Source organism: Armigeres subalbatus, chromosome 3, assembly GCF_024139115.2.
Source record: "Armigeres subalbatus isolate Guangzhou_Male chromosome 3, GZ_Asu_2, whole genome shotgun sequence".
NCBI classification, from domain to species: domain Eukaryota; kingdom Metazoa; phylum Arthropoda; class Insecta; order Diptera; family Culicidae; genus Armigeres; species Armigeres subalbatus.
The window spans coordinates 13,823,862-13,968,040 of record NC_085141.1 but is presented as its reverse complement, the minus strand read 5'-3'; the positions used below and the strand labels follow the sequence as shown (position 1 = coordinate 13,968,040).

Sequence of the window (144,179 nt, the reverse complement as noted above, 5' to 3'; positions counted from 1 at the left end):
GCCACATTCCGGTGTTACTTTCATTGAAAAACTCTTAAAACAAACTTCACGATTCAGTATATTTGCAACATTACCAATCTTTTCCGTGCGACGAAGGAAAATTCAACCGCTTCCACTCTAAGCAAACCCGCGTAACATTGTCATCAAAATCAATGTTTTTCAAAAACTTCAACTACACTTTCTCACTTTTTTTCTCCGCTATGCACTAAATCAAAGTAATATCTTTCACTGAATTGTAAAACTATTCGAAAACACACTCCCGAAAGGCGTCAAAAGAAATTTTTTTTGCAAACTTTGAAGATGTTAATTTTTTTTTTCTTTCGTCACCTTGTTTACAGGCTGAGAACGCGTTGCCAAACTGACGATTTGAACTGAATAATCTTATATTACATATCTTATAAAACACAATGCAGTCAATAAATTTCGTTTGTTCGCTTATTTTCCGCTAGCGTAATAAAAGTAAAATCTTCCAAATACATTTTATTCATCCAAACTCGTCATGTACACCCAAATTTGCTACTATTCCTAAGTATTGAAAACTGGGAAATAATTTCCTAGTAGAAATTTGATGGCAACACTACCCACGTGCATGCTCCGCTTTTCTGTTAGTTGTTTGACAGACTGATGCATTTTACTGAATAGAAGTACAAACAAATCTTTTTTATGTGAATTAAATGGGATTGCACTGGGATTTTTTTAAAACTGGAACAAAAAGTAAACTTGTTTACGACTTTAGAAATTGACGGACATGATAGTTATTATGCAAGAGGTCGCAAATAGTTCGTCCCAGAAATCCATGGAGTAAGGCCTTTGGATCTTGGAGTAAGGCATATGATCTCGGTCATTCAAGAAATTCCTGGAGTATGGCGATCCGATTGTATACGCGTATATCTTTGGTTAGATCAATTATTTACTCAATTGAAAAATGGTACATGCTCTCTGTAGCACAAAGAATAGAATGCGGTCACAACATATGCTCTTGGTTATCCAAGATTTTTTTTTATTCTTTATTAAAGTGATTTTTAAGTGTAGTACAAAGTTCATCACTCATACCAATATCCAGGGGGCAGCAGGGACAGCAGGGACAGCATGGACCATGTCCAAGGGCTTGACGACCCCTCCCCAGCTGTCTGTGAGTCAGGGAGAACTGCCTAGGGCGTGGTGGGATTTAGCAGTGGGCTCTGCTAAAATCCCTCCCAAAAAACCACAAGTGCCCGTAATCAGACTCTATCAAAGCGACTGTGTGCCGCTTCAAAAGCACAAGCCCAGGGAGTGCCAATTGGCTGGGGAGTGTCCCTACTTCGGTAGGGTAGCGCGTGAGCTGCTTCGGCAGGGAGTGAGTGATCTGTTTGTGCTGAGGCAGGAGTGTCATAGCGCGTCGCCGCTATTGTCACCTCGAAGCGCAGCAGAAGTCTGAGTATGGACTGCACATGCTAAGGTAAGAGTGTCGTAGCGTAGTATCGTTGATTGGTCCCTACATACCGCTATCGACACCTCGAGGCATGGCAGTGGAGTGTTAGAGTGAGTTGGGGAGTGTCCCTACTTCGGTAGGGTAGCGCGTGAGCTGCTTCGGCAGGGAGTGAGTGATCTGGTTGTGCTGAGGCAGGAGTGTCATAGCGTGTCGCCGCTATTGTCACCTCGAAGCGCAGCAGAAGTCTGTCTGAGTATGGACTGCACATGCTGAGGTATGAGTCGATGTAGCTATCGACACCTCGAGGCATGGCAGTGGAGTGTTAGAGTGAGCACCCGAATAAGGGTCACATGGAGCGAATGGTCTTTGGAGAAGCTGCTTCGGCGGCAGGGTAGCAGTGGGTTGTACCCACACACCTACAGTTGTGCACATGTGGTGCATAGGGAGTGTCCCTGCTTCGGCAGGGTAGCGTGTGGTCTGCTTCGGCAGTGGTGTGATTGATCTGCTCGTGCTGAGGCAGGAGTGTCGTAGCGTAATATCTGTAGGCCCAGGCAGTTACCGCTATTGACACCTCGAGGCATGGCAGCGGAGCGCCCGGGAGAGCATCCAAGTAAGACTCAAATGGAGTGAATGGTGTGCGAGCACCCAAGTCAGTCTCGCATGGGACGGGTGCCTGTGTGAGCGATAATGAGCGAGTACGTTTAGTACTGCCATCCCCCAGAAGTAGTACTGGGAGGTAGTTCCTGGGGGAAACGATGGTGGAGCCCAAGGGAGTTTAGTCGGTATTACCGGTATGGTCGAGTCCGACACTCCAGTACACTTCCGTGTGGTAGTTTGGCAACTACAATGCACGTGTACTGGGTTAGTGTGTAAATGCATTCTCCCTTGTAAAAAAAAAAAAAAAAGAAAAAAAAAAAAAACCAATATCAAAGAAATTCCTGGAGTAAGGCCTTCCGTGTACACGCGTAACCAAAGATAAATTTACTCAATTGAAAAATGGTACATACTCTCTGTAGTACAAATAATGGAATGCGTTCACAACATATGCTGTTGGTTAGTTGGTTAGGTTAGAAATTCCTGAAACGCGCAACCAAAGATCAATTTACTTTACAATTACGCTACAATGGGCGTATTACATATTCAAAACAGGCCTGTAGATCATTAGTTACGCGTGTAGATCTGAAGGCCCTAATTTCAGGGGTTTCTTGGATAACCGCGAACGTCTTCCATACGCATATTGGATCATATGTACCACAATGGACATATTACATATTAAAAACAGGCCTGTAGATCATTAGTTACGCGTGTAGATCTGGAGGCCTTCACTTCAGGAGCTTCTTGGATAACTGCGAACATCTTCCCTACGCATATTCTATCATATGTACCACAATGGGCATATAACATATTCAAAACAGGCCTGTACATCATTGGTTACGCGTGTAGATCTGGAGGCCTTAACATCAGGGGTTTCTTGGATAATCACGAACATCTTCACTACGCACATTCGATCATATGTACCACAATTATGGGAATATTACATATTAAAAAACAGGCCTGTAGATCATTGGTTACGTGTGTAGATCTGGAGGCCTTCACTTCAGGGGTTTCTTGGATAACCGCGAACATCTTCCCTACGTATATTCGATCATATGTACCACAATGGGTATATTACATATTCAAAACAGGCCTGTACATCATTGGTTACGCGTGTAGATCAGGAGGCCTTAACTTCAGGGGTTTCTTGGATAACCGCGAACGTCTTCCATACGCTTTTTCGATCATATGTAACACAATGAACATATTACATATTCAAAACAGGCCTGTAGATCATTGGTTACGCGTGTAGATCTGCAGGCCTTCACTTCAGGGGCTTCTTGGATAACTGTGTACATCTTCCTTACACGTATTATATCATATGTACCACAATGGGCATATTACATATTCAAAACAGGTCTGTAGATCATTGGTAACGCGTGTAGATCTGCAGGCCTTAACTTCAGGGGTTTCTTGGATAACCGCGAACGTCTTCCATACGCATATTCGATAATATGTACCTTCTTCTTATCTTCTTATTGGCATTACATCCCCACACTGGGACAGAGCCGTCTCGCAGCTTAGTGTTCATTAAGCACTTCCACAGTTATTAACTGCGAGGTTTCTAAGCCAGGTTACCATTTTTGCATTCGTATATCATGAGGCTAACACGATGATACTTCTATGCCCAGGGAAGTCGAGACAATTTCCAATCCGAAAATTGCCTAGACCGGCACCGGGAATCGAACCCAGCCACCCTCAGCATGGTCTTGCTTTGTAGCCGCGCGTTTTACCGTACGGCTAAGGAGGGCCCTCCAATCATATGTACCACAATGGACATATTACATATTCAAAACAGCCCTGTAGATCATTGGTTACGCGTGTAGATCTGGAGGCCTGCACTTCAGGAGCTTCTTGGATAACTGCGAACATCTTCCTTACACGTATTCTATCATATGTACCACAATGGGCATATTACATATTCAAAACAGGTCTGTAGATCATTGGTTACGCGTGTAGATCTGGAGGCCTTCACTTCAGGGGTTTCTTGGATAACCGCGAACATCTTCCCTACGCATATTCTATCATATGTACCACAATGGGCATATAACATATTCAAAACAGCCCTGTAGATCATTGGTTACGCGTGTAGATCTGGAGGCCTTCACTTCAGGGGCTTCTTGGATAACCGCGAACATCTTCCCTACGCGTAGTCTATCATATGTACCACAATGGGCATATTACATATTCAAAACATGCCTGCAGATCATTGGTTACGCAACGTCTGTTGAGGCCAAATTGGAAACTTAAGTATGCAGATCTTTGATTTATAGTAATTTTGTACGCTTTTCAATGGCAAATATTGATGTTTTAATGGAAAATTGTAATAAAAAAATCTCCGTTTTCAATTGCTATTCTTACATTGAAAGTTGTTAATAACGAGAATGCATTTGTCAGAGATAAAGAGATTGCATTTTTTAGAGAAATTCGCTATTTACTTACTGATTCTACCCTTCATTGGCGAATCCTAGAAAGAGGTAAAAAAATGAAAGACATGCGATGGTGAGAAACAACTAAATCCTTCGTGAAGTATACGGCGATGCTTTTAAAATGGTCATATAAAATTAAAAACGAATTCTAATTAAAAACCAATGAATTCAAAGTGTGAGAAAAATAAAGAGCTAAGGACTGTTCATTAAAGTAAGTGGACACCTTTTTATGAATGGTTTAAAGTTAAAACTTAACGAAAAATTGGTAATTTTCGCTCTGTGTATAAAAAAAATTGTTTACTTTTGCAGCACACCTGAACAATTTGGAAAAACCTTAGAAATTCCGAACGATAGGTCGGATCAGTTTATCAACTCGCAGATTAATTCTGCACAAATGGTACAGTGCATTTTGATGGACGACGAGATATACATCAAATTGGACTGCAGTATAGAAATACTACAATAAGAGATCAGCGAAGACGCCATCTTGTTTCCAATCGAACCGTCAAAAGCGGTTCCAATTCGCCTTGTTTACTTTTTGCATCCATAAGAAGCAAGCAAAAAGTTCAAGTGATGCCGGTATTATTTTCACGATTTCATACATTTTCATACGTTGCCATTTCGACAGTTTTTCACTCCGCCGGTCGCGGTCTCTGGTTATAGGGTGGCTACTGCAGTACACTTCCAGGGCCACATTTTTTCAACGCTGAACAGAGGACAGATGTGCCTGATGATGGGCGATATATCCGAACCGAAAAAAATTAGGAAATTGTTTTGGTATGACAAGCAATTTGCTCCTGTGACTCCGTATTTCACAAACAACGGTGAAAATTGAAGAAAATACTATATCAAAAAACGACTTCTAACCATCTACAGAAAGCATACGGATCCTCTTTTGTTTTGGCCGGATCTGGCATCGGCTCACTACGTTTCTGCTACGTTGGAGATGCTGAATAAGGAAAAAGTCGATTTTGTCGAAAAATGCCTAAATCCACCAAACTGCCCTGAACTGCGTCCTATCGCAAAATACTGGGCAATAATTACGCGGGATCTTAATGTAGATGGGAAAGAAGCAAGATCTGTTGACTGCTTCAAGAAAATTTGGTCTGCGTACAATGAACGGAATGAACGGCAATGAACGAAGTTGAGCAGAATCTAATGGGAGCTGTCAAGAGAAAAGTCCGAGCATTCTTCAGAAAAGAGAAGTAAATATTCAAAATCACGTGAATTCGTTCACATGTATGTTGATTGTCATTTATATAAAGCAACCTTATGAATTTGTTTAAAAATAAACATGTTCCTTTGAAAAACAGGTGTCCACTTTCTTTAATGAACATGAATTTCGAACACATCATTACTAAAAAAGTGTTTCATTGCTTCTAAAATGCAGTTTTCCGTTTTTCTCGCACCTAACATTCAATAGTTTTGAATGAGAATTCGTTTTTGATTTGTTATTAGGGGAAATGACGGCTTTGGCAGGTTTTGTTTTATTATTGTCAGTGGGGTTTTTGTTGACCAAATTTTATGAAATTCGGCCACAATATTCTTTGATATGCAAAGAATGTTTAGGCCAAATTTGAGCATAATAGGTTATAGAAAACCCCCTGCCAATAATAGAACAAAACCTGCCAAAGCCGTCTTTTCCCCTATCAGTTTAAATTAATCGCCGTATACTTTGCCATGACGAATTTTGTTGTTTCTCACCATCACATGTCTTCTTCTTTTTACTTCACGAATTCGTCAATAGAAAATTTCTGATTTTTTAACGAAATATTTCTAGTTCTCTTTAGAAATTTTATTTTGCTATCGAATTAGAAACGAATTATGGCGTCGCAGAAGTTCATAATCAAATATATAGTATAGCGCAAATATTGGGCATTCAAAAGTAAGGAGTTCACTAAACCATCGAACGGAGAACAAAAACACATGTACTATTTCATGATAATTAAACAACATGTATTTTTAACACCTATGTAGTTTCTTGAAAGCTCAATAAACTTTCATTTTCCGACCTAATATTGTTGCTTGTGCACTTGCGTATGTACGTTACCGTGACCATCATCAACACTTGATACACTAATTCCTGCACCATGCTGTCCTTGTGCGCTGAAACTCTGTCCGCCATCAGCGCCACCAAAGCGATTGGCCGTTGCAAAATTTCCTCCATTGCCTCCGAACGAACTTGCGCCTACACCCGAATAACCACCGCCGCTACCTCCACCACCTCCAAATCGGTTTGCTGTTGCGTATCCTCCATTTCCAGTAGACGATGAAGCACCAAATGAACTAACTCCTACTCCAGAGCTTGCACCACTTCCACCAAAACGGTTGGCCGTCGAAAATCCTCCGTATCCTGGGGTACCGCTGAACGAACTAAAACTGGCCCCGGCATGATTGCCCCCATCGCTTCCACTGAATCTGTTGGCGGTGGCAAATCCATTTCCATCTTGACCGTAATGAGTGGTACTGGCTCCCCCTGGACCAAAATGGGTAACCGATGTTCCTGACTGGCCGTTCGGGAGTGAGCCGGTGCTTACGCTAACACCCTGTACAGATCCACCCCCACCACCACCTCCAAAACGGTTTCCCAGCCCTCCGTCTAGTCCACCGGAGAATGCGCCAGCGCTAGCACCACTTTGTGCAAAACCACTTCCTCCGAATTGACCGCACAAATCCATGAACGGAAGTGGCGGTAGGGCAACATGAGGGAATGTTTGCGCGAAGAATTGATTTTGGGCAGCCTGTGTTTGCAGCTGTTGTTGTTGGAAATTACGACATGCTTGCTGCCAGGCGTTCACCTGATTTTGGGGGTAATCATTGGGCTGAAACCCGTTGGGGTGAGCTGAAAGATTTGGAAAAAAAATAGTTATCATTTATATGTAGGTCAAGACCTTCTAATCATTAATCGTCTATGTAAACAGAATGTTCACCGTTTGAACTTGCTTGTCAGCATTAATATGATAATGCGAACTACCTCAAAGCAGTATCACTTTTGAAAGTAATTGGACAAAACAAAGATTACTTACCGTTGACTAAACCAATAACGGCTATTAATCCGATTAATTTAGAGAATCCCATCATCTGCAACCGATGCTTGCAATACTTCCTGCACAAGTAAGTAGCAAAGTATTGAGTGGCTCTCAGCAAATCCATTCCTTTATAAACATTTTCTTCAAACCTACATGATTGCAAATAACTCTAGTCATAAAAAACCCATCCATTTTTGATCGAACGGCTCTCTCACTCGAACGTGATTCTCGTGTAAATATAAACATACAAGTCTCAAAAGATTATCAAGGAGGATGCTGTGTGGTAATGGGCTACAAGGCAGCAAAAAAGCAAACGGCAGATAGCAATCAAATAAAGGGAGAGCTTATAGCCGAAGAATTGAAAGTCATTCTCGTCGTGATCATTGGGAATATTTTCTGTTTATTTCGTCATTAGTTTCTTAGTTTTTCCATACCCAGGCCTCACTTTCTGCCTTTTTCTTGGTTCCATCAGCTGATTCATCAGTGCTGATTCGTACTCCAAATCCATCACCCTGCTGACTAACTTGTGTATGTCTTCCACCGGGTCCAAAGGAGGATTGACCCTGATTGAAAGATTGCGATCCAGCTTGAGAGCCACTGCCGGTACTTCCATGGTGGCCTGCACCTCCACCAAAAGACTGCGACCCAGCTTGGGAACCGCTTGCAGAACCACCATGACCACCATGTTCCTGTCCGAGAGATGAAGACTGTGCTCCTGCTTGAGAACCAGTTCCAATTTCTCCATGATGACCAGGGTCTTGTCCAACGGATGTTGATTGTGCTCCAGCTTGAGATCCTGAGCCTAGTGCTCCGTGAGCACCATGTTCGAGACCACTACTGATTGATTGAGATGCAGCAGACGATCCTGATCCAGTTTGACCACCATGGCCATCACCTGAGAAGGATTGAGATCCAGACTGAGCTCCAGACTGCGATCCAGACCCACCATGTCCACCGGTACTAGACGAAAAGGATTGCGAGCCTGATTGCGATCCCGATTGCACTCCATGACCTCCTCCTTGACTGAATGAGCTGGATGAGGCACCGCTTGAAGATCCGGTGAAACCTGGGAACTGCCCAAACTGAGGGAATTGTGGAAACTGTCCGAATCCGAGTTGATTACCACCGAACAGCATTGGTTGATTAAACTGTGGTCCAAAATGAGGAAATTGGCCAAAGGATTGGGAGGATGCCGAGCTTCCGCTTTGGGAAGCTGAGCCCCCGGCACCACTGGCCGATTGCGAGCCAGCCGACGCTGCACTACCACTTACGTCCCTCACATGCCTTTGTAATGGAACTGCGAAACAAACAATGTATTAATTGATTATTAATCAGTAATTTGCAATAGTCAATACATTCAACCTACCGACTTTGCCATAGGCGCAAGCCAACGTGACTACCAAAACCGTTGCTAAGAAAAACCGCATTGTAATAGCTTCCTATCTGTGACAGTACTAACAAGGTACTAACTTTGGTGGAGATTTCCCAGCCAAAACAACAGAAATACCCTACGGTGACTAGTAGAGAGAGGTGACCGTATCACTCAACTTGATGACTGTAGCACTCTGCAGTTCGTTTTTATATGAACGAAAGCTTGAACTTCTCTCATTTGTAAGTACTAGGCATGTACGCCATGCATCACTCTGAGAGAAGACGCCTTAGCTCTACTTCATTTTAAAATAGTGATAAGAATGATGCTAATACGAGGGAAAATCCAGCTACTGCAGCTCTACCAATCATTCGATCGTGGATCATTCATGTGCTAACAAACCCAATGCTTGTCCTCGTCTGCCAGTGCAGCTTCAGACGCATTTAGTAGTGATTCCAGGAACGTGATTTGGAAAATCCAAAATCCAACCGTCAGGGCCTTCCTTCCAGTTTGATCACTTAGCATCACATTTTATGACTTATTGTATTTGTTGAACGAAACAGGTTTCTCGATCGCGAGCGAGGGTGGTGCAGATTGTAGTCGGCCAATATTCCCCGCAATAATGCGGTATTAAGATATGCGTGTTTCAACAAAACAGTATTAGTATTCATAACAGTGATATAATAATTGTTTGGTGCTATCAATTTCTGATTGATTTATACATAGTAGTAGGGCACGGCTGTATGGGAAAACGCAAACTTTACCCTATCAAGTGAGTGTGGTTTCTGAATCGTCTTGGAGCCCTAATAAACCGTGCAGAAGATGAGCTCGATTGGTTGCGTCCCCTCATCGCGGTTGAGATTTGTATGATTAGATTAGATTAGTATGGGAAAACGTATGGGGGCCCTCCTTAGCCGTGCGGTAAAACGCGCGGCTATAAAGCAAGACCATGCTGAGGGTGGCTGGGTTCGATTCCCGGTGCCGGTCTAGGCAATTTTCGGATTGGAAATTGTCTCGACTTCCCTGGGCATAAAAGTATCATCGTGTTAGCCTCATGATATACGAATGCAAAAATGGTAACTTGGCTTAGAAACCTCGCAGTTAATAACTGTGGAAGTGCAGAATGAACACTAAGCTGCGAGGCGGCTCTGTCCCAGTGTGGGGATGTAATGCCAGTAAGAAGAAGAAGAAGGGAAAACGTATACTTTTTTATATGTTTGCTCCTGGTGGTTTCAATTTATCGTCAATCATTAGACTTGATACGCTAATATGTAGTTTAAAAGATGCCGGAAATTGATTGTTCAAACCGTATGCAAGAAAGTAGCAATATCGGGCTACCTATGGTGGTTGATGGCAAAACGTTATTTTTTTTCGTTCAAATTTTTACTTTGAAAAATGATTCCGAATAACTTTCGAATAACATTCTTCTCAAAAACGAATGGAAATTCTCAAAAACGTTCAACTTCTGTGGTTTCACATCAGTCTAAACGACAGTTTCCGCCGCTTCCAGGAACATCTAAAATCCCAGATGCCCCATTTTTCTTTTGATTTCTCAGTCAGAAAAGGAGGATAGAAAGCGAACAGGACAACCTCCGAGCGCTCCAATGTTCACGCTTTCTGGGATCGTGGAGCTCATCCTAAACTTCATTGATGCTTCCGACACCGTGAAGAACATGGTCAAAGCAGTGCCCTCCTCAACTCGTTTAAATCTTTCGATGACTAATTTCGTCGATCAGGCTAACATGATTTCGATTCTACGGTGGAACTATCGAAGTATTCTATCAAAATTAGATGTTTTCAAATAGTTTTTAGTTAACAAATTACATCGATATGGAGGGGTGCTTTTAGTCATCGAAAAACAGCACTCTTTCTTTAGAGTCCATCTTGCTACGATTTCAGGCATCAAAGCTGTCGCTTGTCAGTTGACTATTCGAAGAAACGTTTTCAGTAGAGATCTCTCGCATCTCTCGATTATGCCCGAGCCACGGTTGCCCTTGGGAGATTTTAACTTCCACGAAACGGGCTGGAGGGTGTACGACGACAACCATTAAACAATAGTGCTGTCCAATGAGCAGCTCGAAGTAGCTCGAAGTTGTTCCTGTCCTGCTTGTTCTTTTTTGTCAACAAATGGGCATGAGCAAGACAGGGAGAAACTTCGAGCTACTTCAAACTCTCATTGGACAGCATTAATGATATACGACCTTTGAGACGACTTCGATATGGGTCATTCCATACCAAGTGACCGAACCACTTGTAATCGACTTACACCGATTTTTATCAAATTTTGTGGATTTGTTTATCTACCGATTATATGAAAAAATCCAAATTTATTTGAGGATTGGACAACCCCTCGGCAAATGCGAGCACCCTCCGTTTTTGACGATTTGTAAAAACCATATTTTTGAACGACTCATATCTCGGACAGTTTTAAAGCTACAAATAACTTCTTTTTATGCATTTTGAAGAGAATTCTTCAAACTTTTTGAGAAAAATATCGATTTTCAGTAGAAGTGTTGCCATCTGTATTGTTTTTGCGTTTTAAGTATAAAATTGTATTTTTCTGCCAATGAGTATATTTTTATTTGAAAAATAACACCAGCATCGTGTTCTCCAGAGAATTTTGCATAAGAAACACTCGAAACCCCAAGGTATTATGAGCCGTTCTCGAGTTATAGAGTTTTGAATGTTATATGATTCATATGGAACTTATCAATCACATAAGATTTTGTTATGCATACCTAACGTCACGGTGTGTCTGTGACCATTATTAACGAAAAAAAATGTCCATCCATTCTGAACTCGCCTTTCGAAAGATATAATATCCAGGCGTCTGCTATGAAAATTTCAAAATCTTTCATCTAGGGAATCGCAAGTTATAGCAGTTACAAATTTAATGATTTTTGCGTTAGATATCTCATATATACCGTGAATTTCCTCTCGATTACATCAAAATAAATTATCATCAAATATGCAATTTGCAACCTCCATCAACTATAACCTTAAACCTATTCTTTGAATAATAGAAAAAAAAATAGCAAAGGATGTTAGAGATAACATTGTACAAATATCGATGGCAAAATAGACAATCCAACCAAAATACAGTATTCAAATTACAGAATTATTGCACTTCAATCTCCTAATCATACCAAAGTGTGAATATTGTCTGACAAACAAGTAACTACACTCTGTATGATGATTCTGCTTTTATTAAATATGATAATAGTTGGTAACATAGAATACCGCGCTGAAACAATGTTGTCTTTCATGGGTACTGGGTAGTTAGTAAGACTAGTAACCAACATTTAAACAACAATGTGCATCATTTGTTGTCAGTTATTTAACCATCATCCAGTTCGATTCAAGCAGTGGTACGAAAACGAGTTCCATTTGGAACAAAAATGGGAAAGGCTAGATCACACGAGCAAACCGCCTTTTCCGAGAACGGTAGACGGAAAAAGCATATATGCACCACTTCGAAACGTCTCAACAATTTAACTGACTTGCTGAACTACGATACATTTACTTCATAAATTAATGCATTTACTACATAAATTAACTGACACAGGGAATACTAGTATCCGACTAGAAGATGGAAACCATCGTATTTCCATGAAGCCAGGTATGAAAATGAGAGATTTCAAAAGACTGAAACTATTTAAGAAATATTTCACTGTCATGAGACGATTTTAGTACAATTCCATTTAATTCCACCAAATCATATTACATATCGTATTTCGACCTCAACTGTATGGTCGTCTTCAGTGTCTCGTACTTGATTCTACTCAAGTCGACACTGAAGACGACCTTACAAGTCAACAGACTAAATACTCACGCTCCTCTAATGTGGACGTATACTATACACATATGGAAGTGTTGGCTTGACAAATGGATTGCGAGTGATTTGACTATGCGTCCAATTTAGGAATCTCGAGCTCATTCAATAGCCTAGGTTGCGAAGGCCGATGGAGGTCCTTCGTAGCTTAGTTGGTTAAAGCACTAGTCTAGCGTACTGTAGGGTCGTGGGTTCGAGTCATACCGAAGGGAAAGTGGTTACCTCCAATACATTTTCAATTCATTATCTTCCACAAAATGTACATATTCACATATAAGCTTTCATAACATTGTAAATTAATTTATGTAGTAAATGCATTATTTTATGAAGTAAATGCATCGTTTTACAGCAAATCAGTTGAATTGTTGAGACGTTCCAAAGTGGTGCATAAATGCTTTTTCCGTCTACCGTTCTCGGAAAAGGCGGTTTTCCTCGGGTGATCTAGACTTTCCCATTTTTTTTCCAAATGGAGCTCGTTTTCGTACCACTGCTTGAATCGAACTGGATGATGGTTGTATAACTGACAACAAATGATGCACATTGTTTTTTAAATGTTGGTTACTAGTCTTACTAAATACCCAGTACCCATGAAAGACAACATTGTTTCAGCGCGATATTCTATGTTACCAACTATTATCATATTTAATAAAAGCAGAATCATCATACAGAGTGTAGTTACTTGTTTGTCAGACAATATTCAAACTTTGGTATGATTAGGAGATTGAAGTGCAATAATTCTGTAATTTGAATACTGTATTTTGGTTGTATTGTCTATTTTGCCATCGATATTTGTACAATGTTATCTCTAACATCCTTTGCTATTTTTTTTCTATTATTCAAAGAATAGGTTTAAGGTTATAGTTGATTGAGGTTGCAAATTGCATATTTGATGATAATTTATTTTGATGTAATCGAGAGGAAATTCACGGTATATATGAGATATCTAACGCAAAAATCATTAAATTTGTAACTGCTATAACTTGCGATTCCCTAGATGAAAGATTTTGAAATTTTCATAGCAGACGCCTGGATATTATATCTTTCGAAAGGCGAGTTCAGAATGGATGGACATTTTTTTTTCGTTAATAATGGTCACAGACACACCGTGTAACCTTTACCCTTTTTGCTAGAGTGTTTTTAGGGAATTGCCAAGAATTCAAAGATATTGATTTCTTAAAAGAAATTGTAAATCGTGTAACTTTGAATAGTAAATAATGTACTTGGCAACGTAGTCACTATGGAAGAAATAGCTTTTCTGTATTGTTGTAAAGCGTACTATTAAACTATTACTCACATAGGTACTATAGTATTTCACCTGCTATGGACAGATTTTTTTTTTAATTTTATAAATCATTAATTAATTTCAAAAGCTTTCGGCTCATATGCTGTTAAGCGTTACGGAGCCGAAATCTTTTTCATACTATTTTATTCTTACAAAATAACGTTAGATTAAGTGAACCGAAAGACTCGTGTTTTAATCATAGAAACAAACATTTTCTTAAAAACAGCAAAAGAAAGACATACGAGAGGCAATTACGACAGAAGAAACGATATGATTATCTAAAACCCTGATTAATTTACTTGTGGAATGGTGCATTTCTCGTGCATTTTGACCATATGTTCCGAGCCCATAGTCCGAACCAATTAAATTAAAATAGGAAACAATGGGACAGGATTTCCCGTAAAATGCAACATGTTGTGAGCAAATCGGTTAAAGGCAAGTGCCTAAAAAGTGGGTGAAGCTTTTCTGCGCACACACACCAACATCACCTTAATTTGTCGAACTGAGTCGATTGGTATACAACACTATGGGTCCCCGGGCCTTCAATAAAAAGTTTGTTTTCGGAGCGAACATATAGCCTTTCAGTACGCTTAGTTTACGAGAAAGGGAAAAATAAAGTATCTCATAAGGAAGTAGACTTTCACTATGTTATTGTGGAAAAATAGTGTATGAAAAGGCAAATTATTATGTAAATGATACTTGTACGTACAGAAGGTGAGTGATTTGGTAAGTGGTAAGTGGTAAGGTAAGTGATTTGTGACTATTTGTGACAAGTGGGTGGTAAGAGGGTTGAAAATGGCAAAGAACGTTGGATGCTATTTTCAAACGAACTTTGTAATTATACACATGGCAAAAGAAAAGCTTAATGTCAATACTAGTCAATACTATCTTACTACAACGGTAATAAAACCCACACTTCACAGCACGCAAATGTGATTTGACGACAGCCATGAGCTCTCAGTCACTCACCAAGGAATCGAGAATTGTCAACTGTGTATGTATATTATCAAAATATGAAAACAGTAGACCAAAAACAAACATCATAAAAATGGTCTACTTTGAGATAATGATTTTATTTTCTGTATTTTGAAAATAAATGGATAATATTTGCTACTCAATTTTTTTTTTGTTTTTATTGCATTTTAACTCCTAGATAATTCAGATTTTCTTAAACCATGTGACATATTGCGTTTAAGGTTGACCCTAAGGATGCCGACAAACTTTGTAGAAGAAGGATCCTTGCTGGAACGACGACCAAAATTGTTTATTCTGCCAGCACTGCCAAACTACGTGTACCAATCAATCAACTGAGCGTTATTTCAAAAATTTTAATCTTCTAGGGCTGAGGAACAAATTGTAGTTATTCGGATTAATTTTTAAAGGAAAATTCCGGAAAGAGAAATGATTTTGCCGTCTAAAAACCACAGTTCGCCAGATAGCGCTGGCAGAAACATTGATTTTTTGCATATGCTTTCAATAATAAATCTTCGAAGCGTTGTAATATTTCCAGCAATGCTTATTCTTCAGCAAACTCTTTCGGCATCTTTCAGACTATATGGTAACGTATTAAGTCAGATGATTAAATTAACGATAAAATAAAGCCTCTAGGAGCAAAAATGCAAAAAAAACCCATACTGATCTTCTGAATCGCGATGCGGAAAGTGGGGGAGCATGGTCGTATTAATCGTGGGGAGGTCCAATCACTACGAAATTTGGGATTTTGGGGTATAACCCATACATAAACAATTGGTCAAAATTTCATTGAATTCTAAGAAAGTCGATTGCACGTTTGCATTTTTTCTCGGTCACTTCATATGGAATGACCCATATGTCAATTTTGAATAAAAAAAGTAGTTACATGAGTGGCTCCTCCAGTAAGAGATAGCCGTCTAGATCTTTCCATTTGTTCGAGCTCATGGATCCTCCTGGTAGTGTTCATTTTCCGATCAAATTCTCGATTTCCAACACGGTTCGATCATTCTTCATAAACGGTATCCCGCTCGAAATCTAGTTGAGAAAAAACTGCAGGTATTTAGCGTAATTTTGTTGAAGGCTTGTCGCGCGAGACTTCAATGGGAACTCTGTGGACCGTGGGGAGAAGAATGCGCAACGCGTCGTCCGTAAACGAAGATCGTGAAACTTCGCCAAGAAAGATTGTCCGGACTCGGTACCGGTGAAGCAAGAGTCACGGTATACTTTTGCGGATAGGGATGATATGGATCGCCCGTTTTCGATTATTTAAATCTCGCTTGCCCTCCTTTCATGTCACAATCCCGCTCCAGGGATGGATAGCACCAGGTTCAAGTTGCTCAAAAACCTCCCAGACGTCGGGAAGAGGCGCTTATTGAACTTGTTGAATCAGTTATTGGAGTGCAACATTGTTCCAAAAACCTGGAACCCGCGTCGGATGGTAATTCTTAACATCCCATCGCGGTGCTGTCCTGTTTTCGAAAACTGTTGGAGAAGATGACTCTCTTCAACTTCTTTCGAAATTCAACTTACTTTCGCTAAAAATGAGTAAATGGACTGAGTGGTTTTGGACATTGATTGTCATTTTGATGACAACATTTTCGATTCAGTTTGCGTCGATGTCTTATACGACAAACTCCAAGCGTGTGGACTTTCACAATTTTATACAACTATTTATATAATTTGTTGCTAGAGAAGCGTATGAGTTTTTCTCGTGGTGCCTCGGCAACTTATAAGGCTATCTGACGTTTATCATCTTTCTCTTGCACGCGCACAGGCGAGATAGGGTTTGTTTTCATACGGAAACGCTTCCGAAGCGTTTCCGTATGAAAACAAACCCTATCCCGTCTGTGCGCGTGCAAGAGCAAGATGATAAACGTCAGATAGCCTTATGCTACATGGGTCTCCCCCAGGGCTCATGCTCAATTCCCTTGCTTTACAATTTTTACGTCAGAGACATGCCAAAATTCTCGTTAAGACAGCTTGCAGATGATTGTGTTTATTTATTTATTTATTTATATGTATATCAACAGGCATCCTACAGCCCGAATGATGTTAAATAAAGTTACAATAATTAATACTAAAGCGGTTTAACATGTTACAAAAATAAACAGAATCGTAGAACTATACACGAGAAGCAAACAAACTGGAAAATCGACGTCTTAGCTTTAGGCGACTAACACTAAAGTCGAACGCTGAAGCGAACCTATTAAAAATATCCTTTGCAGTCCAGTCATCGCACCGTACATGCTGTAATTGGTACGTTGAAACGGTAAACGGAGCAAGGAGATATTTCTCAAAGACCGAGGGGCAACGTTGATGTTCACTTGGGGAAGATCCATTAATGACGTAACGCAAAAATCGACCATTTCCAACCCTCTCCCAATGTCACACTTTTTATTTGAATCATCAAAACTTTTTGTATTGACTGTCGCGCTTCACTCAACCCCCTCCCCCCTCTAAGCGTTACGTAATTTATGGATGTTCCCTTGCCCAAGAAGCGATGGACAATCTAAGCGACCTTGAAGAACGTTAGCAACAAACAAAGCCCTCGCTGTATTCCTACGCACATGCAGGGGCTCCAGGTGAATTAGTTCGTGGTTACGATCATGGTTACTCGGCAGTTGAACAGGGTTTCTCCAGGGTAACTTACGTAGTGCAAAGCGCAAAAACCTGAGTTGTACCGACTCAATTATGTCAACGCCGTTGTTGTAGTTTGGGCTCCATACCTCAGAACAATATTCTAAGATGGAACGCAATAAGGAGCAGTATAACACTTTTAGGTAATAGATGTCAGTCAATTTTAATGCAATTCTGAAAATGCATCCGAGAGATCGAGAAGCCTTGTCCACAACGTACATACATGGGAATCCATAATTACTCCCAAATTTTTAATATGGTCAACGCGGTCGAATTCTACATTCAGTAAACGATAATTAAAGCAAATCGATTTTTTTTCCGTGAAAAAGAAATTACTGAACATTTCTTTGGGTGTACCAACATACGGTTGAGCCTGCACCAATCAACGAATACTTCAAGCTGAAGAAAGCGACAATCTTCAGTAGAGCGAATGAGACAAAAAAAAACATTCAGGTCGTCTGCAAATGATAGTTTTGGAGCCTTCAGAGCTAGATGCACGTCGTTGAAGTACAGTAGGAACAGTGGCTACCTTGAGGTATACCTGATGTTGAAATAAAACTGGATGCCTGGCAATCTCCGATTACAACCACAGTCTTACGAATCCATCTTAGAAAACAACCGTTCATGTCGAACTTCTTCATTTTAGCAATCGCAATATCGTGGTTCACTTTATCGAATGCAGCGGCCAGGTCCATGTAGATCACCTCCGTCTGTGCACGTTGAGCCATACTATTGGTTATATAGGAAGTCAAGCAGAGCAAGTTAGTTAGTAGCTGTCAGAGGCGCATCCACGTTGCGAGTCGTGGGTAGGACAAATAGGAAATGCCAGTTTGAGCAAAAGTTAAGGTATTAGCATTGGCTTTAGGCGATTCGCGCGGTGTTGAACTTAATTTAAAATTGAAAAAAAAACCTTAATAAAGATTAAACAAATTTGCGGTTTGCAAAAATTCGCGAGTGTTACAAGCGTATCACTTCCACCCGTGACCACCGAGAGCTGCATCTCCTACTACAAAGGTGCAGAGAACTTTACGACCTCTCATAGGTCATATGGAAGATTTTGAAGCTGTTAGTGTGGAAGGTATAGCAGAAGGAATAGTTTCGGTAGAACGTGGAACACAGAAAAAACTAAGGCATAAATCATAGGATAAGGACGATCATGCGATCGAACCCATGCTCTCCTGCTTACAAGCAGAAACGGTAGCCACTAGATCACCAAGCTTGTTTCCGAAATCGATGCATATTCTACCTATACTGCCGCCAAAAGTGAAAAAGTTACCGTCCCATGTTGAAATGAAATCCATATCAATACAGTTATGCATGCGGCAGCAACATAATCGATTCTAGAAATAATCTGGACTTAAAAAGATCTTTGCGGACAGAATACTCAGATAATTTAAATCTCATCCTAATTTAAATCCATAAATCTTCACTGGTTTCAATCAATTATTGCATTATTGCTTATTCTTGGTTATGGATTTAGCGATTCAAAGCGAACTTTTACGAAATCGTTACGAACCAGATTTCAAGGGGACTTTGTGATGTTTGCGGTTCCTCAGATTTCAATGAATCTTTTAAGGTTTGTGGAAAACCTTTTTCCTTGGGTTTCCAATAATTCATTTAAACGCCCTCCATCTATCAACGCTTTCAAAATTTTTAATTAATCCCATTTACTGATTTCAACAACATTTTTTTTGCCACTGGAAAACTTTTAGACCAAGGATATTTCTAATCATTTAGTAATCTAGGTTCAATCATTTAGCTGATTGTCAATAAATCATTCCAGATGCTGAATTCCAAAATGTTTAGTGAACTTCTAGTGCGAAGGTTTTTCTTCAACTCTGTCTCTCTGTTCGTTAATTGAATTCCACTTATAACGTACATTAAGCGCCAGTTGCAGTAACTGTTATCATTTAGTATAATCGTATAATTTACTGCAACTAGCACATTACCTCCGGTTTTAGTGAAATTCAAACAACGATTTGTTAGGCAGAGTTGTAGAAAAATCTTCAGATAAAAAGTTCACCATACTACACATTTTGAAAGTCAGGGGTCATTGAGGTAATATTGATAAACATCTAAATGATTGAACCCAAATTACGAAATGATCGGAAAGATCCTTGCCTTAGACATCTTGAACACTTATAAAGTGCTCAACGTCCTAAAGAACAATCAGTAGTCTATTCCTTTGGAAACCTCTTGGAAACCTTTGATTATTCTAAAGACTCTAATTAAATTTGAAATTACCTTTTAATAACACACAGATTTTTGCCAGCTAATGATTCATATGTTCTACCAAAAATCATGGGTAGGACAATACTTTGACTGTCCCACCCAGGGAAATTCGTGCGTAGGACATGTCCTACGTGTCCCACCCACTCCCGGCGCCACTGGTAGCTGTAGATCGCCCGGGTGTAAAGCCATGTTGGTCGTTGCTGAGAAATGGTTTGCAATGGGCCTCATGTGGCTCCAAAATCACCAGCTCGAATAATTTTGAAATTGCATTTAAAGAAGTGATACCACGGTAGTTATTAATGTCACGTTTGTTGCCATTCCTGTGTACCGGAAACATGCTCGCAGTTTTCCAGCAAGCAGGAAATGTACCACTGTTGATAGACGCTTGAAAGATAAGAAGTGTCGGGGTCACCAGAACATTCATATGTCTTTTCAGAAGAACCGAGGGAAAACCATCGGGTCCCGGAAAAAAGCTACGTTTGAGTCGGGAAGAAGCGCTGATAACCATCGTTGCATCAATGACAATGGTGCCAAGTGTTTGGTTGACGGTCGGAGCAGTGTTCACAGCGTTCTCAATTTCCACGGCTGATAATAGGGGAGGAGAAGACCACCAACTGTCATTGAGAGAAATAGTAGAATCATTGAAATTTCACACGATGTGGTATAGGAAATGAAGTATATTTTTGTTATAAAACAAAAATTAAGGGCTTTTCTCTAAAAAATCTTGGTTTACGGTAGAATTTTAAAAGGACACAAAATAGACATGATATCTATATCTCGATTTTTATATTTTTTCGAATAAGCAGTTTAAGCATTAACAAGATTGTTGAATTTCTAACCCCAAAAACAAAAAATGGTTTGGCAAAAAAATTCTATAACGTTCTAGAGACATTTTAATTCTCATTTTCTATACCATGCCATGCCAAATCTCCATGGTTCTACTTTTTCTCTAAACTTTTCCAGGTGGCAGCACTGATGAAGGAACCTCCCCCATACCTCATTTGAGAACACGCTCGAGAACTGCTCGGAGAAAAACGAACAGATGTCATGGGTCGTAGATGCCGTGTTGTCGTTGAGCGTCATGGATGAAGGTAATCCAGATTCTTTGGGTTGCTCGTTGACATATTGCCTGGAAGCGTTTAAGATGCGACTTGAGGTTGCGTTGGATATTAAGGCCTCTTACGGTGTCATTCAGAATGGCTGCCGTGCGGATCTCCAACACAATCTTACAATTACCCACTTTCTCACTCCAATTAGCACCGAGCAGTTTGTTTGTGATTGAAAAAATCACACCTGATTGTACTTTTACTAGAAAAAGTATGAGAACTACGTTAGAATCCTAATCTACACATTGATAAATTATCAAACCATATAGTGCTCATTTAGCGTCGATTCAATCAAAATAAAACTGAGTGAAAAAATTTCCTCCTCCCGCCACGCATGCTAACAATGTCGTCGGTTGCTCGTCGTCGGCAACGTCGTATGCGACCAGTCATTGATCATTACCTATAGCAGTAAAGGCTCCCCCAGACCTAAGCGATTTCATCACCGCGACGGCGACAACTAGTCGCCACGATTCTATCGTTTGGTCGCTGCAGGAAATGTTCTATTTACGCATCCATACCAACGGCGACAGAATCGATGTCGCCAAGCGATAGAATCGCGTCGCGACTGTCGCATCGCGTGTGTTTGGGGGAACCTTAAACAGTGATGTCAACATGAACTACTGTGAAATCATAGTGAAAACATGTAAAATATCGAAAAATAATAAATCTCCCTTCAACCTGTTATCTATTAATGTCATAATTATATTTTCATTATCCTACTTTAGGACATCATGAAAAATCAAAAAGAAAACGCAGTTAATTTCAATTATGCTATTTGTGTGTTTGAACTGCTGGCAACAATGTCGCAAGACGTAAACTTAAACAGCTAGCATAATGAAAAAATAACACATAAATATCGTCGCAAATCAAAGTAAACCTGTTGATTTTCGGACACATTTCGTTTGTTTATGCCATAGTCAAACAGTATTCAGTATTCCTGTGTTCAACTCGGACTGAAATCGTTCACATTAATACAAGGCTTACGGTAATCGGATGTTAACAAAAAAGGGGTTATTTTTGTCTGCCTTGTAGATTGGTAGAGTATTGATGTTGAGAGTAACACTCCTTACTGGATCGCTTGTACTCATAGTTGAGCCTAACCTAATTGCTTCCGAAATGAGACCGAACGATGCTGCCTGAAAGCAGCTCTTTTAGTAGTCGCAGTACCATGAAGGATTGGCCTTACGACAGACTTTCTTCGGCACGTGTTGATCAATGACATACGCCAAGACGTTGGAAAATGTTTGCGCTGCGATATTCACATCTTCTAGATCCAGAATGTTATGCCAATCGATAGAAGACAGTAGCTCAGCGATATTACGATGGTTGGCTTTGCGAAAATTGAAGGATATGGTGTTGTATTTGTATCTAGGCCAACCGTAGTTGATCTGCTGTATCATCTACTGTATCATTGTATTTCGGTTCCCCAAAACTGTCATTATTGTGTAAGAACCATAAAAAAATGTATTAAGAAACATGATTTCCGAAACGTAACGCTTCACGCCCAATGAGCCTCACAACCAAACATTAGATTAAAAAAAACTTCAACGAACACCCCAGCCCTAAAGTGACCTGCATAATAAAAAGCCCACAAAAGAGGCAAAGGCGCAAACAGTCAACCTACACACTCCCGCGTGGTATATTTGATGCAACCTACAACGGTCTATTGGCGGTATTGAGAACCCAAGTAACACACTTTGTTTTATACATGTTTATAATGCCCATATAATACAAGGTATCTTGTATTTCTCCATGCATACATTACCTTTTTTCATACACTTATAAGTCCAAAAAGCGCAAAAAATGGCGTCTTATAAAACATCGTTCTTGTCACTAAACATGTTATTATTTTCATCTATATAACTAATGTATATGTCTTAAATAAGCTTTATATAACATACTATAACAAGTTGCGTAAAGAAAACGTTTTGAAATACTTTTATAGTACATATTTATATGTTATATATTAGTTAAACTATACACGAGAAGCAAACAAACTGGAAAACCGACGTCTTAGGTTTAGGCGACTAACACTAAACGCTGAACCGGTCCTTAAATATTGTTTGCAGTCCAGTCATCGCACCGTACATGCTGTAATTGGTACATTGAAACGGTAAACGGAGCAAGGAGGTATTTCTCAAAGACCGAGGTGCAACGTTGATGTTCACTTGCTCAAGAAGCGATGGACAATCTAAGCGACCCTGAAGAGCGTCAGCAATAAACAGAGCCCTCGCCGTATTCCTACGCACATGCAGGGGCTCCAGGTGAATTAGTTCACAATGATCGTGGTTACTCGGCAGTTGAACAGGGTTTCTCCAGGGTAACTTACGTAGTGCGAAGCGCAAAAACCTGCGTTGTACCGACTCAATTCTTTCAACGCCGTTGTTGTAGTTTGGGCTCCATACCTCAGAACAATATTCTAAGATGGAACGCGATAAGGAGCAGTATAACACTTTTAGGTAATAGATGTTAGTAATTTTTGTTTTTTGCAATTCTGAAAATGCATTCGAGAGATCGAGAAGCCTTGTCCACAACGTATGATACATGCTGCTTAAATATGAGTTGGGAATCCATAATTACTCCTAAATTCTTAATATGATCAACGCGTTCGAATTCTACATTCAGTAAACGATAATTAAAGCAAATCGATTTTTTTTTTCGTGAAAAAGAAATTAATGAACATTTCTTTGGGTGTACCATCATACGGTTGAGCCTGCACCAATCAGCGAACACTTCAAGCTGAGCTGAGCTGAATGAGACAAAAAAATCAGGTCGTCTGCAAATGATAGTCTTGGAGCCTTCAGAGCTAAATGCACGTCGTTGAAGTACAGTAGGAACAGGAAAGGACCCGAGTGGCTATTTTGAGGTATACCTGATGTAGAAATAAAACTGGGTGCCTGGCAATCTCCGATTACAACCACAGTCTTAAGGTGTGTGAGGTATGAACGAAACCATCTTAGAAAACAAGCGTTAATGCCGAACTTCTTCATTTTAGCAATCGATTTGTTTTGTTCATAGAATGTGTTCATGAAGTCGCCCGACAACATTAAGAGCGTAAAATTCACATTTAGGTTTTATTGCGATACCCGAGAAAAAAAAACCTTTTTTTTCTCCAATCTTTTTTGTTCGATTTTTGACAGTGTTTTACAATATTGTGTTTTGAGAAACTTTGCTGAAGATACTTTATGTTTTCCTCCTGTTTTGAAGGGTTGAATCTTTGTTTTTTGATATTGTAATCCAGAACTAATGTAAAAAACGATTTTCAATATTTCTCGCGCTTAGTTTCATAGGGGCGTAACTGTATTGATCGATTTCTCTTAATCGATTTTATATTTCGTTCATAACTCAATTGTTTCAAAAGCTACAACCGTGATTATTGATTCTGGTGCAAGATACATTCATCCCTTATCACACCAAACCATTAAATCATCGACAAACTAGCGCAATTCGGTACAATAATTAAAAGAAAACATCGACGAAGATAAATCGATCAATACAGCTACGCTCCTATGAAACTAAGCGCGAGATTTGTAAACTAAATATACAACATATGGACCCGTTCTGTATCACAAAACATTGAATGGCACTAATACACGATAATCTACAGATAGTATGGTGTTTTTTGATTTAAATTTCTATCAAATGTAACAGCTTTAGCGAAGAAATAGGCCAATTTCATGATTAAATATCTGCCTTATAGGCACATTTTGGCATCTAGATTTGCGTTATTCTGAAAGCTTATTTTATATAGATGAAGCCAGTGGCTCAGTTGGGTCTGATGAGGCTCATTGGATATGGTGTTGTATTTGTATCTAGGCCAACCGTAGTTGATCTGCTGTATCATCTACTGTATCATTGTATTTCGGTTCCCCAAAACTGTCATTATTGTGTAAGAACCATAAAAAATGTATTAAGAAACCTGATTTCGGCTCCGTAACGCTTCACGCCAAATGAGTCTCACAACTAAACGTCAGATTGAAAAAAATTCAACGAACACCCCAGCCCTATAAGATACCTAATTTTGAAATACCACTCGATGCTCAAAACTTATTTCCGGATCGAAACGTTGGCAATAATTTAAAATCATCAACATTCACATGTGACTGAAAGCCGAAAAACCTAATTATAAACTTGTTAGCAGGCGTTCTTGTAATGTCCCTTCTTCGGCATTCTTTGGGTTATACTCTACAATGTGTCATTTGGTTTACGGCTCACTGAAACTTCTAGGAATAAAATGTCAAAATGAACGTTTTTCCACCCAAATTTCCAGACAAACTACAAAGGCGATGCGGAAAGCGAGGACGACAAATTTTGAAAGCTACCTGCATAAAGAAAAATATACGAGAAAGGCAAAACCCTAATTAATCTCACTTGTCATAAGACGAGGCAAGGCGCAAACGGTCAACCTACACACTCCCGCGTGGTATATTTGATACAACCTACAACGGTCTATTGGCGGTATTGAGAAGAGTACCTGAGAGGAAAGAACGGACGAATGACTGAGAGTGAGAGAAAAAATTACGTAATCGATGGGTTGTGATTTGGGTGGTAGAGATTAGCGAGAAAGGAAATAAAGAAAAATAGTTATGTTTGTCTACTGAACAGCTAGAAGGTTGTCAGCTAGTAGTAAGTGTATTTTGTTTGAATTATTGTTTGATTGTGAAAATTGTAATAAATGTGATTTTAGGCGTCTGATGATGGCTGAAGCGTAGTAAGCCGAAACGCGTAACACTAAATTGCTGTTTTGATTTATTTGCCACCGAAAATAGCCAATTAAAACAACAAATAAGACGAGTTTGTAGAATCCCATTTAATTCCACCACTTAATTGTACCTTCAGTATGCATGATTTCACAACCATTACATTATCGCTATGCCTGATTTTTTACGAATTACGAGCTGTATTTCCGATTGGGATCATTGAGAGGAAAGAATGTTTTGTCAATTACTCCGGAACGCAATGGCCGAACGGGATAATTTCCAATAGCGAAAAAAGATCGCTCTCTCCGTTGAATGTAGCTTGTTGCAAACAAATCGAATAATTCAAAGTATTGAAAAGTGTATTTTATTCTCATGCATAGACACATACCTACAGACATCACCGAAATTAGTCGAACTGAATCGGAGTGATCTTATAGCCTTTACATACTTAGTGTACGAGACTGACAAAAATATATATCAACCTTTGCTATATGTGGGAAACCGTTTGAACCTGCTGTACCGCATTCGGAGCAGCACATTTACTGATAATACGGTGCCTTGCAATGAACTGTTTGTAGAACTACTGTAACGCTTTATTAGGCGGATGTACGTGCTCATAAAATATTGAAATATTGACAATACTTTGACTGTTAATGAAAATGTTTGATTTAGCGAATTCAATGAAAGAACAACAAAGTACCTAATATAGTAAATGGATTTGTTATATATTTATTCTTTATTATTTAAAGTATGGAAACAGTTCTGTTTCAATATTGCTTCCCACGTCTCCCCTCTTGTTGGCAAAAGCAGTCAATAGCGGCTTATTACTTATTTTCTTAAATTAATAGGGTTTTAATTTTGCTCAAAATTTTAATTTATTTTTTATTATTCTTTGGTCATTATCATAAAGGAAAAGCAGGTTTGAGAAGAACTCGTTTTGTACATTCTCAAATATGCGAAAACCCTTTTCATATTTTCGTTCCAACTAGGGTGGTCTAACCGGTAGTACCGAAACCGGTAATACCGTTTTGAAAAGAAAATTATTTTGAGCTTTTTAGTGCAATGTCTTCACTTGTCATAAGACGAGTTAATACAATCCCATTGAATTCCACCACTTAATTGTATCTTGACAGATACGTATTTCGACCTCAACAGTAAGGCCGTCTTCAGTGTCTCGTACTCGTAAGTCGAGTCAAGTACGAGACACTGAAGACGGCCTTACTGTTGAGGTCGAAATACGTATCTGTCAAGATACAATCAAGTGGTGGAATTCAATGGGATTGTATTAACTCGTCTTATGACAAGCGGTAATACCGGTATTACCGGCCAATTTTGAGTACCGAAAATACCGGTATTAGAGACGGAAAATACCGGTATTTTCGGTATTTCGAATTTTGTTGTCAATATGAAAAATCCTGAATAGTTTTCACCTACTCACGTATATCAGCTAAAGACTCACAGTGCAACAAACACAACAATTGAGCACGACATAAATGAATTTTTGCACAAATAAGCACCATTAACGACGATCACCTTACAGCAAAAATCGATCAACATCGTCATTAATCATACGTGTTGCCTAATTCTCTTAGCCATCTGCCTAATTGTCAATCACTTTTTTCTTCAATGAACATTGTTAACATCGTCGAGAACTTTCCCACAATATATGAAATTTGCTGTAAAAATATGTTCGTTCTGAATTCGGTAAAGAATATGTATTGGTAATTAGGAAAGCTTTGATCACCGCGTGACTTTATCGAAATTAATTTATTGGCTTTTTTCGGTGATAATTATACTACTCAAAGCGAAAGGGAGTAGATGAAAGTAATGAAGATACAGATTCGATTGACACTGCAAGCGAGCGGCAAGTGTGAAATGAATAGAAACTGAAGATTAGCAGAGGGCCATATGAGAGAACAAGCATTGTTGAAATCGCTGTTATTCTGCCTAACGTCCACCCAGGAACGGCTTGGATAGTGACGCGGTGATCACTGTACCAAGCCACGTTGGAATATAATGTTATCCATGCTCAAACGGTTCTATGAGTTAAAGGGATCCGTTCAAAAAACTCTAATCGATTTGAAGCTACAATCAAAATTCAACTTCAGTGAGTATGATTTTTTGGCGATAGGTGGAATAACTCAAGCCCTCGAACCTGTTCAAGCTGCTGTCGTACTACTCTGACGTGAGTTCTGCATCTGCACAGCTATATGAAATCGACGAGGTCCTCTATTTTATGTTGGAGCAATTATCAAATCAAGCCACATAAATTGCCGCCAACTTATTCGATGCTCTCAAAGAACGAATCCAAGAGCAACCATCAAAATATGCCGATCTTTTTGTTTTTTGAATAATCCTGCAGTGAAGCAATTGATTAGAAACGATTAGGACATTTTCATCTAATTCGGGCGTCTAATAATTCCAGATGCGATCGTTGAAGAGACTGCAACTCGTGAAGATACTGCAGCAGAGCAAGATACTCGCGTTGCCGGTGGCAACTACTTTTAGATTAGGATTCTTGCAAGCGATCCGTAAAGAATTGTTCTAAAATGAATCGGAAGGGATTAAGCGCAAGTACTTGACCAGTGTCTTCGACGTTCTTCCGTTGAACTAGAGGGAGCATTTCCAGTAGCTTTCCAATAAAATCCGAGGCGGATTGGGAGATGCATCCCTCAGTATGTTATGTGATTATGTCCACGTGAGTTTCACTTTGCCCACTTCAGCAAGCAATGATTTTAACATTTGAAGTTCATCAATAAATGGTCGGGGTTCAACCAAACCGCACCAAGCGGCTTTATGACTGACTTGTGATATTTTGTTCGCAAAAGGAAAATGGAAAGTATTTCATTGATATGGAAATGCTAATATCATCTTCCAAACTTGGACGTACATGTTCATGATAGCATTAGAGGCGAAAGTATAGAATTGATAGTTCCGTTAGGATACGGCAGGCATGAAGAATGTTTTATAGAAGTCGATTTGAAAGCGAGCGGGGGGCAATATTTGTGATGGCACATATCACACGACCTTCCTTCTGCCAAGCTCCCGTATGAAGGGGAGGAAGAATATCAGTGTGGAAGCTGATATATCTCCACTGGCAAAAGGAAGGTGGTTTGACTTGCTCATATGCCATCGCGTGCGGAAGGATTTGCTATCGACGAGTACTGTCTCCAAATTTCTAATATGACATCAGCATTTAGTCGAATAGGATTTTTATTGCACAGTTCTGTGCGTACATTTGTTGTAAAATATCCTCAGCAATGGCGTCGAACGATGTCTGATGCGATTTTTTATTAATTGAATTTGTTACACGAAAACTTTTACAAAAAAATTGGAAATTTTTCATTGGCGCTTGGTGTGATTTGGCTGAACCCCGACCAAATATTGTTTATAACACAAAAATCCAAATCAAAAGTTTTTTCATATTTCTGAAATTTTCACAAATACCGGTATTTTACCGGTATTTTACCGGTATTACCGGTATTGACTTCACCAAATACCGAATACCGGTATTTGTCAAAAATGGTTAATACCGACCACCCTAGTTCCAACAGAACTCAATTCTTCGCCAAGAAATATAATCATTACTTAGAATTGTGTAAAATGATTTGCTGTACCTAATTTCAGGATTTTTGTCGAGTACTCCGAAGAGTATTACGGCTGTAGAGAAAATCGCTTTAATTTAATTAGTGATTGGAAATTCTGCAAAAATGGATCATTTTGCACATAAAGTGTTCGAGCACCGCGGAGTAAAATGAATTATCTAGTACGAAGGTATCGTTGATTGACATTGAAATTCAGCTGGGTTAAAAGTGGAGGACAGTCAATATTCAAATGCAAAAGATCTGCTACAAATAATGAACGGGAAGTATCAAGGCGGGATTAGCTTTTTTACAACAAGCTAAAAATTTGTGACTCCACAGCACATGCGTGTAGACAATTGACGTCGCTAGACGCACGGCCACGCCCGCAAAATGACCACTGGTTATTGAAAATCCCAGAATAATCCACCAACGGTGTTGGAGCCTTTCTTGTGTATTGTAAAATGTAATGAGACAAATACATGATAAATTCCATTATTTTCATCAATTCACATATACAAGCGCAAATCTCAGGTTTTGTCCGGGATTTGTATGAGGGCCCGCCTGTTTGGTCAGGTGGAAATGCTTGGTGGTAGAGACGCTTAGTGGCTGTTTTGTGAGTACCGGACGAAGAGTAAAAACCACCCCATCGGGTGGAGACGCATGGTCGCTAGTGCGACCTATCAGTGACTTGCGTGGAGGGAGTGAGACGAACCATTTCGAAGAGGAGATATGGGTCGTCATTGTGGACCCAAACAGTGACTTGTGCGAAGAACTTTTTTCGTCGGTAACTCAGTGACTTGCGTGGTAGGAGTCTGGCAAACTTTTTTCGACGGTGCGGTGGAAACGCACTGTCGTAAGTAAAGTTTTTACAGGCCAAATTTTGACTGCCATTTCTTCAGAATTTCGGGACCAAACCGGGAGCAGGGAATCACCTACATGCAAGCACGCAAGGATTTTGAGGCCCGCTCCGGTGCATGACAAGCAAGTACTTTTGCCAAGATCACCAGCGCTGGAAAAGATCAAGAAATCAACAAGCTGAAAAAGATCATCGCCAAGCTGCAGGAAGAAAAGCAACAAGCTAAGCAACCACGACAATCCGGAGTAAGAAGCCGGCTCGACTCCACACACAAAAAACGGAACAGTCGAAGATCTCGTCTACAAAGTCTCCGAGCTTACCGAGACGATCAACAAGTTACGGGCAAACCTCAACATCAAGGACAAGATAATTGAAAAGCTGCGAGCCAAGCTTCCGCAAGCCAACCAGAAAGCAGAAGAGAACAAGAAAATAATGAAGAATAAGCAAAAAGGCAAATCTCTAACGATTCTTTTGACAGTTCGCACGTACAAATGCAGGCACCCAAGAGTGACCGATCAAGGACTCAAGGAAAGTGCCGACTCCACATCCGGCTACCCAAAGCCGAAACGTGGAGCGATACCGAAAGCGGCCAAGTGATTTACAGGCTCAGTTTCGCCTTCTTATTTCTAATGTTAACCTACAAGACTCTCCCTGTTATTCCTTTCAATCACTACTCTACAAACAATCCCGACAATAGAAATGTGCAAACTGAGACTTACCTAAGAGTACCAGTTACTCAGATCACGGATACAAACCCTACAACCAATCCACCAATCCCATCACAAGTAGCACACGCAACATCTTCTAAAAAGCAACTTGTTTCTATTCAGTTTCATTAAAGGCATTGGAAAAACATCAAAGCACGAAAAAGTTGCATCAAGATGTCAAAAACGTTCGAGTTGTGATCAATGTTTCATTAGAATTGCAATGCAGTACGTGTTTGACATTTGGAAACAAACAACCAAAGAATACAGCACTTTACAGAATACAGCAACAAAATCATCAAGTTGCATATTTTTTACCATGTAACTTCAATGCGTCATACAAAATTTATTTGTTTGTTCAAGTTAAGTTGCAGATAAGTAGAGTGTGACTTCTTGTTTAATTTAGCATCGTTCAACGTTTTGACAACTCCCAATTTTTTCCTGTGATGGTGCATTCAAGTAACAGAAAACCCGAGTACAAAACTTCATAATCGTATGGTTTTTATGGTGAGTCAACATGCAGTCCCTTCGAAGTGTTGAATAGTGCTGTGGTAGAGTGAAGGACTATCAATCACAAGATCCATAAGTCGAATCCAGTTTTATACTTTTATTTTATTTTTTTTCTCTGTAGTATTCTGCAACATTATTGCAATTTTACTGCAACCGAAGGATGTTTCCGTAGGCTCCACCTCTTGCGCTTTTTAGACTGCAAGAGAGTCATGTTTGATGGCACATACGCAAAGATTGTTTCTTGCCGAATAGTTGCAACACAGTGAAATGTTCAGTAGTGAAACAAGTTGTGCTGCTTGGGTGGTCCCATGTACAAGAAGATGGACGTCGAGCCGCAGATGAGTATCCGGCTAGCCAGGGTAAGGTAAGACTGAAATGGCCGTTCCCGATAACCGTCGTCTCGATTTACATACCCAGCCGAAAACACAAGGACTAAGAAAGTAAGCTGGTAAGTATTTTCGAGAAACTATCATCTCCGGTGATTGTACTCGGCGACACGAATGGATACCGCCACTCCTGGGGTAGCCGTTCTAACAACGCCCGCGGTAACAGCGTCTTCAAGGCGGCTACGGAAGCAGGCTTTATCTTACTTAACCTTCTGTCTGTGCTAAAAAAAACTTACGTTGTCTGTGCTCTGGGGTCAAATTGACCCCAAATTGAAATTGTTATAACTTTTTATTGTATGGCCGATTTTGGATTTATTAACCAAACGTAACCAAAGATTGACTATTGATGCGCGGGTACATCGCTGGGAGGGGTTTTAGTGAACAAGGGTCCACAACAGTGATTTTTTTTTGATTATTTTACTTATATCCGAAAATCTTACCCATTATGAACTGCACGTTTTTTAAAAAGGTCATGCAAGAAAGCGTATGAGGCGTTGATAAGTTGAGAACTTGGCCGCCAGGTGGTGGTATATTTGAATTCACTACTTTTGATTTGACTACTCAAGTAATTTCGATACATAGAATTCTCCTCAGTGTAAATATTCTTATCGCACAAATTTAAAATTTGTTAAAATGGCGTCTTGATCAAAGGTCGTCTAGTGGGAATGAACTGTCTTGTGACGGAAGTAATAATTGGGAATTTTACAAATAGGCGGCAAATTGGCTGATCTTTGGTTACGCATGTAGACCCAAAGGCCTTAATTCCAGGGTTTTCTTGGATGACCTAAAACATATTCTGTGAACATATTCTATTATTTGCAGCATCGCTGGAGCAAGTTGAATACAAAGAAAACTTTTGATGAACTATATCACAACATTCATGTTTGCCAAAAATGCTACAAACCAAAATACATCAGATCTCACATGGAACAATATACTCAAATATAACAGCTCACTAGCACTCGTTATACGCTTTGTAGTCCTGGACATCCTGAACAAAGTTGCCGAATACAACTTGGGTGTAGGTATGAGGGATCTCAAGCTAAAGCAATATTTCAAATATGCAAGAATATTGCAAGTACACTAGCGCCGCCTATTTATCAATTTACTAATTATTTCTTCCGTCACATGACAGTCCATTCCCACCAGACAAACGTCATCTTTACAAATTTCAAATTTGTGCGATAAGAATATTTACATATCGGAATTACTTGAGTAGTCCTAAATAATGAATTCAAATATACCGCCATCTAGCGACAAAGCTCTAAACTAATCAATGCCTCCTGTCAAAGCACACGCCTTCCTGTATAACCTTTTTGAAAAGGTGCAGTTCAAAATGGGTAGGATTTTCAGATATAAGTAAAATAAGCATGACAAATCACTGTTTTTGTACCCTTTTTTACGGAAACCCCTCCCCGCGATGTACCCGCCCACCTATAATCAATCTTTGGTTACTACCTGAAATATGATTAAATTATCTTTCGAAACAGCCCCAAAAATCCAAAACTGGCCAAACATTAAAAAAGTTATAGCATTTTCAATTTGGGGTCAATTTGGGGTCAATTTGACCCCAGAGCACATACAACGTAAGTTTTTTGAAAAAAGTAAACTGTAGCGCATATTTCAAGATTTTTCAAGCAAATTTGCACCTAGGAGACAGATCTCGGCGAGTTTTACCAAACTACCAAAAATTAGAAGAATTAGGTCATATTGACCCCAGAGCACAGACAAAAGGTTAACGACGGCACTTCCACCTTCCGCCGAGGGTCTGTGGAGTCTGCCATCGATATTTCGTTAGCCTCGAGCTCGGTCGTCGGAGGCTCCTCTGGACCACGGACGGTGATCCCAGGGGCAACGACCACGCACCCATGCTCGTGGCGCTTGACAACTCACCCGAAACCATTCTCCGAGCCGATCGATCCCAAACGATCCCAAAAATCAGCCCAAACCCCTGCCGCAAATCCGTTCACTGGTGGAGCGAAAATATTAAAAAGGCGGTTAAACGTAGAAGGCCATTCAAGAAGGCCAAAGAGAGAATGCTGCTGGACGACCCCGCCCTAGCCAACATTCGGATGACATACCAGACGGCAAGGAACGAGTGCCGGCAAACCATCCGTGAGGCAAAGGAAAAGTCCTGGACTGAATTCCTCGATGGTATTTCCAGCGAACAGTCAACCACCGAGCTATGGAGGCACGTGAACAGCCTTTCAGGTAAGCGACGGGATAAAGGGATCACCCTATCAGTCAACGGCAAGATGCAACGAGATTTGGCAATCCTGGCCAGGGTTGTAAATATTCGGCAGCACTGGATAAAGGTGATGTTTTTTATATCATTATTTTTTTTTCTTCCTGCTTTGAGATCAACCTCACATTCCCGGAGAGGCAGAAAAGTAAACAACAGAGCTCACATCATCACCCACTGCGCCGCGAAGATGAAATTTACCACAGCAAAATGTACACATTCACCAAGCAAATTGAAAAAATTCACCACGCGTTTAAATGGGCCACTCACAGTCATACGGTAAGGCGCGAACTGAGCAGCCTGTCAGAGCGACTTGTGAGTGGCTGAATGCGAAATTGAATGGTCGGTGTTGGAAATGATTTTTCGGCTGCACCCAGTCGCACTCACCACGGCGGCGATGAAGGCGACTGCAGATTATACTGAGATCCATGTTTTTCACTGCATTGACGGTGAAATATTTCTACCCTGATCTTGGCTGACCCCTAAGCCGAAATTCTCACCTTCGGAGTTCGTCCGGATGACGAAGCAAGCCTGGACCAGCCTTTCTCGCTTGAGGAGCTTGAGGGGAAATGCGCCGGACCGGACAACCACGGATATCCGATGCTGAAGAACCTCCCCCAGCGGAAAAGTTGCCCTCCTTGAGGCCCTCAACAAGAAATGGCAAAGTGGCACGCTTCCAGCTGAGTGGAGGTCCAGCTTATAGTCATGCCGATACCAAAGAATCAAGGACCATCAACAGACGCAAATGATTACCGCCCGTTTGCACTGACCAACGTCTGCTGCAAAATTCTAGAACGCATGGCGAACCGCAGGATAATGGAGTACCTAAAAAGCACTGCACACCTAGATCACCGCCAACATGCCTTCCGTCCTGGGAAGGCACCAGTACCTTCCTGGCTTCGCTGGATCAAATACTCCAAGAAGCAAAGAATGCTGGGCACCACGCCGAGGTGGAGTCCCTAGACATCTCAAAGGCCTATAACCGGACCTGGACACCACGAATCCTTCAAAAGCTAGCACTCTGGGGGATATCGGGCAACCTTTTTCAGTTCATCAAGAATTTCCTGCTAGAGACACCGGGACACCTCCTATCTGCACCTGCTGACATCGCGTGCGCCGAATCCGGTGTTGTAACTTTCGCTACAAATTGACCGCCGCTCCAAACCATAGGCTACTTGGAGAAAACTAAGGCCTCTTAAGAAACCTAAGGCTGCCTCCTCGACAGGGTCACTCAGGACTTCCGACAGACAACCCAACAGCATCTACCAAAAATCGCCGGTCTCCACGGAACTGGTCATCCAAACCCCCGAGACTCGACATGTCGCTAAAGACACAATTACGTAAAGCGCCTAACAAGCAGCAAGCGCAGAGCCTCTTCAAGCAAAGGCCAAAGACAGGGTGAGGATTGGCATTGACTCCAGCGACAACCCATCCACCTCCTAGCGACTACCTACCGACAACGACTTCTCGACGGAAGGTGCAGCAGTATTCCAGGCTGTGTCTCTGCCGAGCAACGGACCGATGCTGATCATCATCGACTCGGCAAGCATGCCCGCAGCCAAGGCCTCAGCATTCAATCGCCACCCATTCATCCAAGCTACCCAGGAAATTCTTAATGACGACGTCACCCTGATGTGGGTCTCCGGCCATGCAGGCATCCTGGGAAACGAAAGCGCCGACATCCTGGCCAACATCTGCCGAACAAGCCCCTTCCTCGGTCGCAGCGTTCCATTTGACGACGCCAAATTGTGGGTAAAGAACCAAATTAAGAACCCATGGGCAAATGATTCGAAAAGGCAGTGAAACGTCTGCCGCATGGTAAAAAAAACTCCACTGTCGCCGGCGAGGACCTTTCAAACCGTTAGCAGCAGGTGGTACTTTCCCGCCTGCGGACAGGTCATACCAACCTTGGCTAAGGAGATTTTCACCGGAACTGCGAAGTAACAGCCACCTAACAGTAAACCACATCTTCAACGCATGCCCGCTGTATTAGGAGCCCCAGACTACGAACGACTTTTCAAACACTATGCAGAACGATAAAGTTAGAGAGCAACAAACAATCATCTTTCTTAAAGACTATCATCTTTTCAACAAAGTGTAACCGACCCGGCAAAGAAATACTGACACCACTGGACAACAAATCATAAGCAACCACTACGCTAATAAAAACAAAACCCGCACCATTATGGACTCTCTTCGGAACACGCAACTGTCGACACGAACGGATCATTCTAGGATTGAAAATCAAATAGAATAAATAATTTTCCTCGGTACCCTCCCGGTCCGAACAATGCATAGAATAACAAATTATAACAGAATGGAATGTAACTTTTTCTAAACCTCGTTAAAAAGACAAAAATAATAACTAGGGTTAAGGCAGGCATTTTAGTCTTTTCGTCATGTTCTCGAAAACCAATAAAAGAGACACTTTTTAGTAAACTCATCCTTACCAAATCGTAAGCTCAGCAGTAACGTTCTGCTATAGTGGAGGTCTAGCAAATGGACGTTGCTTTCGTTGGTTTTACCCCCTATGACGATGGACGGAAATACCTGCCGTGTCCGGTACATATTCCAAAAGAGTGAAAAATAGAAGATAATTTCATAATACAAACTGGATGGCAACACTATCCATGTACATGCTACGCTCTTTTATTTGTTGTTTGACATACTAAGGCTGAAAACCATTCCACTGATTCGATCGTTTAACTTTTAGTTAAAATTTGACAGTTCTCAGGTTATTTCTCTGTGGTTAAAAATAACCCTGTACCATGGTTAGATTTTACAATTCGATAGTTAAGCTTTGTTTGCGCGAAAAGTGGAGCCAAATCCATTTTGTTTTAAAATAACTATCAATCTGCCAAAACTCAAATGGGTCGGCACGGGATTAAATTTTAATCAAACCTTTTTTATGCGGAAACATTTTATGAACTGTAACTTTAAAAAAAAAACTTGATGAAGAATTTTGAACATTGTAGACTGTATATGTCATCCTAATTTGATTTGTTGCATGATTTAAGGGTGTGGGTTATTTAAAAAAAAAATGAGTGATGGCGATGAAATATTGATGGAAATATTAACAATGAAAAAATTGTCGAAACTCAGATCGCCTAAGGGCCACTTTATGTACGAACCGGTACAACAGGTTTGTGAAGGAAGACGATCAACTGGGTTGTCTGCATTGCAGATATATTCACATAGGGTCAATAGACGAATGAAAGAATAGAGTAATTCGTTATTCAAGGATTTGTCCTAGCGACTCTTCCTCAAAGGTGGATTTTTAACTCTTCCTTCGGAAGTGGCAATAATTTCACTTTGTATGCGTAACGCAGGCGTTACGATTTATTGTATCATAATTTGATGAATTATGAAGTATAATGCATGGTACTTGATGCATATTTAATTTGATATAGACAATATAGCTATAACAAAAGATATAATATGAACATATACTTACACACTTAGTTTTTATTTCTGCAGCTCGGCAAAAATCCGCACAGCCGTGCGCCAGCAAAATAAAAAACTGATATTCCGGCAAAAATGATGTTTGTTAGCTGATTTTCGGCAAATTATTTGCTGATTTCCAGCAATTTTGACAGAAATCTTGGCAAAAAACATGTTTGCTGGGGCACGGCTGTGCGAATCTCGGTAAAAGTTGACCATTTCGCTGAGATCCCGATAACAAAAATTAAGTGTGTATGTTTCTGATTAAATTGATGAAAACAATTCATATAATTAATTACATATTATTCGGCAACTCGACCGTACGAAAATCATTTTTTTGTTAAATATCTTGGCTGTGCACATATGTTTCGAAATGGACAAATTAGTATCAAATTTGCGAAAAAAAAATCCGAGTAGGGTAAGATGGTATAATGCGTCAACCCCCAATTCAATACCAAAAAAATTTGTTTGCTCTACATTCTGGAGCGACGCTAGTATACTGTCCACAAAACTTGCACTGCAACACTCAGTTAGGCAATAAAATAACTTTTCTCATTGGTTAATATGATAAAAAATTGCTTCCTTTTTCGAAAGTGTAACGTTTTCCGAAAACATGTTTCACTGATCAAAACACCCCAGTGCCAGTGTAGGCAGGACAATATTCCCTTACCCAGTGGACACGTGCACAACAGCAGTTGCTTCCAAATTATATGGAAACTATCGAAATGTAATTCAAAACTGCCTAAATGGACTTATGTTGGTTTTTTTGATGTCAAGTACATAAAGGTTTGTAACCTTTTTATTATGTGATAGATAAAATACTAATGAATGGCTATGAAACGTCTTTGGTTAGGGTGGAGCGTTTTGCCCAGGCAATTTTTAAAATCCATTTTTTTACTACTTTTCGAAAAAGCTATATTACGTGTTCTCTGTAATATTTTGACTACTGACAGGCCATGTATTTGCGACTTTTTGGACTACCAAATAATACGAAGTTTGCATAAATTGCGTTGAAAACTAAAAACATATTATAAGTATTGCCTTAGAGGGGAGGGGGGGGGCGTTCTCATTATACCGGCTTACCCTACCGCGGTTAGCTCTGTTTTGCAAATTAAAACATCTTTCGGATACTTGATTTGTCCAATCATCATATGTGGTTCTGATTGCTTTTCGCCAACTTTACCTTTGAATTGTCTTATTATGTAGGGGTTATCACACACTTAAAATAGATTTCGCTGTTCGGTAATTTTTTTGACGAAAAACTTCGGTAAACATTAAAAGTTACAGTAAGTTCGGTTAAAAAGATTCATTTTACCGGATTTCGGTAAAATTTTACCGATCAAACTGTAATTCAAAAATTATTTGACAGAACTCGGTACTGAAACTTACAGTTCATACTGTAAAATCTGGTTACTGCCGTACATGGTAAAATAAATACCGAACAAACTGTAAAACTAATTTTGTATTACAGTACTTCGGTAAACTATGCTGTCAAACTGTAAAGCCATACTTGTCTACAGAAATTGTTTGCAGCTAGCGGTTCAGCGGTTCAGAAACTTCGTTCGCAAAACGGTCTCAATTTTTTTTCCATCAGATTCATCATAAAAAATTATGCCCAGGTGTTGATAGCAGACATAATAACAGGTATTTTAACGTACTTTATAAAAATGGTTCGATTTTCAACGTAATTATACTCTTTTCAGATTCTTCCTTGGGGGATATTTTCTCTGCCGGGAAAAGTATGCGTCTGGAAATGTATTCAAAGCAGTGAATACATATATGTATGTGTTAATATTTATTTGAACTGCAGTTATTTTAGTAAAAAGTTGACGTTGTTCCATGGAACATGTATGTACGGAAAATGTGCCAAATTTGCTCTATCACAAGCTATTAAGATCAGTTAAAAACAAAATGTATAAATAAAGTCACGATTTGAAACCGCAATTGTATTTTATTTTATAGCTATCTTTGAAAGCATCAAACAGTTATATTTTTCCATTTTTTAAACGAAAAAGTACCGTAGTGTTCGGTAGTTTCTATTTTGAAATTACCGAACAGTACTGTAAATTTTGACAGATCATGACAAAATCAAATTACCGAACAAACTGTAATCGTTTCGATTACCGAACTAATTACCGTACGTTCAGCTGTTGAAAATTCGGTAAAAAATTACCGTAGACTGTAAAATATTTTAAGTGTGCACGCCTATCTAGATTCTAGAGTAGGAGTCCCTCCAAGATACGTGGATTCTTTTTCGCAAATTTCATATCAATTTGTCCATTTCGAAACATGTGCCAAAAATTTTTATATAAATTGAGGAATGTTTAGGAGTGCTATTATTGAATGCTATTGAGTTTCATTACAATTAAGGGCCGATAAATTTAGTTAAAGATTATTCAATATCAAAGTCTCTGGGAAATATGAAAATACGACTAGCGTTACGAAATTTGCTAATCATGTTAATAGCGATTCAATCTCACAAGCGCCTGAAAGATAGGCTCCTTGACTTACAATGCGGTTTCATTTGATTTTGTCGCTCAACCCATACAATCCACCTTTCGTTATTCAATTATTTTTTAATTCTACACACTGAATCGCCATGGGTAGGTGAGTAGTTTTTTTTTATTTAACTATTGGAATAATCAGATAATATTGATGTAAATCAATGATTAAAGAAGGGTCCAAATCTCACTGTAGGTAGACTAATCCAGGTTTTTTTTTTCACTATAAACGTATATACACATTTTCCATAAAATTCAAATTTGCGCAATTTTCAACGTGATGATTATCTAATTTTAGAAATAATCCATAAATTTGGATTTTGGAATCGTTTTCATGCATTTAAGATACAAAGTAAAGGCTGCTCTGCGAAACTAAGTGTAGATTTATATATAGCGGTTTTTATGATATAATAGTTTTACTAGGACATTTTGTTATAAAAATAATATTTTTGGCTGAACGAAAGACGGAGGGACATTGTATGAGAAAGGAGGACATGTATTTCCAAAGTATATACAATCTGCCAATAATATGTACGTTCCAATCACGTAATTTATAATTGGCATGCGACTGAGTAACAAAGGCAGGGCACGGAAATAGGGGGTACTACCCAAGAAGTTCTTCTTGCTATGCACCCGCATGTCGCTTCTTAGCCAAAGAACCAAATTAGCATACGAACAGGAAAACGAAATGAAGCCCAATCAACCAAAACTGGTTATCAAACAAAAATCACAAACATCTCGACTTTCAGTTAGACCCACTGTTCAGTTTAGAATATTTCAGAGAATGGTCGTGTCGTATTTAAAGAGAATGTACAAAATTTTGTTCACCATTTTAACAATATGTTTGGCATTATTTGCCACAGTAACCAGTGCTGACCAACAAAATTTTAATAATGGTTTAAGACTTATATTTTAGTAACTTTAATTTAAACTCTCAATATAATTCTATATTTTTAGTCCAAACATCGTACACTTTCGCTAGGCCTGAGGTATATTTTGTAACATACGGAGGAAGCAACAAACAGCAATCGATAACACCATCAAATGAAAGGGGTATTTCATCGTTCCCAAAGCCAATTGTGTTCTGATGCATCTATTAATATATTGAGTTTTCTTTTGAAAATAATGATAATTTGTTCTGAATATGTATGATAACAAAATAAAATATACTCTATGTGTAGAAATGAGTTTTGAAATTGGAAGACTTCGTCAAACGACGATGTTATACGTTGGCGAACTGCATTCACTATCGACGATTCTTGTTTTATTATTATTAATTATTCAGTCTAAGGCCGGAGTGGCATCTGTAGTACATAACAGTCGTCTCCATTCAGCTCGGTCCATGGCTATACGTCGCCAGCCACGCAGTCTACGAAGGGTCCGTGAATCTTCTTCCACCTGATCGATACACCTTGCTTGCTGCGTACCTCGCCTTCTTGTCTGGATTGTTGTCGATTTGTTACACCGGGTTGTTATCCGACATTCTGGCTACGTACCCGGCTCACCGCAGGCTTACAATTTTCGCGGTGTGAACGATGGCTGGCTCTCGTGGTTTATTCGCCTTCTCCACGTACCGTTCGCCATTTGTACCTCATCATAGATGGTACGCAGCACTTTCCTTTCGAAAACTCCCAAGTCCGCGTTGGTCCTCCACGAGCATCGGCCAGGTCTCGTATCCGTAGAGGGCTACCGATCTAATTAGCGTTTTGTAGATAGTAAGTTTGTGATAGCGGCAAACTCTATTCGATTGGAGTTTTTTGCGGAGTCCAAAATATGCACGATTTCCTGCCATGAAACGTCTCCGAATTTCTCTGCTGATATCGTTATCGGAGGTTATCGGAGCCTAAGAAGTACTCGAGTAGCATAGTATATGATGGATAACAATTCTAACCTCAAAATGAATTTAGCTTCCAAAATTACTCTTTGGTGACAGTTTCGAGCAACATTTTAGGTTTTGTCCGGCATTTGTATGGGAGCCCGCCACTGTGCGACGATACAGGAGGTTTGCGCAGGCCCAATAAGCCGCCTGGAAAACCAATAATTACGAGCAATATAAGAGATAATACGACTTGATATAATCGGAAAAGACTTAGGCGACGAATAAAGGATCACGATTGGAAGCTTGGAACATGGAATTACAAGTCACTCGGTTTCGCAGATTGCGACAGGATGAACTACATCCCCGCAACTTCGACGTCGTGGCGCTGCAGGAGATTGGCTGGACAGGACAGAAAGTGTGGAAAAGCGGGCATCGAGCGGCTAACTTCTACCAAAGCCGTGGCACCAGCAACGAGCTGGGAAACGGCTTCATACACACTTAGTTTTTATTTCTGCAGCTCGGCAAAATCCGCACAGCCGTGTGCCCAGCAAAATAAAAAACTGATATCTCGTCAAAAATTAGGTTTATTGGCAGGGTTTCGGCAAATTATTTGCTGATTTGCAGCATCTATGACAGATATCTCGACGAAAAACAAGTTTACTGAGGCTCGGCAGTGCGAATCTCAGTAAAAGTTGAGCAAATTGCTGAGATCCCGATAAAAAAAATTAAGTGTGTAGTGCTGGGTTAATGCGCCAACGTGTGATTGGGTGGTAGCCAATCAACGCAAGGATGTGCAAACTGAGGATAAAAGGCCGTTTCTTCAACTATAGCATCATCAACGTGCACTGCCCACACGAAGGAAGACCCGACGACGAGAAAGAAGCGTTCTACGCACAGCTGGAGCAGACATACGATGGATGCCCACTACGGGACGTCAAAATCGTCATCGGCGACATGAACGCACAGGTAGGAAGGGAGGAAATGTATAGACCGATCATCGGACCAGATAGTCTGCACACGGTATCAAATTATAACGGCCAACGATGCATAAGCTTCGCAGCCTTCTGCGGAATGGTAGTCCGAAGCACCTCCTTTCCCCGCAAAAATATCCACAAGGCCACATGGAGATCACCTAACCAAGAAACAGAAAACCAAATCGACCACGTTCTAATCGACGGTAAATTCTTCTCCGACATCACGAAGGTCCGCACTTACCGCAGTGCGAATATTGAATCCGACCACTACCTCGTTGCAGTATACCTGAACTCAAAACTTTCGACGATGTACAACACACGTCGAAGTCGAACGCCGCGGCTTAACATTGGGCGGCTACAAGACGGTAGACTAGCCCAAGGATACGCGCAGCAGTGGTGACGAAATCGAGGTGGTAGAAGCATTTGTGTACTTGGGCTCACTGGTAACTGCCGAAAATGATACCAGCAGAGAAATTCGGAGACGCATAGTGGCTGGAAATCGTACGTACTTTGGACTCCGCAAGACGCTCCGATCGAATAGAGTTCGCCACCATACCAAACTGACAATCTACAAAACGCTCATTAGACTGGTAGTCCTCTACGGACACGAGACCGGAAGGATGCTCGTGGAGGACCAACGCGCACTTGGAGTTTTCGAAAGGAAAGTGCTGCGTACCATCTATGGTGGGATGCAGATGGCGGACGGTACGTGGAGGAGGCGAATGAACCACGAGTTGCATGAGCTGCTGGGAGAACCATCCATCGTTCACACCGCGAAAATCGGACGACTGCGGTGGGCCGGGCACGTAGCCAGAATGTCGGACAGTAACCCGGTTAAAATGGTTTTCGACAACGATCCGACGGGCACAAGAAGGCGAGGTGCGCAGCGGGCAAGGTGGATCGATCAGGTGGAAGATGATTTGCGGACCCTCCGTAGACTGCGTGGTTGGCGACGTGTAGCCATGGACCGAGCCGAATGGAGAAGACTCTTATATACAGCACAGGCCCCTTCGGCCTTAGTCTGATTATTTAAATAATAAAGGTTGAGTAGAGGCCCTCCCCAGCCGTGCGGTATGATGCGCGACTACAAAGCAAGACCATGCTGAGGAGGGTGGCTGGGTTCGATTCCAGGTGCCGGTCTAAACAATTTTCGTATTGGAAATTGTCTCGACTTCCCTGGACATAAAAATATCATCGTGTTAGCCTCATGATATACAAATGCAGATATGGTAACTTGGCTTAGAAACCTTGCAGTTAATAACTGTTTGTATGCTTAATGAACACTAAAAGCTGCGAGGCGGCAATGTCCCAGGGGGGATGTAAGGCCAATGAAGAGGAAGGTTGATCATCATTTGTCAAGTAAACAACCTAAGGCTCGATTCCCATGTAGCGTCTTTTCAACGCAGAGTGAACGCGGCGGAAAAACGACGCAAGTGTGCATAGGGGAAAGGCGGTGGGGTGCAGATGGCGTTTGCATCGGTTCTAAGACGCGTCTTTCCCTAGTCCGGCAAAATTGAAATAATAATTCGAGGGTTTGAGGTCAAAATTTCTCCTGTTTACATAAATCCGCTATTCAGAAATTGTACATTTGTACAATGCATCATAACTGCAAAGCAGATGTTCCGAGGTTTCTCGTTCCTAATGACAGATATCATTCTGAATTCAGGCAGTCCGGTTATTAGGCTAGTAAAGGTGAAAATTGCTCTTTATTACACACTTAAACTAAATCGCAGATTTCTGTGAAATTTCACCGAAATCTCAACAGCAGAACTGTTCGGTAAAAAATTTACAGATTTTTTGGTGGTTTTGACAGTTGAACAAAGGAAAATACCGCAGAAAATCGGTGAAATAATTACCGAACAAATCTGCTGTTGAGATTTCGGTGAATTGAAGCAAAATTCACCGAAATCTGTGAAATGATTTAAGTGTGTAAGCTTCAAAAGCTTTTAGATTACATTTGTAAGATTACATCTCAGTACATTCAAAGTTAATTGCCTATATGCCAGGTATTGAGCCACCCGGAGTGGAAATTAATTACTATGTCTGAAACTTGATTATGCATATGCACAACATGTGATAGATTTAGTTACGAAAAGGTATTGGAGGGTAACCGCCCCTTCGGTGGGCTTTCCATGATCATGACGCTTTTGAAGGAGTGCTACGTATTTATAGCAATGGACACTAATCTTTGCAGTTTTTCTAAGTTTTTTCTTTAGTCGAGTCAAGTACGAGACACTGAAGACGGCCTTACTGTTGAGGTCGAAATACGTATCTGTCAGGATACAATTAAGTGGTGGAATTCAATGGGATTGTTTAAACTCGTCTTATGACAGGTGAAAACATTCCACTAAAAAGCTCAAAATAATTTTCTTATCAAAGTGGCTAATGTTTTTTTGGTTTTCGTGTGCACACACACACACATACACACGGACAGACAGACATTTGTTCAGTTCGACGAGCTGAGTCGATTGGTATATAACATCATGGGTCTCCGACACTTCTATAAAAAGTTCGATTTTGGAGTGAAATGATAGCCTTTCGGTACAACTTTGTTGTACGAGAAAGGCAAAAATATGAAAAATCCTTTGGAAAAATATAAAAAAGGCAATATAACTGAGCATTGAGCATCAGGCTAGATAATCCGTGACGTTACCAACTAGACGTCTCTCGGGTGATCGAAAATATTAAATAGTATAGCAAGTAACAGAGACGAATCGATAATTACTGCCTGTATGTGTATGAATGTGCACAAAAAATTCACTCATCTTTTAGGCATCGGCTTCCTCGAAGTTGCCATCGGCGGGGAATTGTTGGCGATTTTGAACAAATGAATAAAATGCATATTCAACAATATCAAGTAAAAGTATACTACTACAGAATCCATAAGCAATCCAAACACAGCCCATAGTGTCACGTTTTTCGGTCATTGCCTACTTCTACCGACAAGATCCACATCATATTATCAGCTGTCTGAAAGCCGGCTATAGCACTGACATTTCCGAATCGTCCGTAAACATTCTCTGGCATTCTCCCATCTAAATGATTAAAATAAAAACAGAGTAAAACCCACTCGCCATACTCTGAGAGGGCCGGCCATGTGCTTGGCCGCTGTACACGATGTACTATGATGGCTTGAAAACAATCATTCTCAGCGCTGGCTGGCTCGCGAGGCAAACTATCACCATTACCGGTCCTGCTATCCACATACCTACATGAACATATGCCAAACTTCTCGAGGCACTACGAATTTCACAACATCGGTAGCCGCCGTGGAGAGCGCTTGTGCTTACAATTCGGGGAACGATTTCTGTACAAGGCACAAGGCAAAAAAAATCTATTTGGTAGGGTGCATCTCGTTGTTTGACATGGTTTACTCGCGGAGCATCCAATGCCAGACCGCGTTTTTTATCTTTATGAATTCTACATAGTGGGCGCTTCGAGTGTGGTTTAGAGATATAGATAATGTAGTCACTTAATGAGCGTTTCCACGTATCACTATCACATCAACGGTGACATCAGCTTTGTCGTGACTATGCAATTTTTGTTCTAATTTGTTCCAGATTGCAAGGTGTACATTAGTGCAGATACTTAAGAAAAATAGTGACGTAAGCAGGGAAACGTCATATACGGCAATTAGGCGTCGCCAGCAGTCATCGTTCTGGAATAGCTTCGGCTGAACATTTTTGAAAGTGGTAAGTAGCATGACTTTCTATCGTTGAAAGATAGTCTTATCTGTGAGTTGGTCGAATAAGCAGCAGTGTCTTCCATTTATATAAAAGTGCTCAGCCAGGACAGTCTGGCCAACCATAGTGCATCGAGTTTTCTGACGTAAAGCATTGCCGCTGAGCTTCGTTTACAGTGTACTGTGTTATATTATCGTGAATTAACCTTGACTTGCGAAACGCGCGTGTAAAGTATTACGTAGTGCAGGAAAAGACGCGGTGAACAAGGGGCTCCGGAATTCAGTGGAACATCGCAAGTGTTGTCAATTTACGCTCATAGCACCAATACTGAATGTGTTGTATTGCGGTTGTGCAGCGTGTGATTTCGCAGTAATTCGTACCACTTATCCACAAACTGAAAGACACATACAAGCGTTATACACCTGGTGAATCGTACTACCAATATTGAATCTAGTAAGTGTTCGTGTGTATTATAGTAAACAAAACCAGCTCGGCATGTCCTTGATACACATCTGATTTCTATGGATTCCCAAATGGCCTAAACAAACCCCTTTGGTTTTGGCTAGAAGGCGAGAAAAGTAAAAGTCATCGTGAAACGGTGAAAAGCGTTCCTGAGAACAGACATTAGTCATTGGTCAGATAGATATGTAAATGAAGCATATTGTTGCTTGCTATTACGCAACATGTGGAAATTCAGTGCACTATCGCTAGGTAATTAATGTGAGATTGTTTGGCTAGGCATCAAGCAGCGTTTCACTGTATCAAACAAACTAGTGTCTGTGATTTGATCTCGTTAATCAACCAGCGGCGTTTAGACAGTCTGCAGAAGAATCTTCCAGAATTTGACCATGTGATAAAACTAAATTGGAACAAAACCATGTTCGAGCAAGTTTGAAGAAGTAGTAATAAAATTTCTCGTTCGATTTTAATTCTATTACAATTAATCATGAGTGAAACATACACGCCGCATTAGAATAAAAGTCCCAACTGTCTAAGTGGAAATTGTATATTACGTTATAAATAACAAAATATGATTACTGATCATTACGTGAACACGTGCATGGCTGAGATTACGAACAAAATCCATTGACCTCGTAGCGATACTGACTTTCTCTAGCTTAACCAAGAACCCAACCGCATGTAACTTTTTATACTTTTGCCAACCAATTTGAACTAATCAGCCGTTATGAATAGGACATTATGTACAGATTTTTGGTGGAATGTATTCAATCAATTATCATAAGACGTGTTAGTACTATAGCCTCTAATTAAACAACTTTATTGTAATTTTACCAATACGAATTTCAACCCTAATTGTATGGTCGTCTTCAATGTCTTCAGTCAAATACGAGACACAGCGAAAACGAACTCACTGTTAAGGTCAAAAAACAAATCTGCAAAGTAACAATCAAATTATTTATTTCGTTACTCAGAATAGTTCAGAGTGGGCTTTGCAGTACTTGAAAATCGTTTCCAATCAGATCGGTCCATGGCTGCACGTCGTCAACCACGCAGTCTATAAAGGGTCCGTGAATCGTTTTCCTCCACGTACCGTCCGCCATCTGCACCCCACCATAGATGGTACACTGCCCTTTCCTTTCTAAAACTCAAAGTGCGCGTCAGTCCTCCACGAGCATAGTCCAGGTCTCGTGTCCGAAGAGGAGTACCGGTCTAATGAGCGTTTCGTAGATAGTCATTTTGGTACAGTGGCGAATTCCAATCGATCGGAGTATATTGCGGAGTCCAAAGTGTGTTTGATTTCCAGCCACAATGCTTCACTGAATTTTTCTGTTGGTATCGTTCTCGGCTGTCATCAGTGAGCCCAAGTACACGAATTCTTCAACCACCTCGATGTCGTCACCACCTATTCAAACCCGTGGTTGGTGGCTTACGTTGTCCTCTCTTGAGCATCTTCCTATCATGTACTTCGTCTTCGACTAGTCCGTGCCGTGACTAGCCCGATCCTCTTAGCTTTCCTCTTCAATCACCCGAATCATCGTAGGACATACGTAGGACGCGCTCCCAGGTGCTCCCAGGTTTGTCACCAAAGCGCCTTTGTTGTGACAGACCATCGCCATTTAGGCTCTGTTCGTAGTGCCGAGGCCATCTTTGGAGCACCTCACACTCGTCCGTAAGAAGGTTTCTTTTTATGTCCTTACACATGTCAGGCTGATTTGGCACTTCGCCCTTGCGTAAACGATTCAACTTCTCATAGAACGCGGTACAGTTGCTCCATCTCTTCACGGTCTAGATTTTCCTGCCGGAGCGTTTTTTTTTTCGGAAAATCAAGATATGTCAGTCCCGTTTGAATCGTACCTTATTCGCTCTCGTGCGGTGTTGCAGCAATCTCGCTGATGTTGCATTCTTCTCCTCCACCAACTGCTTGCATTCGCCATCACACCCGTCGTTTCTCTGATCCGGGAGCATCATGTATATAGGCTATAGGGTACCAACGGTACCAATAGTGGAGGTATTAGTAGATACACAAAAGAAAGTATTTTTTGAAAATTGATAATTATGGGAAATTTACAGCTTTAATATCTTAGTCAATAGATAAACTAATAAATTTGCTAACAAAAATGAGATAGATGTCATTTAACATCAACAATTACCAAATATTGCTTGCACCACTATGGGCACTCTGTTTCTTTAGTGGGGGTAAAAAATAAGTTTGCTTCCCATAGTGGTGCTAACCATTGATTTCTTATGAGACTCGCCACTATTGGTACAGTTGCACCACTATAGGTACAAGGGAGTCAATTTTGTTAAGAAAAATCATTGTTTTTATAGTTTTTAAAGCTAAATCTTAAGATAAAGTTGCATTTAACAGGATATTTAAAGCACAACGCATCAACTGAAACCATTGTAAAGTGTATAAATATGATAAATTTAATTGAAACCCCACTATTACCACTATTGGTGCTACCTCCACTAAGGGTACGGTTACCCTAGTGCAGCGGTTGCAATGCTATGAATGGCGGATCGAATATCTATCTCCAGCTTTCTTCAAAAGAAGTTACGTCTCTCCCATTGGAAGTGCCACTTCCAGTCTTGGGCTAGTCCATCGTATTGGGGCCGCCCCATGTTAAACCGCGGAATTCGATTTCGACGCGCGGAACACGCCGTCAAGACTTTTTAGCGCAGATTTACTGCAACGAAATAGTGGTCGGATTCAATGTTCGCACTGCTGTAAGTGCGGTCGTTCGTGTTGCCGGAGAAGAACTTACCGTCGATTAGTATGAAGTCGATTTGATTTTCCGTCTCTTGGTTTAGGTAATCTCTATGTAGCCATACATAGTATAAAAAAAGTCCAACCCCGTACTGCTAACCGTTTTTAATTAAATTGCTTCTAGAATTTCTGAGAAGAGTTTGAAAAAAAAATCCGTATGCGTAAATATGTAAATTTAGAGCTCCATAATCGTCGGTCTTGGGCGATGTCCCTCTAGTTACCCCGCACGTTCAGGGTCCCCAGGTCCGATTCCACCGCGTGCAGCCAGCGTGTTCGTATCCGGTTCCCTGTTGAATATTGTTTTCGCCATTCTTTCTTCCGACATTCGCACTAAGTGACCAGTCCACTGAAGTCTGCCGTATTTCTTCTTTGTATACTTGATACAGCTCACACACTTAAAATAAATCGCCGAATTCGGTAAATATTTAACGAAATCTCAACAGCAGAACTGTTCGGTAAATAATTTTATTGATTTTAGATGATTTTGACAGTTGAACAATGGAAAAAATACAAAAAATCTATAAAATAATTACCGAACAGATCTGCTGCTGAGATTTCGGTAAAATTTACCGAATTCTGTGAAATGAGTTAATTGTGCATGATTCATGCGTCTGCGCCACGCACCATTTTCTAGTTTCCCTCCGAGTATTGTACGCAGCACTTCTCGCTCGAAAACCCCGAAATCTCTCCAGTCCGCCTCTTTTAATGTCGACACTTCATGTCCGTAAAGGGCCACTGGTAAAATCAGAGTTTCGTATACATAGAGCAAATTTTGTTTCCGCCTGCATGTTACGGGACCTAAGCTGGTTACGTAATCCGTAAAAGGCCCTATTCGCAGCAGCAATACGTCTTTTCGCTCCACGGGAAACGTCATTGTCACATGTCACAAGCGTTCCAAGTTAACCAAATTCTTCAACAACACATCCCCATCAAGCACTAATACCTCAGCACCAACACCACTAGGTCTTAATCTATCTCTACCTGCTACCATGTACTTTGTCTTGGTAGAGTTAATGGTTAAGCTTATCCTCGCCGTCTCCCTCTTCAGTGGGACAAAAGCCTCCACTACTGCTCTGCAATCGATTCCAATAAGGTCGATGTCGTCCGCAAAGCCCAGGAGCATATGCGACCGTGTGATGATAGTGTCGATCCTCTGCACGCCAGATCTTTCTCATAGCGCCTTCGAGTGCAATGTTGAACAATAAATTCGAAAGTGTATTACCCTGCTTCAATCCGTATCAGTCTAATCAGTTTCGCCGGAAAACCAACTCATTTCTTTTTACTGAATCGTTCGCTGCTTTGAAATCAATGAACAGATGATGAGTCTGCAAGTTGTACTCCTGGAATTTATAAAGGATCATCCGCAGGCTAAACATCTGATCCGTCGTTGATCAGCCCTCACGAAAACCTGTCTGGTATTCGCCGACGAAGGACTCCTCAAGCGGTCTCAGCCTCGACATGATTTAACACCTAACACCTCCTGCGCTGTTGTAGTCACAGCTTCGTGGATATTTTCCCACAATCTGTTGACGTCGCCAGATCCGGTGGCATCTGCTATCCGCTCGTTCAGCTTCTGGTGGTATTGTTCAGCCTCCTTCAACTGACAAGCGTTGGGTATTGTAACGCATCGTTCTGTTGTTTCGTGAATTCGTGACGCTGAAAATTCGTGACGCGCCCAAATTTTTGCAACTACAAGATAGTGATCTGAGTCGATTTTCGGACCTCTGAAGGACCTTACATCTATAACATCCGAGAAATGTCGTCCGTCGCCCAGCATGTGGTCTATTTGTGAGAAAGTGTCTCCACTCGAATGTTGCCAGGTGTGTTTGCGGATATTCTTACGTGCGAAGTAGGTATTGCTTATTGCCATCCCTCTAGCAGCAGCAAAGGTTACAAGTCGCAGACCATTATCGTTGGTAGCGGAATGAAGGCTTTCCGTACCAATGACAGGGCGAAAGAAACCTTCTCTCCCGATCTGCACATTTGCATCCCCGATGACAATCGTTTGTTGGGCACTCTCCGTAGGCCTTATCGATGCTCTCATAGAATGCATCCTTCACGTCATCAGGCTTATCGTTCGTTGGGGCATAGATGCTGATCAGGCTATAGTTGAAGAATTTGCCCTTCTTTCTTAACACGCAAATGCGGTCGCTTTTCGGCTTCCACCGGATAACACGCTTCATCTGCTTCCCGATCACCATGAAGCCAACTCCTCGTTCTGCTCTGTCTCCGCCGCTATAGTAGATGTGGTACTTGAATGAAGTGTTCACTATGGGATCCACCGCCCGGAATTCACGTTCTCCAGTTCTGGGCCACCAGTTCTGGATTGTTGCCACACTCACGGCGACCATCTGCAACTCACGAACCAGGAGCCCAACACGTGCGGGTCCATTCAAAGTTCTCACGTTCCAAGATCCGACTTTCCAATTTTTTTTTTAACTAATTTTATTTGCTAATTATCTAATACATGCATTCATCTCTTAGACTAGGTGTTCCGTGTTTTCTTGACACTATCATCCTTATTTGCTATGTTACTTTTTAGTTATTATTAATACATTTCAATTGCCTCTGGCAGTTAGAATTTTTCCTCTGGTTGAATTGAACCATGTAGGAATTACAATATTTTCAACTTAAACTAAACTTAACCTAATTTATACTAAGGGTACAAGGAGCTAATCGTTGCAATAAAAGATTGCAACGATTTTTGTCTAAAATTGGAAATTATTTTGTTGGACATTTGTTGCAATGTCTCAATATTAGAAATTCTATGAAGTTCATTGGTACTATACCACGGAGGCAACTTCAGAATCATTTTCAAAATTTTATTTTGAATCCTCTGAAGTGCATTCTTTCTGGTATTGCAGCAACTAGTCCATATTGGCACAGCATACAACATGGCAGGTCTAAAAATTTGTTTGTAAATCAAAAGTTTGTTCTTAAGACAAAGTTTTGATTTTCTGTTTATAAGTGGATATAGACACTTAATATATTTGTTACATTTGGCTTGAAGGCCTTCAATGTGATTTTTAAAAGTTAATTTTTTTTATCTAGCAGAAGTCCTTAATATTTGGCTTCGCTAGACCAATTAATTGGAACCCCATTCATAGTGACAATATGTCTGCTAGAAGGTTTCAAATAAGAAGCTCTCGGCTTATGTGGAAAAATTATAAGCTGAGTTTTGGAAGCATTCGGGGAAATTTTCCATTTTTGCAAGTAAGTGGAGAAAATATCCAAACTTTTTTGCAATCTACTACAAATTACACGAAGGCTTCGCCCTTTGGCTGAAAGGCCCGTGTCATCTGCAAACAAAGATTTTTGACACCCTGGTGGTAAATCAGGTAAGTCAGAAGTAAAAATGTTATACAATATGGGCCCCAGTATGCTGCCTTGGGGGACACCAGCCCTTACAGGTAATCTATCAGATTTAGAATTCTGATAGTTTACCTGCAGTGAGCGATATGATAAATAATTTTGGATCAGTTTAATAATGTACAGAGGAAAATTAAAATTCATCAATTTTACAATCAAACCTTCATGCCAAACACTGTCAAATGCTTTCTCTATATCAAGAAGAGCAACTCCAGTCGAATATCCTTCAGATTTGTTGAGCCGAATTAAGTTCGTAACTCTTAATAACTGATGAGTGGTTGAATGCCCATGGCGAAAACCAAATTGCTCATCAGCAAAAATCCGACTTTCCAATCGTTGTCCTTTATTCGTTGCCGTTGAATCAATTCGTTTGCTCTACTTTTGCCTTTCTTGGTAACTGTAGAATCTTCGGTAGGCTACCTTACCAGGGTTGCGCTACCTACATCGCGTTGAAGGGCCTGCCTTCTCGATGCTGACACGTTGCAGTATGATGTGCACAGTTTAGTTTAGAGTTCCTCACTGGCACTCGGACGATAATCAGCCGCCCCGAACGTGGGGAACGGACGGTGTTGTGAGCCGAGAAAAATATTTTAAAAATATAATTCATCATTTTGAAAAATGGCTTTAGACCCTCTTTTTAGAGGTTCGTCCCTCTGTGCGGCGCCGTAGTTTGTTCAAGTTTACGACGTGAACGAAAAAGAAATGAGAGAATATTTGAAGTAAATATTTCTCTCTGCTCGTCTGTTTGACAATGAAACGATGCAACAATCACTTCACTTTTCCGATTAAAACTCATTCGTCTCCAAAGGGTCGCATGCTGCTTTTCCTTTGATGACGTATTACAACGAAAAGTGAGCTTTATAAAGATTTTTTTTTCTGATGATTTGATTCAAGAATGTTACTTGATAAATACTTTTTTTATATGTTGAACAGGTACTCAATCATTCCACGCGACGCCCCTGCCCACAACAAAGCTTTGCAAAGGTCTCAACAGTGAGGAAAATCTAAATGAACCTGTAATATACGTATACTGCCCATTATCGCATATTTGAAACATTTGCATTTTGGTTGATTTTGTAAATCGTTTGTCAATCCTCCCCACAAATTCAATCATTTCCAGCTTACCACAGATAAGCTGTGGTGTGATTGGATGCAGTAAATTGAGCTCTATTAATGATTCACAGGCTTTCTACAAAATGAACAAAAATGCAAGTGTTACAAATATGCGATCATGGGCAGTATAGGAATAATCACTGTTTAGTACTTATACTCAGACGGTTCGATTGTTACAATGATTGTGAATGAATATTGCATATAATGTTCCCTATCCGCTATTTTTTAATTTTTGTAAAGGAGGGCCGAAAATCTCGTAAATAAAGATAATTCAATTCAATTCAATTTTTGTAAATAATTTCTGCATTCTTTATTCCCGAAAAATGCACCAACACTGTTAGGTGGATAAATTAGGGTTTCCATTTAATTTCTTGCATGGTATGCCATAAAAGGTATCCAAACCAGTACTATCTAGCAAGGGTAGCGTTGATTTTTGTTAGTCAATAAACACGACTGAAACCGTCAATCAAATTGAAAGATGGGATGTCCAATCAGATTAAAATCGTACCTCCTGAGCCAGCCCCAGTCATTAATTTTTGTTTAGCTTTGAAAACAAGCTAGCCGCGCATTTCTTATCAACTAGCAGCGATGTTACCCATATCTTGCCACAACGTACCGCACAATCCGCATGTCTAAGCTTTATTTGAACTGTTTGTTTTTTTATTCCGTGTCTACGCTCATCGATTTTAATTTCTACGTTGACTTCTACGAAGTCAATGAGCAGATCTTTCACAAGGTAGAATTCCTTCCATTGTGTATGTGCTTACAGCTACACCGTGTTTCAGCTCTATGACTGAAACAGAGTTCACTGCTCTGTACTCGTGATTCCTCAAGCAATATTTTTGAAAAGATTGTTAATTCTCACAATCGGAGGCTCATTTTTCCACATTTTCCGATTACTACAAAACTGCAACAACGTCATTAAGTTCGTCCATATCCTGCTTATATAAAAATGTAGCAAAAACGTAGTAAACGTAGAAACTTTTTTGTAAATTATCAGGAAATTATGCTCGATTCTTGAAACGAAATATCTCAGTGCAAAATAACAGAAATATGTTAAACTTCATTCACCTTTCAACACAAGTTGAATATTCTAATTTATTTCGCTCCGCAAGAATGCTTTTCTATATCTTTGATGATCGATAATTTTTACACTACTAATATGATGAAATCGACCGTTGACCATAACGTTACTAATGCATATGCTTTTTTGCCATTTATTCTACAGCAAACAGTCGAAAAGCGTAACATTGAAACACGATGGGACTGCTGAGCGAAGGAAGTCCGCTAAGCTGGGAGGAAACGAAAGCCTTGGCGCAACATGTACGCGAACATGGCATCGAACAGTTTATCAATTTGTACGCCCGGCTCAAGGATCGGCAGGGCGATGTGCTCAAGTGGGGCGATGAGGTGGAATATATCATCGTGCGGTTCGATGATGAGAAAAAGGAAACGCAGGTGTCCCTGCGGGCCCGTGAAATGCTGGCCGTGCTAAACGAGAAGGAACACGCTGATCCGACAGGTGAGTGATTCACGAGGAAGGCAATGATCGACACATTGATGGTATACTTCATATCAAATGTTTTCAAAAAGGTAGGTCTTGGGTCAGGTGCGAACCAAACGAGTAGAACTCAGCGAAAATGCAATGTTGATGCAAATGTGCTCAATCAATTATGTCTGATATCAGGACAATTTGATATCTGTTTTGGTACAATTGGATCATCAGAATCCGGTTCCGAATGCTACGGGTACTGGTCACTTCTCATATGGTTGCACCATATCAATTCCAAGCCTGCGACATATCAAATCTTCATGGTTTCACAAGACAATCCCAACAGATGAAATTTTGAAAGTTTTTGGGCACATTGGTCAGGTCCGTAAGTGTTCCAAGGGATCTAGTTCAAATAAACAAATATCTATCAGCTACAAAACGCATCTTGCGACGTATCAAACTTCATGATTTTGAGAAGCATTTTTTATGCCACATTAATGTCCAGAAGTATTCCTGGTAACCTGGTTCTCTCAGGGAAGTGGACAAATTACCTTTAGGTGCAAGACCCAACGAATCAAACTTCATTATTTTGAAAGATGATGAACTTTTTATAGGCGTTGACGCACTGACAACATTCCGAAGTTTTCCTGGGAACCAGATTCCCTCACTGAAGTAGGCAATTTTCGACTAGCTTTGTAACTCATCATCTTCATTAGCCCAAGCGAAACAGATTAAATTTCGATAGTTTTTAGACACCTAGGCCACATCCGGAAATTTTCCTGGAAACCTGGCTATCTAGAGGGGCTGAACAAATTTCGATTAGCTTTAAACCCCATCTTGCGACGTATCAAACATTTAGATTTTGTGAAACAAGCCCAACAGAAGCAATTTCGACAGTTTTTGGACACATTGGTCTGGTGAAGAAAAAATGCTGGGAAGCTTGTTCTCTCAGGGGAGTCGACAAGTTTTTATAAGCTCTAAAACTCATCAAGTGACGTATAAAACTATTAAATTCTATAGCTTTTAGACACATTAATCACATCCGGAAGTGTTCCGGGGAAGTGAACAAATCTAGTCGTAAAATGGGATAGTTTTTCATCATTTGCGACATTCGAAAGTGTTTCCGGAAACATGGTTCCCTCAGAGGAGCCATTCCCTGGAACAGTTACGACAGTTATTAACAGTCTATAACAATATTAGGGTATTAAAATTTTAAATTGTTAGCATAATTTGAGGACATTTGATCCCTCATTAGTCTTCCATACAACAATTTTCCGAAGAATAAAAAAAAATAAATAAAAGATATAAACTGTACTTTACATGACTCCCTGTTTTTTTAGGTGTTAAATCGCTCTGGCGACCGGAGTACGGTGCGTACATGATTGAAGGTACACCCGGCAAACCCTATGGCGGCCTGCTAGCGCACTTCAACGTGGTAGAGGCCAACATGCGCTACCGTCGTTTGGAAGTGGCTGAACTTTTGCCACCAGGTGAACACGTTATGTCGATCACCAACTTCCCTCGATTGGGAGCCCTCAATTTCACCTATCCGCCCGCAAAGCCAACACCCGAGGATGAATCCTGCGCTGCACGGTCGCTCTTCTTCCCTGATGAGGCCATATATCCGGGGCATCCACGCTTCAAGACTCTAACACGCAACATCCGTCAGCGACGGGGTGAAAAGGTTTCCATCAATCTACCTGTATTTAAGGATAAGAATACAGTGATTCCTGTCGAAGGTAGTCTACCAGACAAACCCGATTACGTTCACATGGACGCTATGGGCTTCGGTATGGGCTGTTGCTGTTTGCAGTTGACGTTCCAAGCCTGCAACATCGCCGAAGCACGAACGTTGTATGATCAGCTTACTCCGATGTGTCCGATCATGCTTGCCTTAACTGCCGCCAGTCCAGCATATCGAGGATACCTGACTGACGTTGACTGTCGTTGGAATGTCATCTCTGCTTCAGTGGACTGTCGAACCAAGGAGGAAAAAGGAGAAGTTCCACTCAAGAATGATCGTTTCCGCATCTACAAATCTCGCTACGATTCCATTGATTCCTATCTCTCTCCGGCTGGTGAAAAGTTAGTATGCTCATTATATTTGTTTTGAGATACCTAATATATCTATAAAATTATGATTACAGGTACAACGATATGCCTCTAGTATTGGATGAAAAATTGTATAACAGACTTCGCGAGGGTGACATCGATCATCTTTTGGCGCAGCACATTGCTCATCTGTTCATTCGCGACTCGGTGTCTCTATTCAGCGAGAAAGTCCATCAGAATGATAAGGAAGATACCGACCATTTCGAGAACATTCAATCGACCAACTGGCAAACGATGCGCTTTAAACCTCCGCCACCGAACTCCTCAATCGGATGGCGTGTGGAGTTCCGACCATGTGAAGCTCAGCTGACCGATTTTGAAAATGCAGCCATCGTTTGCTTCATAGTTTTACTTACTAGAGTGATCTTGTCGTACCAGCTGGATTTCCTGATCCCAATTAGCAAGGTGGACGAAAATATGCAAAACTCGCAAAAACGTGGAGCCGTGTTGACGGAGAAATTCTGGTTTAAGAAAAATATCACTGGATCCACTGTTGCTAATGGTACTGGTCAGGTTAACCAAGAAGTTAATAATCACCACCCGGAGCAAGACACAACTGATAACGATGAAATGAGTGAGGAGTATGAATTAATGACTATCGATCAGATCATCAGCGGCAAGGGACAATTTCCGGGGCTGGTACCTCTGATCAACAGCTATTTAGGATCAATGGATGTGGATGCTGATACGCACTGCACTATTCAACAATATCTCAGGTTGATTCAAAAGCGAGCATCCGGTGAGCTTTTAACGACAGCATCCTGGATACGGAAGGAAATAACCGGCCATGAAGAGTACAAGTAAGATTCCTATTCTATCTATGAAGTTATTTAAAATATACAATCAAATTCTTTTGTACAGGCAAGATTCGGTGGTCAGCGAACGCATCTGTTACGACTTGCTGAAGAAAGCTAAGGACATTCAGGATGGCATCCGGCCCTGCCCGGAGCTGCTAGGAAGCAACATCAATTCGAAGACTACCGACAACATTCCGCCAGCGATCGAGAAACATCTAACCAAACGATGCTAAAACACGAGCGAACCACTTCTGTCCAAACATTGTCTATAATCTCGGAACACTAAATAGCACATAGAGGAGTTTCAATGCATTTAATCCAGTCTGGTGTATTAATGTTCCAAATGGAATCCATGTTTATGGTAGAGACTATGATGGCGAAGAAGTGTTCTTACTATGCGGGTGAAAATGTCTTTGTTATTGATTGGTTCAAACGGTTTGGTAGAAATTATAGTAAAAGAACAGAGAACAAACAGGTTCAAGGACTGCGTCTATATATGGTTTTTATTAGTTTTAAAATATGAAAATTATGTGTAGTAGTCGAACGTATACTTAAATTTTTGAACAATTTTGTACTTTTACTACAGAGTTAGTGAGGATTTTCATTAGTTATTAGGTATTAGTTCCGAGATAAAGTTATATTATGTTACATGTTACACTTTTTAAATTCGTAATGAGGGAAGTCTTCAGTATGAGTCTTTGGCATTTAGATTTCCATTATAATTTACCTAGCAGGTGACATCTTTGCGGTATTATGAGAGAAGTACACTGAGACAAATTTACATAAAGAATTTAAACGCCTTATGAAAATTTGCCATATGAAATCGATTTGAATTTCTGTTGTCTGCCTTTTGAATCATATTTCCTTAATGTTAAAAAGAGACGTGCACACTATCCACGTTTAAATCTTTCAGGGGACTAAAAAGTGGAAATCATTCCACGAATTGTATGGCGTTACTTATGAAGTTCGATAGTTGAGCTGAATAAGTGTAAAAATATAGTAATAACAAATACTTTACACATACCAACCTGCACAAAAAAATAAGTGTTATTTGTGTACTCTACAATCAACGAATAAACCAACACTGATATCTCACCCCTCAGAGCATTGTATATAATTCATAACAGATTATCCGAAAATCACTCAATCGCGTTAAATCATTTATAAGTACGTGGGATGTCATTGGGATGAATGAAATATCCTTTTTATAAGAAGCAACTAAGCTCACAATAATATACCCTTCAAGCGGAATAAAGAGCTTTTTTGTGTTGAGCTATCGCAAGCAACTAAATAAAAAAAAACTTCTCTTCAACATTGGCGTAAATAAGGGGAAGCAAGGGGGCTGTGTCCTCTCTAGAAAAATACCCTCCCCCCTCTAGGATTCGTACTTTTAATTGGTAGTGATTGTTTTATCGTCTGGACCGGCAAGGTGCCCCGAGCTGAATGCCTTAACTAACCAGAATCGGGAGGTGGATCCCGTCGTCCAGCCGTCTTCTACAACACACGACACACATCCACGACTTTCGACGACAAAACTTTCTACACTACTGGTAAATGGCCTTACGACTGAAAAACTTGGAGAAGGAAAAGATTAACGTTAGCTGGTATGAAAGCGAGGCTGGAGAAACCAGGAGTAAGTTACCATGGGGTTTGAGTAAGTTACCATCAGCCTGTGATTATACTTCAACACCTCAGCGTGTCGATCGAGCAGCAAGCCATGACTCGGCCTCTTCTGGTCAGACCTCTGTGGCGTACACACGCACCCACGGAGAGCTGCTGTCATAACCATTTGCATTTTGGTGATCCTGCCAGGTTACTTGTTGGATCCCGACGCTGATTTCAAAAGGTGAGTTGAATTCAATTTGGTAATTTGCTAATGTGTTAAAATATTTGATGATTAAAAAAACACACAAGGCAATGGGTTTGTATTGCCACAAAGCGTGCCTGGAAGACTGCTGGGAGAATGGATTGTGGTTTGGAAAATCACAAAGCGTATCTGGAAAACCGCTGGAAAATGAATTGTGGTTTGGAAAATCACAAAGCGCGTCTGAAAGACCGCTGGAAAATGGATTGTGGTTGGAAAATCACAAAGCGTGTCTGGAACACCGCGGGAAATGGATTGTGGTTTGGAAAATCACAAAGAGCGTCTGAAAGACCGCTGGAAAATGGATTGTGGCTATCGGGGGATCTAGAACAATTTTAATTTTTTTTCACTATTTTTGGTGCAAATTCCATAGAGATCTCTGTTGCTAAACTAGTTCTCCGGATTCGTGAGAATCACGCGCGCAGTGTCTTTTAGATGTGGTTTGACCACCGAATTGAAAACGCGCCGTTTTTTTATCTAAACGTGGTACACTAGACCGTTTATACTCGATTCTTTATTGAAGCGATATAGAATACGACGTACACAGTGGATGGCTTTATTCGTACTGTATTCACTCTAGACTCCGAAACTAGTGAGTAGTGTTTTGTGTCTTGCGATACTCTTCTCCGCTTTGGTGAAGCCGAAAGATAGAATTGAGAGTGAGTGTTTAAATGCAACTAACAATATTCATTTAAGGTAATTCTAGCAATTGTGGTCTGTGCCCTAACATACCGCCCACCATTGAAATGTAGATTTCAATATAATTACTTGGCCATAGTGGGTATGCTTAACTTATCTACTATTAAATAACAAAATGTTGTATAAATTCAATAATATTCCTCCTGCTGTCTTCGTTGGCTTCGTCCTCTCGATCTCGGTCGGAACTCGCACGTTAACCAATGATTGGCAATTGCCGGGTCGGAACTCGCACGTCGACATTTATTGGCAGTTGCCGGGTCGGAACTCGCACTTCGACCAACGATTTAGATGTACAGGGTCAATCATAGCCGCAGTCCAGGATCCTACCAATACATTCGACTTTAGGACGGAGAAGACAAGGTGCAGCAAACTGAAGAAATACTTAACTTGTGAGGGGACCATGAGGTCCCCTCGCATCCGACATTGCCTGTGTTGCTGGCACCTCGAACGGCTGAAGATTTAATTCTTCACAGTCAGCTGACTCTTTCTCGGGAATAGGCAAAACGCAGACTCGAGAGATGGCCTGCTTGTAGACGCCGTCCTTGGTCCGAATGCTAACAACTCGGATGAGTCCATCACTGCCGGGAAATACTTCGATGATCCGACCGAATCGCCACTTTAGTGGCGGCAGATGATCTTCACGAACATGGACCATCGTTCCGATGCGTATATTGTCACGTTCACGGGTCCAACGGGTGCGCTGTTGTAGTCCCGACAGATATTCCATCGACCACCGCTTCCAGAGGCGTCAGAGGTCTGTGCGCCAAAAAATGGTCTGGAGTGAGGACGTCCAAGTCCTCTGGTGAGTTGCTAAGCTGCGTCAAAGGCCGAGAGTTGAGAAGCGCTTCGACCTGCGTTAAGAGCGTGTGAAATTGCTCGGTGGTAACCAAGGCGTTGGCTAATGTTCGTCGAAGGTGTGTCTTGAGGGATTTGACTGCGGCTTCCCAGATACCCCCGAAGTGCGGTGACCTTGGAGGTATGAACGAGAATTGGATGCCCTCAGTGGAACACTGACGTGTGACATCCAAACGGTTCTGCTGGGATTTAAACAGTTGTAGAAATTCGTTAAGTATTCGACGAGCTCCGACGAAGTTGGTAGCGTTATCGCAATAGATGTTTTTCAGTACTCCCCGACGTGCTGCAAATCTCTTTAATGACGCTATGAACGATTCAGTAGAAAGGTTGCCTACCAACTCAAGATGTACTGCTTTGGTTGATAGGCAGACGAATACTGCCACAAATGTCTTCAGTGGGGCAGCCTTCCGCGAAGGCGGGCGAAGGTAAAATGGACCGCAAAAATCTACTCCAGCGTTCAGGAACGGAAATGTTGGTGATACTCGCACGGAAGGAAGATCTGCCATTATTTGCTCGCTTGTACTGGGTCGGGTGCGAAAACATGTGATGCATTCATGAGTGACTTTTCGCACGAGATCACGTAAGCAAAGAGGCCAAAATTTTGACCGAACGATGGCGCTGAGTAGTGTTGGTCCCGCGTGTAGTCGACTCAGATGATAATACCGAACAACTAACAGCGTGAAAGGATGTTTGTTGTCAAGGATCATTGGCTGCTTTTGAGCGTACGGTATAGCTGCATTATTGAGCCGACCTCGTGTGCGAAGAACACCATCAATGAGTACGGGGGAGAGACCCTTCACCTTAGACGATTGCTTCACTTGTCCGGTTGCACGGATCGAACGCAACTCCTCGACAAAAGATTCTTGTTGGGCGAGTTTAACAAGACTGACTAACGCTTCCTCGAGTTCAACCGTTGACAGAGGTCCGTTGTGTCTTGTTGTATGATCCGTCTTCTTTGCATTGTTGAAGAATCTGCGCATATGGCCGACCATGCGAACTAGGTCCGATAGGGAAGATTTCATTGTAAAAATAGGGCTTCGGACGACTGCAGGAAAAGAAACTGACGGTTTTCCCTGGAGCTGATTATGATCGAAGTGATCATCTAATGTCGTAACGGGACCTGGCCAAAATCTGTTCGCCTGCTGCAACCATTGAGGTCCTTGCCACCATAGCGAGTAATCAACGAGCTCCTTTGCTGACGTCCGCCGGATTTTCAATACCTGGTACATGTCTCCAAACTCCGGCAGCCGTGATTTGCTGGATTTCCGCTACTCGATTTCCAACAAACTTCTTCCAGCGAGCAGGTGAAGCTGCTAACCAATGAACGACAATCGTGGAATCTGTCCAAAAGAATGGACGACCTTGAATTTGCAAACTGCTTTCCACCTTTTCGAACAGGTGGCTTAAAAGAAGCGCTCCGCAGAGTTCCAGGCGAGGCAAGCGTACAGCAGTAGGAGTAAGTTTCTCGGTGCCTTTTGGAGCCACTTTTGATTTCGCTGTAAGTAAATGAACCGAAACACTACCATTTGACGATATGGTTCTGATGTAGATGCAAGCTCCGTATGCGCTTTCTGAAGCGTCGCTAAAACCATGAAGTTCAACTTGGGCACCATCCAATCCAGAAGCCGCCCACCGTGGAGCGGTGAACAAATCAAGTATATCGAGATCACTACGAAATTCTCTCCAACATTGTTGTTGATTTTCGGTCAGTGGAGCGTCCCAGGATACCTTTGCCTTCCATAACTCCTGCATGAAAAGCTTGGCCCGTAGAACGATAGGACCCAGTAGTCCCAAAGGATCGAACAAGCGCGCCGCTTCTGATAGAACTAAACGTTTGGTAATCGTAGCGTCGTAAGACCAAACCGGAATCTTGAACCGAAAAGCGTCCTCGGCTGGCTGCCACAATAATCCCAGAGTTTTTACTGACGATGATGACGAATCAAGTTCAAGAAGATTTCGATGTTCACGGAGGTCGACAGGGATGTTTTGAAGAATTTTGGGGCTGTTGGATGCCCACTTGTGCAGCTTAAATCCAGCCGACTGCAGGAGATCGATCAATTGTCGGCACATTTCGTTTCCTTCTTCCTCTGATTCCACCCCGGACAGCAGGTCGTCGATGTAGAAACTTTTGGATAGCACTTTGGAGGCTACTGGGTGAGTCAATTCACCGTCAGATGCAAGTTGCTGAAGACAACGGGTCGCAAGGTACGGTGCAGCCGCAGTACCATAAGTGATCGTCTGTAACTCATAGGTTTCAATAGGATCTACTATCGAGGAACGAAAAACGATGCGTTGCAACATATGATCCGATGGATGCACCAACACTTGCCTATACATTTTTTGCAAATTGGCAACGATGACAAAACGAGGGATTCGAAAGCGTAGGAGAATGCTGTACAGCTCGTCTTGAACGACGGGACCCACCATTAAAGCATCGTTTAGCGAGACGCCGCTCTCGGTGGCGCAAGATGCGTCGAATACGACGCGAAGTTTCGTTGTAACACTGTCCGGGCGAACGATGCAGTGATGCGGCATGTAGTATGTTTTCTTGCCAGGTGGCAAGATTTCGTTGCTAGGGTTAATCAGAGCCATATGTCCTAGTTGAAGGTATTCCTGAATGAACGCCTTGTAGTCTTCCTTCAGCGGCGGGTTCGAATGAAGGCGGCGTTCTAGTGACATGAAACGCCGAATAGCGATGCTTCGAGACTCTCCAAGTTTATCGAGAACATCAAGCTTCTTAGGAAGCGAAACTACAAACCGTCCTGAAGGATCGCGAGTCGTATTTGCTGCAAAGTGAGTTTCGCATTTCCGCTCTTCTACTGAGAGGGATTCGTTCGAGTGACATGACTCTACCTCCCAAAAACGAGCAAGCTGCCTTTCCAAATCAGCATTGGTGCAGATGAGAGTGACGGCAGAGCGATTTGTCTCCGTCGTGTCGCATTTACCGGAAACTATCCAGCCAAAGACTGTTTCTTTCAGCTGAGGAAACTTTGGACCAAGATCCACAAATCCTGTTAGTAGCAGGCGATAGTAAACTTCAGCTCCAATGATGATGTCTATTTGGTTGGGCTCGAAGAAGCGAGGATCGGCGAGTTGAACAAAAGATGGAATATTCCAGTTACTTGTGTGCAACTGGCTTGAAGGTATGATGGGCTTGAATTCTGGTAATATGTGGAACTTGAGATCGACAGTATATTCCGTAAAACGTGAACGGATTGTAGCCATCGTCGATTGTTTTGATGTTGCAGCACTAGGTCCAACGCCTTGGAATGCTAGGTGATCGTGCTGCCGTTGCAGATCTAGTCTCTGTGCCAAGCGTTCGCTGAGTAAGTTGCGTTCAGAGCAACAATCCAGCAGTGCCCTCGCAAACTGAATGTTTCCATTGTTGTCTTCTATCTTAATGACAGCAGTCGAGAGGAGAACGATACCACTATTTTTTGGTAGGAAGAGCGACTGAAGGATGACCGAACGCGGACGATTCGATCGAAGCGGTGGCAGTGGGGGTGGTAGCGAAAACTTGCGATTGAGATGTGGAGGTATTGTCTAAAGCTGGTGCGATTGGTGGCTGACCTTGCGGAATAGCGGGTTTATTTAATTGCGATTGCGAATGATCTTGTCCCTGGCTGGATGCATTGTTGGAAACGCGCAAATGCAGCATCGTATAGTGCTTTTGGCCGCAAACACGACAAGCTGAGCTAGGACAAGCCCTTACCAAATGAGAGGAAGAAAGGCAATTAATTCACAGACCAGCTTTTTTGACTGATTCTAGCCGTTGGGAAGGAGTCATGTTGTTGAAGGAACTGCATTTAAAAGGAGAATGGAGAGGGTTTTGACAGTGTGGACAAGCGGTTGTGGTAGTGAGTGTAGAGCCAAATTTGAACTTCTGCGCAGGTCTTCCATGGTCTTGGCGACACTCCGAAGGTCGAGGTTTACAAACTGCTAAAGGTTGCAGGGTGGCTGAATGGTCGCGCAGAAACTTCAGCATATCTTCGTAGGTCGGTACTTTTCGGGAATTGTGTGTCCGCTCCCAGTGCCTTTGAGTATCGGCATCGAGCCGAGTATAGAGTATGTGAGCCAATAGATGCGACCACCCCTTCGTAGGTAGTCCAATTTTCCTCAGTTGCAATAGGTTGCGCTCATACGAGTCGATGAGATTCACTAGACCATCGTAAGATTCCCGCTTAATCGGTTCGGAATCCAAAAAACTGTTTATCAGCGTACGGGAGATCATCTTCTTGTTTTCGAACCGTTGTTCGAGCATTTGCCACGCCACTTCAAAGTTTATAGCCGTCACTTCGATTGACTCCACCAACGTTCTAGCTTCCTTGGTGAGCACGGAAAGCAGATAATTGAACTTGTCGATCGATGACAACGAGATATCTTTGCCGATCATATTCTGGAAAGCATCGCGAAAGCTTAACCAGTCTTTCACACTACCATCAAACGAAGGTATCTTGAAAACCGGAAGGTTAATGCGAGAGGAAGAGGTTTGGCCGGGTGAAGAGGAAGAAGAGGAGGCTGTAGCTGTCGTGTTGCTTTGGTGTGACACCAAAAAATCTTTCACGTCGAAATACCGATTTTCGAAATCTAACCGTGTCGTTCGATTAGCTGTATCCACATCTTTCTTCACTTGCGCTTCCTTTTCTTCGGCACTTGTGCCCGTTGATCCCAATTCTTGATCTTGTCGTGCTTCAATTTTTACCCGATTGTCGCGAAACTCTTTAAACAGAGATTCCACATGCTCCAGACGTGACGAAATTTTAAGCCGGTCGCGTTGCTCGGTGTAATTTGCAACGAACGACTCCATATTGCCTAAGAAATCAAAAAAGCCACGTTCGGCTTTTGTCAATTCACGTAATGACACCATGCTTCTATTGTGTCAGGTACTATTCTTAATCGGCACAAATAAAGTTGAATTCACGTCGCCAGCTATTGTTCTTCTACACAAGCCACGCTGGCTTCACCACGAACAGGACGAAAAGGAAGAAGTGCGTCTCGTGACGCCGATAAGGCTCCGTGTCCGTGCGGGAAGATTCGTAGGCCGTAGATATTCTATCCGTTAGCTTTCGTCAGCAATGGGAAATTTTCAACTATCAATGTCGATGGATGGCTGCTCTTCTAGAAGCACCAACGCTGTCGATTGTGGTATTGTCACACACCATAAATCACTGTCGCGACGCAATAGCCACTAAACACGCACAAACCCGGTTCCTCGAAGGACCATTAAAATGTTGCTAAACTAGTTCTCCGGATTCGTGAGAATCACGCGCGCAGTGTGGTTTGACCACCGAATTGAAAACGCGCCGTTTTTTATCTAAACGTGGTACACTAGACCGTTTATACTCGATTCTTTATTGAAGCGATATAGAATACGACGTACACAGTGGATGGCTTTATTCGTACTGAATTTACTCTAGGCTCCGAAACTAGTGAGTAGTGTTTTGTGTCTTGCGATACTCTTCTCCGCTTTGGTGAAGCCGAAAGATAGAATTGAGAGTGAGTGTTTAAATGCAACTAACAATATTCATTAAAAGTAATTCTAGCAATTGTGGTCTGTGCCCTAACAATCTCAAATGATAGCAGTTTCACCCAAACCCAACCCCCCCCCCCAATGTATGGAAAAATGACCCCCGATAGAACATTTTAAAAATGCACCTACGTGAAAGGGGAGAATGATCCTTTCTTTCAAGGAATGTATTTGCCCGGCAGATGGCAAGAGACAATATGACCCCTTCTTTCAATTCAAGTGTTTGCTTTGTTCAAGGCAAAGTAAGATAAAATCTCTTCTTGAGGGATGTATTTGCCCGGTAGGAGGCAAGAGAGTGTGTGATTCCTTCTTTTAATTCAGACATTTGTGCAGTTTAAGGAAAGGGAAGATATGATCCCTTCTTTCGAAGAGTGCATTTACCTATGATAAGGTAGGATAATTGTGGTCAGTTCTACTCAAAGGAATCTTCTTTATTCCACGCCGTACAATCCTGTTTCCAATTATCATGGATTGTACATATATATGGTGGAAACAACGTAACTGAATGGATCGACAATTCTTACTTATTAATCACACAGCTTATTGAGCACAATTATGTCAAATGACCTTATGCCAAAAGACCATTTTTCCAAACGGCATAAGGCCAAACGGGGTACAATCGGGTCAGAATTCCCTTGCCGGAAAATCTAAAATTAAACAAACCAAATTAAATTATGCGTTTAATCACTTCCCGAGTAGACGAAAATAGCTCAATAATATCAAATGTTTATAAGATAGCAAAATGAGATATGGACATGATTGATATAAGAGATAAAAGATCAGACGATAATATCAAAATTTTGCACTAAAATATCATGAGAAAATCAAGTTATGCTATTTGTAATAAGTGATCAATATCATGTGCCATTAATTACTATGTCTGAAACTTGATTATGCATATGTACAACATTTGATAGATTTAGTTCGGAAAAGGTATTGGAGGGTAACCGCCCCTTCGGTGGGGTTTGATCCCACGACCCCAGTTCGCATGACAGGTGCTTTCCCTACTAAGCTACGAAGGACCTCCGTCGTCCACCGTGGACGACGGAGGTCCTTCGTAGCTTAGTAGGGAAAGCACCTGTTATGCGAACTGGGGTCGTGGGATCAAACCCCACCGAAGGGGCGGTTACCCTCCAATACCTTTTCCGAACTAAATCTATCAAATGTTGTACATATGCATAATCAAGTTTCAGACATAGTAATTAATTTCCACACCGGGTGGCTTAATACCCGGCATATAGGCAATTAACTTTGAATGTACTGATGTGCCATTAGTTTGTTCTTATCCATAGCATATATTGATATTAAAATGATATTTCGGTGCAAATTTTTGATAAGGTTGCCTGTTCTTTTATCTCTTATATCAATCAAGTCCACATCATGTTTTGTTATTCTGTTCATGACTTCTGCCCGGGTTCATGCAGAAATAATACACTCATCTCTCAGTGTGAACTACCCTTGATGAGATATCCATCACATACTGTTGTTGGCGAGCCGGTGACCAGCGCGGTGTTATCATCATCAATAGACATAGCCCACTGTCATCATTGAAACGCAGTATGAAAAAAATTATAGCCCGGACATCCTGGCTACGATCTGGCGATGGGCTAAACAATAGGATGTCAATAGCCTGGTTGTTGGTCAACGAGCCGAGCCAACGGTACAGCAGCAGTGCCTTTACTTTGCTTTGTTCGTCTCCGAAAGGCTTATGTTGGTCATCACGACGAGAAGAACACAAAGAGTGAAATAGAAACTACGAAATAATTGCAATAAATCCAATTTGACTAGATGCTGATGTCATAAAGGAGAAAACTAGTCGTCGATAGAAATCCTTATCGCATGCGACGGTATGCGAAAAAACGGACCATTTTCCTTTTGCCTGCGAGTAGAGATTGGGGTTTCGCTGATAATCTTCACTTCCTCTTCACAACGGGAGCTCCGACAGAAGGAAGATTGTTCGATATCGTCACCAAAACCAAATTGCCCTTGCTTTAAAAATCCCATATAAAAATTTAAAAAAAAAACATGTTTAAACGGGAACAATTAAACAACAACAAAATACTTTCGCCTGAAAATGTACAATTAAGTTTGGTTGATGGTAGAAGCATTTATCATTTGCATAGTTAAATGTTTTATAAACTTGTGAGCAATATTGTGAGCTACCGCTTTGTTACGTAACTCGGTCACCGGAATTCAATTCTCAATCTTATTTGTTCTCATTATTGTTTCCCGAATGAAAGGCACTGTTCGTTTCATACTAAAATATGTTTTATTAATTGATCGTCAGTGTTATAGTGCTAAGTATAAATAGTATCAAAATTAGTACCATTTTCACTTGTGCTGTAGCCCGGTATCGAATTTTCGACTTTTTGTACAATTTTGTTATCCATTGTCATCTCAATCGGATCCACTGTCTACAAGCGTACGCAATTATCTACACTCGTTTTTCGTATTGCTCCCTACTCTACAAGCTTCTTAACTGTTCGTTCACTGTCTCTATGTCAAAATTCAAAACTAAAAGATCTATCACACACCAAAGCCTTCAGTTGTCCTAGAAAAGAATTAGTGCCAAATTTACGCTCACATAATACCTACTTAAACTATCAGCCACGCTTGGGTATATATATTGAAAGAAAATCAAAACTGAAGTAAACTAATTTTTCTGCAGCTTTGAAGTTAATTTATCGTATTTTATATTGATTTAGCCGATCACAGATAAAGTACACTTACAGTATTTTTCATATGCAAAAAAGCTATTTTTATAGATAAATGAAGAAACTTTCCGTGGCTATCACGAGATTTTAAGAGCTTAAATAGAACATCCGCATGTATATTCTACCGATCCAAAACCTATTCGCCTAAAATTTGTTGATTAAACAAGTGGCCGAAGCGCAAAAAAAAATCAGAATAATTTCAAACTAAAGATTATAGTTTACAGTCCTTTGTGTGCTAGCAATAGAACGCTGGAAACTTTTTGAATGTTTGTCTATGCGAATTATGTTTTGATTATTCAAATCTCTGCAAATTTAAGAACTTTGTATTTGAACATTTGATTGCCTGAAAAATAGTATGTCGAATTGTTGAGATCTCGCGAGGGTGTGGCGACTTGCGTCTGGCCTATCGGTATGAAAAAGTTTTTCAAATGAGTATATAGTTCAAATTTGGAATGTTATTCAAATAATATATAAGTATTTTTTTGACGAAATAGTGAATTAGACTTTCAATGTATAATAACAGTCCCCAAATGTGACAAACACATATCTATTGGGTGTTTAAAAATAGCTTTGATGCGTTTTTGATACTGCATACCTCGCAACGACATTCCACCGGTAAAAGGAATTATGGTTTCACATTTCCCCGTATTTTTTTTTAATATTTTGGCTACGTATCTTTGGGCATCGGCGTATGACCATCAATCACATAATCAAATTTGACAACTAAACTCAAGGAGAACCAACAAAACCGGGTGGAATCCGCATTGAAGAGTTGGCTCGCTAGGCTCGCGGTTCACTGGGAAAAATTTACTTATCGATATATTTACGTAAAAAAAACTATATTGTATAATAAAGTAAAATATAAATCATCACAGGAGAAAAATCGTCTTCATTGCAATGTGTGTAGGATTCGATATGGATTCTGTGCTTATCTATCATCGCTTCATCAGTACAAAATTGTGTATACACATATCTTCACTTGGATGGGCAGCCTTGTGTTTAAACGTAATAATCAAAAATCCTAAATTGTCGTCTATAATAATAGTTACCGCTACGAGAGGAACCTGCTCCTCTATTCTGTAAGAAGAAACGAAACGAAAGAATGAAATAAGGATGAACTCATGAGCACAAAAGCGGAAAAAAAGTAATCATTCTTTTATCTTGATAAAAATATCATCCACTATTCAAGGCAAAACTAGCTCGATTTCACTCTGAAACATTTCATGTAGCAGCATTCAATTAGAGCGTTACGCAAGAAAGAGACCTTCGTTCTATAGTGTTAGATTTTACAGTTTGTGCATGCTATTATGGACACAGGAGGTGATTGTGCAGTTTCCATTTCATCTTGACAAAATATATGATGGTTTGTATAATGTGAGGGAAAGGAGTGTTCTATGAAAATATATCGCAGTGTTTAATTTGATGCTCATAGGTATCAGCATTCCAGATGAAATACTTAATGGATGGTATCTTTTCAGTTGCGCCTTCAACAACTTCGTTCTTTGATTAGATACTAACATTACTTAGCAGTAAAATGGGGAGTAGTAAACACACGAACACGCGAGATGCTGTATTATTTGGAACGTCCGATTGATGATAGACGTTCTTAGGAATGAAGAAGCATCACTAGAAATCAGTGCTGTAGCAGAACTCTTGTACTAAACTGTAGTATTCGTCGAGGAGGAAGATGACACTAATGCACCCGCTATCGAAGCCGCAGAAGGGCCTACAGTTGCGACTCCACCGGGGGAAGAAAAGTTGTTTGGGATAGCCACTACGCAGGCACCAGCCCGACTATAATTGACAGCGGCGATCTGTTGCCATTCGTTACTTTCCGTATCATACTGTTCGACTGTCTTCAAATACTGATTGCCATCGTATCCACCGACGGCAATCAGCCAATCGCCAAGAACGCTTACACCGATGGCATCCCGCCCAACACTGATCGAAGCGATCTAAAACAAAAATCCCTCGTTGGAAATCACAATTCAGGAATTAAATCTATCAAACAGAAAACTTACCAAGGTCCAGGTATCTGTCGTGGGATCATACCGTTCCACTGTTTCGGTTCTACAAACGGCTGGATTACTGGCAGGACAATCGTGACCTCCCAAAGCGTACAGGTATCCATTCAGTACGCCAACCTAAAAAAAAGAAATTCAGTGCAGACATATTGAGAAACATGCTTCCCTTTTCAAGAAATGGAGAGTTTTAAATGTTATACTTATATAATTAAGTAAGAAAAGTCGAGTCAAGTACGAGACACTGAAGACGGCCTTACTGTTGAGGTCGAAATACGTATCTGTCAAGATACAATTAAGTGGTGGAATTCAATGGGATTGTATAAACTCGTCTTATGACAGGTAATTAAGTAAGCTATTACTGCGAAGTACCCTAATTTCAAGCACTAACGAAGTTGGAACGTTCATTGAAAAACATGTAGTGCTTATTTGGGAACATTTTGTACTGCATCACGCAATAGAAAGATTCTGGGTTCTCAAAAATGTTTACATGCAAATGTTGCTGTTATATACGAAAATTTGCGGAATGATTCTGAATTACATGAATGATTCATATGGAAACAGGATGGTTCCTAATTTCGCTCATGTTTGAAATTGGATATGAATGAGGAAATATAATCAATTGACCAATAGGACCAATATGACCAATAGGATGGATGTATATATTGTTAAAAATACCAACCCAAAACGCCCCCCCGGGGCAAAACGACTTTCAGGTATTCACTTATATCTACCATGTTCGAGATAGCCATAATAAAGCTAGACGTAAAATTATGTAGGTTAGGCGAAAAAAAGTGTCAAAATAATAGATAAGAATGTAGGAAAAACTGAAATTTTCCACATTTTGATGAAACATCTAACATTTCGGCGAGGCAAAACGCCCTAGTGGAACTATCCTACAATGTACTTGCGTCTCCACGCACTGTCCATACCAGAATGCTGATGTGCCGACGCATGGTACGTTGTTCCCTAAGAGCTGCTTGCTAAAAGGCGTTTTGCCTCATGAGTTTTCCGGCAACGAAATATCACCACTTTTTTGAAATGTGAATATTATCAATATGATTGAGATTTTTTCTAATTTCAATATGGCATCAGCTAGCTATATTGTTTAACTGTTGCGTGAGGTAGAAACCGTTATACCTAACCGTTATAGCTAACGTTATAACGTGAAAACCGTTATAGCTAAGGCATAAAAAGAGTCTATGCTTAAGGTGATTATACAATCAAGCCATGTGGTGAATTTTAAATTCACCACAAGGTTTTCTACCGCTATTGTCAAAAGTTCAAATCCAGCGTAATAATGCGTACCATGCTGAAATTAAAGTCGATTGTTTAGCATAAGTAAGCAAACGATCTACGGATGTGTCATACCCATGGGCGTTGTGGTTCTCTCAATTCGTGCTCTAAAAAAATCACTAGAAAAAGCACGTGGTTTCCAAGATGGCCGATTTGTGGCTTTGTCGTATAATCACCTTAACTAGGGCATATTGCCCCTCCTTCCCCTAATGGCATCAGATACACCTGTCAATGCCCATTCGTTAGCCGGAATTTAATGACCCTATATCTCGATCCTGCAACTTTTCTTAAATTTTGCTTTACGAATTTTGGTTCATATAAGTCACATTTGAAAATATATTGTTCCCTCATGTAATAAGAACTATTGAGGCCTTTCGAAACGCGCAAGAAGCTTACGGCAGGTGATAGCATTTCATGCCTAACGTCTGTTTTGAGAAGTTGCGAATATTAAAACAGCTATCGAAAGCCCAATGATTGTCCGATTCTTACATTCCCTCCTGATTTTTCTATATTTAGGCTAGTTCCAGATCTTTCCCAGGATCCGTTGATATCATTTGCCTTCGGAAAATTGGTCACTTCCAAAATTAGATGTAACGTGTAACGGCTAAAACTTCATGATTTATTTTGGTGATGGTACAATGATAATTATAGCATCATGTGAATATTAGGCTGTGAAACGCTCAGACACCATGCATCCATGGGAATAAATTCATACTAGCGTCCCACTCCGGTGCACGCTTGTGATTCCGTTACTAACGCTAATTTTTGCAAGCGATTATGTTATGAACTTTGACGAAAATTTCGGATTAATTTTCCAGTGTATAAAATTGTGGTTCAGATAGAATCAGTTTATTTTTAATGGTGTCTAGCGTCGCGTGCAGGCAGTCTGAGAGACAGACCAGATACATAGACACGCAAACCCCCCAGTCCACCAACGACTTGAGTCGAGTCAAGTACAAGACACTGAAGACGACCACACAGTTGTGGTCGAAATACGTATCTGCAAAGATAACGAAAATTAACTGGTGGAATTAAATGGACAGTACTTAATTCGTCTTAGACGGTTTCATATAGTGATATCAAAATACTGATATCTCACATATTATGCGATATCAAGATTTACAAACTAGATTAGTTATCATTTAGTTATTTGCTATAAGTCTTGATATCAGAAAAATATCTAAGTCAGAAGAAGAAGAAGAAGAATCTAAGTCAGTTCCTGTTTTGTTTTAATTTATTTGAGATGATATCAAAATAAAAATATCAAAATTAGTTTGACTTTTGGTGTTGAATCATTTTATTTCATTATTATTCAGTCTTATTCGATAACTGATAATAGAAAATAATTCTATCTCGGTTTATTGCTTATGACGTAATGAATAAGCTTCTTGTAGTTCGAAGCCACTTTGATGACTGCAGAATGATCGTCGTGCAGGAGATATTATAATTTATCTTTTCAATCCGTAAGAAAAATCTTCATATACCGTTTGACGGAAAATAGTTTCTATTCATATAGAAGATAGGGATCGTACTTTTATTATGTATGATATTTTTTGGGATTTTTCAACCGCCCTTTCCCAATGTTAGATTTCCTTCAATAACCTTTTTTGCAAATAACTTTTCATTCATAAGAACGTAAAAATGACAGACCCCTCCTCCCTCTTTAAGGGTCTGTCTCATTTGGAGAATTAAAATTAAAAGTGACAGTTCGAAAATTAGAAAATCTCCCGGCCATAAAAATGGCTGGTGCTACCCAGCAATTCCAATAAGACATCGATGCAAAATTATTCGATATCTGTCAAAGGTAATATTGCTCTGCGAGCAGGGTTTCTCGAAAATTATAGAAATGTCACTTTTGAGTTTAATTTCAGTTAATAAGTGTACAGCCTCAAATATGTTTTCATGCGGTTTATAGAATACGGACTCTCATGGTGTCCTTGTCCGAAGAGGCCTATTATCAAAAAATCAGTATCTCTAAAACACTCACTACACGAAAGTATAGGTTTTCCTGTTTCACGTTCTATCGGGGGTCATTTTTCCACACATTTTTGAGGAATTAAATCTGATAGCCGATGAGATTTCTATGAAGTTTGCACCAAAAATAGTGAAAAAAATAAAAATTGTTATAGATCCCCCGATCGAACATTTTAGTTTACCCACTATATGGAGGAGGAGAGCGTATACTTTCGCGTGTTGGGTGTTTCAGAGATACTGATTTTTGAAAAATAATATTTCCCCATAGAGACTCCGTGACTCTATTTATTATTTTCAGTTATCAAAATAATATCAAAATATGATATTTGCTAGAGTACTCTGCAATTCTATATCAAAATATGTTATAGTTATGATATCAAAAACTCAATTTGTTATCACTTTGATAATATTTTGATAGCCGACTCTGCTCGGGTGAGCTGCTGGGAGAACCATCCATCGTTCACACCGCGAAAATCGGACGACTGCGGTGGGCCGGGCACGTAGCCAGAATGTCAGACAGTAACCCGGTGAAAATGGTTCTCGACAACGATCCGACGGGCACAAGAAGGCGAGGTGCGCAGCGGGCAAAGTGGATCGATCAGGTGGAAGATGACTCCGTAGACTTCGTGGCTGGCGACGTGTAGCCATGGAACGAGCCGAATGGAGAAGACTCATGTATACTGCACAGGCCACTTCGGCCTTAGTCTGATTAAATAATAATAATCGGATATGTATTTTTAGTTTAAATTTGAACTTTTGCCGAAGGTAATATACTCATAATTTTAATATATAGTGAAATACTAGTAAATTTAAATTTTGTCGAAGAAATTTTCAAAGTCGATTTATTCAATTTAAAAAATATACGTTCCAGTAATTTTTGCAGTAAAAGTTACTATATATGTGCACTTTCAGATAACACCTTCAAAAAAAATTAATCGAACCATCTCCATGAGATATAGGCATTTTGAGATTGCATAGTTTTTTGGTATAAATTGCATATAACTTTTAAATGGTAAGACTTATAAACATGATGTGTTCAGCAAAAATATGCACCATCACTTGCTCTAGATTTCTTCTGAAGACCGCATTCTCGTAAAACTCAAAACAAAAAAGTTAGAATAGAAAAACTGATTTTTTGGGGCCACCCTAGGTTAAAATCGAAAATTTCATTTACTGAACTCAATTTATGTGCTAGACACAAGGTGTCTTCGGCAAAGTTGCATCAAATAATGTTTACTGCAAGTTTGCTGAAGAGGTCATCCACAAAAAAACCGATATAAAAAAGTTTAATTTCAGTTTTGAGAAACGATAAGGACCACCCTATCGAACTTTTTGTCCGAAGAAGCAATATTTTATTATAAACAACTTCACTGAAGACACCAAGTGTCTAAATAGAACGAAAACGGAGGAAAATAGTTTTTTCCTGCTAAATAACTGAATCGGACCATTGTGCGTTGGTCTGGCAACGCTGCTTCCGAGTTCGCCGTTTTGGAGTATCTCGCTTAACTTTTCAAAAGGACCTAAGTAACATTTTTTCCATGATTTAATTTGAATAGCGCAATCATACAAAAAAACATGAAAGCTTTTTTTTGCAGTACTCAAATTAATTCATGAAAAAAATGTTACTTAGGACCTTTTGAAAAGTTAAGCGAGTATTCTCTTTTCGATCCGTTGACAGCCGTCGCTTGTTTGCCGTTTGTGTTTCGACAGACTCACTCTCTGATTGATCTGCATTGCTATTGTTGGAGATGATATTAGGTACGTCGTCCTCACGTTGTTGATTGGTTTGTTCGGATTTATTTCGTTTCGTTTGCTTTGGATGATTTATTTGATCGACGTGTTCGGGAGTATCCAACCGTGGAAAGTCCGTGTTGTTAAGTAGGCTGATATTGTTGGAATCCAACGCGGCTTCCGTGGTATTGGTTTGGTTTACCTTCTGAGGCATTCCACGGGGGCATGTCAGTCGATCCTGAGCGACCATTTCGAAAATATTTGAAACTCTGCACAGTTTTTCAATTTCATCTAAATCGTCATTTTTCGATATCAAATCTTCATATTGAGTCACGACTAACTTTTCAAAAGGGTGTATGTGAAAATGGTTCAAAAATATTAAAAAGCTGCACAGCAAAAACGGAATGTTCGATTGTTATGATTTTTTCAGCAAAGTTAGACAATTAAATGGTGATTCTTAAGAAAATGTGCACAGTAAAAAAAAAAATTTTTTTGCCTTTAAAAATACCATTTTTGTCACAAAAACTCAAATATCTCAAAACCCTATCTTTTTTCGAACGTATTTTTTTTTAGGGAAAACGGTCCATTATATTAGCTATCTACCATAAAAATTTGGTGATGGTAAACTAATAAACAAAAAAGTTATCAGAAAAATATATTAAGCTCTTTTAGTGGAATGTATTAAACCGTCTAAGACGAATTAAGTACACTGGATTTTGTTTTTACACGATTTACATTTTCTCAATTTTCCGCTCATCCTAAATGTTTAACGTATATTAATTGTCATGTGATTTTTCTTTGATTTATTCTGGATTTTTTGAAACATGTTGCGAAGAGATTGGTGGCAAATGGAAGTCACACGATCAAAAATACGAGCGAAAAAAAATCGCGTAAAAACAAAATCCTGTGTACTGTCCATTTAATTCCACTAGTTAATTTTCGTTATCTTTGCAGATACGTATTTCGACCACACAGTTGTGGTCGAAATACGTATCTGCAAAGATAACGAAAATTAACTGGTGGAATTAAATGGACAGTACTTAATTCGTCTTAGACGGTTTAAAAAAGTTATGACATTTCAAACATTTCACATTTAGTAAAAAAAAAATTTTTTCTGTGTAAGTTATTTCGAGAATTGCAGTTTGATGCAGATTTTATTGTTAAGGGACGTGATTTAAACAAGTTGTTTTCATGATATTTTGATTTAATTATTCATAGCATCTATAAGAAACTTAGACACGATCCAGTGTTGTGATCAAAAGTATTGATAGTGTCATAATTTTCATTGCACGTGACTGGCGAAAAATTCTTTTAATAGTGTTGAAACCTGTTGATAATAACGTTGATAGAAACATATCAGAAATGTTATTTTTAAGACAAAAGCTGCAAAATCAAAGATTTATATACACGTGTACGTCTATAGTTTACCTGCAAAAATATACCTCTTAGAGAATAGACTTTATGATCGGGAGGAAACGGGTATCTTCAACAACAACAAATGCATGATAGGTACATACCATGACAATGTTTCACGAAAAGCAAAAAATTACTACTACTAAGGTTGTTAAAGATCTTATAGTAATTTTTTCTTCAGTCAAGCAAATGACATCAAACTAGTCAGTAAAAACTTAAAAGTGATTTTGTTTATTGAAATATTACGAACAACATGAGTAGCCGCTTTCTCAACTGTTGTAGGCCGTTTGATGGAAAAAGTGTTCAAAAGAGTTACGAAATCTCACCGAAAGCACCATAGATAAACTGAAAGCGACTGGTTATGCTCCAATGTCCACATTGAATACAAATTTACGCATTTGCACGTCCTGCCGTCTAAACGTTGACAAAAGAGCAATCTGTATATCATCGGTTGAGCAGAGCGCAGGAAGTTCGAAAACGACAGCAACTGAGGAATTGCCAGATGTATCGACAACAACTGAGGAATTACCAGAAGTATTAAGTGCTGAGAGCCTTGCCACCGTACCATCAGCGAAATCTGTTTCAACAAATCAATCGGAAGATGAGTGTATCCAAAAGGTCAACATCGAACGCTTTAACGAGGGCATAGCTGGGATAAAAGTGACTCCGATTAAATGGAGTAAGATGGACTACGTTTATTACCCGGAGAAAAATACCGTGAAATAAACGAAGCTGTACGAAGAAACCTCTTCAAATTAGGACCTGATGATGTGGAAAATACAGACTACGATGAGGTAATTATAAATATGAAGGAAAGGTTCTCGAATGCAGCCACGACAAGGAAAGAAAAATTATTGATTTTGTCGATGCTGCCAAGTTCGTGGTCTATTCAGGATGCCATTGATGAGTTCAAAACCAATAGAAATACAGTAAAAGAGGCAAAACAATTGAAGAATAACTGTCTTTCAACCAAACATACTAGGTCTAGTACTGCATTAACAGATGAGACAAAAGAAATAGTAGTTCAATATTTTGAAGATGATGAAGTAAGTCGAGCTATGCCTGGTCAAAAGATTATGTATCAGTAAAAAAGATGGAAAGCGTCAAGCAATCCAAAAACGATTAATGATGACGATTTTGAAAGAAGCGTACACACGCTTCAAGGAAATTCACGATAATATTAAAATAGGTTTTTCCTCATTTGCAAGCCTTCGGCCAAGGCAATGTAAGCTTCTTTCCAATTCAGGAACACATAATGTGTGTGTGTGCACAACCCATGAGAATATTAATCTTATTTTACATAGTTTGAAAAGAATCAATTTAACAAAGGATATTAAAATGTTAACTGGTAGTCTTTTGTGTGAAAATACAACATCAAATTGCTATCTACGATCTTGTTCGGATTGTCCAGATTCTTCATCATTGGAAAATACTTAATTCGCTGAGTTTGAAGAAAAATATATTGATCAGTTATCATTTGAGCAATGGGTGACCACGGATAGGTGTGACATAGAAACTATTGTAAAACCTGTAGATGAGTTTGTGTCATATTTTTGCTTGAAATTAGAAAGTTTAATCCCTCACGATTTCATTAAAACAATACATTACAAAATGGTGAATTTTTAGTCATTTGTGATTTTTCTGAAAATTACAGCTTTGTATTGCAAGATGAAGTGCAGTCCCATCACTGGAACGTACAACAAGCTACAATTCATCCATTCGTTATTTATTTTAATGGAAGTACGCAAATTGAACACTTAAGTTTTATTATAATTTCCGAAGATTTAAGACACGATTCAGTATCCGTAAACTTGTTCATTGAAAAAATGATTAACTTTTACGCGTTGATAAGCATAAAGAAGTCAAAAGATATATTTCATGTCTGATGGAGCAGCGTCGCAGTACAAAAATCGTAAGAATTTTTCGAGCCTATGTCAATTTAAATCAATGTACGGAATTGATGCAGAATGGCATTTTTTGCTACATCACATGGCAAAGGTCCTTGTGATGCTATTGGAGGAACAATAAAGCGCATGGCCACAAGAGCAAGTTTAGCCAAAGAACGTGAGCATCCAATTAAAACTGCGAAAGAACTTTTTGATAGGGCAAATCGTAGAAAAGAAAAGATTTAACCAAATTATCATTTTGTTTTACTACTACTGAAGAGTACGAAATAAAGGCTTCAGAGCTCAGCGAGCAATTTAATAACGCGAAAACGATCCAAGGAACCCAAAATTTCACTGTTTCATTCCATTGTCGGAAAATAAAATTAAAGCAAAACTATACTCAAACTGTGCTGATAATAATTCAAAAGTGTTCGATATTTTAAAAATTTGAATAAAAATAAATAAAAATAAGTATTAATAAACTGTTTTCATGATATCATAACCCATACCAAAATTCAAACCCAAAACTCTTAGAGTTTCTATAACAACATTGTGTAACTGCCACATTTAATTTAATACTTAGGATAATATTAATTCATTTTTATTTATTTATACATATAATATACATAATATCGATGAATACATAAATATGGAATATCATACAAACAACTTGTTTAACTCACGCAAGGCCCTTAACAATAAAATCAGCATCAAATCTGCGATTCTTGAAAAAAAATACACGGAAATTTTTTTTGTTTACTATATGTGAAAATTGTGAAATGTTTGAAATGTCATAACTTTTTTGTTTATTAGTTTACCATCACCAAATTTTTATGGTAGATAGCTAATATAATGGACCGTTTTCCTAAAAAATTACGTTCGAAAAAAGATAGGGTTTTGAGATGTTTGAGTTTTTGTGACAAAATGATATTTTTAAAGGCAAAAATTTTTTTTTTACTGTGCACATTTTCTTAAGAATCACCATTTAGTTGTCTAACTTTGCTGAAAAAATCATAACAATCGAACATTCCGTTTTTGCTGTGCAGCTTTTAAATATTTTGAACCATTTTCACATACACCCTTTTGAAAAGTTGGTCGTGACTCAATATGAAGATTTGATATCGAAAAATGACGATTTAGATGAAATTGAAAAACTGTGCAAAGTTTCAACTCAATAGAAAATCATGAATTAAAAATTTTCTTAAATTTTGATGCTGTTGCTTGGAATCGCTCTTCTTGTGTTTTGGTTGCTTTTGATATGTGATCAAAGTGACGTCGCCATCAATGGTCACGTACGAGGGAATAGGTTGAGTGAGTTGCATTCTCACTACGCGAACGCCATTGTAAAGGCTAGGGAAATAATACTTCCGCACTTCCCTGGTAATGGAGAGAATAGTACTGTATTTCCGCAAGTGCTCAACCAGCACCGAGTGAGGTGTTTTTGGTGGTAAATCATGGACACGTATATTGATCGCACCATCATCTTCGTATACTAGTATTTTATAAACACTGTCGCCAGATTGAAGAAAATGGAGCAGGTGATGAGTGGTTTGATATCTTCTGGCAGTATCCATATCCACCATCTCCACATAGACACAATTTCGTAAATTATGAAATTGGACATTTATTATGTCCTTTTTGTCCAATTTCAGTTCTTCTCTTCGCACATGAATTTGTGCACCACCGATGCATCAGGACGTTTAGGCAAAACACTAAAATCAATAACCAAAGTGTTCTCTCTTTTTGCACCCATTTTTTTCACGGATAGAGAAAACGCGACCGAATCGTGTAAGGCGAGGCTGTCAACTGAACCCATAATTTCATGACGGTCCCCAAGTTTGAAAATTGTATTTTACAGCCTGTATCTGAGCCTTTTGCTTAGACGTAGATTATGGTCCTGAAAAGAACTGATTTATTTCCACTTATGTGACTCACTAACAGCAACTACTACGGACGCCGTCGATTCCCAGATTCTTCGACGATGCTGATTGGTGCACGGATGTGGATGATGCGCTGTTGCTGCCACGACCGCCACCACCACCGTAGCGAAAAATGTTCTGCTCCACCACCACCGCTGCGACAGCCGTTGTCGCTGGGACCGCTTCTGGACGCCCTGATCTGCTCTCCGTGAAATCCTGAATAAAAAAAAGTCACGCACGGGTCTTTTTATACACATGGAAACTAAGCAGTGGGCAAAAGGCCCGTTACTTACATCAGTCTGATGTCAATGTTGAGGATGCACAAACAGGACTGATTAATTCGGAATTTTTCGCCGGGTTTGGAAAGAAATAACATTTTCAATAGTTCAACGTTGATAAATAATCAATAGTATCGAAAATTGCTATTTTGCAAAATTGCTGAAGAGTCTGAGTCTGCTGAAGAGTCTTAATCGAAATAAAATCTCGAAAATCCATTGAAAGATAAAGACACCATAAGCGTTTGGAATATCTCCTAATTTCTTGACGGTCTCGAATTTGGAAATTACTGTTTTACACCCTGTTTCCGAGCCTTCCCTTGAAAGAGTGCCGTTAAACAAGTTTGGAATAAAAAAAATCCTGAGGGAATGCGAATCGTTGTGAAAGAATTGGTCTAGAATTGTGTTTTTGACAGCTGTTTTAATATTTGCAACCTCTAATAAAAATATATCAGATACGGAAAGATTAATATCACTTTGGAGTGGTTTTCGTAGATATGATTATCACAAGAACCATCCAGCTACTTCGATCTAGCCATCAATACGTCAAAGACGAAGCACAGGATACGAAGAGGCTCAAGAGAAAATAATGTTAGCCACCCACCACGAGTTTGTATAGGCGGTGACGAAATCGATGTGGATGATAAGTTCGTGTCTTTGGGTTCACTGGTGATCACCGAAAACTATACCAGTAGAGTGTCCGCCGTCATACCAACTAGACCGACTACAAAACACTCATCCGGTAGGCCGGTAGTCGCCAACCTTGAAAATGTGCACTTATGCACCTTCTTTTCCTAAAAACAAATTACGAAATATCTCCAAAATTTTTTAGCTCGTTATTTCAAACGTTTGCATACATACAATTAAATTGACTTTAAATATCGATAATAATATGATTTTGAATGCAAAAGTTCAACTTACCCCCACTCCACCTCTGCGCTTGTTCATTGGTGCACGCAATGTCCATTTATTCGTATGAGGATCGTAGCACTCAACCGTTCGATGGCACACGCTTCCATCTCTACCACCTACAAATTAGTTCCTAAATGATTCTACACATCCTCATATGAAAACAAGAATACGAAAACATACCAATAACGAACAACCTTGAATTTAATACCGCAACACCAGCAGTCGATCTCATTGAAGACATTGGCGCTACGTAGCTCCATGTACGGGCGGCAGGATCCCAACGTTCAACCGTCGCTAGATAACTCCACCCATCATGACCTCCAACCGCGTATAGTGGTCCTTCTAAAAATGCAACTCCTAGACCGTGTCTAAAATATACAATCGAACAGTATGTCAAGTTAATGTTAGCATCGAATCGTAAACACAGACTCACCTAGGCGTACCCATCGGTGGTACGATTGAGCCCCAGGTCATCGTTGTCAAATCAAAACACTCCACGGTGTTCAACGTCTTCAAACCATCTCTTCCGCCTACAATTATCAATTTATCGTCCATAACGGCAACGCCGAACTGGAGTCGTCTGGCAGGCATATTTTTCAACAAAGTCCACTTGTCCAAGCGCGGTTCGTAGCTCTCTATGCTGTAATACGTAAATCAACCAAATTATGATCGGAATTATGAATGTTCTTTTGTGAGCATGAGCATAATGATCGTAAGAATTCGAATTCGAATACTCCGTGATTGAGCTGAATGGTTTCAAAAACTTATGGATTTCAGATACCGGCATGACCACATACCTAATAGCTCCTTTGTGTCCATCCATTCCACCTACAGCCAACAGTTTGCCTATTGTCGACTTTCGTGGTCTGGTTCTTTGTGTTGAAATTTGTGACCTCCTTCCGGGAATGAGATGCCATTTGAACGCCTCCATCACCAATTGTTGACACTCATTAGCACCGCACAGAGCTTCTACGTGATCCACTATGAACTAAAACGAGAAATTTTTATCATGCTCAAGCTACGATATAAAATACTTAAAATTACCGATGGCTGCAACAGTGGCAAACGTATCAAAGCCAACAGCTCTGGTATGTACTGTTTTCGTGTTTCCGATTCGAACTGTATCCAGGCCATTAGTGCGTGGAATACTTCCTGCTCGTTAGGAACATTCAGGTCATCGCTTTTCAGCAGTGTTGACAGTTGCACTGAATCCAGTTGGAAAAATTCCTGATTCTTCCAAACCTGCATGAAATGCTGGCAGGTATAGGCGGACGCGATTTTGAGCAGCGCGGTGCATCCCTGCTGTTCGGCAAATAACGAGAACCCTAAACAGTTGGACGGATGTAGCTGACGAGCTAAGAACGTGCAGCACGCGTTGACGATTGTGCTGAGCTGAAGCAGGCAGGCGGTTGCGAGCAGCGTTTCTACCGTGTCTTCACGTAGTTCAATGGTTCCTGTGTAGCAGTACTGGATAAGCAGTTGCAGCGCCTCACCGGATACTTCCTGGAGGGTTATTTCTTCCTGTTGACTTTCCCTCAGATGTCCGGTGAACATTGCACTGAAGTATGCTGACGATGCTGACAGCACTAAGCGATGGGCTGGTACGCTAAATAAGTCATTGGGAATGTTTGGTATATGAGAATAAGGAATTAATTATGGTAGTAATCAAAACAAATTCAAACTTAATATAAAAAAATCTGCATAGGTAATTCCACCACTATGAAATCTTTACAAAAATGTATTTCAAATAGTTTGCATATACCACCGGGCGTGCATGGTGTGATTTTTTCTGGTCGAGGGACAGCAAAGATAATTAATTAGTGTGTGGCAAAGATAATTAATCTGTGTTGAATTGACGTTCGTCGCATAGAACACTCTTGCGTGTTTAAACAATCAATTGCCCCAAAATTGTATTTAAACGCTTTTTAGAATGTCATGTTTTGTTAAGTGAAACGATGCGTTTTAGCATAAAAAACTCAGCCGTGATGCATTATTTTAAATTCGCAAACGAGTTTGCTCACGAGGGAGGGCTCAATGATTAAGATTTTTGAATGATTTTACCAACACTGGTTGCGCGTCGTTTCGGTCGTTCAAATTGCGATCCTCCACAGTTTGCATATGCCACCGGACATGCATGGTGTGAAGTATGCGTTTGATCGTGTTCATGCTCGATTCTTAGACACTTCACACGATCCGGTATCGTTGAGCTTTGTGCGGTCGAAAAGTAAATCAATTGGTGCGCGTTTGATCCTCGGTGTGAAGGTAATTAGTTCGTACTGCTTTGTACAACATAATAATAGTTCATAAATCATTGTGTAAAAAACTGGTACGGTCGCATCACTTATCAGAGTGAATCCAGATCCATCGATACCTACCAACTAACTGATAATCCTTCCTGTGGTTTTTGTGGAGACTCAGAGGTTAACACGGTCTTCAAAAAGCAAAAAGCACCTACTAATGTTCTTTCCTCTTCCTAACTGACAACGAGAATGTGGTCGGCGCCATTATTGATCATCTGAACATTTGAATAACTTAAACTTGCTCAATGAGAATTCCAGTCAATCATTCAGTTGATACTTTGTCCAATTTCATTTTGTAGTCGTTCAAAGCTAAAGCTGCACAGATATGTATTTCGACCTTAACAGTAAGGCCGTCTTCAGTGTCTTTAGTGAAATGAAACATCTAGATTGTATGCAAATGCACAATACTTCAAATAAAAACTCCAAAACCCAGTTTTTTTTCGAAAAAAGAAAATTGTTCTCGTTTTCTAAAAAAAAATCCATAAAAAATAAGATCTGTTCAAACAAATATTAACCTGCAAATAGGACTATTCAGGTTTCCTAGTCCCTTTTAGTTTTAATTCAATTAGAGAAATTATGGTGATGAATACAGTGCAATTTGTTAAAGCACCTTCTGGGAGTCAACATAACTCGCCATGAAAAAAAAATTATTTTTTTATTAGTGAACTAATAAAACATGTGGACCACATGTGGTCGCTTTAAGGAACACCGCTATCTTGTCAGAGATTTGTATGGTAAACAATTTTTGTTAGCAATCTCTACGACTGAATAAATGTGTGAAAAAGATGTAGACAGATCAAGCATGGCTGTCGATCAAAATTATTTTAGCACACAGCAATGCAATAATGTTAATGGATAACATTGTCTTAAATTTTAACTAAGCTGCATTGAAGTGGTCAATAGTAAAAGCAATATATTAAAAAAAAAAAAACTAACGTTCATTAGCTTCATCCACTCGATCCCACCATCATCGACTTCGATCTGCATTTCAAAACTGTTACAATTATCATCACCGGCCAAGTCAACCAGCCCCGAGTGCGTTGCTCCTACATGAATGTCTAATTAACCGATACGCGTTAATGAAAACACACAAATGGCATTACTGTCTGTCTGTCGAGTGTCGGCTGGATGGATTGATGCCAATTTGGGTCATAAGCTTGATTCATTGATTTCTTCCTTTCATGATGATGTATCACAAAGGTTTCTCCACCCAATGTTGATCCGCTTTATTTCCATGTCAAGTGCAGTGTTTGTTTGCTTCAATATGTAACATCGTAATGTAGCTTTATTACACACACTCTAATCATACACCGGGAACGAAACCACCCGATTTATTAGCGGTTATCACCGTGCGACGGGCTGAATTATAGAGTGCTTCGTAATGTAGCGAAATTGTGTTCTACCCGGTTGGTGGCGACGTGCTTCCTGGTTTGCCTTATATAGAAGGGATATTATTGCGTCAGTTCGTCCGCTGTTGTACTGCTGGATTTACTGAAAAAAAACGAGTTGATTCACTCATTTTGGAAGCTGGGGAGGATCTTTCTCTCGTTCGTTTTACTTTGCTTCTTAAAGATTTCGGGTTCAAGAACTTCAATCATTTGTGGATATTATCTGCAAACTACATATAACAACTAAACAATATATCAGATGAAAATAAGGGATTGTTTATTATTTTATAACTTCCTTGCATCTCCGGATCATAATAGCCGTTTTTACAGTTTGTGTTTGAATGATAAAATGGTCTACTTTTCCAAACAGTGATGATTTTGGTCGTTCTTGTGAAAAATCGAGTTATAATCTATCTAACATAAATAGGTATATCCCATTGTTTGAATAACTTTTTCTTTTTTTTTTTTTTTTTTTGTGTCTTTATTAAGGAGACTTTCAGCCCGAGGCTGGCTCGTCTCCGTAACTTTTTCTCTGTTCCACCGATCTTGGATTGTTTGTTTGGAAAAAGTGGTTAAATTAACAATGTTCAGTAAAGTTCTGCCAGCTTGCTCCATTTATTTATTTATTTATTTGGAAAAAATGTGTCCCTTATTATTAAGTACCTATATTGAACAAAAAATAGTTTTTTATCGTAAACCAGTTTATATTAAAGTTAGTTATTCAACAGAGCATTACTCAGTTTAGTTTTGTATACAGTAAAACCTCCATGAGTCGATGTTCTATGACTCGATATCGACTCATGGAAGCAAATTATGCCATAAAAAAAATATTTTATGGACTACTAAGATGGTCCCTTCAAACAGCTTCCCAAGGATTTTCTTTTCCGCATCTCGATATTTCCATGAGTCGATGGTCCCTTCAATATCGACTCATGGAGGTTTGACTGTATTTTCGTTCGCTTAGCCATGATTAAGGACAAAGTTGGTGCAGTATTTAAGATGGCCGCTTATATTGATCGGTTATTGAAATTGAGTGGCGAATGTATTCTAAATAAATTCAAATTGGATGTCGAATTTATTCTAAACAAAAATTATACGCATCTAAATCTTCTTCTATATACAGGCCGGACTCGATTATCCGGAGTGTTGAATAAAATTTCACTCCGGATAATCGAACCCTCCGGATAATCGAGCTATTTTTTGTTGTCGCTGAAAATTTAACTTTTACTCAAACAATCTTTATTCTAGTTATATAAAATCTAATAAAATATCCCGTTGGTCCGTTCATGGGTTCTGACTACCGTTAGAGGTCAGCGCGGATCCGAAAATCGTCAGCGGCGGCGTTTGTCATAGTTTTGGTCGGTGAAGGCTTGACGATTTATTTATTACGTTCGTAACGTAAAGTTTTTTTTTCAGGATATTTTTAAGACATTAACGGGAGAATCTTTTTATTTCGCCTGAAAAATATAATGAACTGTCCCTGAAGTTTTTCGAACTTTCAACAGAAAATGCTCTAAAGTTTTCACCGGTCAAACAACAAACGGCCCATACTCGTCAAAACATTTGATTTAAACGTGATTTGTGGATTTCAACAGGAAGTCCTTGGAAATTTCCGCAGATAATTCTTTGAGATTCCCAAAGGAAAATCTTTATAATTTGCCCGATAAATTTCTGGAATTTACACCTGGTGGCCTTCGTGGCCGTGTGGTTAGTGGCGTTAGTCGTCTAAGCGTATTTACAAGCCATAGAGTGGGAGTTTGATTCCCGCCCTAGTAAGGAGAAAACATTTCGTGAAGCGGAAAACGCTCCGCTGGTTTACTGGGTACTGTGTGAATGTCCTGTCCGTTGACTAATGCTAAGTGTTAAGTATCCAGTCAGTACGACCTCTGGTCAAAGACGGTGATCCTGTCTTCCTTTCTTTTAAATCCTACAAAAAGATCTTCCAAATTTTTAAGGAAATTTACTTAGACGGGCAGCAGGGACTATGTCCAAGGGCTTGACGATCCCTCCCCAGGCCATCTGCGAGTTGTGGGGCTTGCCTAGGATGTGGTGGGGTTTGACAGTGGGCCCTGTTAAACCTCTATAAAAAGCTGCATGTATCCGCAAGTAGGCCCCACCAAAGCGACCGTGTGCCGCTCAAAGCGCACAAGCCCAAGTCCTGGTGTTAGGTGGGACGCTAAACAGCCCTGACACGACAGCCCTCCGACGAGACAGGAGGTTTGCGCAGGCCCAATAAGCCGCCTAGAAAACCAATCATTACGAACAATATAAGAGATAATGCGACTCGATATAATCGGCAAAGACCAGGCGACGAATACAGGATCACGATTGGAAGCTTGGAACATGGAATTGCAAGTCGCTAGGTTTCGCAGGTTGCGACAGGATGATCTACGATGAATTACATCCCCGCAACTTCGACGTCGTGGCGCTGCAGGAGATTTGCTGGACAGGACAGAAAGTGTGGAAAAGCGGGCATCGAGCGGCTACCTTCTACCAAAGCTGTGGCACCACAAACGAGCTGGGAACCGGCTTCATAGTGCTGGGTAAGATGCGCCAACGCGTGATTGGGTGGCAGCCAATCAACGCAAGGATGTGCAAGCTGAGGATTAAAGGCCGTTTCTTCAACTATAGCATCATCAACGTGCACTGCCCACACGAAGGGAGACCCGACGACGAGAAAGAAGCGTTCTACGCACAGCTGGAGCAGACATACGATGGATGCCCACTGCGGGACGTTAAAATCGTCATCGGTGACATGAACGCACAGGTAGGAAGGGAGGAAATGTATAGACCGGTCATCGGACCGGATAGTCTGCACACCGTATCGAATGACAACGGCCAACGATGCATAAACTTCGCAGCCTCCCGCGGAATGGTAGTCCGAAGCACCTTCTTTCCCCGCAAAATATCCACAAGGCCACATGGAGATCACCTAACCAAGAAACGGAAAACCAAATCGACCACGTTCTAATCGACGGTAAATTCTTCTCCGACATCACGAACGTCCGCACTTACCGCAGTGCGAATATTGAATCCGACCACTACCTCGTTGCAGTATGCCTGCGCTCAAAACTCTCGACGGTGTACAACACGCGTCGAAGTCGGACGCCGCGGCTTAACATTGGGCGGCTACAAGACGGTAGACTAGCCCAAGAATACGCGCAGCAGCTGGAAGTGGCACTTCCAACGGAAGAGCAGCTAGGCGCAGCGTCTCTTGAAGATGGCTGGAGAGATATTCGATCCGCCATTGGTAGCACCGCAACCGCTGCACTTGGCACGGTGCCCTCGGATCAGAGAAACGACTGGTATGACGGCGAATGTGAGCAGTTAGTGGAAGAGAAGAATGCAGCATGGGCGAGATTGCTGCAACACCGCACGAGGGCGAACGAAGCACGATATAAACAGGCGCGGAACAGACAAAACTCGATTTTCCGGAGGAAAAAGCGCCAGCAGGAAGATCGAGACCGTGAAGAAACGGAGCAACTGTACCGCGCTAATAACACACGAAAGTTCTATGAGAAGTTAAACCGTTCACGTAAGGGCCACGTGCCACAGCCTGATATGTGTAAGGACATAAGCGGATCGGACTAGTCATCAACACGTCGAAGACGAAGTACATGATAGGAAGAGGTTCAAGAGAAGACAATGTGAGCCACCTACCGCGAGTTTGCATCGGTGGTGACGAAATCGAGGTGGTAGAAGAATTTGTGTACTTGGGCTCACTGGTGACTGCCGAAAATGACACCAGCAGAGAAATTCGGAGACGCATAGTGGCTGGAAATCGTACGTACTTTGGACTCCGCAAGACGCTCCGATCGAATAGAGTTCGCCGCCGTACCAAACTGACAATCTACAAAACGCTAATTAGACCGGTAGTCCTCTACGGACACGAGACCTGGACGATGCTCGTGGAGGACCAACGGGCACTTGAGTTTTCGAAAGGAAAGTGCTGCGTACCATCTATGGTGGGGTGCAGATGGCGGACGGTACGTGGAGGAGGCGAATGAACCACGAATTGCATCAGCTGTTGGGAGAACCATCCATCGTTCACACCGCGAAAATCGGACGACTGCGATGGGCCGGGCACGTAGCCAGAATGTCGGACAGTAACCCGGTGAAAATGGTTCTCGACAACGATCCGACGGGCACAAGAAGGCGAGGTGCGCAGCGGGCAAGGTGGATCGATCAGGTGGAAGATGACTTGCGGACCCTCCGTAGACTGCGTGGTTGGCGACGTGTAGCCATGGACCGAGCCGAATGGAGAAGACTCTTATATACCGCACAGGCCACTTCGGCCTTAGTCTGAATAAATAATAATACTTAGAATTTCAACGGTAGTATTTTCGAGATATCGAAGGAAATTCTTCAGAATTTTCAATGGAAGTTCTTAGTTTTACGAAAAGTTTTTTCGATTTTTCAACGAAAAATGTATAGAATTTTCAAGAAAAATAGCTTTTTTCACGAGGAATCCTCTGAAGTTTCAAAGGGATTGCCATAAACTGTCGGCGGCGACAATGCATACCTCTATCCACCGCGTGGAGGATCCAAAAAAAGAAAACTTCTAAATCTTATCGTTAAGCATCAAGATTTTTCAGATGCACTTGATGTTGTGGCTTATACATGTCGTGGCCTTCCGAAAATTCCGGAACGTCCATGAAATAAAACAAAAAATAATTAATTTCATCGCATAGCATTATTTGAACATCTAACATCGGAATTTATTTCATTTGATTTATTCAAACTAAGGCCTTTGCAATACATAAAATTCATCTACATTCAGCTCGGTCTGTAGTTGCACGTCGCCAACTTTGTAGTCCACGGAGGGACCTCAAATCGATTCACCTTGCTCTCTGCGCACCTCGCCTTCTTGTCCCCTGCGGATCCCTATCAGGAACCTATTGCACCGGGTCATTGCCCGACATTCCCCCTCTTCCCCACTATGTCACATTTTTTGTATGACGTATCTAGAAAATGTGTACGGATTGTCACATTTCAGGAAACCCCCCTCCCTCTCTAAGGTTACGTAATTTACGGATGTTCCCTAAACACAAGGATTTTTCAGCGGGATTTGTTGTTACTATAAATATAGAACTGGTGTTTGGATTAACATTGACCACCGTTAATGAAATAATTATTTTTTCATATAAGTATTGAGGCTGTTCACAAATTACGTAACGCTGGAAGGAGAAGGATGGGGTTAAGCCCGTGCGTTACGATTCATACAAACCAATTAAACCTTCCATATAAAAAGCGTTACGGGGGGGAGGATGGAGGTCCAAAATCTTCAAATTTAGCCTTACGTTATTTGTAAATGAATCCATTCCGGATATTCCGAAGGACCATTTGGTGGCATGAATCACAATGTGAATGCTGTACTCAGAATGTACATACGAATGCTTAAAAAAATATCGGTGCTTTGAATTGAAATTCATGAAATGACCAATTATGAATGTTCTTGATTTCCGTTTCCTTAGGGTTCTTTCACAAAATCCGTAACGTTGAATTTGATGATTTTGTTACCCCACCCTCTCGTAACTTATGGAAGGTTTATTTTTTTACGGATCGTAACGCTTGGTCTGACTTCCTTATTTCCCCTAAAGCGTTACGTAATTTGTGAAGTGTCTTTGAGGCAGGGAAACCATTAATTACGTAACGCAAAACTTGGCCATTTTCAACCCCCCTTCCCCCTATGTAACACTTTTTGTTAGATCATTGCAAATTTTTGTATGGATTGTCACACTTCGGGCAACACCCCCTCCCCCCTCAAAGCATTACGTAAGTTATGGATGCTTCCTTGAGAAAGCGAGAAAGTCACTATCATGTCTTGCACATATTGGATACGTTACGGATACACAAAGATAAAATTTCTATTTTTCTAAGATTAGGTAAAAATATTACTCCGGATAATCGAGCCATTTTCTCCGGTTAATCGAGCCCCGGATAATCGAGCCTCCGGTTAATCGAGCCTCCGGATAATCGAGTCCGGCCTGTATATAAAACAAAGTTGGCATTTGTACGACCGCGCATCACTCAAGAATAGACAGCCTAACTTTTGCTAATTTATATTTGTTTCCTTCTTCTATTTACGATAAAACTGGAAAAAATTAATTTTAATTTCAAATTTTCAATTTGATCCAAATTTTGATCATTTCTCGCTTAACTTTTCAAAAGGACCTAAGTAACATTTTTTTCATGAATTAATTTGAATAGCGCAATCAACAGAATAACATGAAAGCTATTGATTGCACTATTCAAATTAATTCATGAAAAAAATGTTACTTAGGATCTTTTGAAAAGTTAAGCGAGATTTGTATATATAACACGAAGTTGGCATTATCAATTGATAATGGAAAGATGTTAATTTCTGTTTGTGTACTTAACTTATAGGAAACATGTTATTACAAAACCGTAAAAATAATGAAAATCATTCTGAAGAACCAATTTGTTTTCTAGACAAATTATGTACGCTAGTCATATATATCTATGGTATCAATAACATAACAGATCTATCACCAATATTCTTTGTTGAAGAAATGACGTGCTTATTCGATATGTATTCCAGCTAACAGGGCTGTCTCAGCACAAACATAAAATCAACCAACAGTTTCAATGTGTTTGTGCAATAAAAAACATTTACTCAACATTCTGGTCATGACAGAACTTTGATCAAACGCCTAAAATTTAAATGAAATTGCCCAAATACTGCCCTTTTAATCAGGGCAAACAATATATAAACGATGCAATGCGAAATAGAGCTATGATTTTTAAGTAAGAAAGATCAAGAGGGTAAACTATTTCAAATTTGAGTCAAAACAGGCGTTTGAGAGAAGTGCTCGTAATATCAATCAAATGGTGTCACAACGTTTCTTAGCATACAAGTAAGTTACATTTAAAAACGTTATATGATTAGATAAATGATGAATATTAATTTTCCAAAAAATTGCAGAAACACAACACAACGCTGCTCATTTTGCTAGCGGGGGTGTTTATTTTTACTGTACATACTAAGAAATTTCTTTATCCCCGCTTAACTGCTAGGCTTTGAGAACTAACTCGCGTGAAAAAAGATTTGTAAAGAACATATACATGTATGAAAAAAGCCCGCAAATAAAATGGTATAAAAATGATCATATTGTCAATTCAAAACATCTGATTGAAACTATTTAAGAAATATTACATTTTTATAAAGAGCTTCTGTTTATTGAAAATAAATAATAGATACCCTAGAAAACTGGTGTAGTGGCAAATGAATTGGTCGAAGTTTAAAAATTTAAAATACCGTCGTTCGGGGTGACATTGAGCCTAGGGGGTAAGATTGAGCCAAAAACGAAAAATGTTTCAACTCCTAATATCTCAGAAACTGTTACGAATTTTGATGAAAATTTCAAACGGTTCGAAATTATATTAAAAGTTACGTCTAGGAAATCACAACAAATTCCAAGAACTAATTGTGCTCGTACGATAATGCTTGGAATTTGAATGTAAAACTATTGAGCGAATGAACCCGTATTAAAATAGTGTCAGTAATGCCCCACAAATCTATTACATAACTAGTTTTTAGATCGATGGATACCTGGTTATCATGTTACGATAATCTGTTGTTGTTTTATCGAATTTTATTTATATTTATATAACGGTTCTGGTTTTTCGTAGCAACGAGCAATGCACGCTAAAAAGGGGTGAGATTGGGCCAAGCCTTCAGTTGATTTGCCTTACATAGTTGGTAAGAGCCGTAATGTAGGCAATTATTTTGAATGAACGACTGAATCGTTTCATCGTCACCGCTGAACTATTTCATTTGGCCGAATGTCACCCCCTGTTTTCGAGTGGGCTCCTTGGGCATAGTTGTCACACAAAATACATACTCGGGCGGGCGCAGCAAATCTTTCAATTAATAACTGAGGAAATGTTTATAGAATACAAAGTTGAGCAGCTAGCCAAGTTCCAGTTGGAATGTAGAGAAATTGAAGAAGAAAATGACTACTTTTAGCAACGCCCGGTGAAGTCGCTATACCTAAAACAGAAACCACCGGTGGGAAGATGGGGCGCTATCCTAAAATAGCACTCGGAAGGGAGCGCTATAATAAGAATAGCGATGATGACTCACGTAGAGGTGCTCTTAGAAAACAATCAAAACTAAAATTTCAAAAAAAAAGTTCTTGTTTTCAATGAATCCACAGACACAATGAGAGGTCCGTCAAAAATATGTTCGACCATACTGGTCAGAAGAACTATTACTATTATCACTATTATTTTAACCCTTTCGGGGCGACTTTTTTAAACGCAGATTTGACGTCCAAATTTGTTTTATTTCCCTAAATCCTGCCAAAACTAGTATAGAAAGAACTAAAAAGGCATTGAAATAGTTTTTTCGAATGTCCTGGGCTATCCACACTGTTCTGGAGTACATATCCTCGAGTGCATCAGGAAATATGTCTAGAAATAATATGTCCTAAGCCGAGATGTATGTCCAATAATATCCATGTGATCATAGTACATAAATTAATCGAGCTTTGAATAAACGTAAACTATTTCAGGTTCTCCAAAACGTCCTGGAGTTAAGAACATGTGATCTACTCGATCAACCAAGTCCTGGATGATGTATCCGTGCATCGCTAAACATCCCAGCAGGTCCGTTGAGCCGATAGGGTTCCGCTCATTACTTCTACAAGCAACTACAGGTCCTTTATGGTTATCCAAACCATTCTGGAGTTAAAAACATGCATCGCTAAACATCTAAGCAGATCAGCAGATCTACTATAGCCTATTTCGGTTTTCCGTAACGTCTTGGAGTTTAGAACATATGATTCATCCGATCAACCAAGTCCTGAACAATGTATTCGTGGATCGTTGAACTTCCCAACAGGACTATTGAGCCGATAGGATTTCACTCATTTACTTCACGAGCTTCAGTGGATCCTTGTTGAGTCGATGTTCTAAGACTAAATGTCAACTCGTGGAAGCATATGGTTTTATACTAAAAATATTTTCTCGGTTACTCTGCCTTTCTTAGTTGTGTGGTAAGATGTGCGGCTACAATACAAAACCATGCTGAAAGTGGCTGGGTTCTAATTCCGGTCGCAGTCTAGAAAATTTTCGGATCGGACATTTTCTCGTATCGTCCTGCTAGACCCATGATATACGAATACAAAAATGGTATCTTGACGAACACCAAGCTGCGATACGGCAATATCCCACTGAGAGATGTAACTCTGAAGTTATTCTGACGGTCCATTCGACAATTTTTGAAGGAACTTCTGTTCACATTTCTGAACTTCTGAACGCAGTGGTTCTACGCCCCAACAAAAAAAAGTCCATGTCTGCATTCGAATGAACATTGCTCGACACAAACACTTCCTTAGTCATTGTGCATCTGGTAGATACCTTGATCTTAACTCAAGATCATTTTGGAAGACCTTAAACATCCCATGTTCAAAGAAATTTGAATCATATGCTTATTGAACCGGATTGGGTGTATACTTGATGAGGGGAACATTTCAAAAGACCTGCTTGATGTGAACTCGAAAATGTTTGGGAGGACCACGAACATCTCGTACCTATTAAAAAAATGGGTTTACATTATGTGCATATGCAAGTAGTTGTATATTCTGATTATGAGGATATTGCCAAAGACTTGGTTAATCTGGTTGATACCGTGGGCTAAATTCGAGAATATTTTGGAGTACCATGAGCATCTCGTATTAAAAAAAAATCAGTTTTCACGATGCACAAATGCTTATTGAACCGGATTGAGTATACACCAATGATGGAGACATTCCAAAACCCTTGGTTGATCTGGTAGATACCGTGGGCTGACCTCGAGAATGTTTTGAAGTACCTTGAATATCTCGTATTTAAGAAAATTCAGTTTACATAGGGCGCATATGCTTTCTCAACCGGATTAAGTATATACCGACGATGAAAATATTTAAAAAGTCTTGGTTGACCAGGTAGATATCGTGTGCTGAGCTCTAAAACGTTTTGAAGTACCTTGAATATCTCGTATTCATGAAGATTGGGTTCACATTATGCGCATATGCTTATTGAAGCAGATTGGGTATATTCAGATTATGAGGATATTACCAAAGACTAGGTTGATCTGGTAGATATCGTGTGCTGAATTCGAGAATGTTTCGGAGTACTTTGAACATCTCGTATTTAATAAAATTCCGTTTATATGATATGCATATGCTTATTGAACCGCATTGAGTATATATACATCAATGATGGAGACAATACAAATTCCTTGGTTGATCTGGTACATAACGTGGGCTCAACTCGAGAACGTTTTGGAGTATCTTGAACATCTCGTATTCAAGAAAATTCAGTTTACATGGTGCACATATGCTTATCGAACCGGATTGTGTATGTAACGATAATGCGGGCAATGCAAAAGCCTTGGTTGATCTGGTAGATATCGTGGGCTTACTTCGAGAACGTTTTGGAGTACCTTGAACATCTCGTATTCAAGAAAATTCAATTTACGTGATGCGCATATGCTTATTGAACCGGATTGAGTGTAAACCGACGATAAGAACATTTCAAAAGCCTTGAATGACCTGGTAGATACCGAGGGATAAATTCGAGAACGTTCTGGAGAACTTTGAGCATCTCGTATTATTGAAAATTGCTCAATGCCTTGAAGTGCAAGATTACTTATACTCATAGAGTGTTCAAAATTACCAAACAATGTGATGAAGGACTCAAAGATTTCAGATTCCCAAGGTTTAGTATATCTGGGTCTTCAGGGTATAGTCACACTTGACCTTCGAAATTTTTCATGTAAAGCCTGATAAACAACTTTGCTAAAGAAAGCGAGGACCTAGCTCTCTTCAGTGACAGCCTATCTAAAACGCTGGGCATATATGACCCATTCGTCCCGAAAGGGTTAAGCTCAATTTGCAAAAAAAAGACAGCCTTAGTTATAATTCTGAAACTTTTAGAAATGCAATGCGGAAATCGATTAAAACTTCAACTTCAGAAGCCATGGAATACCATTTGTAGCTTTCCAAAGATTTACACAGGCTGGGGCAGTAAATCTTTGGGAAGCTACATATGGCATGAAAAGTATAGGATTTTTCAAGGAAACTTTGTTTCATACAATATGTATCATTATTACCGAAAGGTGAAAATAAATTTTTGAGTGACTTACACTATTACCAGACATATTATTTTTAAATGATAGTTTTTTTAAGACATTACAAGAAACAAATATTTCATAACTTTAGTAATGAATGTTTATGATTTGGACGATAGTTTTATTTCCCGATTGGTTTCATGATTTCCCGCATTTTTCCCGACTGGATGGACACTGCATAATGGGCTTCGAAGTTGTGGTTAAGATTCATTTTCTATTACTGCTAGTTGGATTAATAAGATTTTTTTTTTTGCTTTGAACTCTCCTGTATTCTATCCAAATGACATCTTCAGTGTTTTAGGAAGTTGTAATAGTACTGTGATTATTATAATAAAAAGCATTAGTTTCTAATTACTTCTTTGTGTTCTCTCGTGTATCAATCAAACAGTTTTATGTGCCACCCATGGCACATCGCAAATAAATAAACGCAACACACGTACAACTGCCGCCAGAAATGACAACGATCTCAAGAAGAAATCATAAACCGGTAGGTCGTCGCACAAAAGAAACTAAGAAAAGCTAGAAAGGAAAGGGAGGACACGCGAGGAAAGAAATCTTACAAGCGTAGGTACTAGTCGGAGCCGTAGTAAAACAGAAAGAACCTATCCTGGACAAAGCCGTAGCGCGCCAAATCGAGCCAGATGTGCGACTGAGGGCAGCGCCCCCAAACAAACTTGAATCGCCAAAAGGAAACCCACAAACCGCAGTCACTCTCAGTCTCGCGAGTGGTGCATAATGATGACGACACAGACAAGGAACAGGGTGCATGCACCGCACGACATTGACATTGCATTTTGGTGAGAAATTCGCAAAGAGAGTAATGACTACTTACCGCTTGCCGTCTAATCCTGCGATCAAGACCACGTCGCACAGCTTCTCGTTCTGTAGGTATTCTAGAAAAGGAAACACAAAGCAAAAGCAGAATGACTAAACGTGATTATTTCTTCGTCAGCAATTAGAATTTCCTGTAATTGGCGCGCGACCTAAAGGTCAACCGGGTCGGTAAAGATGAATCTTGTTTAGAAAAAAAAATCTACAATTTACTGATTCCTACTATAGTGTGGAATTTGATATATTGGTACCGATATCATTATTCAAGCTTTTCTGTATAGTTTACTACTGTTTGAAGTATGACGTGCTGTTATAGACCTTTCTTATGTGGTGTTCTTTATTATCTTGCGTAATGCACGAGGAAGACATCATCACTGCTAGGAGAATTATTCTGAGTTTTTAAAATCTTACGTCGATGAATAAAATGAATAAATTACTCCTTTGCTTTAAGTCTGAGTGATTATTCTGAATTTTCACGCGAAATTATAATTAAGAAATTCTTTTGAATTTCCGAGTACATATTTTTGTGAATTTACAGGAGACATTTTTTCAACAGAAATTCGAATTAAGAAAATTATTTTGAGCTTTTTAGTGGAATGTCTTCACTTGTCAAATCCTAATTTAATTATTGTACAATCCCATTTAATTCCACCACTTAAGTGGTGGAAAAATAAACTAAACAATAGAAATATGCATGAAATGAGAGAACAACAACAGATAGGTATCTTTCAAATAATTTTCTCATTTCTGAAATATCAAATGAATACCCAATATATTGATATTTTCAATCGATAGAATCGGTAATATCAATACTTCGATTTGTTGATCGTATCGAATCTTGTATCGATATTTAGTCATATATAAACGGAACTTCCCCAGCATGACCTCAAAATTCAACTTCCACCCATTTCGTTCTTACAATAAGATCTATTTCTTATTTGGATCTGAAGATAAACGCCAATTTATTCTTCCAATTACAAAGAAATACAGCACCAATTTTGTCGGTTCTTTTTGCTAACAGGCGTGCTCACTGCTGAATAAAATATCGGAGCTATGAGATGAAGCCCAGGAGTAGTAACCCTATATGAATTATTTTTTTTACTATTCAGCAGATGTAATTTAATTTACTAAACTTTTTAAAATTTAAGCTTGAAATAGAAAATATATGTTTGAATGTATCTTCTTCTTCTTCTTATTCTATGGTTCTACGTTCCAACTGGAACTTGGCCTGCTTTTTCAACTTAACATTCTATTAGAATTTCCTCAGTTATTAATTGAAAGCTTTCTATGCCCGCCATTGCATGAGTATTGTGTGCCAAGTACAATGGATACACTATGCCCAGGGAGTCGAGAATGTTTCCCACCCGAAAACATCCTAGTCCGGACCGAGAATCGAACTCGCCATCTCCAGATTAGCAATCCTACGCCTTTGCTTGCAAGGTTACTGGAGACCCAATGTATTTGAATGTATAATAACTTGTAAATTTGAGGATCCAGAATCCGATTGTTTGCGCTTTATAATTTGGACAGAATTTCATCCTATGGAATAAGTATTTGATTTTAACTTCAAGTAACTCTATAACCATCAGATAAACTAGTAAGTGGTTTTAGCTCTGTAATACGATTCTGAATATTTTTTGTTCTTCATCCAGTTTTAATTTAAATGATGCGCATATTAACGGTTACCAAATTAAAGTATTCAGGATGAAAACAGTCAAACTATACTCAACATCGATTTCGCGGAATCTTGATATGGATGATTCAAATGCATTCATGGAACAACATACTGTTCTGCTGCATAGTGCATATATTAATATCAAAATGGTATACCCATGTTCCAGTTTGTATCATATGCTACGACACGATGTTTCCACATTTATGCACTACGTACGTACATCCAGGCAGTTAGTATAACCATGCTGTTCACGTCGTCGAAGCGACACACGAAAACAAAGAGCAAGAACATCATTGCACAAGATCATTGCCACCAGTCAGTGAAAGCCCCATCTGGGTGATGACCTCCTCTGTTTGCATCATTGTGCAGCATGCATATAGGTACGGGCTATTGCAGCTTGCAACATAGCATAGAAGAGGTTCACAACTGGCACCAGTGGCAACTCATGTTATGTCGATAAGCCTCCAAAGCGAGCGGCAGATACGTTTAATTTTAGATACGTTTCACTTTTTCCGATACATATTGTCAAATTTTCCAGGTTTTTATTAAACTTGAAAAAAAAATCAATTGAATTTTGAACTTTAACTAGGTGTTTTATTTTCTGACCAAAACGGAGGTCAGTTTTATTTCGAAGCAACTGATAATTTGTAACGAACCTTTAAAATCTTCTTCTTCTTCTTATTGGCAATACATCCCCACACTGGGACAGAGCCGCCCCCCAACTTAGTGCTCATTAAGCACATCCACAGTTATCAACTGCGAGGTTTCTAAGCCATACCATTCTTGCATTCGTATATCATTAGGCTAACACGATGATACTTTTATGCCCAGGGAAGTCGAAAAATAGATACATTAAATTGAAAATCAACAACGTGTTATGCGAAATGCTTCAATCAATAGGCACATTGACAACGTGCGCTTCGTGGCCATGTAGTGTTAGTGTCAACCGGCATTTAATAAACATGGTAATACTAGCCACTAAGCATATGCGGTATTTCGAAAAATTTCGTTTCAGGTGGTTCGAAACGAAATTCCGCGGAATTTCGCGGAATTTGAGCGTGGCGAAATCTGATTTCTTGATTTCGTTTCGTTTCATAAAATCACAAAAATTTCGCTAGAAAAAATTAGCTTTTAACGAAACTTAACGGAATTCCGCGGAATTTCGAAACAAATTTAGACTTAAACCATACTGTCTCGTACGGTAGTGTATTATCAAAAACTTTGGCTGCGCCGCTGAACAAAATCATAAAGCTGTTTTCAAAACTTAATGTTATACAAATTTTCATATAACCGGTTACTGCATAATCCCATTCTGAGTCGACAAATACGTATTTAGTTTTTATCTATAAAACGTCTTCAGTGTTTTGTTAGAAATGTCAAACAGAAAACGAAAAATATCTTTAACTATTTTACCTCAATATTCAAGACGTCAGGCTCAGAGTATAAATGTAATCAGATACGAATCTGATCAGTACAACTTTGTCAAATAGGCAAAGCAATGGCGTGAATTCTTATGGAATTTGTTAACTATGTTTAAAGCGCCTCTTTCTTATTAACGGCCGACTTCTTCACCTCTTATGTCTCATACCAGCTCTATGCGGTTCACTAAGCACCACTTAACAGTTAAGTAGGCCCCAATGAAAACATTATTATTAAAGGAAGCACATTGATTAAACGAAGTTAGATTGATTTGAAACACGGTTTTCGTCTTCGAGTTTTCATAATAACTTCGTTTACTATAAATTTTTAGTCGCTTACCAAGGCTTCACATGAATTACCTTTTCAACAAACCAAAGATTCCTTTCCCGTGGCGCTCACTGAGATACAGAGCGTTCCTCGGTCTCTTATAATTGTCAAACTATTTTCCCTCTCCTAATCCCAAATTGACTGTAAGGGCGTGAACGGCTTATACCATTACTCATGAATTTAACAAATATATGCACAAACACATATACAAGGACAAACAGACTATTACTTGGTTCGTCGAGTTGATTGTATATAAGACTCTCTGAGCTTCATATAAAAAGGTTGAATTTAGAAGTAAGTGATATCCTTTTGTAACAAGTTTTTGTATGAAAAAGGAAACATTATTTCTTCATACCTGGCAAACTGCTGCCGTAAAAACTTTGCGATTTTGCGGATTTTAGAAAGGTGTAGAGGATTTGTCTAGCGAGCAAATGTATGCTATTAACAATTCTCTATCTACTATCTATCATTTTCTGGTTTTGAGTTAGCTCAATGTTTGTATTGCATTTGCCATGTACAGTTTCCCAGAAATAGTAAAACTCTCAATACCGATTATTGTTGGTGGCTAAAGAATAGAAAAAGTATTACATAAAGAAGGTAATCTTGTAAAACGTGGATTTGGAATTATTTACTAATGAAAGGATTTTCTGTATACAGTATCTCCCCGCTTATCCGGACCTCGCCAATCCGACGACTCGTTAGTTCTGATCTCGCTAATTCGGAATTTTCCGGAATAAAAATAATCAACACCCATTTAAATACATTATACTGTCAGTTTTCTAATTTGTGCTGTGATTTTGTTTTGGTTCAATTATACGGATTTGACAGTCGGATTGACGACAGAAACCACGTTAGTCCGGCCACAGATAACAGATATTATGGCTAGAGCAAACTTCATTGAAAATCCTGTGTAAACTTTTGAATTGATATAAGTACATTGGCCCACTCCTGCCATCTACTCAACTGATTGCGGCAGTACATACAAACGCAGCGGATTACCAAGCTGCGTTTTCAATAACAATGATCCTTGCGCCATCTCCAATCGATTACTAAACGCAGTCCCCATTTTAAATACAATTGAATTGACGGTTGCGGATGTTTACACACGTATCGGATGCCAGCCTCAATATCTGTTATCTGTGGTCCGGCCATACATTTGTCGGATCAGCGGGGGTATACTGTAATTAATTTTTACAGATTAAAATATTTTGTGATTTTCAATGTATTTTCATGCACATATTTTTAACATGCAAATAAACGTATCATTCAACCGATCTCACTATTCTTTTAAATCGAAATAAATTTAAACTGTGCTTGCTTGTAAAATTCAGTCAAATTCAATTGAATATCGAATGTTAATTCGTTTGATGCGGTAAGCTGCAAATTTACACGTCGTGGAAGTTTCAAAATTTCTTGCTGTGTTCATAAAAGTTCATTCATTAACATATTAGACAATTTTCAGAAAGATGGATACTATTTATCAAAAAAAATTACAATCATATTTGTCTAATACCAAACAAACTGTTTACGAATGGATATCATATTTCTTTGTCCCATTTCTGATGCAGACTTCATTTCAAAAATTGAATCATATCTACAATTGGATAATATCACTTTAAGTGATCCTAGACAGGTTTTTGCTTTCATTGAAGACATTATATCTACAAGTATAGGCAAAATGTCTACTTCTAAAGAAGGAATCACATCCTAAATATGATAATCAAATGAAATTAGGAACTGCACTAATGCTGGGATATTGCCTTTTCGCCAATTGTAAACGGAGAAGCGGCGATTTATCTCAGACTGCTTATTTTGTTACTACAATGACCAGGATAATAAAAAACCCACTTACAGTTTTTCAAACAAAATTTTCAATTTTGGAGATATACATCTCGATTGCGTGTGAACCAATTTTGTAAACTTTAAAATCAATTAAAAAAATCCGCGGAAAAAAAATTAAAATTTCGTTTCGTTTCGTTAGATTTTGAATTGAATGGACCTTGATTTCGTATCGTTTCGAAGTTGCGGAAATAATTTGAATTTCGTTTCGTTTCGTTTCGAATCAACATACACATTTTAAATTTCGTTTCGTTTCGTTTCGTTAGGAAAAAGTGTTTTATCGCATACCCTTACTAGCCACCCTATAACCAGAGACCGGCGGAGTGAAAAACTGTCGAAATGGCAACGTATGAAAATGCATGAAATCGTGAAAATAATACTGGCATCACTTGAACTTTTTGCTTGCTTCTTATGGATGTAAAAAGTAAACAAGTCGAAATGGAACCGCTTTTGACGGTTCGATTGGAAACAAGATGGCGTCTTCGCCGATCTCTTATTGTAGTATTTCTAGGTAATACCACATTAACAAAGAATTACAATGGTTTGATTCTTTTTTAAGTTGGATTTGTTTCTGGCAGAGCCAATGGGAATTACTTGCCAGTCTAGTGTGGTTGTTCCTTCTTAGCGCATAATGTTCACAGAAAGCAGTAAAAACAATTGATTCAAAAGTATAACATTTCTAATGTCGTTCCTGTTCGCGTGACTAACATCTAGGTTACTTTGACCTGGCAGCCAAAGTACAGTTACTACAAGTGTCAAACCAATGTTGGTGATGGAATTGAACATGCACTACATCATAATGCATGAATTATGGCCAATTAAAGCTTGTTGAAGCATAATTTGGCAAAATAATTTAAATGACTACAGCGCCACTAGTGTTCTAGTTCTTCTGCTTCTACTGTAAAAACGTATAGTATATTAGTATAGCCGATTTTTTTGTATGTTCAGCTGTTGGTTTGATCTTATTCAGACAATTTAAAAAATAGGTTCCTGAGTTTCATCGGTTTTCAAATTATCGCAAAATTATGTGAGGAAAGACTCAACTACCTCTTATAAAGTAAATCAAAATAAATCGATATTTTTAACTTAGAGAACTTAGCAATGGAGTAAGAAAAGTAGTGTATAGCCTCATTATAGTTTCGATAGTATGTACCCTCGATAGTGCGTACATTTTACCTCGATAGTAAAGCCTGTCCACGTTACATTTCGGACACTGAGATAATGTCCTATTGATTTGTAGCCATTTTATCAATTTAATTTGGACAAAAATGAAAACATGCTTTATTTTACAATGTTGTGAAAACTCATATTGTACATTATGTGGGTTAGTATGATCGTGGGTTCAAGTCCCATCAAAGGGAAAGTGGTTACCAATACATTTTTCAAATCAATATCTTTCACATAACGTGGATATTCACATATGAGTTTTCACATCATTGTAAATTATGTCCAAGTCGGGTGGTTTAATCCCCGGAATATAGGTAATTACCTTTGATTGAATTGAAAACATGCTGAAAGTAACACATAAAGCGAAGAGATTCAGCTGCCATATAAATTGATCTTCTCAGTTGTTTGTGAAAATTTTGAAAAAATTTTTGCCTTAATTTACCTAATAAATCAGAGAATACTTCCTCGAGGAGTAAATTAATTTAATCATGGAAATAGTGATTCTTAAAATTTAATTTGCGACAAGATTTTAACTGTTACTGTAACTGTTTAACTGTTAACAGTATGTGTCAATTTTTTTTCTTGAGAAACAAATTAACAGCGTACCAAAAATGAAGAACAATTCATTTGGTTGAATATATATTTTAATTTTATTCATTTTGATATTTTTTCAGTTACTTTTTAACTTGATAAAATAGTTATAGTCTTTTCCCAGGAGTTCCTTCCAAAATTCATCCCTGGATTCCAGGATCAGGATTTCCTTCTAAGATTCCTCTAAGACTGAAATTTTCGAAGAAGTTTATCCTGAAACAGCAGTTTCTCCCAAGGGTTCTTCCTGGGATACCTTGGAAGTTTGTTCGAAAATTCCATACAGGATTTCACTTGATATTCAATCTAAACCTGTGCGCCGATTGAAATTTTTACATAAGGTTCGGACTAACGTTTGTTTGCATGAGTTATTAGAAAAGCCCATTGTGGATTGAAAATCGGTTCTTTTCCGAATCTCCGAAGAGTCGTAATTGAGACATATGCGAATCATAATCACTTGATGACGGTTTTTTGACGAGAAATTCTTCGTCGGTAGCAGAGCAAGCGCGGAGGGCACTTCAAAAATTTATACGCGTGGATGACGGGACGTGTCAAATCATCGAATGGCTGACGTTGGCGTCAGTTTCAGTCAGGTAAAATTTTCGCCAGCTTCTTATTTATGTGATGTTGTTTTTGGCTGGGAAGGCACATTATAAAAGATATTTTAGTTGTCGCTGTCGTCGCTGTCCGGAACATCTTTTGCTGGCGAGGATAGGGGAGCTAAATGTCATAGAAGGAAAATCCATACGATTTGCAGGGATGCCAGATTTGAAGACATGTCTTCAATTTGAAGACATTTGAATCTCTGTGAAGACATTTATTTCATGAAGACATTTTGAAGACTTTTCAAAATATTTGAAGACTTACCTTCTTATTTTAAGATACTTGAAAACAATCAATAAGCCAGCGAATAGAAAATATAATTTGATTACTAACTTATAAATTTTGCGACTTCTAAATGCAGATAATATAAATATTCCAAATTTATACATAATAGACTAATGTTTCGGGCTTAAAATTTCTAACGTAAAAACACGTTTACACTAGCCGATTGATAAGATTGTTAATTCCAACACATTCTAGACGTCAAACGTACATTTTTTAGTTATGTGCTGGTTAAAAAATTCCCGATGGCAGCATTTGATTAAATTTTCCTTGGTAGCATGGCGTTTTCGAAGTGTCTGGTTAAAAGGTATTTCGATCATTGTATCAGAACGCAATGACCGATCTAATTTATTTCAAACGGCAAAAAAAAACAGAATTCTATTACAACTTTTTTGGCTAGAACCAATTTTTTAAAAAAAATTGAAATTTTATTTCCAGAATACCCGTAGTGAATGAGAATAAATTTTGAAGAACTCGATGAATTTTCCGTGGATTTTAGAAATAATTTTCAGTGAAAATTCGTTTTACCCTGTCCACGGATGATGGGGTCAACGTTGATAAGTCAAGTGTCTGCATATTGTTAAAATTGTGAAATAATTTGTTCTTTTATAGTACACATTGCTAGTATTATTAGTACTCACCACATTACCGTTAGACGAAAACGAGATGAATTTAATTGCATCCGAGTAAGGTTACACTATACGCAGTACTGAAGTACGTATTTTAATCCCTTTAACATTTCAATTTAACAGAAACGCGTCGAGTATTTGCCAATATATAGAAAATAATTAAACACTTGATATATCATACCTCCATGCAAATACTTAGAGAAGGTGTCGCATGATCTAACAACATCTTCTTGAGTATATGCTGCGGAGGTTCCGGCAGGGTCTAGTACCAGTCTTAACTAACAAAATACTAACACAAAAGACTGGGAAGCAAACGATCATCCATTGCACCAATTGTAGTTCACAGTTCAGTATACAGTAAGTAGTGAAAGTAGATACTGTAGATTTACTAATTTTGCATTATATACGGTGATTGTATTCGTTATTTCTTCTCAGTAATCTTTGTTATTTTACTCTTACTTTTACTGCATGGATCAACGTATAAACAAACCTGTTTCGATCTTCATTTTTTTTTGGTTAGGAAAAAATAATACTCCTACTCCAATGTAAAGAAAGATTGAAGGACATAAGAGACGTGACTAAGTGTATTCTGAAAGACAAATAAAATTAGTTGACTACCTTATAACACAGTAAATGACCGATAGGGAATGAACTCATGATCAGCGCTAGACGGTAAAACAAGAGATAGAGTCACGTTTAACTAAGACCTTAGCCACCTATGTACATGAGAATAGACCATATGATGCTTTCATCCACTATCCTTTTCTCTACATGACTAATAGTTTGACCACCTAAGGTCGTGAGAAGGATCAATCAATGTCTTTTTAAGCCCGTCATCAAATGGAAGCTCACGAAATGGTTTGAAATCTTGACTGACTGAATCTAGTTCCGAGACGATGATGATGCTATGCAAGGCCGTCATAAGTCCACAAAGATAGTATTAGGCGTTTTCTTGGAACATGGTTCAAAATATGTAGTTGTTAAAATAGCAGGCTCAATTTTTTTAAGATTGTTTGGTGAACGGTTCCAAACTGTGGCCCATTTTGGCTTTTCGATTCAGTTTCGACTGCTTTCACTAGATAATTTTCAAAACATTGAACGATTATTGATATTCATCAAATTGTAATACGATATTTTAGTTTCATGAAAGGTGTTTATTTGAAATAAAGTCAGCAATTTAAATTTAACGAGATGTATCGTGTATACCTATACCATATACACATCAACATAATTGTATTAACACTGACTTGCGATTGAAAATTAAGATTTTGAACAAACTTTTAAAGCTTCTTTTGTTTGATGGGGACATTACTTAAACGCTATTGATGAGAAAACTACTTCGAAACAATACCACTCACACTGAATAGTCCGAACAATATTGAAAGAGACTTTTTATAAGAACTGTTTAGATCAGGCCTTAACAGCAGACTGTAATGACGAATAGACTGATCATTTGGGAGTAAGGATTTGTAAGGGTTACCTTGCTGGACAACAGATATCAACACGACATACTAACAAACAAATTTGTTTAACCGCCTAAATATAAGGGAAGCTCTTCGTGATTTATAATTGTAATCAAAGTTAATACATATGATCAAATATTATAACCGACATCTCTCCACAGCTTTAATATTCATCATAAAAATATCCCCAACCTGCCCATACTCCTAAGGCAGTGATATACTAGCAGTGAAAATTCGTTTTAAAAAATTAATTCGTGTAAAAAAGGGAGAATTAACCATGAAAATTCTAAGGAATTTTTCATGAAAATTCAAGAGAATTGAAATTGAAAATTCTTCTAAAATTATCTTGGAAATTTATAACAATTTCAGTATGGGCAAATAAAGGGGTTCCCCCAAAATTGAAACGGGAAATTCATATTTATTTCCACAAACAACTTTCTAAGTTCTTGCGGGAAAATCATCTGAACTCCCACAAAGAATTCATTTTCATTTCCGCAAGAAATTTGTCTTGAATTATCGTGTGATGTACTCCGGATTTGTATTTGAAATTTAATGTGCAATGTGCAAGGAGGGAGACGCCGCCAAAAAATATTCGCATGGATGGCGTCTATCGTGTTTCAGCGGCAAATCATCGAGTAGTTGACTTTGGCGTCAGTAGCAATGAAGTGAAATTATCTTTAGATTCTGGTTTCGGATTTGTTGCTACTTGTGATAAGAAAGGCACATTATTGAAAACAAATCGGTTCTTTTCAGAACCATCATTTTGCACAAGGGAAGGTTGAGTTGAGCCGAGACAAAGTGCACATCAGAATCGCTTGGTAATAACAGAAATGTTCCGTCAGTAGCTATGCAAGCACTCGTCGTTCGGAGACGCTGAAGAATGGCATCCATCGCGTCTCAACGACTAATCATCGAGTGGCTGATGTTGGCGTCAGTAACAGTCAGGTGATTTTTTTTCTCAAGATTCAGATTTTGGTTTTGTTGCTGTTAGTGATTTGAGAAACACATTATTGAAAATGAATCGGTTCTTTTCGAAGCCAACATTTTATACAATAGAAAATTGATCCGAGGAGAATTTCTTCCAAAATGCAAACCACAATTACCTGATGACTGCAGATCATCGCAACGGTGGGATCGGCAATGGTCCCAGTTGCTTATCATCAGCTTTAGTAAACATATTGAACTTGAAAAAAAATAATGCACTTAATTTTACCTAATCCTACATCCAATTGGCGGTCGTGTCTTGGATAATAATTTCACATCTGATTTAAACACCGTCGTGAGCTTATAATGAATTTAGTAGCAAAACTTTGAAAAAGCAGCGTATCATAAGTGTTTGACATTCTAGAGAAATTCGTCTGCAAATTCATCTGCAAACCAACACCACCAACAGATAACCGAAGGCTCCCCATATCTGCATATGTGGATGGTTTGGATTTGGATTTTTTCGAAAATTTCTTGAAAACTTACGGAACTACCTCCAAAAATTCCCCTCGAAATTCCTCTTGAAATTATTCAAGGCATTCTCCCGAAAGATCCTTCCGGAATTCTTTCTGCCGGTACTTCCCCTTGAATTTCTACAAGAACCATCCAAAAAGCCGTTTAAGTTTTTTTTTCATGAATTCGTAGTAATATCTTAAAACAATAAAACAATTTTTGAATAAGTTTTTAATGGATTTCCTGGAGAAATGCTCGGAGTAACTCCTAGAAGAGTATCTGAAACAAATGTAGGAGAAATTTTCGGAAGATTATTTGTAACAATTTCTGCAGCAAAAATTTCTGAGGGAACTCCTTTTAAGAATTTGCAGAAAAAATGCGGAAAAAATTTCCAAAGAATTTCTAAACGAGGGAAATACCTGCAGGAATTTCTGGTAGAATTCTCGAGAGCTCCATGGGAGGTGAGAATAGAGATATTCCATGTGAATTTCGAAACGACTTCAAAGGGAATATTAGGAGAGTTCTCGAAGCAATTGAAGAAAAGTGTTTGTATCTAAAAAATAATCTAATGGAGCTTCTGATAAATTTCCCGGCGGAAATTCCGGAGAAATTTCTGGACGAACTTTCGGAGGAATTTTGGGATGAGCTATAGGAAAAAAAACAAATTTCCGGAGGAAATCCTGAACAAACTCTCGGAGGAATTCGTGGAGGAACTTTCACATAAATTCCTGGAAGAACTTTCGGAGGAGCCAGCGGAGAAACAGCTGGAAGAGCATCCAGAAGAATGTTTGGAGGAATTTCTGGAGCAACTTAGGAGAAATACCTGTAGAAACTTCCGGATGACTTCCGGTTGGAATTCTTGGAAGACCTTCCGGAGAAATTCCTGGAGGAACTTCCGAAGGATTTCCTGAAGGAACTTTCGAAGGATTTCCTGAAGGTACTTTCGGAAACTTTCGGAGGAATTCCTACAAGAACCTTTGGAGAAATTCCTGGAGGAACTTGTGGAGGAATTTCTGAAGGAACTTACGGAGGAATTCCTGGGGGAACCATCCGAAGAAATCAGGAGAATGTTTTATGCATAAAATTAGCCTCCAACCCACGCAGCCGCCGCCGATCACGAACGGCGTGACGCCACTGTCGATAAAATTTCAATCGGCGCACAGGTCTAAAATAAGGGGGTGACCCGTAACTTATTTACATCAATCTGATCTCCATATTGGGGATGTTTTAAAGCATAAAAAACAATTTACAACGCCTGGGCTAGGAAAAACCCAGATAGTGTGCAATCAATCAATTCTTAAACAGCGTGTCGACTACCTGGAAAACCTCGGGTTAATCAGGGAAATCAGCTAAAGAGAAAGGGTTCATTTGTTCTAATGTTCAAATGAGAAGTCGGGAATACACGTCTTGAAGCAAGAATAAATCGGGCAATGCCATAGGGCAATGAGCCACAGACAAGCTGCCAAACAACTCGGCTCACAACTGAAGAAGAAGCCGCCCATAAGGCTTTCTGTTGTTTATTCTACTTCAAATGTTAAATAACTGAAGAACAACTTAACAATTTTTTGAAATTCTTGAAGCATTTTGGGATTTTTTCGGAAATTCCTATGAAAATTGAGAAACCTTTAGTTCTTTCAAATATCCCTCCAGATTCTCCGTCGAAAATATTTATCTATAAAAATTCCTTCAGCGATATAAAAACGCCTGTAAGTTCATTTAGAAGTTTCTCCTCTAGGTGTTCTTTTAGATTTTTTTACGGAATTCTTTTCGATTGATGTTCCTTCAGGAATTCAGTGGAAAAAATACTTCAGTAGGGGAATAGGTTCGGTTGTGGTCACTGTTCGGTTATGGGCAATCCTACGTATCTTTTGACATATAACAGATGCTGTCATTCTGGCGATCGCCTTTTTGTTTGCTATACTGCCGCTGACCGCAAGTCAGACTTATCTGTATATGGAAGCCATATCCAGATAAGTCTGACTTGCGGTTACCGGCAGTATAGTAACAAGATAATTTGTGCTCTATATCAAACCAAATAGACATCTCTACTCTACTCTGAACTACGGACAAATCATTTTTTTTACAAGAAAAACAATACGATTTTTTGTTACCTTTTTCAAAGTGTCATAAATTAAAGTGATTCAATAGAAAAATAGTTCCAATGCGTATTTATACAGTAAATCTAATCTATTTTAAGGATCAATAACGATTGCCAACAAAACTTGAGAGTGAATTTTTTGTCTTTACATTCCAAAAAGGCTGCGAAATTCGGTTGTTGGCACTATTACCGGTTCGGTTGCGGTCTCATTTTAATGACAACTCAATCAATTTTCTAGCATTTTTCATAATTGTTTAGACATAATGAATCACATACACACAAAAAAAAATCGTTGGTAAAAGTCAAAGAAACGTTAGTAAAATTAAGAAAATCAGTTAGTGATTTTCAGTAGAAAGTATACGACTGTTAAATCTACCAATGTAAAAATTTTACTTCTGTATAAACTCTAACAAGTGCCGACTTTTTAGAATGACATTTTCTTCTTAAAACTAAATATGTATTTTACATTAGAATTTACCAATGAAGCATTCAAAACAACAAGTTATGAGCGCTTTCAATTTGAATGTAGCATGTTAAAATAAAATTGTACACATTTCAATTTCTTTCTATTTTATTTATTGTTGTCATTTTGTTTATATGTTTTCAGATTTTACAGTTTAGATTTCGGATCGATTCCTTGTCATACTGCTTTTGTTGTCCGGGCTAGAAAAGGCGTAGCCCACCACTTCAAAAACGGCCTTTATTCAGAGCTCCGAAAGCGGCCGGTTATGTGTCCCTTTCGTGGCTAAATTTTACAGCCTTATCTGTTGGGTCCGCGTTATCCGGCACTCTCCGCAGCAGTAGTCCATCCTAACCCGGGGCATCTTGTGGTCAAAAAACCCGCTCAAATGTGCTGCAACATGTTGACTTCTTCGTTCGCCGAAATTTCTTGACCTGCGGTGCCACAGCTAAAGTTGTGGGGAGATTTTTTCTTCATGCGAGGGTCCTTATCGTTCTGGAATTGGAAGAAATGTGTGGTTAAGACGATTAATAAAATGAGGAAAATTCATATTTTCAACTTACAGCAGAAACCTTGGCAAAAATTTGCTTGGATCTTTTTTTGTTTTGCGGGAGCGGTGACGGCATTCGAAACAAGATTTAAATTTTATTCTTTTCTGCAACTGTCACTGACAGTGATGGGCTGCCAGTTACATTATTTTATCCTGTCAGAGTTGCCAAAAATGAGAAATGTTCAAGTATGTTTGATTATTTTACAATTTTTATTCTGACAATTTTCGCTGTGAAAGTCAGAATATTAAACTGAACAAAAACTGTCATATCTATCAATTTTGCATTGTACTTGAAAGATTAAGCTTTTAAAAATACCAAATTTCCCATACTCTTAAAATAAAATTAGAAAATGTTGGAATCCCAACTTTTTTTTTCTCTGTGTACAGTGGTTGGTTTTCTATCCGCCACTGCCGTATTCAGGCGCTAACGTATATGCAAAAATAGCCAGCATGAGTTAACCACCTGAAGTTTGTATGGCGAAAGACATCTAACAGCAGGAAATTTTCAAAAAAATCTATTTGGTACCAGTTACAGGGTTGTTACGGAGATCCTGAAATATTTTCCGCGCCAAATCCGCGCCGACTAAAACCAAATTCGCGCCATTTCCGCGCGACATGAAATCCATTTCGCGCCAAATCCACGCGCCCCAAAACTAAATTTTAAGCAAATACACGTTAAATATCAATTTTGGTTACCACAATTTACTTACTTTTCGAGTTCGAGGATTAGGAAAGTCACAGTTATTATAACAACCCTTCTAGATGGTCCTCCCAACAAACAACGACAAGCTACAAATAAGCATCTAGGTTGAATTATTGTTTATTTGTGATCTTTGTAGCTGAATAAAATGGATGCTGAATAATTTGCTAGACAGATTTCATTTCAGCATTTAATCTAACTAATATTCGACATGGCCTATTTATTTGTTTATTACCTTTATTTGAAGTCGAACTTCAGCACATTGGGGAAGTTTAACAATGTACTGAACTAATGATTTTTAAAGTTCTCTGTTCGACTATGATGTGATGCTCTGAAAGGGTGGTCGAATTGAGTTTGAATAGTAAGTTAATAAGCAGGCATTAGACATCCTTCTTAACCTTTGTCCTTCTTAACCATTGGATTTAAAATTTATCTGATCTATCGCACAGTGGAAAAAAACATGCTTTTTCAGTTTGAGAGAAAATCTGGGTTCTAGATCTGGGAAATTTGATTTATAGAAAAATAATGATTTATTTTCAAGACATGCTTTTTATTTTCGTGATTTATTAAACTGTCGGAGATTATAACGAACAAAACTGCTGGAGCAATAAAAAAATCATGCATTCATGCGGAACTAAATTTACTAAAAGCCGGACATAACGCCGTTGAATAACATCGGAAAATTATTGAATCTTTGATGTGTGGAATCCCAATGTTATCGCATGGATGTTGATCTTCATTGCGGCGAAATAATTGAAATTATCATAGCATTTGACAATCATATCGCAACCGAAAATCAAGAGATTCTGAGGAAGGCCGAATATACATTGATTTTATTTTCATAAATTCATAAATAGCATTGGGGACGGATTTTATTTTATCGTTTATCGACATTATTTTTACGTATTTTTCCTAGTGTGCGATGGTTATGACTGGTTGAACAATGGTTGAAATAAAAAATTGTACAGTTATTAACAAACTGTAGTTTGACAGATCGACTTATTGAATAAGAGTCCAATTATGATTCATATTCAGCAATAAGATTATTTATGTTATGCATTGAGTAAGCCATATCTAACAAATCAAGGATGGCGCGGATGACAACGTTACCGGCGGATGATCAAATGACAGCAGTTCGAGACCCGATTTAGGAAAATTTTAAAATGATTATATGAAAATAGCAATTGCTTCAAAATACGTTCATTGAAGATCTTACTGATGTTACCTTCTATGCGTTATTATTTTCGAAGAATTCACATGTAGCTGAATTGAGGCTTAGTAAAATGCTTATTAAAGGTTTAACGAATCAGTTAATAAAGTTGTTTTTCAAAATGAGATGATAGTTGTATAACTTCGCCAAAATTGTGTGAACAATGCTTGAACAGAAGTTGTGATAAGAAATAGTACAGACATAATTCAACACAGCGCTGAATTAAATCATCACACTGATGTTAGTTCAACTAGTGAATGTTTGTTGGGCTTTTTACCTCTAAAAGTACTGAAAATACGTGAACAAGAACTAAACAGCCAAAACTATGTCAAGATGAGATGATAGTTTTGGCATGTTTTGTTTCGTTCTTATCAGTGTGTCAGGAATGTTCAGGCCAGATTTTAACATAATTGATTATAAACTTGACAAACAACAAAAAATCTGCCGTAATCGCAGTTTCTTCTTAACTAATAAATTAAGCCAGTATGTTGTAATGTTTGATCATAAGACAAACTTGCGTTTTAAAGGAATTAGACCCTACAACTTCGTTTAGTCAACAAAACATTTGTATAACAATTATTTGAATTCGTATCAAGAAACAAGGCCGTTACAAATATTTAAATAACATTATGTCCTATTGGTCTCCGGATAGTCAGGGGGGATGGGATAATAAAAAATAAACATTAAAATGTAAAAAAAAAAATAAAAAAAACTCTTATAGGATTTGTTAAAGAATGTTTTGAAAGTTCTCAAAATTATCCGAATTTTATTTTGTTGCCCCCTCAGAATATTATTTTCAAAAAAATCTGAGGAGGGGAGACATAATTGTTTTAAAATACTTGTATCGACCTTAATACAAAATCTAACGCAGTTGCTCAAGCTCCATTGATTTGCAACTCTTAATGAAGCGTAAGTTAATTTGAAAATTTCAGAGGATAATATTCGGAAGTTTGACAGGTGACAAATTTCTTTAGGAGCTCATGCAGTAAATTTCGACAATTGACATTTTCAGCGCCAATTTATTCGCATTTTTTTGGCAGTGTCGTTTAATACTAGAACTTCAGCTAAAATTTCCGAGAATATTTGCGAAAATTCATGCAGAAATTCATTATTCATGCCCTGATTCATCCCAGGAATTCCTGCGGTGAATCCTCCGGGAATTCTCGCGGAAAATATTTTAAGTTCTTTTTAGTGAAATGAATTCAAACGTCTAAGACGAGTTTAGTATTATGATTCCAGTTGAAAATCAAATTTCGAAGTCACGAAAACCGATTTTATTCGCGTTCAACTTATAGCGCATCATTGCGCGTCTGGTGCACATTGTTCGCAACCAGATGCGCTATACAGCGCACTAGATGCGCAGTAATGAAACTAGCGACTAATAGGAGAAAAATTGATTGTCGTGAGTTCAAAAAATCGGTTTTGATCTGCACATATAATACATTCCATTTAATACCACTACGTTTTGTTATCTTTGCAGATCCGTATTTCGACCTCAACTGTGAGGCCGTTTTTAGTGTCTCCAAGAATTTTCGTGGAAATTCCTCTAAAATATTTCAAAAAAGTTTAGTAAAAAAATGCTGCAGAAAATATAGCGATTTTTTTTTCAGTAATACCTTTTAATGTTTGAACGAATTTCTGCGAAAGCACTTATTAAAATAAGGCACCTGCATAAAATTGAAAATTATTTTTGTTTTATTTCTATTGTTGTAAAACCCTTATTCGATCTAGATGAATGCTATGAAAGCAATATAAAATGTTCAACACTACACATATGAGAATTTCTGACGAAAACACTTTCGACAAATGATAAGTGCGTGTTGGCTCTTGTTTCGGACAGCAGAACGATCGCGCGATTTGCCGAAATTTTGTGTTTTGCATAGGGGAGGAGAAGACCACCAGCTGTCATCGAAAGAAAAAGTAGAATCATTGAAATTTCACACGGTGTGGTATAGGAAATGAAATATATTTTCGTTATAAAACAAAAATTAAGAATGTTTCTCAAGAAACTCTTGGTTTACGGGGATGGAATATTAAAAGCACACATTTGCTAACGAAAATAAAGCCAATCTAGATGCACATAAAACTAATTTTCAAATAAACGCCATTAGATTCAGCATTTTATTTGTTCAATATTCACCTTAAACTAAATCCGCGCGAAGCCCTAAAATCGTTATGTAAATCCGCGCCAAATCCGCAAAACCGCGAAATCCGCGAAAATCGCGAAATCCGCGTAGTCGTAACAACCCTGCAGTTATGTTGAAAGGTGTCTGCTACTACGCCTACCAAATATTTTTTCGATTGAGATGATTATTTTCGAGATATTAAACTTTAGATGTATTTCGCCATACTGATTTCCGAAAGTTAACTCCTAGTGTGTTGCTCAAAATAGGCGATTCATTGATATAAATAATGAGTTTAATTAATATTTTTATTTATTGGGCATGTCTAAAAGATATTTTAGTTACTAGATAAAGATTGTCGCTTCTGCTCCCTTTGTTCTGCTGTCCGGAACATGTTGGATACCAAGCTGTCAAATCGTATGGATTTTCCTTCTTTGACATTAAGCTCCCCTATCCTCGCTGGCAAAAGATGTTCCGAACAGCGACGACAGCGACAATCTTTATCTGGTAACTAAAATAACTTTTGCATGTCTAGCACATACTTATTGGAACACATACACATATTTACTTATTGGAACAAAACGTTGCTTGTAACAAGTTGCTTTCGACAGGGAATCCTTTCCTATTGCTTTCTGTTGAATATTGTGCAAATCGGACTATGGGATCAAAATGTATGGTTAAAATATTTTTTTTTTTTGATGATCGAGATCAGTGTTGTTGTTTTGCACTCGTCGCGCGCGGACGTTTACCAACTAGTTTGCTTTCGGAATGTGGTAGTCACCGGCACTTAGGTAGCAACGTGCTGTGCTTGTTGTGTCATTCTCGATTTCTGTGCGGCCGATTAAAACAATGATAGTCAACACTGTTCAATTTCGCTTTCCACCGGGGTTTATGCGACAGTTGGATACTGATGTATCTCTTATGGAAGCAGTATACAAAACAGCGGTGGATCGCTCGCTGTTTGTGAAATTTATTTCGATAGATGCAATGCAGGAGTCGTTAATGAAGAATCAGGAACCACGAAATATTCACTATTCCAATGGAAGTTCAGTGGAAGTAAAAATGTCGATTGCCGGTAGAAATGTCCAATACATCCGGGTGTTTGATTTGCCACCAGAATTGCCGGATAACGATCTCAAGCAGTTTCTTGTGGAGTACGGGAAAGTGGATTCTGTGGTCCGGGAAAAACTTCCACCAAACGTAGGTCTGGACCTTATGTACACCGGCGATACCAGGATTTGCATAACAAATGTGTCGTGTGCCGAGCGTAAGATCATGCCGTCCACAAAGAGAAAAAATGAACGACCGAAAGGAACGATCAATCGGAAAGGAAGAGGCGAATAGGGCAACGTAAGGTGGGCAACGGAAATCGTACTCCGGTGTCGTTATCGGATTTGATGCAGCAACCCGTCCAACATCATCGAAAGCAGCGCAGAACAACTTAATTGAAGTGGCTGAGGAAGATGTGGTTGGATTGGATACCGATTCAACTGAATGGATGGAACCATTTGAAATTCCCGATTTAATGGTGGAACGCGAGAAACTAGTAGAAACTATGAGCTTCAAGAATAATACAGATCGAATATGGTTCGTGAAGAAGGGAATCATGGGCTACAGAAAAATGAGAGTGAGAGAGGATAAAAAGCAACTAGCGCAGTCTACGGGTCAGCGACCGGATCGTTTGGTTACTGAAGGATCAATGGACCGATCTCCACCAAAGAAGAGCTCTCGCAGAAATGTTTCTGAAACTTCTTCGGAATAATTAATTCTATTATTTCTTATGTTTTTGGCTCCGTAGAGTTTATCATTAAACATCTAAGCCACATATATAACCATATTGGTAAAAAAAACCAGATTAATCCACATAGCGACGCCTTTCTCGATTCAGTCGTTTGGTTTCGATTTAGTGTGATACACGTCATAAAAAATTGCCTACATTACGGCTCTATAGCGAATCAACCAACCAAGCTTATATGGTGCAACATACCATTATCTTCATAACTTTTGAACGCAATGACCGATCGTGATTATATTCAGTAGTGATCAACCAGGGTTTGTCCCCCGTCGAATGCAATTTGTTGCGAGGAAATCGGTTAAGAATTACTACATGAAAAAGTGGCTATTGTTTTTTGATTTTCGTTTGCACACACACACACTTACACACGGACAGACAAAAATTTGTCCAGTTCGAGGAACTGAGTCGATTGGTATATAATATCATAGGTCTCATCATGGAAGCATACGGGAAGTTTTTTAAAACTCTTCTCAGAAATTCTAGGAGCAATTGAATTCAAAACGGTTAGCAGTACGGGCTTGGACTTTCCTTCTATTGCATAATGAACGCAATTTTTCGATTTCGAATTTTATTTTATGATATCACACTTGATACACGGTACGGTATAAGAAAAATCCAACCCCGTACTTCTTTCCGTTTTTAATTAAATTGCTTCTAGAATTTTTGAGAAGAGTTTTAAAAAAATCCCGTTCGTTTCCCCGTGCAACATTTTTCAAATATCATCCATTTTGAATCATTCAACTACAGATAAAGTTTAACATTGATTATCAATAGTTTCAATGGAATTGAAAAATTGCTGAAGAGTTTCCGAGTCGATTGATAAGAACATCTCGAAAATTTATCTAAAAATAAACGAGCTATTATGCTACGTTTAGACAAAGCAAGTGAATTGAGCAAGTCGCTTGAATCGAAAGCGAACTGAGCGAACACCTTAAATCAATTCATTTGAATGAAAAGAAAGTTGAACATGTTCAACTTTTGGCAAGTCAATTGAATTCAACTGAGTTGTTCAATTCACTTGCCCTGTCAAAACGTAGCATTAGTGTTTGAAGTCTCGACTAATTTCGTGACGGTTTTGAATTTGGAAATTTCGTTTTACACCCTGTATCCGAGACTTTTCCTTAGGCTAAACGTAGTTTTCGTAAAAATAAAAACAATATTTGAGAACCACTGAAAGTGTCCAACTCTCTCCCTGCATCCTCTTCAGTCATTAATCCACCGAATTAGGAGTAAAATCAGTAAAAATATGACCTACCTTGCATCCGCTTGAGCACTAGATCAGAATGTTCCCTGCAGCGGAAGAACTCATCCTGACTGACGGAAGAATTCAGGCTGGCCAAGCTGAAATGGCTCTCGTCTGTTACCAAACTTATCCGAGCGCTAGCGCTCGATGTTGGACTGCCCTTGCAAGACATTTCACTCATGCTTTTTGTTAGTTTTCTGGATAAATTATTTTCGTATTTTCGTTGGCGTTATTTCTTACACTTCCGTGATTATATATCAGAACTGGTAAGGACACTGAATTCCACTCTCATCGTACAAAAACAGTACTAAACATATTAAGCACTGAACTCCACTTGTCCACTACAATAAACACTCGATTCGTTGCTTCTGTGGGTAATTAGCTGGGTTTCTGCTGTATGGAGAAAGAAATTCACTTGTCCGATCGCGACGGTATCTTCCCGATGTCTGACGGCCGCGAACACATCGTCGTCATTCACCTCATCCAGTACTCGCGTCTTGTTTTCTAGTCTTCTTCGACACACAGCAGGATGCGAAAAAAACAAAAAATCTGCAGAACTGAGACCGAGACGAGCACGGAATCACCCATCAGGAGCTGGGCTGCTGCTACTGCTACTGATGACGCTTTGTCGTTGTTTTGGACTGAAACCAGAAAACCCAAGAAGCAGAGAAAACAGCAACAAAGGAGACAAAACCATCGAGAGCAATGTCTTTGTTAACGAAGGTCAGATTGGACGTGCTCTTTGTTCGTGTTAGTACAACTCATACAACCTCGATTCGCTGATTGAATCACGACGTCATATCAGCACAACACAGTGAAAAAACAAGGTAAAGATTATGTATTGCGATTTTTTTTTCACCATTTAGACTAGACTCATGGCGTCGTGGGCAGCAAATTTGAATTATTTTCCATGGGGTGACACGTCGGTGCTTGTACCACGAGTGTGTCTTTAGTATTAAATCCCCTACGCAAAGCAGCGGAACGGCGACGGAGACGGCAAGATCTGACAGACAAGATCGAAAGAGAAATAGACGTCTCACTCAACACATGTTTCATCGTTCACCTTTGTAACGGTTGATTTAATTTTTTGTAGGTGGTCAATGACCTACGGCGCTTCCGTCGATTTTGCTTATGTTTGACGTTCGCGCACTACCGCCCCACTGCTTGTTCATCATCCTCAATCCAAATATTATGTTTGTCCTCCCTCATTCCGATTGTCCATTCAACAATAACTCAAAATGCTTCTTCCACCTAGAAGCCACCCCTGCTCGGCCACCGGTTTTTCGTTGCTGTAATTGATCATGACTGGCATCCATGTGCTTTTCTTGCGCATGTTTTTTGTGTTTTGTAAAACTGATTTTTCTCAACTGTAGGTTTTTGGCTCCACCTAAAACAAGCCTTTCCGTTGGTGTCCATGTGTGGTACCAAGTTTCTTTTTAGATCTTGTTGCAAAACTCAATTTTTTCAGCACTCGTAGTGCTTATCGGCAACCCTTGTTGGATAAACGGACAACTCGTTATGAAGAAATTATTTTTTTTGCAGCTTGTTGCACAAACTACTATTATGTAACTCTTTTGAGTTGCATAATGGTCATTAAAAAACTCATTCCATTGGTATAGAAAAAAAACGTTTTGTCACTCAAACGCGAACTGTAAACCAGGAATTATGATGCGAAATTGCGAAAAAAAAATTAATTCCTTAATTATTAAACTTTATTTTGTATTTTTTTTTAATTCTTCAATATGTTTCTTTTCATATTGCTGATAAGGAAAATGCTGAACTTCTTATTCTGGTTCATCCTTATCCTTGCGATGCGATTTCTTTTTATCCGAGCGGCTGCCATGGCGATCGCGTTCGCGACTTCGGGACCGCCTTCTGGCTTTGGACTTCTCACGACTGCGAGATCTTTCGCGGTATCTAAAAGTAAAGAACAAAATTAAGCAAATGCCTGTGGCTTTGTTTGTGTGTTTTATGTTACCTTTCCTTGTGGCGGTCGGACTTGGACGAGCGTTTCTCCTTATCGGCTTCACGTTCCGGCTTTTCGCTACGCGATCGTTCGATTTCTGGAGGTTCCGGCTTGCTGATAGATACTTCGCGTTCTCGGTCTCTTTCTCGTTCACGTCGATGCTCACGCTCACGCTCACGTTCACGATCTCGGGGCCGTCCACTGCGGTCTCTTTCACGATCCCTTTCATTACGCTCCCGCTCCCGATCACGTTCACGGTCATGACCACGCATTCCGGGTGGCCCCATTCCGGGATGACCCATGTTCATGCCAGGTTGCATTGGTGGTGGCATCATGTCCATGTGCGGAGGAGGCATACCCATTCCTGGGGGCATCATTTGTGGTGGAGGGCCCGGTGTAAGAGTTTTTATGCCATGTGGCTGCCAGTTCGGTTCCGGATTCCACTGTGATTCCTGAGTCGGTTCATATCCATAATCACCATAGTCAGGTTCATTGTGATAGAATTCCGGAGGCGCGCCGAACGGCGGCGGGCCCATTGGGGAATCGAATTTAGAAGCAGTTCGACTGTATTCACGACGATCAGCAGTCATGACCTGGATAATATTTTCCTTTGGATGGCGTGGCATCATATCTGGTTCAGGTCTCGGATGCATGCCCATATGACCAATGACATCGATTCCGTTGTTCATCTTCCTAGGTGGCGGAGGGCCTTGCCTCCAGTTGTTCTGCATTTGCGCTGCCTGGGGATTGTTAATGGTCAAGCCTTGCAATCCGACTCCACTCTCATGCATCCGCATTCGTTTCTGTCGCTCGCAGTAAGCTCTCCATGTTTCCTCGTTGAATCCATAATTGAAGTAATCAGTGATATCTGCTCCGGGCTTACGCCATGGTTTCTCTTCCAGAGAATCGATGCTGAACTCATGCGCTGGGACTCCGTTTATAGTACCGACGCTTTCGAATTCATCTATGCTGAACTTTCCAGCAGGCTGCTTAGCCTTGTCCGGACCAGGAGCTGCCTGTGCCACTTGCGGAGCAACTATGGGGCCACGCTGTTTTATAATGTTGTAACTTGGACCAGATTTTATATCTCCAATAACAACATTAATGTCGTCATCATCATCGCTATCGTCGGTCTCCATTTCGCCATCACTCCTATTTACCTTCTCCGCCTGGCTCTGATCATGACTCTCGTCTTCTTGCAGATGTGAATCCTCCTCTCCGTGCTGTACAGAACAAGATCCAATAAATCAGAATCAGTTGTGGAAACAAAACGCAATATAGATTTTATAAGAGGGGCCATCCACAAAGTACGTCACGCCCTTAGGGGGAGAGTGAGGCTCCGAGCAACGTGACGATCCATACAAAAAAAAATTAGGTTTAATACAGTGTGACAAACCCCTTTGTCGGAGGGGGTTGAAAATTACCGATTTTTAGGTGACATATGGAAGATTCCCATATTCTATATTTTCTGCTAAAAAGTTTACTTTTTCTCATAATGGATAACAAAAAAGTATACTATACTTAAGTATACAAAACTAAAATCAGTCAGAAGAAAAGTTATCCTCTACTAGCCCTGCCGATCCAACATGAAAAATACTCACGGAATCATCCCTCCGGATAGAATCAGCCCGGGACTGACCGAGATCGCTTGAATCCATCGCATTGTCATCGTGCTGATGATGTTCATCGTCGGAAAAACTGCTCCGAGGTCGTTTACTTGCACGATTCGGTTCCTCGATTTCCCATTGCGAATGATCCGTTTCATCCAAAGGCCCATCTTTTGCACCGTCGTCGCCCTCTCCGTTTTCACCTTTGTCACCGTTTTTCCCGTCGGCATTTGTATTTCCGTACAACCAACTATCCTCATTACCTTCGTCAGCCATACTTATGGATTATGGTGAATTAGAATCGTAACTATGTAGTATACGTTTTCAATAAACTCACAAAATTGAAAATAATTTTCCTTCAAAAACGATGTTTTCACCGTTTTCTCGCGTCTTTTTAATGCATAAAATTTTTGACATTAAATGTCAAATTTTGACGTTTCAATCGACCTGCGTTCGACCAGAGTTCGACGAGTTCGACAAATCAAAAGGAACAGCTCTATCTCGTATAAAATAAAACCGCGCATAATACACGAACAGATAAATCAATCCAAACTTTGAGTTCAATATTATCAATGAATCGCCTGCTTTGAGCGTGCTTACAGCGGCACACTAGGAGTTAACTTTCTGAAATCAGTATGGCGAAAGGCATCTAAGGCTCGATTTCTCAAAAATAAGCACTTTCATCAAAAAAATATTTGGTAGGCATGGTAGCGGACACCTTCCTGCATAATCAATACCAAATAGTTTTTCATGAAATGTTTCTTATTTTGAGAAAACCCGCGTTAGATGACTTTCGTCATACAAATTTCTGGCGGTTAACTCTTGCTGGCTGTTTTGCGCATATACTATAGCGTTTGGATGTGACGGCGGCGAGTAGAAAATCAGCCACTGCCAATAATTCATTGGGTCCTAAAGCCCTACCTCGTTTATGGTTGCAAACCAAGACAAAATTTTCAAAACGACTTATCTGCTTTTGTAAACAAAGATTCAAACGACGATTTGGCGAATCTGATAGCTCTCCCACGGAAACCAACACCATGAACAGGTAGAGGAATCCTTCATCTACCTATCAGATTCGTCAAATCGTCGTTTGAATCTTTGTTTACAAAAGCAGATAAGTCGTTTTGAAAATTTTGTCTTGAAACGATAGTGCATCGGTCAAGAATACTTGTACCGTTGTTATAAAAATTCTGGTAAAATTCTAAATCAGTAAAAATAAAATTTTTGTGTTTAAGACATTTTAAGGCAAATTTTGGGCTGTGCAACATTTCAGAACGAATGAACCATCAGCCCAAAACGTCAGCCCTATATATTAACTGTCAAAGGTTGAGTCGCCCTGCGGTGTTTTGCTAGTGCGTTTGAATCCATACGTCAAACAAGACCGAAAATGTCGAGGAAGCATTTTTCATCTATTTTTCAATTTCAAATTAAACAATGTTCTTTTCAATTTTTGAGCCACGCAGAAAAAACTACGTTAAAAACAAACATATTCTAGGTAAATCCAAACAATAATTCAGTTTGTTCTGGCATCAAAAATAAATATGTTTGGATCAAACATATTGTTGCATTTGAAGCGAACGAAAACTTTCTTTTGAATCAAATGTGCGTTTCAAGTTGTTTCAACCAGCTAAATGTTTGAAGCAAACATGGATATTATTGTTTTGGTTCGGCCATTCATAATATTTTCTTATCAACTCTACCAATTTTCATATTCTGGTAGCATCCCGGATAAAAAATATCATGAAAATATCATAAATTTTATTGTTACAACACCATTTAAAACATAATTTTTACCATTGAATATAATGGAATTTTGACAACAAAATCACATGAGAAATAATGGTTTTCCACGATAAAATGAATGGTAAATGGGACTTTTACAATTAAAAAGGGGTTGTTATGTATCTTTACAATAAAAATCGAAAATTTTCCATACAAAATTCGGAGCAAAACAATTGATTTTACGGTTCTTCAATGGGATGATTTCGAGCGACAAAACAATAGAAAACATTGTGTTTTAAATGTTTTCAATTACTGTTTCTATTGTTTTACAATAGAAATACAACAGGATTTAGAATACATTATACTCCAATTTTACAATAAAAATACAATTAATTGGTTTACAAATTATTGTATTTTCCTCCGGTTGTTCAGCATATTTTTAGACGAATCCAGCGCACTACTTCCAAAGTTAAGTGGGTTGCCTGTATCTGGAGAAAAATCCAACATCGGTTTAAAAAGCGTACTAACTTTGTTCCGAATAGACAATACATATAGATATAAACCTGTAAAAAATGTAAATTATAAAAGAATGTCGATTTTATTAGAAAAATACGTCGAGAAGAAAAGAAAAATTACCTGCATCAGTTCTTATTATATCCCGTTGGTGAGATTGACCAATGGTAGCCACTGAACGATCTTCAATCAGTGACCAGCAAGCAGCAGTATTTTATTTATCATAAGCTTCATTTCTGTAAAGGAACAAGGATACATGTTACCAGGCATGTCATCAGGTACTATGATGATAAAATTTTCATTTATTTTTGTTCGATGAACCACTGCGTTCATTATGTACATTGAACTTTTTAGTATAATATTACGATTACCGGTGGTGAGTATAAACCGTTTGTCAGCGCAGTATCATTATTTGACACTTTACCGATCGCTACTAAACGCGCTGCTAAAACAGTAGCGCAGCTGACAGGTGACCAAATTGACCAAACATCGCTACTATTTGATGAACTATCAAACGTCGAACGTCACCGATACGGAATGCAGCCACCGAAATGATAACCGAAAATACCGAAAATAGTGACCGATGCGAAAAAGAGTGACTAATCTAAAATGACAGTACAGTGAGAGTGATCAATATACTCGCGCCCAGTAATGATGCTCTAACGCGCTTCAACACTTTAGATACTCACCACGGTACAGAAGCCATAGTGATCTACCGCTTTCCCAGCAGCAGAAACTGCAATGAAAAAAACACTTTCTGCACCATACAGTTTCATTATTTTCATCTCTTCACTAATTATAAACAAAACTGTACACGCTCAAATGAATCCAGCCATTCTCCGAGTAAAATTATAAGCAAAAGTTTTTGTTCCCTTTCATTTTTTTGAAATCAAATTTTTATTGCAAAACATTTCTAGACCTGCAACTAGACCTGCAATATGAAAATATATACTTGAGAACCGGTATAACATTTTTATTTATTTAACAAACAAAGCTATTGTAATTTTATTGTTTTCAATTGTTATTTCATCAATATAATAAATCCATGAAATATTCCAAAATTATATTAATTCAATAACATTAGACGGATTTCCAGATCATCCAACCCAAATACTTTTAAAAATTGTTTAGTTTTTGGATGAGCAACACTAAACATAAGCGAACAATAAAAATATAATAGAATTTAACGGAAACATTTAAATATATTGTTTTTTTAATGTACGTACAATAAAGATCTTTTACAACCGTGAACATTTTACAATAAGCATACAATAGTTTGTATTGTTTGCCACACAATCTATTGTATTTCAATGGGTTATGTCATACAAGTTACTGTAAATTTTTATCCGGGCTCCCATTTACGACCATTTGAAGTTGCATCGCAGTGTTTACTTTTGCGGTTCGCAGTGACTGGATCGCGGTGACATTAGGATGAACGTAAATAAAGCGAGCTGTCTTCTCTCTCTCAGGGTTTAAAGTATGGATTGTGAGAAAAATCCAATTTCAATAGCGGCTATAATTCGATTTTCTACTGAATTTATAATATATGCACTGATGAGAATATCGTAGAAAAAAATACCCAAATTTGGGTAGTTTTCCCTTTTTTCCTATGACTGTTGTCAAAACTAGAGCAAGATGCAAACACCTCATACCGGGGTTGCTTATAGCCCAATAACCTAAATTTTTGATTAAATTTAATATTCTCAATTTTGAGTTGATCAAGGTCCGCTTTGGATAAATTAAACTCAGCTTTGAGTAAATTGTATGCATAGTATTAAAGGCAAAATAATAGGAGAGTACCCATTAATGGGTAAATTTATCTAACCGTGTATACTTTTTTCTAAACGTGCATATATTGTCGGGCCGCCACCAAACCGGACCGCGCGATTGAGCACTCGCGCTGCGACGCGAGTCGCGACAATTTGAAATATTTCATTAGTAGTGCGCATCATGCACGCATGGATGTACCTGGGTGCTGCGGATAGAGCCGCTTTTCTGCGCTGAGGGATATTTTGAAATCATTCCCATAAACAAAATTATTTTGCAGTTACTTGGCTGTCAAACATTTCCCGCTCTTCGAATTTCTCTTTCCACGCTGCATGAGGGCGCACAAATGCGCTAGACTCTACATGACTTTACGATTGTTTACATACATTGATGTTCCAATCAGCTGCTGAATCTCGTGAAATTTCGTAACGAGTCCTTTTAAATTGCATTCCCACTAATTTTCCACTCGAAATATAATGTGAGAATATTTGTTACAAGGAATACAAAACTCAAACAAAGTTTATTTTTATTTTTTCCCAAAATAATAACAATACTTCTCAATATTAGATCAGAAACGAACATAACCACAATCTTCAATGTTTGGCTCCGGCACAATAGAAAATTTTGGCTTCAGTTTGACAACCAAATCGATTCTATCCGCACCACCCAGGGATGTACTATCAGGCGCACTAATCAGAAATGAGTTGCGACGTCTGATAACTGCAGATATTTCTAGAGTGCTTTGAAAATAGGTCGTATGTGCAAAAGAGAGTCTCTCTTTGGATCTATTCTCTTTCGATTATTACGAAACTATACAAAAGTTTACTTAGAATTTCTTGGCAGATATCCAAAGACAATAGCTTTGTCTATCATGCTGAAGTGGAATTGTAGCAAAACATGCAAAACTAGCCGATTTATTAGCGAAAGAGAGCGTGATCAAAGAGAATCTCTCTTTTGCACATACGACCTATTCTCAAAGCAATCTAGATTTCATTTTATTGAAAACAAATTTTCGATTTTCTACCATACACGGAATATTAACCGCACTTTTGGTTCTCCGTGTCATGTGTACATTTTCGACGAGTTTTGACAGCCGGAGGCGGGCATCGGCTGTCATTTTTCAGGGCAGCCAACATTGAGTTTCCGGTTGCAAGCGCTCTTTCTTTCTCGATCAACACATCAAGATGGGTGAGTCGTTGGTTGATCGTGTTCCGTGAGAAATGTACAAAATAACAGTGAAAATATGTCGGAAATCGTGCTGCTGATGTGCGCGATAGCTCTTGAAATTTGAAGACTCCAATTTCAAGCAGTGAAAATGCGTTTCGATGTTGATTAAGTGCAGTGAAAAGTGATATTTTTATTATGTTATCCACGCGTTTCCGATATATTTTGACAATTGAATGTTTGGCATTTCGCGGCTTGGACATGACTTGAGATGAAGCTAACTAGAATGGTTTTTGGTGACTTTCCTTCTCAGGTATAAGCCGTGATAGTTATCACAAGAGGCGGGCCACTGGTGGCAAGAAGGCCGCCATCCGCAAGAAGAGGAAGTATGAGTTAGGACGCCCGGCTGCCAACACTAAGGTAAGTTTCTTTATGGACATTGCCATATTCGATTTTGTAGGTTACTGACATTGGAATCTGTTTTAGATTGGAGCTACCCGTGTCCACTTTGTGCGTACCCGTGGTGGAAACCGAAAGTTCCGTGCCCTCCGTCTTGATGCCGGCAACTTCGCCTGGGCGTCAGAAGGAACCGCCCGCAGAGCTCGTATTATCGATGTGGTGTATAATGCCTCGAACAACGAGCTGGTTCGAACCAAGACCTTGGTCAAGAACGCCATCATCGTGATCGATGCTACTCCCTTCCGTCAGTGGTATGAAAGTCACTACCTGCTGCCGTTGGGAAAGAAGCGTGAGGTCAAGTCCGGTGAGGAGGATGTGCTGTCGAAGAAGCGCAGCAAACGCGTCCTCAAGAAATACGTCAAACGACAGAAGACCGCCAAGCTTGACCCCGCTTTGGAGGAACAGTTTAACGCTGGACGTCTGCTGGGTGAGTATTGTTTTGGTTTTGCTGTATTTGCAATGTACGGTGACGAAATTGATTGAATGGTGAAGTTTACACAGATGAATTTGTTTCCGATAAAAGTCATATTGCCAGACATTTCGAATTGTAACACGGATATGTTTGCTCGATGTATGAAAAAGTGTTCATTTTTAGTAAACAGCGCACCGCTCAAATGTCATTGTGTTGATTCGGTGCACGTCCTCATTGTACGTTGCCACCTGTCACTACCACGGAATAGTGACTCCTTGTTCTTGAGTAGTGAATCTTCTATAGCATCTTTTTTTTCCTTTCTCGTACACTAAGGTGTACCGAAAAGGCTAACATTCATACCTATATTGACCCGCCTTGTGGTACTGTTGGAGGTATAATTGATCATAAATCGTACTTACTGATGGTCGCTCAAAGTATTATACCCCTCATGAACCCTCCATTCCATATCTGCCCCTTACATTGAAGTCAGCCGCAACTACTAATGGTTTCCGACCAGTTGGTGCGCCTAAAAGACTATCTAATACCCTAGTGCAATGCTCTGTATTCCATCTAGGAGTATATCCCATGTCCGTTTACTGTTTTGATTCATATTCCGAACACGTAAGCACATTTTTTACTTCGGAGGTCTTTACATCACATGAATTAAAATATTTTAACAAGTGTTTCCATCGGGTCCACAATTATAATGTCCTTCATCTTTACGCCTACCGAGAAAATTTGTTTACTTTTGCAATATTAACGAAAATGTTAGATACATCTTCATGTGACGGTTATTCGGGATTCGCGTTAAAACGGTACTTCGGCTATTACGAAACCCTCGTTGTCGGGAAATGAAACTATTTCCTGGAATGCGTACTTCCACATGGCCAGATTAACACTGTTCTGTTTGCAATCCAATTTTCGTTCCTAGCAGGGATGCAATTCGGGTCCGATAGCTGGGCGACATCAGTCTTGTTCTCACATACCGACCGTTGTAGCAACGCTTGTGTTACCTCACAGTGGTTGAGATTCAACTGAGTGCTTATCCCAACCCGTCTGGAAGCCGGACAGGCCAGTTCACCGAATAGGTGTTTGTTATCTACGCCAGGAGCGAATATCTAACACCTCGATGCAGCATGACAAGTGGAAGCCTTGTGTCCTTCAGCTCCTTACAACCGGCATAGCCATAACCCGATGTGGACCCCTGCAGTCATATGACTTATGTCCAAAATCAAAACACTTAAAGCAGACTTGAGTTTGTTATTTTATGCTCATTGGGCATACTGACCAACCCACCTTCAGCTTGGCCTTATTCGGCACCTTCAGCCAAGAGTACTTCGAATGTGGCAACCTGTGTTTCCACTCGGGCTACCCCAAATGGCATAAGTGCGTTTGGCATAATGCCATTTGGCATAACGAGTTGAATAGCCAGGGGCTATTTGGCATAACGACCGTTTGGCATAATAAAGAAAAATAGTCAATGATTTTAGGGCTATTTGGCATAACGACCATTTGGCATAAAAATTAAAAGACTTATAAAAACTCAAGGAAGAAGCGTGTGTTAAAGAGTTATTTACTTTTTCGCCTAATTGCGGGTAAATTTTAATTTAAATGGATTTAAATGAACAAATAATGTGCTAATTTGTCTTATTCCTGAAAAAAATGTAATCTTTTAAAGTTTTGTTTTTAAATTTATTTATTTATCATCAGACTAAGGCCGGAGTGGCCTGTGCTGCACATAAAAGACTTCTCCATTCAGCTCGGTTCAAGGCTGCACTTCGCCAACCACGCAGTCTGCGGAGGGTCCGCAAGTCGTCCTCCACCTGATCGATCCACCTTGCCCGCTGTGCACCTCGCCTTCTTGTTCCCGTCGGATCGTTGTCGAGAACCATTTTCACCGGATTACTGTCCGACATTCTGGCTACGTGCCCGGCCCACCGCAGTCTTCCGATTTTTGCGGTGTGAACGATGGATGGTTCTCCCAACAGCTGATGCAACTCGTGGTTCATTCGCCTCCTCCACGTACCGTCCGCCATCTGCACCCCACCATAGATGGTACGCAACACTTTCCTTTCGAAAACTCCCAGTGCGCGTTGGTCCTCCACGAGCATCGTCCAGGTCTCGTGTCCGTAGAGAACTACCGGTCTTATAAGCGTTTTGTAGATAGTCAGTTTGGTACGGCGGCGAACTCTATTCGATCGGAGCGTCTTGCGGAGTCCAAAGTACGTACGATTTCCAGCCACTATGCGTCTCCGAATTTCTCTGCTGGTATCGTTATCGGCGGTCACCAGTGAGCCCAAGTACACGAATTCTTCAACCACCTCGATTTCGTCACCACCGATAGAAACTCGTGGTGGGTGGCTCACATTGACCTCTCTTGAGCCTCTTCCTATCATGTACTTCGTCTTCGACGTGTTGATGACTAGTCCAATCCGTTTAGCTTCGCTTTTCAGTCTGATGTAGGCTTCCTCCATCCTCTCAAAGTTACGTGCCATGATATCAATGTCGTCGGCGAAGCCAAATAACTGGACGGACTTCGTGAAAATCGTACCACTCGTGTCAATCCCTGCCCTTCGTATTACTCCCTCCAAAGCGATGTTGAATAGCAGACACGAAAGACCATCACCTTGCCGTAACCCTCTACGGGTTTCGAAGGGACTCGAGAATGCCCCTGAAACTCGAACTACGCACATCACCCGATCCATCGTCGCCTTGATCAACCGTATCAGTTTATCCGGAAATCCGTTTTCGTGCATTAGCTGCCATAGCTGGTCCCGATCGATTGTATCATATGCGGCTTTGAAGTCGATAAATAGATGATGTGTGGGCACGTTGTATTCGCGGCATTTCTGCAATACCTGACGTATGGCGAACACCTGGTCTGTGGTAGAGCGTTCACCCATAAATCCCGCCTGGTACTGCCCCACGAACTCTCTTGCAATTGGTGTTAGTCGACGGCATAAAATTTGGGAGAGTACCTTGTAGGCGGCGTTCAGCAATGTGATTGCGCGGTAGTTGCTACAATCCAGCTTATCGCCCTTTTTTAAGATGGGACACACGACACCTTCCATCCACTCCTGCGGCAGAACCTCATCCTCCCAAACCTTGGTAATCACCCAGTGCAGCGCTCTAGCCAGTGTCTCACACCGTGTTTAAACTGCTCTCCTGGTAGTTGGTCAACTCCAGGGGCTTTGTTGTTTTTCAGCCGGCCGATCTCCTCCTGGATTTCCTGGAGATTCGGAATGTTTTTAAATGTTATACTCATTACAGTTCTTTCAACCAAATACATGCAAGCTTTATCGTAATAAGGAGAAATTGAGTGCTTCAAAAGATGGAATCATCAGCTCATTTATCTTATTCCGATCGTATGCGTAGAAAAGAAATCTTATACGCTTCGACTTTTGCGTTATTTAGAAAAATGGGTCATCTAGTACTCTGTCCGGAAAGGCGTTCTTTTGAAGAAGGGGTCATTTACTCTTTGCCTTTATCTGGGCAAATGCGTATTTTAAAAGAGCTTTCTATAAAAAGTTCGGTTTTGGAGCAGTTCTATAGCCTTTCCGTAGACTTAGTATACGAGAAAGGCAAAAAGGGATCATCTACTTTTTTGCCTTATTCTGGGGAAATGCGTACTTTTAAAGAAAGGGTCATCTACCACATAACATATGTGTAACTCGGGCAGCAAAAGTTGTACCCTTATAACAGATTGAATGTGTTATACGGAACATCGAAACGTCAAAAGATATGGTATAACAGTATTGAATTAGCAAGGGGTCGCGCGATTTTTACTGTTTATCTGATTATTATTCACACCAAAATTAGCTGAATTTTTTTTTTAGATTACAACGTGGTGGAATAAAATTGAATAGTACTAAACTCGTCTTATGCCAGGTAAAGACATTCCACAAAAAAAAAGGCTTAATAATTTTCTTATTGTTTTACAGTTTTGTAATCCAATTCTTCCATATTGATGGTTTAAAGTGCTTATGTTGATGTAAATAATATCTCTAAATAATAAAAATTAAATCGTATCCGCATAACTCGAAAACGGCTGGATGGATTTTTTTCATTCCTTCAGCAGATTCGTTGTCGTTTCCGACGGGCTTATATGATATATCATTGCACTTGCCACGAGTTCATGCGGAATTCATTGACATTTTTGGATAAGGTTCGAGTAGCACAAGTTCGTCTTAGTTAACGAGTTGGTAGAGTGGCAGGAGAAAGCAATTACTGCTAGAATATCAAGATGGAGAACTTTGAAAGTCTCTTTAATAAAGATATAAAAAAAAAAGATGGAGAAATAGGATATAAAAGGAAACGACATGGCATATGAGGCAGAAGCGGTAACAATATGACTAACAAGCCCACTACAGTCGGGATTCGCTGGTTGAGATTTTAATACTTGGGTTTTAGTTGGGCCTCCGCTGGTTGGGTTGAGGCCCAACTAAAAAGCAACCGTACGTCAAAATTCAATGTAAACACGGAAAACGGGATTGTGCGTCACTGGACATAACTTGTGATGTTCAAGTCGAAATATACGTGTTCAAATGGCTGTCACTTGGCCCAACTAAAACACCGAATTCGTTACTTGGGTTGAGGTCGTGGCCCATCCAGCGAATCGCGACTGTAGATACAGAAGAAGAAGAAGACGCACATAGTAAAAAAGTGTCTAAATTGAGCTGAACTCTTTCTTTCGGCATAACTATGCGGAAAATGTCAAATAAAAGAATCGAACTTCGTTGCCTCAAATAGTTAACATAGACCATTGGTTCATTGAATCTAAACATGATTACAGTCAAACTTCCATGAGTCGATGTTCTATGACTCGATATCGGCTCATGGAAACAAATTATGCCATATGAAAACAATATTTTCTGGGTTACTGTGATGGTCCCTCCAAAGAGCTTCCAAGGATTTTCTATTCCACATCTCGATATTTCCATGAATCGACTGTTCTTTTCAATATCGACTCATGAAGGTCAGTCACAATCATTATAAAATCATATGATTTTTAATTAAAATTGATTACAAACGGTGTCAGGCCATAAGGCCGAAGGCCATTTGGCCGAAGGTCATTAGGCCGAAGGCCATTTGGCCGAAGGTCATTAGGCCGAATGGACATTAGGCCGAATGGTCATTAGGCCGAATTGGCAAAAAGAAGAAAAAGTAAAAAATGAGATGTTCTTTCTTCACCTTAGGCCTCCTTCCTTCTCCCTTCTTGCACTTTCCTTCTTCTATCTGTCTTATTCCTTTTTCCTTCTTCCTTCTTCCTTCTTCTTTCTTCCTTCTTCCTTCTTCCTTCTTTCCTTTTTCCTTCTTCTTTCTTCCTTCTTCCTTTTTCCTTCTTCCTTCTTCCTTCTTCCTTCTTCCTTCTTCCTTCTTCCTTCTTCCTTTTTCTTTCTTCTTTCTTCTTTCTTCCTTCTTCCTTCTTTCTTCTCCCTTCTTCCTTCTTCTTTCTTCCTTCTTCCTTCTTGCATTTTCCTTCTTCTATCTGTCTTCATCCTTCTACCTTGTTTCTTCTTTTTTTCTTCCTTCTTTTTCCTTCTTTCTTCTTCCTTCTTCATTCTTCCTCCTTTCCTTTTTCCTTCTTCCTTTTCCTTCTTCTTTTGTCTGCTTCCTTCTTCCTTTTTCCTTCTCCCTCCTTCCTTCTTCCTTCTTCCTTCTTCCTTCTTTCTTCTTCCGTTCTACTTCGCACTACTCACTTGTCACTCCCCAGTTTGCATTCGGCCTAATGGCCATTCGGCCTAATGACCGTTCGGCCTAGTGTCCATTCGGCCTAATGGCCTTCGGTCTAGTGACCTTCGGCCTAATGACCCAGCATCATTACAAACATAATAATTATACGATTAATCAGGGGCGTCGCGTGGCATAATTGAGTACCTGTTCAACTTTTTTTTTATTTCAAGAGTATTTATTAAACGACATTCTTATCTTAAACCTACTTATACAACAAAGGAATTCTTCTCTCACATTTTTTCGCAAATGCATTCGTTACGTCATCATAAAACATTGGGTGTTTGCTGATGTCTTTCAAGAGCTCACTTTCCACGGCCATCAGCATGAGAGAAAACAATCGTTTTTGTCCCATTGTCGATCTAAGGTAATTCTTTACACGACGCAAAATCGAGAACGATCGTTCCACAGAAGCTGTTGTGTTGGGTATCGTTAAGATCAGTTTGGCCAATCTCAAGCATTCTGAGAAAGTTTGGCTCAAACTTTTCTCAACGATCATCAAAATTATTTCTTTAATTTTCAGTCCTCTGAACTCCGCGCGAGAATACAACACTGTCAGCTCATTGCACAATTTTGCTTCATCGAAGGAATGTTGCTGAATAACCATCTTAACCATTTTAGTCGGAAACTTGCATTAAAACACTCAAACTTTTCGTAGTTCAATAGTCCAAGATACTCATACTCGCCTAAACCATCAAATCTATTGGACATTTCATCAGAAACCTTCTCGATGACGGCATCATACAGCTGACGACACGATGACATGTCAACTTTCTCCTCAGCAGTCACTATTGTTGCCTCTTTTAAAATACTGCTGAAATGATCTTCTTTGATGGAAGCTTGACATACCTTGACATTTCTGACACATTCTACAATATCAAGCTCCTTCGTTTGAAGAATCTGATAAAGAACATCAGTGTGCGAAAAAATTTTGGCAAAAATCTTCAGCAAAAAAACTGTGTTAAATTCCATCAAAAATCCGTGGAGACCTCTAGCTGCAGTGCAGGAATCGGCATCAAATTCATTTTCTCCCATGTAAATCAAACAAACAGGCGCATATCGCATCATAGTTTATGTCAACCACCTTGATCATACGAGAATTGTATGACCATTTAGTTTTACAAACACTTGGAAGTTTTGTTTCCATGAACTCCTGCAACTTGCTATTTCTCTTTGGTGACTGGGAGAAGAAAGACGCAAGAGATGAAATCGTATTGAAGAATCTGGCAGTCCTCTTATTATTAGTACAAGAATGGAGGAGTACCAAATTCAAAACATGGGCACGACAATGGATAAATCCTGCCTTCGGGAACCGTTGTTTGACTAGCCGTTGTACGCCGTGCTTAGAACCAGACATGACAGCAGCCCCATCATATGTTTGTGCTACTAATTTGTCAGCAGTAAGACCAAAGGAAGAAGCGATTTCATCAACTTGTGCGGCCAGAGCTGTTGCTGTTTTGTCATTACTGACATCCACCAGCCCAACGAGTCGTTCAACCGGTGTTCCTGTTAAGTTATTTTGTTTAGGTTAAGCATTTTATTATACACTATAGTTTCATATTTACCATCAGACTTGACGTAGCGCAAGGCACATGAAAGTTGAGATAATCGTGCAGAGTCAATGGATTCGTCCAGCATTATTGATACAAAATCTGCTTCAATTACCTCCTTTTAATCACATTAAGTATATTTTCTCCGATAAAGTCAATGAATTCATTCTGAATGCCTCCAGATGTTCCACTGAATACCTTGCTGTCAATTAATTCTTTCAATGCAGGGTCCTTGATAGCGATAATACTACAAAAATCTTTGTAGTTTCCTCTGTTCACCGAATCAGCTGTCTCGTCGTGTCCACGGAACGCCAAACCATGTGACCCAAGAAAACATGTCACCTCCAACAGAGTTTTCATCCCATTTCTGTTCTTCGTTACCTCTTCATTATGCCGGTTTCTGGCCAAATGGCGACAATGATCGAGAGCTTCATCAATTCTTTGCTGCCCATACGTTGTCAAAGCAAAAGCACTGTTGATATGATCCTTTGAAGATGAATGTGTTTTCATGGATGCAGTGTGGTGATTCAGATCATTATAACCGTTTTTCGACCATAAGCCTTTGTCATTAGCATTCCGAAATAGTAAACATGGCCAACAAAACAGCTTATTCAATTTTGTGGAACCGCAAAGCCATAGGTGATCATATGACGACACATTGAAATTTCGCGTCATTACTTTTCCCTTCAGTTTGTATGTCGACTTCAACATTTCCATAGATGGACGAGGAACTGGGCATTTTACAAGAAACATTCTTTCTTCAGCCGTGCGAGAAGCAAATGGCCGTTGCAAAATTTCATCTACCAAATAATGTTCTGCAGCCATCTGTGAGTTCCAATGAATATAAAATAAAAATAAAATTCTATGTGCTAACAAATTTACTTACGATTTTAGGGCAAGCTAAAACTGTTTTCTTCGAATTCCGAAAACTTATGAAACAAATTCAATTTTTTAGATTGCAAGCAAAGTTCTCCAACTGCATGAAATAAAAGAAAACCGTCAATGACCAAATTCATTCAAATAGAAGAGCAGTGGAAGCAGTATCGTCATGAAATCTACTGGCACACTAACACTGTTTCGATTCGACACATAAATGTGAAGGGAATGAAACTACGTTCAACCAAATGTGTTGAACCGAAAAGCCATTCATGCCGTGCATCTCCCTATACGGACCAAATGAAATTAGAGAGCCTACAATGTGTGTGTGAAGTGTTTGCTTCATTCATGTTCCGCTTCAGAATAATACTTGCTCGTTCAAATTTTGCAGCTGAACGAGTTGGGATGCAATGTGAGACGGCGACGCTGTTATATGCTCGCAATTTGCCATGGTCTCGTTCTCAAAAAAGGCGAGCAGAGGGAAAAGTTCCTACAGATTCTCTCACATATTTTCTCTTTCGTTCACGTCACAAATTTGAACGAGCTGCGACGTTATTTTGTTGCGAGTCTGTCGCATCTCTTTGCGATCTACAAAGTGGGCAAAGAGAAAGAAAAAAAAGTTCCACCAAATGTTTTGCTGCAGGATTCATATGATGGCTTCATTTTTGCGAGTGTCTCTTGTATGTCGTAACACAACGCAATCAAACACGCAAATACAAACAACAAAGCTATGCTCGGCTAGGCGAATTTTCAGTGTGTGTAGTTTTGTTCATCAACAAAATTGAACGTAGCGGTTACAATGCAATTTGTTTAAAAGGGAGTTTCCCCTATTTTCGACCAACCACAACTTAAATGTTTTTCAATACAGTATAAAGTAATCTTAATTAGATGATTATTATTTCGTCTACCTGTTCAATGAACAGGTTGCACATGCCCACCAGACGCCACTGCGATTAATCTTTTGAAACTCTGTAATTAACTATGAAATATTTTGAACATGAAACTTCGATTTATCATACTACAGTAACACCAAACTTTTGAATGAAGTATTACAATATTGGTTCACAATATCAGTGTTTTGCTGTTTGAACAATAAATGTAATCAATATTTCCCCTTATCGGTACAAATTTGGAAACGTTATTACCAGAAAATGCTTAGTTAAAGCGCATCAAGTTAGTGTTGAAACAGCTTTTCCATTCTCAAAATGATAAGAAACATCGTTAATATAGTTCATTATAATTCCCAACTCAAAACACCTCGCGACGCCGTCCCGCGAGTTTGCTATACTTGGTTAATGATTTAGGTTAGAGGATATACATATATTCAACATTGCAGTCTATACGTAATAATAGTATTAACAAGAATGACATCTAGTCAATAATAAAACTTTAATTATGAAATTGGTTTTTTTTTTCATTTCATTTCGCAACTCATTTTTGCAACTTGAAAACCAACATTGGTATGTATCCCTCGCCATCCTTTTGAAAAAACAGAAAACTGCATATTTACAGATTAGTTTCTAATGTAGTACAGTTTTAAACGACATCTTAATAAATACTTTCTGAAAAAACATCAATTTTCTTCAAATCATACACAAACTTATTGAACCGGTTTTAGGATCATTTCATGTTCGATACTAGTGATCGGTAGAAAAAAGATATTCTTATAAAATCGCCTGAAAATAGCTGTTACAGATGAAGAAAATGTCGATATTAATTTTATATCTTGTCCATTGTTGTGAGAAGCGCAGAAGACATTTGTTTTCGGATATTATCTCCCATATCTCGATAATGTTTAAAATATATGCATGCTAAAACTGAATTTCTCCACACTTCAGTTGTCCATCCTGACCTTTGTAGTCTTTGAAACAAACTGTTCTAATTTTCTGATCATATGGTATTTGTTTACATTTGAGAATGACAGAACGATGTTCCCGACGCTCGTTATAACTGTTTTGGCCCACTGAAAGGGGGTCAACTTTTTGATGGGGATTTTGTTCGAAGATCCACTTATGTTATGTGCATCTACTCTTTTGGCTTATTCCGGGTAAATGCGTGCTTTTAAATAAGTCATCTATTCTTTTGCCTTATTCTAGGTAAATAAGAACTTCTAAAAACGGAAATCATATATTCCTACGATTACCCTTTTTTTGCGAAATGGTCGTTTTGCCAAACGGCCCATTGTATTTAATACATTTTTTCAAGGATTATGTCAAATGGTCATTATGCCAAATGGTTGTTATGCCAAAATGGCCTCGAGGTACCCAACAAATTATGCTAAATAGTCGTTATGCCAAATGGCCTTCCACCGTTTCCGCTGGACCCTTCTGTAACCGAATCGCGGAATCCTGGATTTCGACGCCATACTGATCTCTAAATGCAACCACCACTAAAATACTAGACCAACATTTGAAAAGAGCGTAACAGCCAAATTTTATTCCTTCGGATTCCTCTTCCACATCTCGAGCAACATAAGATTAGGGCCGAAAAGCCTACAATGCTGAACCGAGAAAAATGAGGTTCAAGTTTTCTATGTCTAATTTAATTCACTTATTGAAGTAGAAACCCATTTTATTGCCAATATCGTGTCGATTCTATACGTAAATGGTTATATTATATAAGCAAATTTAAAAGAGTTGGAAAACCATTCGAAATCTACAAAATTTCAGCTAAAACCAAAATCGCGTCGTTTACTCACATTACCGGCAACACATCCGGCTTTTAAGCCGTTTGCACATCGCTATTAACATCATTGAATTTGTTTAGATTTGTTAGCCACAGCAGTTCTGCTTTGCGGCATAATGAAAGCCTAGGAAGAATAAACATCTTAGAATTACTTGAAGTCTGATTTTCGAACCAAACAATAAAAAGTGATCGGCCTAAAAACCAAAGAAAACACTGCGAATAGTAGTGAAGGGCGCCGAACGAAGGACTTAAAAGCCACTATGGTGCAAATGGTTCATGAGACGTTTACTCAAAATAGCAATAAATGTGTTTCTTAAGGAATATCAAGAACGGAGTTCTATCTATCATGAAGAATCATTTACAAGGGAATCGTTTATGCTAGAAAATCAAAAATCATGGTTTTGGTTTATAAGTCCTAATCATATGTTACGCGAGACATATTTAGCTATATATGTAAATGAAGAATCAGAAGGAATAAATTTTGGCTGTTACGCCCTTTTCAAATGTTGGTCTAGAATAAACAGCACCTAATTAATTTACAATATTCTTAAAGCTCATATGTAAATATGTACATTATGTGGAAGATATTGATTTGAAAAATGTATTGGAGGCAGTGTTTGAATCCAAAGGAGAATGAGAAAATCTCTCACTTATCATGTCTGTATACACTCTCCATAGCATACCGTGAGAAACGTTTTTCGGTAGCTGTTACGATAATGAACTGATTCGGGGAGGGGGGGGGGCGAGTCTACAACCCGTGATGAATTTCTTTTAATGAGTCCCAATTGCGGGGGGCACCGGTTCTGATGATGCATTTCAACTTGTTTTACACAGCTGTTCCAAAAAATGTATGCCCCCAACATTAAATGAGCGAGAATAAAGCGTTTTATCAAACCCCATCGGTGGGGACCGCCTATCCGAATCAGTTTTTTTTTCCAACTTGTATACAAGTGCGATAGTTTTGTTTTCATGGCTTGTTATGGTTCGAAGAGGTTTTTGCCTCGCTTTTATCGTTATTCGTTATCTATTGAGAGCGATTTCTGCAAACCCTGATTGGAGGTAACCACTTTCTCTTCGATGGGACTTGAACCCATGACCCTCAGTACTGCCAGCGTCTGCCACCGATGATAGCATATGAGCAAATGAATTATGAAATTACGCAAGTTTGTTAACCGGATCTTTAAAACATAATTTTTTTTAACATTTTAACTTTTCGGGGTAGGGGGGGTGCTCCTTAGCCGTGCGGTAAGACGCGGCTATAGACCATGCTGAGGGTGGCTAGGTTTAGGAAAAAGTTTATCGTAATTATCATCTACATACTTAAAAATTCATGAGATTTGAAACACCACCATTCGCTAAATTTGTCATTATTTCTACAGTTTCTCATGATGATAACAACTAAAGCGACTCACACCTTCGCACGAGGGTCTACACGGTCATCAATCTCGTTTTGAGAGCGATTCCGTATTAGTGAGAAATGATCCCTGCTTTGTCATAGTTACACTGATCGCTAACCAAAAAATATGTAATCTTCATTCAAGTGAGAATCCTACCACTAATCGATTATATTTTCCCTCTTGTGTCTGTTTTTATTCGCAGCCGCCATTGCTTCCCGCCCAGGACAGAGTGGTCGCGCCGACGGTTACATCCTCGAAGGCAAGGAACTGGAATTCTACCTGAAGAAGATCAAGAACAAGAAATCGAAGTAAGATCTCGGACGGTACGGAGGTGTGTGAAAGAGGGGTATAATGGCGCCATGTGTTGGCCGGGTGTAAACGCGACGATCATGTTTACTCGCTACACAAGTTGAGCGTTTCTCGCAAGATGTTAGCAACCAACAGCAACGTTCCAGAAGTTAAGGAAACTATTAAAATAAAAAAGTAAACATAAAAACTGAACCATGTTCTCTATAGAGGTAAATTCGTACGATCGGTGAGGTATCACATACCTACAGTTAGTTCAACGGATTAGGTGAGTATCATAAGATAACACGTCTAAAACGGCATCCATACTGCAGTCTGCTCTGTCACCAAATATTGTAGGTACGTTTCACTCATCTCTTGAAGGTTTTGAAAGATGTAAAAGCTCTTGATTCTAAAACCTGAAAATCCAGAATAATCCACATAGCCTTGCTCATTTCATTTATTTAGTTAACATCTAAACAGATAACACTGAATCAACAATTTGACGCCACAATACACGGTTCGAGGCCGCATCTCTCCATCCTCGGATACGCCCCACGCTCGCCAAGTCGTTCTGCACCTGGTCTGCCCATCTCGCTCGCTGCGCTCCACGCCGTCTCGTACCTGCCGGATCGGAAGCGAACACCATCTTTGCAGGGTTGCTGTCCGGCATTCTTGCAACATGTCCTGCCCATCGTACCCTTCCGGCTTTAGCTACCTTTTGGATACTGGGTTCACCGTAGAGTTGGGCGAGCTCGTGATTCATCCTTTGCCGTTACACACCGTCTTCTTGCACACCGCCAAAGATGGTCCTAAGCACCCGTCTCTCGAATACTCCGAGTGCTTGCAAGTCCTCCTCGAGCATTGTCCATGTTTCATGTTCGTAGAGGACAACCGGTCTTATAAGCGTCTTGTGCATGACACATTTGGTGCGGTGGCGAATCTTTTTCGACCGCAGTTTCTTCTGGAGCCTGTAGTAGGCCCGACTTCCACTGATGATGCGCCTTCGTATTTCACGGCTAACGTTGTTGTCAGCCGTTAGCAAGGATCCGAGGTAGACGAATTCCTCGACCACCTCGAAGGTATCCCCGTCTATCGTAACACTGCTTCCCAGGCGGGCCCTGTCGCGCTCGGTTCCGCCCACAAGCATGTACTTTGTCTTTGACGCATTCACCACCAGTCCAACTTTTGTTGCTTCACGTTTCAGGCGGGTGTACAGTTCTGCCACCTTTGCAAATGTTCGGCCGACAATGTCCATGTCATCCGCGAAGCAAATAAATTGACTGGATCT

At 39.5% G+C, this 144,179-nt stretch overlaps 8 protein-coding genes and 1 long non-coding RNA gene across 12 annotated transcripts; 2 read left to right on the top strand and 7 right to left on the bottom strand.

The window, feature by feature from the left end:
* Positions 1 to 6,366: 6,366 nt before the first annotated feature.
* On the bottom strand, positions 6,367 to 7,723 carry LOC134219771 (keratin, type I cytoskeletal 10-like). The gene is made up of 2 exons (XM_062698638.1): positions 7,461 to 7,723; positions 6,367 to 7,276 (listed from the first exon to the last, which is right to left on the bottom strand). Exons 1-2 carry the CDS (start codon positions 7,585 to 7,587, stop codon positions 6,447 to 6,449), a joined length of 957 nt encoding a protein of 318 aa, XP_062554622.1. The 5' UTR covers positions 7,588 to 7,723; the 3' UTR covers positions 6,367 to 6,446.
* Positions 7,724 to 7,837: 114 nt separating this feature from the next.
* LOC134219772 (keratin, type I cytoskeletal 9-like) lies at positions 7,838 to 9,155 on the bottom strand. The gene is made up of 2 exons (XM_062698639.1): positions 8,830 to 9,155; positions 7,838 to 8,760 (listed from the first exon to the last, which is right to left on the bottom strand). The coding sequence occupies exons 1-2, from the start codon at positions 8,888 to 8,890 to the stop codon at positions 7,883 to 7,885; spliced, it is 939 nt and encodes a 312-aa protein (XP_062554623.1). The 5' UTR covers positions 8,891 to 9,155; the 3' UTR covers positions 7,838 to 7,882.
* A 36,638-nt stretch (positions 9,156 to 45,793) lies between these two features.
* On the top strand, positions 45,794 to 59,507 carry LOC134226020 (glutamate--cysteine ligase). 3 transcript variants are annotated; one of them, XM_062706531.1, is made up of 6 exons: positions 45,794 to 45,951; positions 46,171 to 46,302; positions 55,233 to 55,526; positions 56,837 to 57,581; positions 57,644 to 58,408; positions 58,470 to 59,507. In XM_062706531.1, the coding sequence occupies exons 3-6, from the start codon at positions 55,265 to 55,267 to the stop codon at positions 58,636 to 58,638; spliced, it is 1,941 nt and encodes a 646-aa protein (XP_062562515.1). In that variant the 5' UTR covers positions 45,794 to 45,951; positions 46,171 to 46,302; positions 55,233 to 55,264; the 3' UTR covers positions 58,639 to 59,507. The 3 variants fall into 3 exon arrangements, with proteins under 3 accessions (XP_062562515.1, XP_062562516.1, XP_062562517.1); XM_062706532.1 differs by lacking the exons at positions 45,794 to 45,951; positions 46,171 to 46,302 and adding an exon at positions 46,352 to 46,746; XM_062706533.1 differs by lacking the exons at positions 45,794 to 45,951; positions 46,171 to 46,302 and adding an exon at positions 46,811 to 47,004.
* Positions 59,508 to 61,648: 2,141 nt separating this feature from the next.
* Positions 61,649 to 62,845, bottom strand: LOC134221482 (uncharacterized). Its single transcript, XM_062700675.1, has one exon. The coding sequence runs from the start codon at positions 62,843 to 62,845 to the stop codon at positions 61,649 to 61,651; it is 1,197 nt and encodes a 398-aa protein (XP_062556659.1).
* Positions 62,846 to 63,002: 157 nt separating this feature from the next.
* LOC134221481 (uncharacterized) lies at positions 63,003 to 65,481 on the bottom strand. Its single transcript, XM_062700674.1, has 2 exons — positions 65,300 to 65,481; positions 63,003 to 65,253 (listed from the first exon to the last, which is right to left on the bottom strand). Exons 1-2 carry the CDS (start codon positions 65,479 to 65,481, stop codon positions 63,003 to 63,005), a joined length of 2,433 nt encoding a protein of 810 aa, XP_062556658.1.
* Positions 65,482 to 69,596: 4,115 nt separating this feature from the next.
* LOC134225833 (kelch-like protein 5) lies at positions 69,597 to 121,397 on the bottom strand. Of its 2 annotated transcripts, none has more exons than XR_009983338.1 (10): positions 120,768 to 121,396; positions 99,149 to 99,209; positions 84,536 to 85,097; positions 84,289 to 84,479; positions 83,925 to 84,131; positions 83,672 to 83,859; positions 83,501 to 83,607; positions 72,086 to 72,208; positions 71,583 to 72,019; positions 69,597 to 71,141 (listed from the first exon to the last, which is right to left on the bottom strand). XR_009983338.1 is itself a non-coding variant. In XM_062706207.1 (10 exons), the coding sequence occupies exons 1-10, from the start codon at positions 120,934 to 120,936 to the stop codon at positions 71,064 to 71,066; spliced, it is 1,977 nt and encodes a 658-aa protein (XP_062562191.1). In that variant the 5' UTR covers positions 120,937 to 121,397; the 3' UTR covers positions 69,597 to 71,063. The 2 variants fall into 2 exon arrangements, 1 of the variants encoding a protein (XP_062562191.1); XM_062706207.1 differs by having other exon boundaries at positions 71,729 to 72,019; positions 120,768 to 121,397.
* LOC134224781 (uncharacterized) lies at positions 113,234 to 113,955 on the bottom strand. The gene is made up of 2 exons (XR_009983062.1): positions 113,698 to 113,955; positions 113,234 to 113,629 (listed from the first exon to the last, which is right to left on the bottom strand). It is a non-coding gene; the product is annotated as an uncharacterized LOC134224781 (long non-coding RNA).
* A 1,052-nt stretch (positions 121,398 to 122,449) lies between the features above and the next one.
* LOC134219472 (pre-mRNA 3'-end-processing factor FIP1) lies at positions 122,450 to 124,742 on the bottom strand. The gene is made up of 3 exons (XM_062698203.1): positions 124,323 to 124,742; positions 122,734 to 123,944; positions 122,450 to 122,672 (listed from the first exon to the last, which is right to left on the bottom strand). The coding sequence occupies exons 1-3, from the start codon at positions 124,602 to 124,604 to the stop codon at positions 122,540 to 122,542; spliced, it is 1,626 nt and encodes a 541-aa protein (XP_062554187.1). The 5' UTR covers positions 124,605 to 124,742; the 3' UTR covers positions 122,450 to 122,539.
* Positions 124,743 to 129,469: 4,727 nt separating this feature from the next.
* Positions 129,470 to 143,104, top strand: LOC134226718 (small ribosomal subunit protein eS8). The gene is made up of 4 exons (XM_062707674.1): positions 129,470 to 129,518; positions 129,808 to 129,914; positions 129,981 to 130,380; positions 142,806 to 143,104. The coding sequence occupies exons 1-4, from the start codon at positions 129,515 to 129,517 to the stop codon at positions 142,913 to 142,915; spliced, it is 621 nt and encodes a 206-aa protein (XP_062563658.1). The 5' UTR covers positions 129,470 to 129,514; the 3' UTR covers positions 142,916 to 143,104.
* Positions 143,105 to 144,179: the final 1,075 nt, after the last annotated feature.

What these genes read in the sequence shown, in the direction of transcription:
- LOC134226020 (XM_062706531.1), top strand. Translation starts at nt 55,265, where the DNA reads ATGGGACTGCTGAGCGAAGGAAGTCCGCTAAGCTGGGAGGAAACGAAA. An exon ending in GGAACACGCTGATCCGACAG is followed by an intron (nt 55,527 to 56,836) that starts GTGAGTGATTCA and finishes CTGTTTTTTTAG; the next exon opens with GTGTTAAATCGCTCTGGCGA. An exon ending in ACCGGCCATGAAGAGTACAA is followed by an intron (nt 58,409 to 58,469) that starts GTAAGATTCCTA and finishes TCTTTTGTACAG; the next exon opens with GCAAGATTCGGTGGTCAGCG.
- LOC134226718 (XM_062707674.1), top strand. An exon ending in GCCCGGCTGCCAACACTAAG is followed by an intron (nt 129,915 to 129,980) that starts GTAAGTTTCTTT and finishes AATCTGTTTTAG; the next exon opens with ATTGGAGCTACCCGTGTCCA. An exon ending in TAACGCTGGACGTCTGCTGG is followed by an intron (nt 130,381 to 142,805) that starts GTGAGTATTGTT and finishes TTTTATTCGCAG; the next exon opens with CCGCCATTGCTTCCCGCCCA.
- LOC134219472 (XM_062698203.1), bottom strand. Translation starts at nt 124,604, where the DNA reads ATGGCTGACGAAGGTAATGAGGATAGTTGGTTGTACGGAAATACAAAT. An exon ending in CTATCCGGAGGGATGATTCC is followed by an intron (nt 123,945 to 124,322) that starts GTGAGTATTTTT and finishes TGTTCTGTACAG; the next exon opens with CACGGAGAGGAGGATTCACA. An exon ending in TCCGACCGCCACAAGGAAAG is followed by an intron (nt 122,673 to 122,733) that starts GTAACATAAAAC and finishes CTTTACTTTTAG; the next exon opens with ATACCGCGAAAGATCTCGCA.
- LOC134225833 (XM_062706207.1), bottom strand. Translation starts at nt 120,936, where the DNA reads ATGAGTGAAATGTCTTGCAAGGGCAGTCCAACATCGAGCGCTAGCGCT. An exon ending in CGACAGATACCTGGACCTTG is followed by an intron (nt 72,020 to 72,085) that starts GTAAGTTTTCTG and finishes TTTTTGTTTTAG; the next exon opens with ATCGCTTCGATCAGTGTTGG. An exon ending in CCTCCTCGACGAATACTACA is followed by an intron (nt 71,142 to 71,728) that starts GTTTAGTACAAG and finishes TTCTTCTTACAG; the next exon opens with AATAGAGGAGCAGGTTCCTC.
- LOC134219772 (XM_062698639.1), bottom strand. Translation starts at nt 8,890, where the DNA reads ATGCGGTTTTTCTTAGCAACGGTTTTGGTAGTCACGTTGGCTTGCGCC. An exon ending in TTGCGCCTATGGCAAAGTCG is followed by an intron (nt 8,761 to 8,829) that starts GTAGGTTGAATG and finishes TTTGTTTCGCAG; the next exon opens with TTCCATTACAAAGGCATGTG.
- LOC134221481 (XM_062700674.1), bottom strand. Translation starts at nt 65,481, where the DNA reads ATGCTGCATTTGCGCGTTTCCAACAATGCATCCAGCCAGGGACAAGAT. An exon ending in GCCACCGCTTCGATCGAATC is followed by an intron (nt 65,254 to 65,299) that starts GTCCGCGTTCGG and finishes ACCAAAAAATAG; the next exon opens with TGGTATCGTTCTCCTCTCGA.
- LOC134219771 (XM_062698638.1), bottom strand. Translation starts at nt 7,587, where the DNA reads ATGGATTTGCTGAGAGCCACTCAATACTTTGCTACTTACTTGTGCAGG. An exon ending in CGTTATTGGTTTAGTCAACG is followed by an intron (nt 7,277 to 7,460) that starts GTAAGTAATCTT and finishes CAAATCTTTCAG; the next exon opens with CTCACCCCAACGGGTTTCAG.
- LOC134221482 (XM_062700675.1), bottom strand. Translation starts at nt 62,845, where the DNA reads ATGAAATCTTCCCTATCGGACCTAGTTCGCATGGTCGGCCATATGCGC.